General features: G+C 40.6%; 4 protein-coding genes and 1 long non-coding RNA gene across 12 annotated transcripts in view; 3 read left to right on the forward strand and 2 right to left on the reverse strand.

Moving 5' to 3' along the window:
* Positions 1-14,499: 14,499 nt before the first annotated feature.
* On the reverse strand, positions 14,500-15,946 carry LOC127543417 (uncharacterized). Its single transcript, XR_007949230.1, has 2 exons — positions 15,862-15,946; positions 14,500-15,828 (listed from the first exon to the last, which is right to left on the reverse strand). It is a non-coding gene; the product is annotated as an uncharacterized LOC127543417 (long non-coding RNA).
* Positions 15,821-28,156, forward strand: GFER (growth factor, augmenter of liver regeneration). 3 transcript variants are annotated; one of them, XM_051969487.1, is made up of 4 exons: positions 15,821-17,465; positions 18,826-19,022; positions 20,858-20,930; positions 24,594-28,156. In XM_051969487.1, exons 1-4 carry the CDS (start codon positions 16,701-16,703, stop codon positions 24,621-24,623), a joined length of 1,065 nt encoding a protein of 354 aa, XP_051825447.1. In that variant the 5' UTR covers positions 15,821-16,700; the 3' UTR covers positions 24,624-28,156. The 3 variants fall into 3 exon arrangements, with proteins under 3 accessions (XP_051825447.1, XP_051825448.1, XP_051825446.1); XM_051969488.1 differs by lacking the exon at positions 20,858-20,930; XM_051969486.1 differs by lacking the exon at positions 24,594-28,156 and having other exon boundaries at positions 20,858-22,372.
* Positions 28,157-29,135: 979 nt separating this feature from the next.
* Positions 29,136-43,484, forward strand: SYNGR3 (synaptogyrin 3). The gene is made up of 4 exons (XM_051969489.1): positions 29,136-29,841; positions 38,655-38,892; positions 39,339-39,481; positions 40,003-43,484. The coding sequence occupies exons 1-4, from the start codon at positions 29,743-29,745 to the stop codon at positions 40,210-40,212; spliced, it is 690 nt and encodes a 229-aa protein (XP_051825449.1). The 5' UTR covers positions 29,136-29,742; the 3' UTR covers positions 40,213-43,484.
* Positions 43,485-44,597: 1,113 nt separating this feature from the next.
* ZNF598 (zinc finger protein 598, E3 ubiquitin ligase) lies at positions 44,598-79,207 on the reverse strand. 6 transcript variants are annotated; one of them, XM_051969484.1, is made up of 12 exons: positions 78,957-79,207; positions 68,305-68,417; positions 67,542-67,671; positions 55,192-55,403; positions 53,953-54,170; positions 53,155-53,263; positions 50,933-51,114; positions 50,281-50,365; positions 49,024-49,805; positions 47,200-47,335; positions 45,990-46,134; positions 44,598-45,859 (listed from the first exon to the last, which is right to left on the reverse strand). In XM_051969484.1, the coding sequence occupies exons 1-12, from the start codon at positions 79,185-79,187 to the stop codon at positions 45,515-45,517; spliced, it is 2,688 nt and encodes an 895-aa protein (XP_051825444.1). In that variant the 5' UTR covers positions 79,188-79,207; the 3' UTR covers positions 44,598-45,514. The 6 variants fall into 6 exon arrangements, 3 of the variants coding, with proteins under 3 accessions (XP_051825444.1, XP_051825443.1, XP_051825445.1); XM_051969483.1 differs by having other exon boundaries at positions 53,146-53,263; XR_007949229.1 differs by lacking the exon at positions 44,598-45,859 and adding an exon at positions 46,673-46,849 and having other exon boundaries at positions 46,038-46,134; positions 53,146-53,263.
* Positions 79,208-131,327: 52,120 nt separating this feature from the next.
* Positions 131,328-144,179, forward strand: part of NHERF2 (NHERF family PDZ scaffold protein 2) — a 34,360-nt gene continuing 21,508 nt past the window's right edge. Inside the window, exons 1-2 of the mRNA XM_051969512.1 lie at positions 131,328-132,306; positions 141,551-141,778. Coding sequence (XP_051825472.1) covers positions 132,097-132,306; positions 141,551-141,778 — 438 coding nt within the window. The 5' untranslated portion in view covers positions 131,328-132,096. The remainder of the gene's footprint in view (positions 132,307-141,550; positions 141,779-144,179) is intronic.

The raw sequence follows: 144,179 nt of genomic DNA on the forward strand, positions 1-144,179 counted from the left end.
ATGCTTGGAAAATGGCCCTTCTCACTATTCTGTGCTGGCTTGATCTTTTGGTGTATACAGATAATTGTAGGAGGGATTGGGGGTGGAGGAAGACAAGCCAGGGGGACTTTGGAGGAAAATGAGGAGAAGGGAGGTCAGTAGGTGGATAGCTTGTGGCAGTTTCATTCATCTCCTTTACTTCTTCCCCTAAAGACCAAGGACTTTTGCATATCTTGACTCTGGCTGATCCTGAGGTCAACAGGGAGCTAATCTGGACTTCACAATGGATAGTTATAAATACAATGTCTTCTATTACTATATATGCTTTCTTAAAATGGAAATTTATTGTTACATATTTTGAATCCTCCCTGATGTTCTACTGGACACATGACAATTTTTTTATTTTTCTGTCTTTTTTTTCTTCCTACTTTGTTTTTTTCTTATTTTGCATTTAAATTTAAATAAATAAATAAAATTTTAATAACTCAAAAGAAAAAGTAAAAGGGAGAGCTAGATGGCACAGTGGATAGAGTACCAGTCCTGGAGTCAGGAGGACCTGAGTTCAAATCTGGCCTCAGACATTTAACACCTCTTGGCTGTGTTTCCTGGACAAGTCACTTAACCCTAATTGCTTCACCAAAGAAAAGGAAGGAATGTTTTAATAAGAAAAAAAAAAAAAGATTTAACATGATGTTAATTGAACTTGGCAAATCTATCCTAAATTTGAATATGTGAAGCTATTATTTCAACTCCAAAAGGAGAAAAGACTAATGTGATCAACTTTTTGTAAGGTTTCAGGGATGGACAAAATACCCAGTGATGGCTGAGCAAGAACTACTGTATCTGTCATACTAGAATCTCAACTTTAGTTAGCAATATTCTTCAATGTTAAGACAATTGACAAGGCTCTTCTGATCAGTTCCTCCATTACAACCTCCTATTACATACTTCTTTTTTGTAAAAAAGAGTTTAGAAAGCAAAATGACTTTAGGCTAAGCCATTTTCTCACCTGAGGATGATCTGAGCCAGTATAGTACTGTTGCAATGGTGATTGCAGTAGTGATTCAAGGAATCTTTGATTTCTAGTTGAGGATCCTCCATGGTTAATCTCTAGAAGGTCAGTGTCTGGCAATTCAACAATCTCTAAACAGATGATGAGTAGTGATTCCTTCCCTTTTGTTCTGAGTTGGCAAGCCCTCACAGCAGAATTGCTAGTCCTTGAATACCCATTACATCTCAAGAGGAAAACTTAACCATCTCTGATTGCACAGATAAGTAAAAAGTTGTCTTATGTCAGTATTTACAGACAACCAAACAGATGTCACAGGTTAAATTGGTTTGAGGCATAATGACAAACAGATGCCTGAAATATAGCAACATTTCCTTTCAACCTCTCCTTTACACCAATTGAAAAGAGCTCAAACCAAATTTTGGGGCAAGTACAGGCAGTTACCATTGTTAAAATCAATACAGTAGAAATCAGAAATAATATTAATTTTAATTTTTTTACAATATCAGGATATAGGTAAAATATGTCATTATTTAAGAATTTGCAGAACAATTCTTGGCTAACTATAATGCTAATTCTCTAGACTAACTACATTACTAACTTTGCTGAGAGTTCTTAAACCTTGTTACAAATGAATAAAGAATGAATGAATAAAAAAATTAATGATCAAAAACAATTTGTGTAAAGCATTGTATTAAGTGTTGGAGATATAAATAGAAAAGCAAGACAATCCCTGTTCTCAAGGAGCTCACATTCTTATTTTTAATATTATTTATTTTTGTTTTTTAATTTTCAATCATATTTAATTTTTCCAAATATTTGTAAAGATAGTTTTTGACATTCATTTTTGTAAGACTTTGTGTTCCAAATTTTTCTCCCTCCTCTTACCTATCCCCTCCTCAAGATAGCAAATAATCTGATATAGGTTCAATAGATACAATTCTTTTAAACATATTTCCATATTTGTCACATTGTACAAGAAAAATCAGACCAAGAGACCTTTGAGAAAGAAAAAAACAAAAACGTGAAAATACTATGCTTCAATCCATATTCAGTCTTCATAATTATCTCTCTGGATGTGGATGGCACTTTCCATCACAAGTCTCTTGGAATTGCCTTAAAGCACCTTATTGTTGCAAAAAGCTAAATCTATCACATTTGATCATCAAATAATCTCGTTGTGCTATGTATAGTGATCTCTTGGTTCTGCTCACTTCATTCAGCATCCGTTCATGTAAGTCTTTCCAGGCTTTTCTGAAATCATCCTGCTCATCATTTCTTATAGAACAATAATATTCCATTGCCTTCATATGCCATAACTCATTTTAATCCAATTCCCCAGCTAATGGGCATTCACTCAATTTCCAAGAACTCTCTCTCTAATGGGGGAAACAATATGCATAGAAGGTTTTAGCTACAAGTGGAATGGAATGGTTCCATTATCTTTAGGGTATGGTAGCAAAGCAGAAGAGAATATTACCATCTCCAGTTTTAAAAATGTACCATTTGACAGTGCCAGGGATTTTGGTGGTAAGAACATTCTTTTTCACATCTTTAGTAGCTGTGGCTGCTAAGGATATGAGAACTGTAATACCTGCAAAGGAAATTACTCTATTGAATCTCTACAAAGAATGCTTTCCTGGACTATGACTATGTAAGGCAAGTTGGAAGCAGACTGCTGTTGTTCCCAGAGACCTTGGACTTATCTGCCCATGGACTACAGCTGGTCCATATTTAGTGTTGGTGATATCAGGCTCTTCCACAAATGGTATAAAAACTGGAATCATGGCTATTGAACTGAAAAGTATTGCTACCCCAAGTGCTCTTAGGTACAGGGGAGAGCTATCACATCCCAGGTTCCTTGTCATCTTACCTGTTTTATTTACTTTTCTGAGCAAATGTAAAATTCTAGAGAGTTCACTGTGCACTTTCCCAACCCAAGAGATAAAAGCAGTATCCGGATAGCAAAAGAACATCAAAAATTCCTGTTGGGCAACAAGGTGAAAAGAAAAAGAGAACTGCAACTTTCTTGGGAGTCATCTTTATCAAACCAAACCCTCAGGCAGGAAAAGAAGTGAAGGCAAGTGAGGTTCAGATTGGGCAAACTGGAAATAAATATTTTCTTTTTCTTCTTCTTCCTCTTCAGTCCTTTCCTCTCACTTCCCTTATTTTTCCTTCTCCTATTTCTTTTTCCTTCCTTTCTCTTTTACTTTTTCATATTTTCCAACTTATAGTTCTAATAACAAGTCTGTGCTTGCCTTTCCACAATTCTTCCTACATGTTCTATTTCCCTCTTTTGTCATTTTTAATAATTTGCTGGGTGTAAAGCAAAACTTCAGAGTTGTTTTGATGTGCTTTTCTCTAATCAGTGATGTTTTTAATTTTTTTTCTTTTGAACTTGAAATACCAATTTTTCCTCATATACACAGTGGCTCTCTTCCTACATGTCTAATCTCTCTTCAATTTCTTTTGAATCTTTATCCAGGTCATACCCACTAACTGTTTTTTATTATTATTTTTTCTTTTTCTTTTTTTCCTCACTAACTGTCAATGTCTCCGGGGGTGTGCTGAAACCAGCTTTTGACCAAGTGCTAAATTTTCAATCTAGCAAACACTACAAATCACGGCTTGACTTATTGCTCTGTTGATAGTCTAGATTTAAGAATGTAATGGAGATAACATTAATAGTGCACATTAAACTTAAAAACATTTTGATTTTTCAGAGAGTTAGTTGTTAAACATTTGCCACCACACTTCTGGTGACTTCCCAACAATCTGTGTTAGGTCTTTTCTCTTCTCCCTTTATTTTATAGTTTGGTGATTTCATCAGCTCCTTTAGGATAGATTCAATAATCAACTCTCTGCTGATGATTCTCAGATCTACTTATCCAGCCCTAATATCTTTCTTGACTTCTAGTCTCAAATCTCTAACTTCCTATTAGATATCCAGAACTGGATATCCCATTTTAAACTCAGCATGCCCCAAACTGAACTCATTCTCTTTCCCTCAATCTTTGTCCCACTTCTAACTTTCCTTTTGCTGCTAGATGGATGGATGGATGAATAATATGAGCAAAGTATTTCTGAACAATAATATGAGCACAGCCCTCCATCACTTAAATCCAATTCCCTTGCATGTCATGGCATCACCTTCCTGTTGTGATGGTCCTCTGAGAATGCAGAACAAGTAAAACAATAATAATACTATTAATGACACTATAACAACTGGTTATACAATTCACCCACCTCAGACATTCTGCTAACTCCCCCGGATACAAATAACTATTGAGGGTACCACTGTTTTCCCAGCCACTCAGGCTCATAAGTTAACTTAGATGTTCCCCTCTATTCTTCACTCTCTCACCATCTTGACCCCTCACATCCAATTTGCTGCCAAGCCTTATCGAGTCTATTTCTAATGTCTCAAAATCTTCTCTCCTCTGGCTCTGCTACTGCCTTAGTACAAGTATTATCACTTCATTCCTGGACTATTGTCCAGGTTCATCTTCCTTTTTCAAAGCATTCCTTACTCCAGTTACTCCTCCACTCTGCTGTCGAATTGATCTTTCTAAATTGAAGGACTGATCATGTCAGAGCCCTATTTTATAAACTCCAGTGGTTCCCTATTACCTCCAAGATCAAATATGAAAATCCTCTATTTGCCTTTTAAAGCCCTTTATAATCTGGACTCTCTCTACCTTTCCAGTTTTCTACTTGAAAGTCTACTTGACTCTCATTGATATTCTTCTATTCAGTAGTACTGGCCTCCTTATTGCTCCTCATACTGGACTCCCATTTCCCAGATCAGACTATTTCACTAGTTATCCCCTATACCGGGGGGATTTCAGATATTTCCATACCTGAAATTCTTTTCCTCCTCTTCTAAATATCCTGGCTTCCTTGGCTTCTTTCAGGTCCCAGAAAATCCCACCTTCTACACAAAGTCTTTTCTAATCTCCCTCAATGCCAGTCTTCCCCCTTTTGATTATCTCCAATTTATCCTGAATGTATCTTGTTTTTATTTTGCTCTTTACTTGCTAAGTAACTATGAGCTCCTTAAGATCAGAGATTATTTTTGGTTGGTTTTTTTTGTTTTTTGTTTTTTTTTTTTTTTTTTTTTGCATTTCTTTGAATCCCCAATGCTTACCCCAGTACCTAACACATAGTAAGAACTTCAAAAAAAAAAAAAATTGGGAGGGAGTAGATTTTTTTAATTTTACACTTAAATATAAAATGAGAAAAGAAAAAAAAAATTGCCATATACATAGTAGACCATAAGAGAGAATTCAATATTCAACATATTTCTATTTCAAGACAACCTATATAATCAAATCAGTCAACATGTAAAGAAATTAATTTAGACTATTCATGAGAAGGACAAATACTGAAGTTGAAGCTTAAATAATTTTGCCTATAAATTGAGAAGAAGAAACTCACTGGAAAAGACCCTGATGTTGGAAAAGATTGAAAACAAATGGAAAAGGGTTTTGCAGAGGATGAGATGGATACATAGTATCATGAAAACAACAAACATGGACTTAGACTTCAAGAGATAGTGGAGGATATAATGCCTGATGTGGTATGGTCCATGGAGTCATAGAGTTAGACATGACTGAACACTAACAGCTAGTGTGCCTCTGGAACTGGGTCATACGCACACTAGCTGGAGTCTGTCACATAGCGCACTTGATGGACTGCACATATTCTGATCTTAACTAGTGAAAAGGATCAGGCACTGATCACAGCAGGTCCCTCCTCCCAACCTAGTATCATATGTAAGGACATAAAATAGAATAATTTTTTTCTATAAAATGTAGGCTTGGTTGTTGTTGTTGTTCCTTTCAAGTTGGTTGAAGCAAATTGGGATTTCTCATAGCTGGAATTTTTGTTACTTTAAAAAAAAATGTTTATTTAAAACAAATACAAAATGAGGAAAAAAACAAATAGAAAAAGAAAAAAAAAACATTGTCATGTGCCTAGCAGAACACAAAGGATTCAAAATATATAACAATAAATTTCCATTTCAAGAAGAATAGGTAGTAATAGAAGACATTGTATTCATATCTATCCATTTTTTCTTTGCTTCTTTGTAAGTTTTCTTTTGTTCTCTGCTATGCACATTTTACTTTATTCTTTTTTTCCTCTTTCCTCCTCCCCAAGCAGGCTATAGTTAAGTACAGATATATTTATGTATACACACACACACACACACATATATATGCATATATATACATACATACATACACATACATCTAAAACAATATTAGTGTGACTGAGATATAGATTTCTCCCTTTATTCAATCTTTTAAAAGTATGACTTTGAGATCAAGAATTACTACTGCTTTTTTTCTAATGAATTCTACTGCTGATAATTGTTATTGTGTTTATATATATCTCTTATTTCCTATTCCTGTTGAATAGTTAACTATTCTACTTTACTTCTGCCCAGTTAAGTTACCTTGCTATTACTTAACCCACTCCCACCCCCATGGATCTCTCCCTTGTTTGGGACAAAAAGACCTACCCAAATTGACTACTACAGAGATTACTCATAGAAAGCAGAATTATTTATTAGAATCTTGAGAAGCAGACCCCATTCTGGCCGATGAGCCAAATTTCACAGCAAGATAGGGCCACTCCCTTGAAAATGTTCACAGCTTTTATATACATTTCAGACAAAGAACCTCCCAAATCCCACCCTCTGTATGTTGTAATTGGTCACATAATTCCCCTATTTGGTCAGTGGAATGCAGTAGATAAGGTGATGTACAGCTTCTTCCGCCTGTAATCCCTTCTCTAGACAATGGAATGTAGTCCAGGCCTTATCTAAAATCATGTGACTCCAGAGAAGCCGAAACTGAGGCCTATAGGCTTGATCTACTTTAGCTAATAGTCTCTGATCAATTCTTCACCTTTCCACACACCCTTATCTTCTTTCCCCACCATTTCCCTCCTTTTTTATTCCATTTCCACAAATCAACACATCTTGTCCAACTCCCATTCATCTATATACCTTTCTGTAACCCCACTTATATGTTGCCACCTTCATCCCTTAAAAAAAAAATTATGGCAGTTTGGTATTGTACGCATTTCTAGTCCTGGGGTATGGGGGAATGGGACCTCTGGCCTCAGGTTTTCCTTCAGCTCTTCCCTCTGATCTGAAACCAGAAACCAAGAACTCCAGTTTACCTCCTGTCCCATTTTACCTCTGACTGACTCAGTTTTCTCAACTGTTAATGTTAGGATGATAATGAAATCTTCTACTTCCCAGGGCTGTTGTAAGGAATGAAATAATATTTGTAAAGTGCTATGTAAATTACTTTTATATTTGTTTTCTATATACTATTAATAATAAGTAGAAGCCCATGGTAATAAAGTGAATACCTACTACACATCTACTTCATGATTTGACACGAGGGAAGCTCTGTGTTAGCATTTAACAATGCCAGAGAAATGGAAAGATCATTTGAAGAAAAAACTTACTTTAAGGACTGATACATCCTCACAGCAAGAGTGGGATGTGGGTTGTGCCCCTATAACAAGAGAATCCTCCTCAGTGACCAATGAACTTTTTGATAGTGGTCACAAAAGATTGCATGATTGGAGATAAAAAACCTCAGAAACCATTTTAAGGAATTGTTAATCAATGGCATCATCATGGAGTCCCACAGTACCTCACCCATGGTGGGGTATGAAAGATTAGGAAAATCTTGTGTTTTGACTTCTGTCCATATAACAAAAGAACTAAAGTGGATCAGTACATCATGGCATGAGTCCAGGATGCTCTTGTTTGTTTGCAAATCAGTGGTTTTCAGCAAGAGACCTCTAGAGGGGATATTATCAGATTTCCATGGTAGAGAAAAAAATACGGAGATAGACAATCTGACAAGCATGAAGCTACCAGTATGAATGTGTGCCCTCAGAGAATTGGATGGTTCCTGTCACTTTGCAATGATGTATGCAGAAGAGTATGTGAACTCCCTGAATTGGGCCCCATGTACCTCGAAGACCTTATTGTTTTGGAGATGTTGGAAGACCTTGAGAAAAAGACTGATTTGATTGTCTAGAAAACATTGGTTTCATGCTCTTAACAGTTTAATAAAACTGACAAGTGACAGTTTAATAAAACCTCTTATTATATGTAACTTTTACGATGTTATATGTTACATATTACATAAAATGTATGTCTTTGTTCTAATACATATAATACTGTCATATATTTTTATATACTATTCATTATGTTTTCCCACATGTACTGCATGCTCACAGCATACAAATATAATCTGAATGCCATGTATTACACAATGAACTGGAGGAGGTCTCAGTTCTGGACTCAAGCAAACTAGGTTCAGTCTATGGAAGAAAAAACTCATGTACTGTGAATTTATTTATTTATTTATTTTTAAAAAATTTTTATTTAATAATAATTATATTGACAGAATCCATACCAGGGTAATTTTTTTTACAACATTATCCCTTGCACTCGTTTCTGTTCCGATTTTTCCCCTCCCTCCCTCCACCCCTCCCCTAGATGGCAAGCAGTCCTATATATGTTGGATATGTTGCAGTATATCCTAGATAACAATATATGTTTGCAGAACCGAACAGTTCTCTTGTTGCATAGGGAGAATTGGATTCAGAAGGTATAAATAACCCGGGAAGAAAAACAAAAATGCAGATAGTTCACATTCGTTTCCCAGTGTTCTTTCTTTGGGTGTAGCTGCTTCTGTCCGTCATTTGAAACTCAGTTAGGTCTCTCTGTCAAAGAAATCCACTTCCATCAAAATACATCCTCATACAATATCGTTGTCAAAGTGTATAATGATCTCCTGGTTCTGCTCATTTCACTTAGCTTCAGTTCCTGTAAGTCTCGCCAGTCCTCTCTGTATTCATCCTGCTGGTCATTCCTTACAGAACAATAATATTCCATAACATTCATATACCACAATTTACCCAGCCATTCTCCAATTGATGGGCATCCATTCATTTTCCAGTTTCTAGCCACTACAAACAGGGCTGCTACAAACATTTTGGCACATACAGGTCCCTTTCCCTTCTTTAGTCTTTCTTTGGGATATAAGCCCAATAGAAACACTGCTGGATCAAAGGGTATGCACAATTTGATAACTTTGGGGGCATAATTCCAGATTGCTCTCCAGAATGGTTGGATTCATTCACAACTCCACCAACAATGCATTAGTGTCCCAGTTTTCCCGCATCCCCTCCAACATTCATCATTATTTTTTCCTGTCATCTTAGCCAATCTGACAGGTGTGTAGTGGTATCTCAGAGTTGTCTTAATTTGCATTTCTCTGATCAATAATGATTTGGAACACTCTTTCATATGAGTGGTAATAGTTTCAATTTCATCCTCTGAAAATTGTCTGTTCATATCTTTTGATCATTTATCAATTGGAGAATGGCTTGATTTCTTATAAATTTGAGTCAGTTCTCTATATATTTTGGAAATGAGGCCTTTATCAGAACCTTTAACTGTGAAGATGTTTTCCCAGTTTGTTGCTTCCCTTCTAATCTTGTTTGCATTAGTTTTATTTGTACAAAGGCTTTTTAATTTGATGTAATCAAAATTTTCTATTTTGTGATCAGTAATGGTCTCTAGTTCATCTTTGGTCACAAATTTCTTTCTCTTCCACAAGTCTGAGAGATAAACTATCCTATGTTCCTCTAATTTATTTATAATCTCGTTCTTTATGCCTAGGTCATGGACCCATTTTGATCTTATCTTGGTATATGGTGTTAAGTGTGGGTCCATGCCTAATTACTGTGAATTTATTTAAACAATGACTGTCAGAGAAAATTTATTATATATTTATGAGCATTGCTGCTTGGAAGGAGATCAAACCAGCAAAGCTTCCTATGCTAATTAGAATTCTTCTTGCCCAAAGCAAAATTACATTTTATAGTACCACATTAGACTTACATGTTATAGTGTTCAAGAAACAAAAGACAAATTTCTTCAGCAAGATAAAGATATATAGTATAAATTCTGGACTTTTGATTTGCCTAAATGGAACAACAAAAAGGTGTGTCCTAAAAAAATATTTTCCTCAAACGACTATCTCTTTCACTTTTAAGCTTTCCCTTCCATTTTGGGCAAGGTAAATTCAAGAGATCCTGCTCTCAAATTTTATGAAACAAAGACATTCTTACTTTCAGATTGCTCACTACCCTAATCTTAAATTTAAGGAATTAGGATTCTTTTCTAAATTGATCTTTTTAATATAAGAAATGATTGGGGTTTTGATAAAAATGAAATCAATGAATTTGGAATTTGTTATAGTTTCTATTCAAGGAAGAGATCTAAAATATTTTCTATTCAGGAGAAACCAAACTCTTCAGACATTGTCGTAATATTATTTCTTAATGTTTCCTAGAAGAAAAAAAAATGTCTCAATGAACATGGTTCCAAAGTCCAAGGAGAACTTGAAGACTCTTTTCTTAATGAGAATAGTCAGGTTTTCTCATTGTTCCTGGCTCATGTCTACAGTCTCCCCAAAGGGCACCACAAAAGTATTAAATGTACAATATATACATCATGTATAAAAATTTCCTGCACATAAAAATATTTAAAATACAAACGACTTATGAGAAAGCATTGACAAAGACAAACTATGAAATCATCAATCATGACTCCTATATTTTCCCAAAAGGTCTATATTTAAACAAACATGAAGCAACTTCTTTAAGGTTCAGATCTTCCTGTAAGCCAAGGCTGATGGTCAATTTATCTGAGAAGAATATAGTTGCAGAAAATTCCCCATGCTATCAGAATGAGGAACCTAAGGACTCTCCGACACCTGATTGTGCCACTCCCTAGCAATCTTTTACTCTTAGGTCACTTATGCATGGGGAAAGAAACTTGAGTAAAAGGGGTACCAGCAGCCTAAAGTCTAGGTCCAGACTCCCCTAGGCAATAGATTAGTGCCCACTGCCATCTGTGAACAGACACCTTAGTTGGCGGGAGGGAAAAGGGACAGTACCTCCTCTCTCCAAGCTGAAGTCCAAGAAAGAGGCGCTCTGAGTCAACACACAATGAACAGACAAGGAATGAGAGTCCTAAAAGTCTCACTCACTAGTAGTCTCTAAGGTCTGCAAGGGCTACTCTTCTCAGCATGGAGTCCAGTCCCCTTGCCATCATTGGGTCCCAGGGACCAATATGGGGATTCTTCTTGCTCACAAAGTTCTTCAGCACTAAGCCACCTACTATCACCAGAATTGACCAGCTTAGCTGCGTGTATGTTCCATAGAATTAGCTTCCATACACATATCCCCAGCCATGTTACTCCAACCAAATTTCCTTCTCAATTAGATACTTGTTTATGAACTGTGATATAGAGCTCAAGTTATTATATGTGATTGCATTATATATCAATTAATGATGCTTATATGTGTTTAATTTTCAAGGTTTGCAAATTCTTCATTGGGAACAGGATGTAAAAAGGAATTATATCCTGCTCCCAGGACATAGTCATGGACTAGTTGCATCTTTAGATGTTGAGCTGTTTTAATAATTTTCCCAATCTCTATTACCCCATTTAGGTTTTTCTCAGCAAAGATAATTTGTGTGAATGTCATGTATGCGTGTGTACCCTATACCTTGTATGTGGTTGTTTTCATTTCTTTTTTCAGCTTTGCAGAGGAGGAACCCAGGCAAACAGAGTTAAGTGACTTGCTCAGATTCACTAGTGTTTGAGACTGGATTTTAACTCAGGGTCTCTGGTGTTCTAGCCATTGTGCCGGTTAGCATCTCCAGAGACATTTCATTGAAAGATATGGGAGATGGAGGCTAGTAACATTAGAGGCAGAATGACTTGCTTTGAAGTTAAGAGAAAAGGAACTTAATATAGCCCAAGAATATAGCAGTTCTCTAGTCTTTATGAATGCTAGTTTGGGGCCTGTCAGATTAAGCTATGACCTATAACTCATTTCAGTCCTCAGGGTGGGGGTTGCAGGGACAGATCAAGATCCAGCAAAACTGATCCTAAGCAAAATGTGTGGATTACAGCCAAGGGAAAACCCTAGGAAGGAGGGAATCCAGATTCCAACTGCTTCCAGAGCAGGGCTTCTTAAACTGTTTCCACTCATGATCACTTTTTACCCAAGAAACTTTTACACAATCCTGATTATATGGGTATATAAACAATAAGTATACAAATTTACTGATAATATATCATAATTTTGCACCCCCACATTATGTGACCCCATATGGGATTGTTGAATCAATTTAAGAAACTTTGCTCCAGAGTAGGGGTTTTTAGTCTAGGGTCTTTGAGCTTGTTTTTAATATTTTGATAAATCCATTTCAATAGGAAATTCCTATGTAATCCTTGCCCCCATATTCATTTAAAAACATTACTTGAAAAAGGGATCTGCGTGTTCAGCAGAGGCCAGAGACACTAAGAAGCTTGAGAATTCCTGTTTCATTATAACTGGCAAGTTTAGCTGACAGCCGGTGCTGGGATAGGAAACAATTGATGTGAATACTTTCCTTCTCCTTTTACTAAAGACAAGGGTGTCAATCAGTAGAGACTGATCCCAGCTGATTCATGTATGCCTTTGAGAGAGCAGAGGACATTGACTTCAGCTAACAAAGGGTCTCAGCCTTTTGGGTAGGTTGGGATTAGAGGCCATAAAGTCATGGCTCTAGAACACACAGGGATTTCACGCACCATCTAGTCCACCTCATTTTACAAATGAAGAAACTGAGGCCCAAGGGAGTTGTGACTTACTCTTGATTTGTAGGTAGTATAAATGTCAATAAGCATTTTTTAAGTGCTTTCTATGTGCCAGGCACTATGCTAAATACTGAGGATACAGACAAAGGCAACAGATGGTCCCTACTCTCAAGGAATTAAAGATCTAATGTAAGTAGTGAGTATTAGAAATAGTATTTGGGGGTACTGCTAAAGAGCTATTTCACCTTTAATTTCATTTAGAATTTGAACCTCTGACTTTAGAGCTAGTGCACTTTCCATGATACTATACGTTCTCTTAAACAGAGTATATGTCTACTAGAATCTGAGAAAGGTTTTTGCATCTGTTACCATTTTTCTAAATCCATTAAAGATTTATTACAGTATGTTCTTGAATTAGAAGTATCAATGGGAAACAACCAGTGATGTAATGAAGTAAAGCTGCCAAGAAGATGAAGCCTAGTCCATTATTCTGATGGATGGAAACACTAACCTACACCTTACACAGAACAGAATGTCAACTGACAAGAGATGACCAGCTCTCTGTCTGTTACAAAGGAGTCCCAGAAGCTTGGCAGTTACCTCACAGCAAAGCTTCTTAAACTATGGGCCTTGCCCCCATATGGGATAATATAACTGAATGTGGGGGGTTGCAAAAAATTTGGCAACAATAAAAGTTATCAAATATTCCACCAAGATTTAATTCTTTATGTATTCATTAGTACTAGTAATTATATTGCATGCAAATTTGCTTTTGTCTTTAATGATAAAATTATATGTATAGCAAAGAATCATTTTAATTTCTTTATTCTTATCAGTAAATGTTTGATTTGTATACCTATTGTATATATTGCCTATATATCTGGGGTTGAATAAAAATTTCTTGGATGAAAAGGGGTTGAGAGTAGAAAAGATTTAAGCCCTGTCTTGGGACATTCTCTGCTTGTTGGGTGGCGTGTCAGACAGGTAAAGTCAAGTCAAATTTGTTTTCTAAGTATTGTTCTAAGTAGTCCCTATCCTTGAGAAGCTCAGAATCTAACAGGGGAGAATGGGGTGGAAGGATGAGCCCTTGATTGACAAGGTTCTGGTCACAGTTCTAAGATTCTGCATTTATCACTTCCCAATCAACTGGAAGCTGGATCTTATACTACTTGTGGAGTCACATTGTCTCTCCTTCCCAAGGTCCCTGGTGATTATTCAAACAAGATTCCTGTAGGTGTTGATATGACAGCCCAGAGTTCTTTGGTCATCCAGGTCCCTAGCACTGATTCACTTTGGGATCTAAGATCGATTAAAATTATTTCTGCTTCAATTTTTTCATCTATTAAGTTGGTAAAATTACAACCTGCTTCCTACCCTGGCTCCCTAGGATATCCATTCATTTGAATATCCACTGAAGAAGACATTTATGGACCACACTATGTTTGGCACGAGAGATAAAGACAACAGATAAAAAAAAAAAATGACAGGCCCTGTCATTCCCACTATTGCTATAAAAAGAACAGGATAGGATGAGCTGGGATCAAAAGAAGGATCTACTCTCTTGAACTGGATCAGAACATCTAGCCTGCAGGCCCTATAAGGCTTCGGAATCATCTGCCAAGGCAACCGCAGGGATGAGCTGAAAGCCAGGAACAACAACCTCCCACTGCTTGAGTTGTATAAGTTGATAATTTTGTATGGCCTGCAAATACGTACATACAAAAATATCCAAATGTCACACATGTATACACATCTCCAAATAGCTCTTGGCAGAAAAGATTCCCCATGCCCGCTCCAAGAAAACTAGAGAAAAGATAAGTTTCTTTCTTTCTTTTTTATTTTATTTTTTTGATGAAGCACTTGGGGTTAAGGGACTTGCCCAGAGTCACACAGCCAGGAAATGTTAAGTGTCTGAGGGCACTGGTTCTCTTTCTACTGCACCACCTAGCTGCCCCAAGAGAGAAGTTTCAGTGGAAGAATTCAGGAAATAATTTTGCATCCAGTGGTGTCTCCTACGTTCTCCTTTACTTTGTAAGACTTCCCGGAGGAGATGGCACCTGAATGACACTCTAAAGGATGATAATTTAGTCACAGAGAAACACATGATAAGATCAGGGAACAAAACTAGTTCATTATGACTGGTATATAGTTTGTGAAATGTAATAATGTGCATTAAGGAGGGGAAAAATCGGAAAGAATCAGACAGAGAAGGATCTTTAAAATGTCAGGAAAAGGAACATTCATTTTATCTTACAAGTTAGCCCAAAAGATGGACAGAAGAATGAGATCCGACCTTTGCTATGGTTTGGATGCTCTCCCTTCTCATCTGGTTTCTTTTAAAACTTAGCTTAAGCACCATCTTATACATGAAGCCTTTCTGATTCCTCCCAGCTGCTAGTATCCTTCCTCAAAATGACTTTATGTTGTCTATATTCCACATATATTTTCCTGTGTGCATGTCATCTCTAGTTAAAATTAAAGTTCTGATAAGGCAGAGGCATTTTGACTTTTGTCATTATATCTCTAGCACAATGCCGGGCATTCAGGAGGTTAATAGGCTTATTGATTAAGATTACTTTGGCAAAAGTGTGAAGGATAGGAGAGGTGAGATAAGGGAACAGATTAGGAAACTATTACAATAATTCAGGGATTGAATTAGGGAGGTGGTAATGAGTGAAAGAAAAGAGATATGGAAGATATCAAAGAGGAAAAGTGGACAAGCTTTGACATTTGAGTTGACAAGGAGGATGAGGGAAAAGGAAAAGTCAAAGATAGTATCTTGGTTTTGAGTATAGATGACTGGGGGGAATGGCAGAATCAACAAGAGAAATAGGGTAGTTGAAAGGAAGATAGGGTTTAGAGGAGAATATGGTGAGTTCAGCTTGGGATATGGTGGAGTTTGAGGCATCAAATTGAGCATTCAGACAGAGACTTCTAGCAAGTGGTGAGATATATGTAGATCTAGAGCTCAGAGGAGAAATTAGAGTTGAATATACAAATAATGAAGGCAACCAAAGAGAGGTGATCATTGAAATCACGCATTGGGAGGAGAAATGCAAGGATGCCGTCACACTTAGGGACAAGGGAAAGACCATGAACTAGCAAGGAGAACTGACCATCTCCTCAGAGATTTGATAAGAGCAACTGACAGCCTCCTCAGAGATTTGATAAGAGTACACTCCTAGAAGGCAGGGGCTTTGTCAATTTTCATCTTTATAATGTCTGAGTGCCTCAATTATAGTAACAATAACAGCTAATGAATACAATGCTTTATGATTTGTAAGTATTTAAATACATTTTCTCAATTAATAGATCTTAATAAATGTTTGCTGAACTGTGCCCTACTATCAATCAATCAGCAAGCATTTAACAAGCACCTACAAACTTGCCAGGTATGCAAGGCCTAGGTGATACAAAGATAAAAATAAAGAGGTCCTGCCCGGAAGGAGATTAGGTTCTTGCAGGGGTGACAGAAATAAAAGGTAATTTTGGGGAAAGGTACCACTGGTCAGTTCCGCCTTCCAAGAGCTTGTGGGTGTTGTGGGTGGATGGCAAACAGGAAGATGGTGGGATATGGAGTTGGAAAGACCCTTCGAGATCAAATTTAGTCTAAGCCCTCAGGACCCCGAGGCCCCGGATGCAAAAGTGTCAGTCTCACGGCCATTAAAAGGCGGGGTTGAGATTTTTGCTCCACACTAATAGGCCCCTCTAAAAATGGGCAGCCAGGGGGGATAACTATCGGAGAACGTGAAGAACTTCCACACCAGGCGGGCGTTCTGCCCCGCCCCCAGCCAGCCTCCCCGACGTCACAGCCCCGCCCCATTGTAACGGTGGCGTTGCCCGGCGCTTGTGGTAGCCCGGCGAAGTCTCTCGGCTGGCCGAGGGCGCGAGGAGTTTCGCTCCCGGGTAGCACGATCAGCTTCCTGCCTCTCGCACCGACCATGTCGAGGCCGGTTTACAGAGGAGAGAAGGTCTGAGGGAGGGAGGAGGAAAAGGCAGGCTGATTTGCCCTAGGGATGAAGGTGGCTCGGTTGCAGACGGCGAGAGGCAGGTTTCGACGTCCCAAGTTCGGGCGCTACAGGTCCCCACGCTACAGGTCCCCACGCTACAGGTCCCCACGCTACAAGTCCCCGCGCTCCAGGTCCCCGCGCACCAGGTCCCCGCGCACCAGGTCCCCGCGCTCCAGGTCCCCGCGCTCCAGGTCCCCGCGCTCCAGGTCCCCATACAGGCGCCAAGCCAAGGAGCGGCCCAAGGTCCCGCCCAAAACCCGAGCCAAAACACGCCATAAAGGCAAGAATGGCCACCGTTCCACGCTTCTCTTCTACTGGAGGAAGCATAAGAGGGAACCTGGGACGGGCCATTTGGAGAATGGAGTGTCCGCGGTCCGCTCCGAGAATACCAAGGCGGGGGCGGGGCTGTGTCCGGAGCCCGGGGCGGTCTCGAAGGCGGGGCTGGGGCTGAGGCTGGGGCTGCGGCTGGCGAGGAGGCTGAGGGAGGCTGCCCGCCTGCGCTCCTACAAGGCCTCCTATCCCAGCATTCCTTGGATGACCAAGATGGCGGCGCCCGGCGAAGGTCGGCGTTTCTCGCCCGCCAGCCTCTTCTCCTTCCTGCCGGGCGGCGCGCGGACCCAAGAGTCCAAGGAGGCGGCGGCGACGGAGACGGCTGGGGCGGCCGGGGAACCCGCCACGCGGAAGCGGCCCTGTCGGGCCTGCGTAGACTTCAAGACGTGGATGAAGACGCAGCAGGCGCGGGAGACCTCGGAAAACGAGATCCAGGTCGCGGTGAGGCCCGGTCGCTTGCGGGGGAGCGGGGCATTGCTGGAGAAGGGAAAAGCCCTCCCCGAAAGTCCTGGCTCCTCGGCCCCCACACCCAGGAGACCCCCGTTTCCTTCTCCCCTGGGCCGCTCACCAAACTCACAAAATAGCGTTTTCCTCCCCCCATCCATCTCCAAACTGCTCCTGTCACACTGTTCTCTCCCCGGGACACACAACATACCCCATCTCTGGACCTCCCCTCCAAGCACGTGGGTATCCCCACGCCCCCTTCTAGGCTCAGGCTTCTCTCTAGCTGCTGTGCCTCTTCTCCTAAGGAAACACCTCACACTTGACTCACCCTGAGCGATCCTGCTTGGTTCTTTACCCAAGGGCTTGAGGCTCCTGGGTCCTTCCCCTCACTCTGATTCCCTCCAACCCGGAAAACCCAGGTGTTCTAGGTTCCCATTGCCCTGGTTCTCCATGGAATCCCCACCGAAGCAGGAAACAGGAGCCGACTGAATAAATAGAATTTTTTTTTTTTATGCCGGCCCGCCCACCCCTGTTCTTTAGTCTGAAGTAAAAAAGACATGGGAGTTATAGCTTGAAGGATCCATTGACGTCACTTAGACGTTGACATAGACCCAAATTCAAATCCAGCTGTGGTCAGGTCATTTCTATTTGCCTGATTTTCCTCAACTGTGTCTGGAAGGGTTTGTTGTAAGGATTAAATAAGCTAGTATTTGTAAAGCTTTTCTGGCAGCGTAGATTTCCTTTATGTGATTATTTCCTTCTCCTTCCCCCTCACTTTATAGTGCGATGTAGTGAAAGTTGTTGGTGCAGACTCTACAAGTCTCTCTCAGAGCCTCCATTTCCTGTTTTGTAAGATGAAAATAATGCTTTTACCACCACATAACTCAGATTATTATTACAGGAGAAAAATTGAGTTCTGGAGAGGTGAAATGACTTAGTGAGTAGCATGGTTTGATAGGAAGAATGCTAGAATTAGTGCTTAAGAAGTGCAGATTTAAATCTTGCCTCTCTCTTCTCTACTCTTAAAATAGCTTGAGGCCTTTAACACCTGCAGGCCCTGCTGCCTCCCCTCCTTTTCCCTTATCTTTCTCCAAACAACAAAACACTTTTTTTTTTTTTTAACATTGCTTCTTGTTCTGTGAGACAATTTTCCAAAAAACACTCTTATTCTTTTTCTTTTGCTGAGCCTACAAGTGAGTTTGCCTAAAATAAAGTAGAATCCTCTTGCCTGAGATTTTCAAGTAATTTAGAACTTTCTGCTGGTTGCTCAAAGGAGTTTGTTGTTAAACAATTGGGTCTATGGGAATTAGCCTGAAATTTAATTTCTAAGCCTTCATCTCCCTTCCTTCTTTCCCAGTTGGAAAACAAGTTGCCAGCTGATTGCCCCCTGGATCGGGAAGAGCTGGGGCGAAACAGTTGGGCTTTCTTACACACAATGGCTGCCTATTATCCCGACTGCCCTACCCTGGACCAACAGGAAGAAATGGCTCAGTTTGTACATCTATTTTCCAAGTTTTTCCCATGTGATGAGTGTGCTGAAGATATAAGGAAAAGGCAAGTCATATATGAATGTGCCACTATACTGATTACCCATGTTTCATAAGCTGAGGGGAGGTGAGGGAAGGACCCTGTGAATTTTAGATGAGGTCTTAGTGCTACATCTAGGGCCCTAAAAAGATATCTTTAGCCTAAGAAAGAGTAGAAGTTTATGAGACCCGGGTTGACTCCTAGTTGTAGAATTTAGGTCATCTATCTTGCCCAGGCTCTCATTTTTGAGCTTGTGTATTATGTAGGTAGGCTGATAGGGGAGATGAGGTGCCTGACTTTTGGATTCATCTTTATCAAAGTTTGGCTTCTTCAACTCTGAGGTCTGTTTGCCTTCTTACTCTTAACTCAGAAGGCAGTGCAGAGAAAACATTTTCTAAGAGTTGTTCAGCAGAAGTGAAATGGGCTACCCTGGAAAAATAGTGAGTTCCTCCCTCATTAAGGATCTGAAGATTGTATCAGCAGTGCTGTAAGGGTTGAATAAACCTCTCTTCACTCTCATAACTAGTGACTGTTCCAAAGAATTTCCCAGAGAGGACTTTCTTATTCATGCCCACTTTGAAAAACAGTGTATCAGGGGACCAGAGTCTTCCTATCTACTATAATCCCAGACCTTTTATTTAAGGAATTAAAGGGTTAAGTGCTAACCTGTTTCATGGTTTTAGCAGGAACTGAAGCTGTTTCCCGTAGTTTACCTATTTTCCTAACTTGGGTATGACTCAGTAGTGGCAGTAGAAGCCAGAAGGGGATTTTGCTCATTTCCCATGATCCTAACGAGTTAGAAGCTCTGGCTACCAGAAATGCTTAGACTACTATAGTAGGCTCAGCTATTTATAGCTGCTATTTATCCTTTTTGTAAAAGGGAATATAGTTGGCATAAATGTGCTGGGGCAAAAGGGAGTTCAAAAAAGTTCAGAAAATAGACCTTTGTTCAAGGAGGTATGTTAATTTGCCCCACCCCTTCTATTCTCTGCCGGAAGCCTCAGGGTGAGAGTTTGAGAGACGGGCCTTCCTGAGGTTAGGAGCTTGTAAAGTTTTATAATAAGGGGTAATTCCCTTCCTGAGGCTTCATCGTTCTCTTTCCAAGAGTTTTATAAGATACGTGCCAGAAAGGCTTATTGGATGAAAGTATTAGAAGAAAATACAGGTTTCCTAAGAGCGCACTCTGCTTTTAAAGTTTTAAGGGGATATTGAATGGTGTTTTCCCAATAAATCTGCCTGATTGTTTGTTTTGATCTATATCTGAGGCACCTTTCCCACTCTATTCTTGTTAAAGTGCCTTCAGGGGAACTGAACATAAATGTGCAGGGGTTCCTCTGTGAAGTTCAAGGACTTCTGCAAGGGTGGCAGAAGAATCCTTGAGAGTTAGGATTACTTATAAGATTCAAGGGGAATTTCAAGAGTGCCAGAGGGCTGGGACCTAGCCATGGGCTGATCCTGCCCTCTTAAGTAAAAGATGCTATTCCATCTTTTAGAATAGCAAAGTCTCAGTAATAGTGAGGGCAAAAAGTTGTTGCTGTCAGCCAGAACGAGCATTTCAGTCTGTCCTCTCTGTCTCTGTGCAGAGAAAGGGCAAACACTGTAGCTCCAAGTACCATTTAGGCTTCATTTTTTAAGCTAGATTATAAAGTAGAGGATCCCATGAAAAATGGATCTCTGCAGTGCTGTATGAGGACCAAAAATTAGGACTTTCTTAGAGAGTCGCATGGTCTAGATCATGGAAGGCCCCAGTGCGGGAGGAGGGGTTCATATCCAAGCTGCTTCAGGGATGACATGATAGGATCCAGGCTTCCCTCACACACACTCTTTCTTGATCCTCCCTGTGCTGCCCCGTTCTCCTGCAGGTTGAGCAGAAACCAGCCAGACACCAGCAGTCGGAGCAGGTTCACCCAGTGGCTCTGCCGCCTACACAACGAGGTGAATTTGAAGCTAGGGAAGCCTGCGTTTGACTGTGCTCGTGTGGACGAGCGATGGCGGGATGGCTGGAAGGACGGCTCTTGTGATTAGAGGGGCAGGCTCCAGGGGGAGGAAGGCATAGCATCCTCCCTCAGGGCTTGCTCAGTGTGAGATTATTAAAGGGCAATGCAGCCAGTGTTGCTGTCAGTGCCTTGGCTGACCATGTCTGTGAGCTTCATGGGCTGACAAGTTTCTGAGGAACCTCATTCCCCAAGTTATTTCTTCCTTTTTAGTCCAGGAATGAATCAGTCCTTTGTTTCCCCTCTACTGAGTCTGGTCTTTTGCTACCAGAGATCAGTGGCAGCCCATAGCAAGGGTCTGGCTGGGGTTTGTGATAACTTTTAATCAGCACAGCCTCTTCCCTCAAAGCTCAGCTCTCTCCCATTCTCATCGACTACCCACCTCTGATAGGGGCTGCTACAGATATCTATGGCCTTTTTGCCCTTGTGTCTCCTGTCCATGTCTGTAGCAAGGCCCTGGGGGGTCTGGGTTGGGGGAAGTGTGGCTAGTCAGGATCCTCATCAAAGTCCTTAGCTTCCATCCCCTGTAAGTGAGCTCCCTGGCTGAGCTCATACACAGCCTTCCTCAATTTTTGTGTACCCACAGCACAGGATGATCTTACGAGGGGCCTGAAATACAACTCTGTTGCAGTTTGCTTTTTTGGAGAAAAGCCTCAGGTGGAAATGTCTCCATTCTATGGGGTTTTTTCTTTAAACCATTTCATATTCACGTCATGATTCTCCTAATAAGGTTCTCATTGCCTTCAGAGAGTCTGGCTGTCATGGAACTGAACATGATTTATTTTCTGTAATTTGATTAAGGTCTTTGTGATTTGTATAGACTGGTGGGTGCCGGGCACAACCCAGATGTGCCTCCCAGGGCATTCTCTCACTCTGTGGTAGAGCCAAGAATAAAACCAAAAGTTACTCTGATTGAGGTGTCTGAAGCAGCTGATGTGTTATATGACAGCCTGGATCAAGAGCTTTTTGCTGGGGGGAGACATATTAAGTTCCTTCCTGGTCTGCAGACACACATCTATATGTGGAAGGAATTGAAGTTTTAGATCAGTGTGGTGAGTGGGTCCTGATTCATAAGAGTTAATCTGAACAGTTCTTCTCCAGGAATTATGTTATCTGAAGCAGAAAGTGATTGCTGTCATTGATTACAGAACTTTAGTCTTCCATGATTGTTTAACCTCCCAGCTCTGATAAAGCCAATTTAGTAAGGTCCTGAGCTGTGGCTGAGGTTGGGGTGAGAGAGTAAGACTACCTCAAGCAGCAAGGGGTCAGTAGTCCCAGCCTCAGCTGCATGCCTGAAATCTGAGAAATTAGGGTAGTATCTCAAGCCTCTTAATCTGCTGTCATCTCTCTTGACTAAATAAATTAAATGTTTTATGCTCTTTAGTTCAGCCTGAATGATGTTGGGATTTTTCAAAAAACTTAGGCTTGCCAAGAAACAGGAACCAGTGACTGTTAAAGGTCAGAGAGAGATCCGGTGTTTGGGGGTTGGGCTGCTTAGGCTACCCTTTCCCTCTCCCCCCTGTAAAACTGAAGTGTGGTGATTGATTTTGTTTTGTTTTTTAAACAGAATTTGGCTAGAAAATCATAGAAATATCAAAAATCCCCAAAGCCTGGAAATGGCCAAGGTCTAGGACAGAAAGTCTTGATTCTGGGATTGCTATAGATTGGTTACAGATGGATCTTGGGTGGGGACAACTTATGGCTTCTGTTTCTATCCCCAAAGATCCTCCCAGCTAGCTTGAGAATGTCCAGGTGAGGAACATGTCACCTCCTTCACCCCTCTTGTGTGTGCCCACCTCCATGCCCTGCATCTGCAATCCTGCCTTACCAACCACTTAATCACAGAATCACAGACACTCCAAAGAGAGGAAACCTTAAAAAATATCTAATCATAATGTCACGTTGTCTGAGGTTCTCTAGAGCTCTTTTCTCATGGTGGTCACACTATGAGAAACTTTGAGTTTGTTAGGGCCAAGAGGAAAAATCTGAGCTCTTATTTCAATGGTTTGGGGGCTTGGTACAAGGTCAAAAGTAGCACTAGCAGCATTGCTTTTGGGGAGGTAGGAAATGAGTTTTCACTGTTTTTTATAGGTGGAGGAATTAAACCTTAGAGAATTTGTGATTTAGCCATAGACATAGTTATTTTTTAGAGTTGTTATTCAAAAACAGATTTCTTAACTACAAATCCAACACTTCTCTTACATCCCAATGTCATTCTCTGATTTTCAGAGGAGATAGGCTCAGAGAGGAAAAAGCACTTGCCTAAGGTTACCCAGTAAGTTAAAGCTTAGCTGCTTTGCCTCCAGACCTAAGAGAAGCAGAAGCTCTGTGCGAGTAGTAATCATCAGTAAGTAGATCCATTTCCCTTTCCTTAGTCTCCCAGACTACTGTGCCTTCTACTTTAAAACCCCAGAGCATTCCCACTATATTTTTTTTTGATTGCTGGGAATGTCTTGAGCTCTTGGATAATTTTCATTAAGTAGATAAGAGACTCTTGAGTCCAGTAGTATTTCAGACCTCCCTAGTTCAGGTTTTCTCTTAACTCGATCTGGCATAGACCCTTCTCCCTGAGCTCCCACCACCATATACACAGAAGGTATGACTTTTCAGAGTCTTTTTACCCACAGAGAACACTAGATTTGATGGTAAAAGTCTTGGGATTGAATTGCTGCTGATTGCTACCTGTTTTTGACCTTGAACTAGTCACTTTATTATTTTCTTTCTCATGTTTAAAATTAGAGAATTAGAGTAGGTAATATTTTAAGTTCCTTTCCATCTTTCATATCTAATGAAGTGATGAAAAACATTTTTATGCATAAGATAACAATGGAGAATTTCCATCCACAGAGAGTAGTTATTAAGAGGGGGCAATGAAATTGTCCTTTTTCCATTAAGGAGGAGGCAGTGTTATGTGGTACAAACAATGCTGACAAGATTCTAGAAGCCTTAGTTTTTATCTACACTTTCCTACTGCTAGCAGTAATTAACTTTCTCCCTTTTTTATTTTTTAAATAAGTTTTTGTTAGTTTCTGTTCCTTACATCCCCATTGCCATGACAAATAGTGTTTTTTTGAGAGGGGGGAGAAATCAGTGACTGATGAAAACATTGAAAAAGTCTGAGAACATTGGATGGATAACACCTGTGGACCTTCCACCTCCACAAAGATTGAGCTGGGTGTGTCTTCTAATATCTCTTCATTAACATTTTTCATTTTGGGACTTTTGTTGTTTTGATATGTTGTTCTTTCCATTTACACTGTTATTGTGTATATTATTTTCTTGGTTCTGCCTCCCTCTGCATCAGTTGATGGATATTTTCTATGTTTTTCTGTATTCATCACACATCATTTCTTACAGCATAGTAATATATTCTATTACATGAATGGACCACTATTTGATTACCAATGGAGTATATGGGGACTTTTTCTTATCAATGGCTTCTTTGGTATATAAGCCCAGCAATGGAGTCTCTAGTTCAAAGGATATGTACCTTTTAGTCACTCACCTTTCTCTTATTTCTCAGTTTTCTTCTTTTTTAAAATGAAGAGGTTGGAATAGGTGACCTCAGGACTTTTTCAACTTTTGACATTCTATAATTATCTAGGTCGATCTCCATCCCTATTCTGAGGGCTGAAAAAGGAACTTGGCCTTCATCTACCTACTCCTGATGGAACAGTGTGGGAAGACTGGCTCTATGTGACCCATATGTGCATCTGATATTTGCATCATGCAACTCATTGGGGCTAGGTTTGGGCCCTGCAGAAAACATTGGGAGATTTTTTTTTTTTCTGTAGCTGGAGGAAGAGGGGAACATTATCTCCACCCAATTGAATGCCAGATCCCTGTGGAGCCCTGGATATAAGCAGTGTGACATACAGGAAAACACACAACTTAGGAGTCAGGAAGACATGAGAGTTGATCTCAGCCCTGATTTCTAGCCTTGGATAAATATTTTTACATTTGAGCCTGTATTCTTATTGGAAAGATTATAAATCTTATCCTACCTTTCTCATAGGCTATTATAAGGATCAATTAAGATAACGAATAACAAAATCACTTTGTAAATTTGAGCCCTATGCTCAAAGTAGGCTTCAACTTCTGGCTGATCCTACCGAAAGTAGGAACTTTTTTTTTTTTTTTTTTGGTATGAAAGGGCACTTTTATCCTTGCGAAGGCTACTTTGAAGGAAACATTCTGACTGCCAATGTTGGGATTGGAAAACATTCTTTTGAACTCTTTTTTTTTTTTTTTCCCCTTCCCCAACTTTCCCTTTACTAAATCTCCCTATTAATGTTAAGAGCATCACTATCCTCCCGGTCCTCCAGGCTCTCCCAGTGAAATTCTTGACCCCTTACCATCTCTCAACCTTATGTCCAGGCTATTACCCACACTTACCATTTTCACCTTTGCAAAATCTTGTCAAATAGGCCCCTTTCACTTTTTTCTGACACTGCTACCACCTTGGTACAGGCCCTCATCACTTCACATCTATACCATTGCAGTAATCCGTTGATGGGTCTCACTGCCTCAGGTCTCTCCCCACTCCAATCTGATAGCCACCAAGTGATTTTCCTGAAGAATGGGTCTGAGTGTGCCCTACCCCTATTCAATAGATCCCAGTGAATCCTTAGTCCCTCCAAGATTGACTATAAAAAAACTCCATAATCTAATCTAGGTCACTTGTGCTTCCACTTTTCTGGTGGTCCTAAACACCTTGCACCTTTACATGTATTCTATCTGGTCACACTGGCCCTCTTGCTGTGCTTTGCACAAGATAGTCCATTCCTGAAAGGACAATTTTACTAATCATCTCCCATACCTGGCATGTTCTACCTCATAACTACTTCCTGGTTTCCTTCAGATCTCAGCTAAAAATCCTGCTTTTTATAGGAAGCACTTCCTAATCTCTCAACTCTGGTCCTGTCCCTCTATTGATTATCTCCAATTTATCTCTGTTTAGCTTGTTTGTACATATTTGCTTGTCTTTTCCCACTAGAGTGTAAGCTCCAAGAGGGCAGGTTCTGTTTTCAGCCTTATCTCCAACATTTAGCAACAGTGACTGACACATAGGTGCTCAATAAATGTTTGTTGACTGACTGACTCTTGGCCACAGCCCTGTCTAAATTCAAATTCACAGAATAGAGTTTCAGTCTTTGTGTAAAGAACATAGAAAACAATAATAACAGACAACATTTATACAGCACTTTAGAGTTTGCAGAGCAACTACATCATGTGATGAAAGACTTGTTTTCCATAGCAGGGAATGGGGTCTTGGGTCACCTTGACTCAGTAGCCATCCCTTTCCCTACAGTACATGGTTCAGCCCACCTGTCCACATCCTTAACCTGTATTTGATTGCCTCTCATACTTAGCCTTCCTACTCCAAAAACATTTCACCCCCCCTTGACCAAAGTCAGTTGGGGATATGTGTTTGGGGTTTAATTTATATAGAATACATGAAGTCCAAGACTTTTAATCACTTAAAAATCAGTCAACAAAGGTTAAGTACTTATTACATGAAAGACTCTTAAGACTTTGGGAATACAAAGAAAACATTCTCTGCCCTTTGGGAGCTTACATTGTGTTGGTGGGAGGTGGGGAGGAATTGGGAGGATACAACTTGATTACAGGTAAGTAAAAGATAATTTGAGGGAGAAAACATTTAACTACCCAGATGGTTCTGGAAAGGCATTGAGTAAAATGAGCCATCTTTTGGAAAGAGTTCTTTGAAGTGGTGGAGGGGGTATGCATCCAGGCCATGAGTGCAACGCCATTAAGAATGTTTAGGAAATAGCAAGCAGGTCAGTTTGGCTGAAATGTCCATAGGAAAAGACATGAAATGTCAGGAAAAGTTCATAGGAGTTAGGCTGTAAATATTCTAGAGACTAGAGAGCCACTGAAGAATTCTGAACAAGCAAGTAACATAGTCTGATGCATCTTGAAAATATTCATCTGGCAGCTATGGGGAGATTAGGTTGAAAAGGAGAGACAGATTGGAAGTAGATGCATTGAGGGTATTAAAATAATCCAGGTGAGAGATGAGATCCTGAATTGAGTAGTCTAAGCTTTGAGATTGAAGGGAAAAGCCTGTGGATGCAAGAGAGAGATGGTGAGAACTGACAAATGTTGGCAACTAATTGGATAAAGGGATGGGCAGGAAAGGGAAAATGGACAATTTCCCATCTCTCCAGAAAGCCCTTTGTAAATTTTTGTAGGATCAGGGGAGAGCAAAGATGGTAGTGATTTGTCCAGATTACTTGAGTAATAAACGGCTATAAAATTGAATTTATAAATCCATGCTCTCTCCCTTGTTATTAAGGACAGAATCTGCCCTTTTGCAATTACCCCTAGAAGCGGACAGCATAGTCACCTATTTCTGCAAATAGGGAATTTCCATCCAGAAAAGGTTTGGGAACACCAGGACAACCAACTCAGGGACAGTCAAGAGGAATCAAGTAGCATGAAATGTTTCCAGTAGAAACTCATTGGCTAGGGTCAGTGGATGATAGCTTCTTCAGGAACTGGTAAAAATGTCATTGAGTCAACTCCAACTTATTTCTAACATAGAGGAATAAAGGTGCTGTTTGGCTTCAAGTGCCAAAAGGATTTTATGGCATGGTGGGCCCAGTAAAGTACCAGCAGGTCCCTGTCCTATGAAACATGCTGTGGAATTCAAGAAACCAGGAATGGCTTCTCTTGGCCAGGATCAATGCAGGTCATATTGATACCTGCCTTGATTCCAGAGTGCAGACTGCTTTGCGCTCTCTGCCCCATAGCCTCAGGCTACAAGAAAAAAAAAAAAAAAAGAAACTGGTAGTAACAAGGGTTAAGGATAGTTGTAAAATTTGAAATTTGCCAAATGACTGGTTTGTGATTAGTCAGTTTGCAGTGTCCACTTAGCCCTAAGGTTCTAAATCTCTGAAATCCCCACCCCAGCTTGCCTGCCTCAGATGATACCCCATTCCTTCTAGTGTATCCAGTGTTCTGTTTGATCTTACTCAGATCTACTCCAGAAACTTCCTTTGTAGAAATGGCATAAGGGTTATCTGTGTCCCTTCTACATATGTGTATGTGGGCAACCACGTGTGTATTTAGCCTAGCCATCCTGCATCATCTGAATTTTTTCCTATCAGAAATGTGGAAAGTGAAAGAAGAACTGAGAGAAAACTTGGAAACCACAACTCCAGCCTCTGTCATTCCAGTTCTTATGCCTGAGGCTCTGGTGGTCTCTTTGTTCCCCTGCCTCTTCCTCCCTTGGGGAGGGGGCTAGTTTCACATCCCTTTTTTATTGGGTGGTTACTGAATTGGGAGAGAACACCACCTGGGCTCTGACAAGCTAAAAACTGATGAGTCACTCGGGCTTTTTAAGGAAGCTGGTCTGTCTTTGGAATCCCAACACATAGCCAAGGCCGACTAGAAATTGCCTCAAAAGTCCAAAAAGGTTACCATTTTGGGGAATGAGATACTAGATTCAAGATGTCCCTTAAGTCAGTGGAAACTTCCTCCATGGGACTTTGTCCCATCTCTGCATGCTCAAGATGTTTCCCACAGACCCACACATTAGGTGCTATTTCTCTATTGTTACCTATCCTCTCAGAACCCCCTTTGAAAAGTGGAGCCACTAAGAGAGAATGGAGATCACCCAAGACTTTCTCCTGTGTAACTAAGAGACACTATTCTAGATGAGTCAACCATACCTAAGAAATCAGCCCAAACTCATTTGCAGATGAAGAAACTGGATCTCAAATCAAATATGCCAGAGGTCAGGCAATCAAGGTTAGAATTTAAGCTGTCCAGTTCTCAGCTGCAAATTGGGAGTCCAGGTTCTGGTCTGAACGAAAGACAAAGATTTCCAGATTTGGGGGGCGGGGCTTCAGAGTGATTTTTCTGATCCCAAATAGACTAAGTGGTTCGGTGCCATTTTGGAAAGTGCCCACCAGTTAGGAGAGTGAACCCGGAGCCTTTGCCTTGGCTCCCAGGTTCTAAAAAAGTGTCACTTCCCGTATGAATGAAATGAGTGGGACTTGAGCTCTCATTATTCCTGATGGCCTCTTTCCTCATTGCTGATTTTTGCTTCTGATTTCCCACCTCCCCCTTTAAATGTACAAAGGTCTTTGTCTCAGTTTTATCCCTTACTGTCCATTTGGAAAGTGACCAATACTGGATAGGGAGAAGGGAGCTTGAGTGCCTTCACCTCTGAGTAATATGCAAACAACTGTAGCTATGAAGTAGGGAGCTAGAGATCTTCAGTGGGAAAGGCGAGTAAAGGATATCCAGGTAGCAAGTCAGTGGGGAATGGTTAATGGAATGATTAATGGGGAATAGTAAAGGGCAACAGAGTATAGATGACTAGTGGGGGATACTCAGCAGACGCAGAGGGTACAAAGAGTGACCAATGAAGTATTGGGGGAGAGGGAGCAATGAAATTGGTTAGGGCTTTTCAGTGGGGGATGGTTAAGGGAATGATGAAAGTGGAGAGCTCGGTGGGAATGACTCTCCGTGAACAGAGCTTGAAGGACCTCTGCTGTGCAGTGGGATGGGGAGCAGACTGGTGGTGGTGGGGGTGGTTCTCCATTCGCACGCTCCCGTGGTCTTTGTGCGCACGCCCGCGGGAGGGGGCGCGCGTCAGGTTAGAGACTCGCGCTGCTCGGGTGGCGGCGGCGGCAGCAACAGCATCAGTGGCAGTGGCAGTGTCGGCTGCATCCTTGGGGCTCTGTCCAGGGCCAGCAAGACTGACTGACTGACGTACGAAGATGGAGGGGGCGTCTTTCGGAGCCGGCCGGGCTGGAGCCGCCCTGGACCCCATAAGCTTCATCAAACGCCCCCAGACCATCTTGCGGATCACGGCCTGGGTAAGGGCGCTCGCTGTCAAGCCGGAGGGTCCTCTGGAAAGGGGGGGGGGGCGGTAAATGGGCCTAGGTGGGGGTGAGAGGAGCGGTGAGCCCAGGATCTGACTTCCCCTGGGTTGGTGCTGTCCTTCCCCGAGAAGACCTGGAGATGGGGGGTGGGGTGGCGGGGAGACAGATCAGCGTTCACTTTGCCTCGTAATGCGTAGGTGGGGTGGGGGTCATGGAGCCTCTAAATAGTCCGGTGTGAACAGGTCCCGAATCCCTGAATTTGGGGTGGGAGGACACTGAGCACTGCACCCCCTATATCCCTGCTTCCCCCCTATATATTTTTCAGCCAACCTGGCTGTCCTTCCCCGCCCAAGCTCTCCTGTTTTCTGGATTCTGGGGACTAGCGGGGAGTGGGGGGGGGGGGGGGAGTGCAGGACCGGCAGACATTTTTCTTTCCTTCCCCATCCTAGTTCATGCACATATAATGCTGAGGTTTGGGGTTGGGGTGCACTGCATACATGGGTCCTTCTAACACCAGGTGACTCCCACTACCTCCCACCACCACCACTACACCGAGCAAGAAATGATCTACCTTTCCCCTCTTCCATGTAGAGCCAGGGATGTCCTCACTGAGATCCCAGATCCCTTCTGAGATCCTTTGGGAGGGGCCCTCAGAGGTTCCGATGACGTCATCAGACTAGACCCAGGACTTGGGGGTGGGGGCAGCTGCTGGTCCTAGGGTGAGCTGTCCACCAGCTTCAGGAACTGGGAGAAGAAATGAGAAAAGGACAGGATTTGAGATAACTTAGTAAATGCCTTACGATGCTGAGGAGGTATCTCATTCACCCAATTACCCCTTTCTTAAAACCTTTAGTTCCCCCTTCCTGATGGATAGTAGGCATTTTATCCCCTCTCCCCTTCCACTCCCATCCCCCAGCTGTACCTATATTGTAAACTTCAGGGGGCTCCAAATTCATGGGTTTGAATCATCCCTTCACCCTAGCTCTGCTTTAAATCTCTCCTTCTGGACAATAGGCAGACTTCATTTCTCTGAAAAGTGAGCAGCCTTCTCCCTCAGGTAAGCCAGAAATGACCTCACTGAGCACTCCAGCATGAGCCAGAGGAACATTTAATTTTTCATCCTCCCCTCAGTGTTGAGATGGGGGGGAGGAGTTTCTGATGCTCTGTTTTCCCAAGGAATAGACAGAATCCACAATATAGTTCATTCCCACCCTTCCCTGTTCCCAGACCATGTGTTAAACATACGTGTCCATGAATTGCATATGTAAATTCATACTTAAAAGAAACTTGACATTGAGATCCAGAGTAAATTAGGAAGTGGGTAGTTCATTTAGCCCCTTCCCTTTCTCTCAGGTTCCTATTTTCTGAGAGCTTTTATGGGAAGCAGAAACTGGAGGAATATTGTAAAGTCCTTGAGCTGTTAGGGGGGTAAAGGGGAGAAGATGACTGAACCTGTCAATTCTGCAAGTTATTTCTGGGTTGAGGTGCCCAGGTTGGAGCTGGATAGGGCAATGATTAATAACATGTATGCCACCTCTTTCCTAAAAGGGGGTCATCCCTGAGGGGAAGGGCCGTGTTTCCCCATCAAAAAGAGGACTCTCAAATCTTTTCCTTTTTCTATCTTCCCACCTCCGACAAGATGATTCCCATTGAAGTGGGCCTGTATATAAAGTAAGAACACAATTCCTTTGAACGAATATTTATGAAATACTGGGTATAATGTTCTAGACTAGATGCTGGGAGGAATACCAAGAGAAAACACTACATAGTCTATTCTTAAAGAGTTTACAATTTAGGAGAAGACATGAGATACCCAGTTTACCCAAAACTTAACAGTAACAGGTATATGAGAGTACAAATGGAAAAGGACGAGTCATTCATGCATGAATGCAATGAGTTCTCATAGCTGTTGGAATCAGAGAAGGTCTCTTGGAGGAAAGTGGAACCTTGAAAGAAGGGATAAGGGAACAGTGTGTACAGGAGCATAGAGGGAGAATAAAATTGGAGAGTAGCCTGGTTTGATATGTGTGAAGAGAAGTAGATGGGCCTCCAAGTTATTAAGTTGGGATCTTGAATGTAAGGCTAAAGAGCTGGTACATAATTTTGTAAGCAGTAAGGATCCATTGAAGAATTTTGAACAGGGTTATTTTGATCAGCCCTCTGGGCCTTTGGAAGATTATCCTGGTATCTGTGTTTAAAAAAAATGGAGAGGAGTAAACTATTAGTAAACATCACAACAGTACAAGCAAGAGAGAATTCAGGCTTGATTTAGGGTGGGGGTTAGGAGTGAAAAGGAGGGGAAAGATGAAAGGATGTCAGCTTGGACGCCCAGGGACCTTGGGAACTACTGGAAAGTGATCAGAGTATTTAGTGGAAGGACCAGAAATACAAATGACTTTCCCAGCTAGGGATTTAAGAGAATGGGGATAGCACTAAACCTTCTGAGAGAAGCTGTTGTTTGATCTGAAGAAAGGGAAAATCCATTGAGGTTTTGAATTTTGTCAGGCTCCAGGTGGTCCAGGGCCAAATTCTGGCATTCCTTTCTATACTTGCTCCTTGACCACTGATTACCAAGGCTGAATCTGCCTCAGAACTACCTCTAGTGTCTTTGATTTCTAACATCTTGTCATTTTTCTCAGTCTCAGGGATTTACCCCTCGCCACTGAGAAGCTTCTAAGGAAGATTGTTTCCCCATCCTGTTCTAGTCAGCTAGCATCAGCTGAAGGCTTATTCCAAAGGTCAGGGACTAGGTATTTTGGTAGGTCTGGGCTGCAGATTTGTATCAGAAGTTGAGGTTTTTAGAAGTTCCTGATTTAATGAATATAGAAGAAGGGGAAAAAGGTCCTAGTTGGCAAAGGGCCTGATGACATAGCTTTTTCCTGTAATAGATGATAAAATGAGGGCATGAAATTCATGTCAGAACCTAGCGCAATTTGGTGAACAAGGCCCTGGGAGTAGATGCTCAGCTCTTTATTGAGGCAAAGGAAAGGAATAAAGTTCTGAGTTCTACTAGAATGGGACTATTTGATGGAGGAGAAGTGAGAAAAGGACCTCCCAGGGGAAGGAGATTAGGTGAGATGTCTTTTGTATCAGATAACAAGAGCTGCTCCAGTCTGAAGCATGGGGAGGGAAGAACAGGGTCTGAGTTTCTTAGAATCAGTTTTCCTGGGTTTGTTTCCCCCAAAACTGTTCTTGGTTCTGGTCCAGGCAGAGATGCTATCATATACTGCCTGGGCAACAGGAATAGGTAGGACCTTTTGCATAGGGAAGCTCTATTTGAGATAAACTTAACCCTAACTCCTTCCAGTTCTTCCAGGAAGCCCTCTCAGATTGGAAATAGGCCTGACAGAGGCTGGAACACTTGGGTGCAAGTATTTGCATAACTAGTTAGAAAATGTTCTGTCTTTTCAAGGGCCCATGGGTAGGGTTGTCTAATCCAGTCCTACTCCCCTCAATCTAATTGCTTCGGATGGTAGAATGAGCCATGAGAAATTAAGAGGATGAGCACACACATACACATTCTTCAAGGGGAAAAGTCGAGGACCAGGAATCAGAAGAAATACCTGGTTTCTAATACCAATTCTGCCATCTTTAGATAAGTCACTTTCCCCTCCTCACATCTCAGTTTACCTGGTTGTAAAATGAGGGATGTCCTTTCTAACTCAAATATTCTGTTTCTATAATCATTACCATTAATAGGGACAAGTTTTAAACAAGAAAATGAACAGAGAGGGAAGGATCACTATATTATCTACTGGAGCCTTCTAGTTTGGATAAGGAACATTATTTCCCATCTCACTACATACCTAAATACTATTCTAGAAACATCCTGTGGTTTCATTCTCCCTATCAAGCAACAAGCACATATTCATATGGGGGATATTACAAATACAGATTATAGGACTAGTAAATTCAAATACTGGTGATGAAGAATCCTTATGACAGAAATAGTGAAATGAAATATTAGAGATGAAGAATCCAGATGTCAGAGCAGTTAGGTCAGAGTCAGACACTTAAGGATCAGAAGTCTGAGATTAGCAATTCATGTTAGGGACAATTCAGAAGTCATTCTCAGCTGCGGGGGAAGGCTGTGTGTGTGTGTGTGTGTGTGTGTGTGTGTGTGTGTGTGTGTGTATGTGTGAGAGAGAGAGAGAGAGAGATTGAGAGAAAGCATCACAGAATCACAGAATTAGGAGGAACTTCAGAGACATCTAATGCAAACTGCACCTAAAAATGGATCTTTCCTATACCATATTCAACAAGTGTTCATATTTTGGTTAGAGACATTTAGTGGGAGGTAAACCCACTCCATCCTGTGGAGGGAGTTCTACATTCTAATTTTGAATAGCTTCAGTGGATAGGAAGTTTTCCCTTATAATCAGCCTAATATCTTTTCCCACAACCATCCATTTTCCTTAATTCTCTTCTCTAAGACCAAGTAAAATAAGTTTAATATCTTGTTTCCACATAAGTCTTCAACATATTGAAGACATATTTTTTACTTAATAGTATTTTCTAATTACATGTAAAGATACTTTTCAATATTCATCTTTGTTCCAAATTTCCTTCCCCTCCCTTTTGTATGTATCTCCCTCCCCAAGACAAGCAATCTGATAGGTTATACGTAAGCACTCATTTTAAATGTTTCCATATTAGACATGATATGAAAGAAAAATCAGAACAAAAGGGAAAAACTATGAGAGAAAAAGTAAGAATAATATGTTTCAATCCACATTCAGTCTTTTATAGTTCTCTCTCTGGATGTGGATGGCATTTTCCATCCCAAGTTTATTGCAATTGCTCTAGAGATTGCTGAGAAGAATAAAGTCTAGATGGATATATTGATTTCAATTCAATAAATACTTATATCATCACTGTGCTATAAAAAAAATATTCCTACCTTCAAAGAGGTTTTACATTTGTTGTATATGTTGTTTAGTTGAATTTAATTCTTTGTGACCTTATTTGGGATTTTCTTGACAGAGACACTGGAGAGGTTTGTTATTTCTTTCCCCAGCTCATTTTACAGATGAGGAACCTGAGGCAAACAGGATTAAGTGACTTGCCCAGGGTCACCCAGCAAGTAAATGTCTGAGCCCAGATTTGAATTCAGGAAGATGTATCTTCCTGACCCTAGGCTCGGCACTCTATCCACTTTGCCATTTAGCTGCTCCCAAAGTGTGCTTACCAAATAGTAAATGTGAAGTCATTTCCACAGGTTGACAGTGCTAAGAACTGGTAGGAAGAAGGGAAAAGGGAGGGGAGATAAGGAAATCATAGAAGGCACTTGAATCTGTGCTTTGAAAGAAGCAGGGAAGTGCATCCCTTGTATTATAGAGATCAGAAAGAGACAGTTTATACAGTGAAGTCAAATGAAACAGCTAGAAAGGTAGGATATGGTATGGCTGAGTGTGGAAGGTATTGAATGTCAGATTGAGAGTTTTCTGTTTTCTCTTGAGAGGCAAAGGGGAGCCACTGAAGATGTTTTAAGTGGAGGAATGAGTATCAATTTGGCAGCTGTGTAGGAGATATTCCCATTACCCCATATTTTTTTCAAGCTAAGCTTCATTATTCTGGTTATCTTACTCTCTGTGCCATCTAACTCATCATTTCTAAAATTCAATACCCACATTTGGACTAAATTCTAGAGGTATAGCATGACTAGGGTGGAATAAAATTATCCCCTCCTTTCTAACTGTCAGTGCAGCCCAAGACTGCATTAGCTTGACCACCTCCTTTTGCTTGTGTCACTATTAATTGATCAGACATTAAACTCGAAGACCACTAAAATCTCCAGATATTTTTTCAGATGAGCAGCTATTTAGCCATGCTGTTCTCTTATTTTTATGAAACTGATTTTTTTTTTAAAACAAAGGACTTATCCTTACTAAAGTTAATCTTATTTGAACTAACCTATTGAGATTTAAAAAAACAAACAAACAAAACTTCGGATTCATCCAGGATGTTATTGTTCCTTCTAAGTTTTGTGTTACTGGAAAATCTAATAACACATGCCAGTTGTACCTTTAGCCAAGTCATTGATAAAAACGTTAACAAGTGTAAAGTCAGAATTTTATGGGCACCCTACTAGAGACCACTTTGATATAAGTATATTCAACCAGTTCTTCTTACACTCAATTCCACTGTAGCCCATATAATTCCATCTTACCCATTGATAATAGCAAAGATATTTTTTCAAATACTTTGCTAAAATCTGGGCAAACTATGCTTCCTATAATCCAATTGATACATAGACTGGTGTCTAGTATTCCTGCTCTCCCCCCCAAAAAGAGAAAGGTTAATGTGATATAAATTTTTTTCTTGAAGCCTTGAAAGCTATTATCTCCTCCAGATAGATGTTCAGTAATCATCCTCTTGAGAAGTGCATTCTAAAATCTTGCCAGAAATTCAACTCAAACTTCCTGTCTCCTAGTTTGTGATTCCCTAACCCCCTCTCCCTAATCTTCCTTTTTCTCTTTCCCCCCTCCCCTTCTTTCCTTGCCTTTTATTCCCTTTTCTTCCCTTCTCTTCCTTTCTGTCTCTCTCATTCTTAAATTGGAGCAACATTTGCCCTTCATTCTACTGGCATTTCTTCCATACTCCCATGATTTTTCCTTTTTAATTTTAATTAGATAGATTTTTCTCTTCTCTCCAGCCTACTCCCACCATTGAAAAAAAGGAGAAAAGACAAGACCCTCATCATACGCCTAATCATGAAAAACACATTTTTGTATTGATTGTTTCCTATAAGTCTGTCTTATTGTGTAGTCATCACTCCTCCATCAAGAGGTAGGTAGCATGCTTCATTATTAAGCTTCTGGAATCATGGATGGTATTGTGTTGGATCAGGAGTCTTCTAGTTTTCAGAGTGAGTTATTACTATATAATTTGTCCTGGTCCTACTCCCTTTACTCTGCTTCACTTTATGCAGTCTCCCCGGTCTCTTGAAACTGACCCCTTCACCATTTCTTGTGGAACAGTAGTATTTCATTGTGTTCATACGCCATAATTTGTTCAGCCCCTTTCCTTCTTGATGGAATGAGTTCCCAGTTCTTCCGCACTACAGAAAGTGTGGCTAGAAATAATTGCTTTCCAGAATGGCTTCCACTCCCAGACTGACTGGTGGTGCATTGGTATGTGGCTCCAACATTTATCCTTCCCATTTCCACCCCCAAGATGTTTTAGAAATCACTGACTGCTGCCAGCAACCCCTACAAATTCGCCTTGGCCTCTTGAACTCACTGAGGACAGTCGCCATCTCCTCACCCGTCTGGGACTTCCTATTAGTCATTTTTATTCTATCCTTTCCAGTGTGGATATTAATTTCCTTGATGGAGAAAGCAAAGAGTCCATGAGGGAGGGAGAGTGAAGTTGACAGAATATTGTCATGGTAGGCTTGGCAGGGAGTCGGGTAGGTCAGGCAGCAGAGAGAGGGAATAAGGCAGGAAAGAAAGGAGATGGGCCTCCCTCCTTCTCACCAAGTCATTAGCAGGTAGGAGGCCCAGTGGGCAGAGCACTGGGTCTGGGGTCAGAAAGACTTGGATTCAACTGTGACCTCAGATACTCGCTATGTGACCTTGGGCAAGTCACTTACCTGTTGGATAATGATAGCACCTGTCTCCCAGGGTGGTTATGAGGGGCAAATGAGACAATCATTATAAAGCACTTAGGATAGCACCCCATAAATGCTAGTTATTATTATTAATCTGGAACCAGTAGTTTTTCCATGTCATGAAGGCAACATAAATGTTATAGAAATTCATGGCCCTGTCTTCCTCCACATTGAAAGTGTTACTACAAAGGTCTTAACAGGTGAGTGTGCTAACACATCTAACATCTGGACAGGCCTTCTGCGGTGATTTCTTTGCTCCTCTCCTCCTCTTTGATCCTGGGCCTTAAGAGGACGGTCTGGGGGCAGGAGAGACAGGGTTTCCCAGCTGAGGGAGCCTCTGAGCCTTAGGTGGCTGGGCATCAGCTTCTGGGGATTCCCCGTGTCGCATGTTCCCAGGGCAGGGATCGTGCTGGGCTGCAAGTAAGGCAGGACTCCGAGCCTGGCTGGGCCAGGGATGAGGGAGCTGGGCTGTCCTCAGCATTAAGAACAGAGCCCACCTCAATGGATGAATGATGGACAGAGACAGCTGCGCCCAGGGAAAGAACACTGGGAAACGAAGAGGAGCTATTTGCATTTTTGTTTTTCTTCCCGGGTTATTTATACCTTCTGAATCCAATTCTCCCTGTGCAACAAGAGAACTGTTCGGTTCTGCACACATATGTTGTATCTAGGATATACTGTGACATATCTAACATATATAGGACTGCTTGCCATCTGGGGGAGGGGGTGGAGGGAGGGAGGGGAAAAATCGAAACAGAAAAGAGTGCAAGGGATGATAATGTAAAAAATTACCCTGGCATGGATTCTGTCAATATAAAGTTATTATTAAATAAAATTAAATTAAAAAAAAAGAACAGAGCCCACCCATATCACACACACACACACACACACACACACACACACACACACACACATGCTCTGGCTATTGTCAGCACTGACCAGGTGCTTCCACTGCTTTCTCCTCAGAGGCTTCAGGGGCCAAAGAGAGGAGCCCTGTCAATATTCCCGTTTCTTGATTTAGGGTTCTTGAGTCAGGAAGCCGTAGAGGGGCAGGCAGCAGGAAGCCCAAAGAGAAGGCCCAGCCCATCTTAATCACTCCAAGCTCCCTCCGTCCCTATGGCTCTGAGGGTGCCCTTCTTGGTGTCTTTGGGCCCTTGTGGGCCCAGCCTCCACTGGGTCCTGCTCTCCCCCCCAGGTGTTCTCCATCGTGGTGTTTGGCTCTATTGTGAACGAGGGCTACGTGAACAGTGAGAGCAGCCCAGAGCTGCACTGCATCTACAACAAGAACGAAGGTGCCTGTAACTATGGCATCGCCATCGGCATCATCGCCTTCTTTGCCTGCATCTTCTTCCTGGTCCTTGATCTCAACTTCCAGGAGATCAGCAGTGTCAAGGACCGGAAGCGGGCGGTGCTCCTGGATCTGGCCTTCTCAGGTGGGAGGCTGAAGGACTCACGAATAGGCACCAAAGGAATATAAGGGGATCTTGGGGTTCAGGAATCAACATGTGAGATGTTGGGATCATGGAAATCAAGATAAGGACTTGGGAGGGGACAGGAAAAGTGTCCTGGGCCCATATGGTCAGGGAGAATTTGAATCGGGAGTTTAAGATGGCTGTTTGGGGTTGGGGTGTGTCAGAATGAAGCCCTTGGGGAATCAGCTTGGGGATGTGGGGACTTCTGAGAGATAGGCATTTAGGTTTGGAATTCAGGGTGGAGGACTTGGGGTCGTGGTAGGAATTGAAGGTAGCTGGGGCATGTTTGGAAGGGGTGGGTTTGGAGTGGTCCCAGTAAGGGAGGGAAACATGGGATCTGGAGAGGACAGGAAAGGGCATTGTTCATGGAGGGGGCAACATCTGAGGTATTCCCTCTTTGGCTTCAGGGCTCTGGTCCTTCCTGTGGTTTGTGTGTTTCTGTTTCCTGGCAAACCAGTGGCAGCAGACCAAGAAGAGTGAAGAAGTGAACCAGGGGGCAGACGCAGCCCGGGCCGGCATTGCCTTCTCTTTTTTCTCCATCATCACTTGGGTGAGTAGGGGCCCAGCACCCCCCAGCTTTGCCTCACTGAGAAGCCAAGGTTGGAGGCGGCTCTCCAGGCAGTGTCAGGGGCAGGAGCAGGACCTCCTGGAGGCTTGGGGAAAGTCACAGGCCCTCCTCACTGGGGCCCCTTCTCTTTTCTGTCCTCTCCCTCTGGTTCTTGCCACTGTTCTCTGGATGTTTCTTATAGCTTCTAGGCCTTAGCGAGGACCCAAAGTAACCCATTTTACAGAGAACAAGCAGAACCAGGACTAAATCGCAGGTGTCTTGACTACTACTCATCCAACAATACTACACACTGCCCAATTTCTATCTTTTACTCTCGACCTCTTTTTTGTTTGTTATCTCCTTTTTCTCCATTTGTCTCTCCATTTTCCCTAATCATTATATACCTGACAGCTGCAGTTCCTTTTGCTCCTGAGGAAGCTGACCTTTGGAATCCTTTGTGGCCCATTTAGGGGTTTTGGCCGCCGCTGCTACATTAACCATCTTCATTCTGGACCTCCCACCAGGTGGCCCTCGTGGTGAAGGCACTGCAGAGATACCGGATGGGCACCGATATGTCACTCTTTGCAACGGACCAGCTTAGTGCAGCCCCTGGCACCAGTTACCCTGGATACCCGACAGGCAGTGGCGTCGAAGGCACCGAGACCTACCAGAGCCCCCCGTTCACCGAGACGCTAGACACCAGCCCCAAGGGCTACCAGGTGCCAGCCTATTAGTAGAGCTGTCCACCTCGTGCCAGGGCCTCGGGGTACTGCGAGCATGTTTGGGCTACAGCTATGGCCTATCCCTGTGGGCCAGTCTTGTGGACTCTGTACAGTGGTCTCGGTTCTTGTCTCACCTCTTAAGGGTTAAGCAAACAAAATAATTACACAGTGTTCCCTCTAAGTCTGAAAAGGAAGGAAAGAAGGGAGTTGGGGAAGAAAGAAGGCCAGTAGGTGGGAGGGAGGGAAAGGAGAAAAGAATAAAAATGCATTTGGGAAGGAAAGAGGCAGGAAAAAGAAGGCTGAGAAAGAAAAGAGCAGAAAGATAGGAAATCAAGTGGGGGAAGGAGTTAGGTGCATGCTGGAAGGGAAGTAGGCAATCAAGTATGTTCCAGGAGGTAAGAGAAGGTGGAAAGAGGGAGAAATGAAGAACCATATCTGAACACAGATTGGCCTTAATAAATATTAAAATTAGAAAATAAGGGAGAAGGGAGGCAGTATTTTGTGATTGTTGAAGGAAACAGAAGGAGTGGAATTAAATAAGCATGAAATCACAAACTCTGATTAGGACTTGCTGAGCCCAAAGCTTCTGATTTTTGTAGGATGGGTGCTACTAGCCTCCTAACCCCACCCACAACTGTACCCCTCTTGGAGGGCAGGTCTGAGTCTTCAGTACCTTCTGCTCAGTCAGGGCCAGCTCCCACCCACAGGCTCTGAATCAGGACCACCTAAGTTGGACATTCTGAATTTCCCCAGCTTCAGTCCCTGGCTAGAAGAGGCTGATCCCTCTTCCTCCCATCTCAATCCTATCTCTTTTGGCCTTCTCTAGTAGAATTCCAGAATGAGCCAAACCCATCTGAGTGCCCAAACCCTGCTCTGCTGGCGAGAAGACCCAGGGTTTGCAGGATGCTCTGTCCCATCCCTCCCTCACAGGCCGAGATGCCTGTTCCCCATCCCGTGCCAGGCCCCATGGATTCTCATTCCCAAGTCTGAAAGAAAAGGACCAGCTGAGGAAGGGGAGTCCCATGACCCCTACCCAGGGAAAACCAAATGCAGCAATATTTTCCTTAGAGGGAACACTGACCCATTTTAGCAGCACAAAAGGTACGTGTGTCAATATTTTAGCCAATAATCAATTTAAACGGTTCCTTAAATTGATTGTGTGTGTGAGAGAGATACTGTCCATTGGGTATATTGTATTTTTCTATCTTCCTCTGTGTATTACCGTGATCGCAATGGGCTTTCCATGGATGTCAGGGCTATTCTCAGTGCCCCCAAACCCTCGGTGGCTCACTCCCCCAGGTCACTTGGTAGTGACAAAGAAGTTGGGGCTGCTGCAGAAGTCTGGGCGTGCCCCTAGAAAAGGCAGGAGTCCAGGTTCCAGGGAGGGTATCCCTGTTAGTGCCTCAGGGATACTTTTCCCATATCCTTTTTTGCTGGGCCAGAGGTTCTGACCCTCCCCCCAAACTAGCTGCCACAGACAGAACTGGGGAACAGGAGGTGGGAGGAGACCACGGAACAACACTGAACATGTGGTTGAGCACTGCCTTCTATCAAGGCCAGCTTGGCTGGGGTAGCACTGCCCTGCCACCCACCTCCTTTGACCTGCCTCCGGCTTTCCAGAAGAGGGAACTCTTTAAGGGCTGCTGTCCTGCCTGAAGGTAACACTCTGGACCTCTGCAGATTGAGGGGGGCTGAGCTGAGAACTCAGCAAGATGTACCAAAGGTGGTAGCGTGCCCCAAGGCCTGGCCCAATTCCTACTGCATGACCTGGACAACTCCCAGCCCTGGGTGCCCAAATCTCCACCCAGGGGATCCTTATAGCAATTATGGGTGTGGGTAGTACTGTTAAAATAGTGTCTGTTGTAGTCTGTCTTACGTGCCAGTGGTGTGTCAGGTAGGGTAGTACGCCCAGCGATGCGGAATGTAACTTACTATATTCTTATGGACTCATTAGAGAAATCCTAGAGTTGTTGGTGTTATAGCTATAGAACATGCTTTAGCCTTCCTGTATTAACTCCCCAGATCCTTCCCTTTCTTCCCCTTCTCCCCACCTCTCAACCATTGTCCCATTTTCCCTTGGTCAGTAGGGGCCAGTGTTCGCCTTTGGTTGGGGCCCTGCTCCACCAACTGAAGCAAAGCATGTCCCGTACTGCTGCAATTCTGAGCATCCCACCGACATCCCCATCACTGGCTTCTGCTCTCACAAGCTGGCCTAGAGCCTTTAGGGAAGCCTTCTCTCAAAGGACCAAGGAGTCAAAAATGGATACCGACACTCCTCTTGCCTCCCTTGACAGCTAAAAGTATGTCCAGGCTCTGTGGGAGTTCTCTATCACTATACAGAAAGGACACAAGAGGGACGAGACCCCTGTGGGCAACAACACATGCCCCTTGCCTGGCCTGGGTGGGGAAAAGTGTGAGTCTTGTTGAGGGTGGGAGAAAATGAAAAGGAGACAAGGAGTCTAGAACTCTGCCTCTTTTCCAGATTTAAGTAACTAATGTGAAGGCATTTGATACATCATCGATGGTATAGAAGCTACAGGATATATCCAAGGCAGGCCCCTGTCCTTTTCTGATTTCCAGTCCTGAAAACAATGCATGCACGTGTCAACTGTGCCCACCCTCCTCTCAGGTTGATAACTCTGTCCATGGCTCAGCAATGTCTCTTCCCCAGAGAGAAGCAAGCACTCAGACATCTTCTCAACAGTAGGTGCACAATAGGTTCAGGTGATGAACTTTGTTTACATGAGAATGATTTTCAGGCTGTCATATCATCATCATCTCCAAGAACCCATCTCTCCCTTTAACTTCTGCCAACTCCTCCCCACATCAGGTGGGCTGGTTGGTCACTGGCAAGCAACCAGGGGGTGCTCCCTCCCAGCCCACCCTCCTGGCCTCTTCCCTCCCTATTACACAGAGTTCATTAGAGGGACCACTCACTCCTTGCTGGAGCTCAGCAGCCTGGACTCTGTTGCATTTAACCCTTCAATTCTGTACTAGTTTTTAATATCAAATGGATACCAAATGTGGTTTGCCCATTTTAAGTTTTACAGATACCTCTCTTTAAAGGCAGGCCGCTTCCCAAAGCTGCTGTTCTAAGTAAAACTATGTACATTGTAGTCTAGGGTGGACTCTGTATGGAACCGTCAGTAAAAAAAAAAAAAAAAAAAAAAAAAAGTTTACATTTTTTGGTATATATCTCTTCTGAAAGAACAATCTGTGATTGTGTATTTTCAGTGTCTGTGTCCCAACTGCAACTCATTTTCAATAAAGAGAGTGCAAATGAACTTGAGTGTGGCCTGGAGACAACAGGAATGCATTTTTTTTCAGCAAGGGGATCAACAATGTTAAATAGCCAAGAGCCATGGACTGGGGTTCTGGTTCTATCACAGTTACCTATCCTGACCCTCATTTTAAGCAAGACCCTAAAATCAGGGAGGTTGGGCAAATGGGGACCAAAATTCCCTGACCTACCTACCGATAGGGGTCGGGGGGCACACAGTGGTTCTGCAGAGCCCCTCCCCCTCTTTCTTGCCTCAGAATCTTCTTCCTGAGGCAACAGCAGGAACCTCAGTTTTAGTAAATGGGAAGAGATTAAAAAAAGTATTGCAGTAACTTCAAGAGAGAAATTAAAAGTTTTAAAAATGAAATTGAGCTTTTATAATCAAGAAGCAGGCTAAGAAAAACTAGTGTTGTGCTAGAAGAAAATCTAAAACAGAAGAAAAACCCACAAGAAAATGTGTCCATTTCATGGGAATAATAATAAAAAGACTGCTCAGATTGGCCACGTTATCCAGAACTAGGCTAGAGGAACCTACTTTACTCATCCTTCCTTCCCAGCTACTTGAAGGATTCTTATTTAATACCCAAAGGCCAGTGAAAAACAGTCTTAGCAAAGTAATGATCATTAGCAGATGAGATGAGCAATCCTCAGAAAACAGCCCAGCCCCACAACACATCTGTAGCCAACAATATAATATTTGTGCCAAAAGACCCGGGCTAGAGCTGGAGAGGCCCTTTAATAGCACATATAACCACTTTTGTTTTCAAATGGATGGGGACTGCCCATTGTCTGTGCAGAAAGAAGACAAGTTCTTAAATCGACCATCCCTAAAGCAAAGATGTGATAGAGTGCGGCCTAAAAGAATTTGCTACAAATGCTACAGTTCTACCTCAGGGTAGGCAGTCCTATGTCCTGGCCCAGAAATATTAGAGGAGAATGGGTCGGCAATCACCCTACTTTGAAGGGTCAGAGCTTGGTCTTCCCAGCCAGGAACCTATGACCTGACCTGGACACCCACCAGCTCTAGCCAGGCAGGCCTCTTCATTCTAAAACGGACTTTGTGACTTGGGAACATCCACCCTCTTCTAGTGAGAAGCAGAGACTAGGACCATCAAGCAACAATGTGCAGCAGTTTTTAATGTTCCAACTCAACCTCATCGATACATCCAATAATCAGAAAGACGGCTGTTTTTAAATACAACTTAAAATAATCGCGACCACTGCTTAAAGAAAAAGCTTAGAACAATATTCTACATGCTTTACTGCAAAATAAATGTATTTGAAGATAAATTGTCTTATTATAAAAGGTCAAAGATTTTTCAATTCCCCCATTCGGCTAATCCTGTAAAGATTATCCTAATTCAAGTAGCACAATTTTATTTCTGCTTTCCATTCTGAATGCTCTTTAATCACAAAAATACCGTTTTACACACTGAACAGCCTTACTCCCTCAAACATCAACCCCACTTCTTTCTCCTCATGGAAGCTCCTCTGAGCTATGTGACTGCAGGCTGTTCTGGGTCTGCCCCAGCGTGGCTCTGACACTGGCTTCAACCCCAGGGAAAGGCCCCCCAGGCTACAAGAACTATCCCCCCTCCCCCCCCCAAGTCACTTGATAAAAAGTAAAAGAATAAAGAGCAAGATCATCCCCATTCTGGGAGGAAGGCAGTCTTTTACTTGGCTCCGGAAGAAACCCAACTGTATTCCTGAACGGCGGGTGGTGGCGATGTACTGAGTGGGGCAAAGTAAACCTGGCAGATGACCCCATCTGGCTCTCCCTCCCCTGCCCAACCTACTAGCCACCCTGGGTGGCCTGGTCTACTTCTCCTGAGGCATTTGGTGCTCTGGCGTTTTGGTTTCTGCAAAGGGGAGGAGAGTGTGGTGTGTAGGAGGTGTGCGTTGGCCCTGTGTGGGGCTGTCCCCAAGGGGGGACAGCCAGGTGGCCACACTCCTGGCAGCTGTGGCTTATCAGACCTTATTTCAAAAAAGTGCAAATAGAAGGTGTGGAGACTGTTCCGCTGGTCTTGGTGAAAGCTAACTGATAATTCTGCTGATGGCTTGCAAGGAAGGGAACTCTTCATCTTCGATATGCAGGGCTCTGTGGGTGCCCAGGTCATCCTGGGTCAGCACCTGCTGGCAAATAGGGCAGATGCAGCAGTCCAGTTCAGAAGGGGTGCTAGCTGGCCAAGCACTCTTCTTCTTTCTTGATTTAGGTGCCCCCTGCTTCTCCTGGACCCGGAAATCATTATGTGCTGACAGCAGCTCCTGCTGCTTGGCTGTGTCAGGCAGGAGCACCAGGAGCTCACTGAAGATTTTTTTGAAGTTCTCCCCAAGAAGTTCCCGGCAGCTCTTATAATACTGTGCTGCAGAAATACGACCCTAAAGTCCAGGAAAACAAAACAAAACCATATAAAACCCCCAGCGCCATTTCATTTTGTCCCCATATGCTCCATCAGCTTATTCCCCGCTTCTCTCCTCTCCCACCCCAATAGCCTCACTACCCACCGACCTGTCGGAATTGCCCCGAATGGCTTTTAAATTTGTTGAATCTGGACTCGTCACTCTGAAGGAACTCCTTTATGGATTGGATGAGCTGGATGTTCCTTTGTTGGAAATTCTCAGGTATCAAATAAGTTCCTTGGCAGGGACCTTGCCTGATGTAAAAAGGGAAGAGGAGGAAAGAAGGGAGAGAAGAGAAATGTAGAGGGGTAGAAAAGAAAGGAAGAAGTAGGGGGAAGAAGGAGTAAAAGTTAATCTCTGCCTATTACTCCCGGCCTCACCCTGGAAAATAAATGAAAAGAATCATTTTTTTTTTTTTTTTAAAGAGCTGGAAGACCATCTCCTTCATTTTAAGGAGGAGAAGTTAAGAGAGGCGCAGAGACACTAGGTGACAGACTCCCCAAGCTCTCAACCAGTGACTTGGTGGCAACACTGGGACTAGAACCCAGGTCTCCTGCTTCCCAGTGCGGGCTCTTCCCCTGCCATGCCATGGCCCTGCTGTGGGGCCCCTGCTCCTCCCAAGGCAGCTGCATCTGTGTCCAGCACATGTGTGTCACAGCCTTCCCACCCCACAGTGGTCGGGTGACGACTGAGGGCCTGTGTCCTCTGCTAACGGGAGCAGCTGGTGAACATTTCACTGCGGAGCATGCGGGAGGGAGGGCCCGAGGGGTACTATCCGGAGAGTGACAGCACCTGAGCACACAGCTGCTGCAGCTACTTCTGGGGCATGTCCTTCATCCGCAGGGCGGACCGAGGAGCCAGAAGTAGGAATGTACATCCGGGGCTTCCTCTGAGTCACACAGACCCCACACCAAGAATCACTGAGCAAAATGAAATCGGTCCTCTCCAGGAGAGCTTCCAGCGACAGGGCTGGGGACGGCAACATCCCAAATGAAAAGCTTTAGTGGAAGCTGCGTTCTGACAGAGCACAAGTCTGTTACAAATGACAGCGGGGGAAGGAAACAGGACCTGTTTGGCAGAGCTGCTGGGACTGCACCTCCCCAGCCCCTATGGGTGGGCCAGCCCTGCCTGGATGACCAGGACAACAACACTTCAGGGACATTCAAAGATGAGATATGTTCCCACGGACAGTGGTGCTCCCTGCCCTAAGGTGACCCCATGGTTTCAGTTCCCTACCCACCTCCTCCCTCCCTTGAAATACAGATTCGGCTGAATCTGATGTGAACAAGATGGAGCACTCGCAACACCTGTTAACTTACTCTTTAATGGAGGTGGAGATGGGCTCTGAGATGCTGTTGGGTGGGATGACGGTAAAGCCCGGAGGGGGCTTGCTAATGGGTGGCGACAGTCCTGGAGGTGGCGGGGGGCTCTTTAATAGCACCACAGAGTTAAAGCCTAAAAAACCACAAGAGAAGAGGAAGACAATGTGAAGGGTACTACAGGCCACCACTGGGTGGGAGTAGGAAGGACACTTGCTTCCCCTTTTCCCCCACTTGCTGATTAGAGCAGGAAAGGCCAGATTTCTGGGACTGACAGAATAAAGCAGGCAGCAAATACTGAAACCCAGAGGAAGGGTCCCACAGGAGCAAAATGACCACTGCTATGAAAAAGCCAACAAATGGCACCAGATAGTCACAAGAGAACTCCATGGATGTTTCCAAAAAACCAGCGGCAACCACTGGTTAAACTACTGCTTCTAACCAAGGTACCGGGTAGTGGGACCATCCTCAGCGTGGCCCTCTCCCCTAATTTCTGAGTTACTAAGGAATGGTAGTCAGGCCTTTCTCAGGCTCCACAGGCCAGCCCCATCTCATCAAGATGTCACAAGAGCCTCCACTGTGGAGAAACAGAGGGAACTCTCTTAAAGACATGCTGAGGACAGCCCAGGCCTCTTTGGCACACACAGAAGCCACCCATCCTACTGGTCGAGGGACACCAGCATCTCCTTAACAAATACCAATTTGCTGTTCCGAGCTGTAGCATATCCTCAAGTACATGATGTTTTTAGTACCGAGCTGCTGTTAGGCAGTGTTTATGCCCACCTTCCACGCCATGTGAGAGAGCTGCCTCCCTCTAAAAGTGAAACCAGCAACAGACTCATACCAGAGCCTGACCTTTCACTACCAGAGACTCTGTACTGAAAAGTACAATCCTGGTGGGGACCTGGCTACTTCTGTCCTCCTGATTCCTCTCATTTAGTGAAGGTTTCATAAGAGGCAGAGAAACTCACATAACTCCCCCACCCAAACACACACACACACACACACATACACACACACACACACACAATTCATTTCCATCAAACAGCACTTCTTTTTAAAATCCCCCTAACTCCCACAGACTTCTTCCGCACATTTTCCCCACCAGAAAAATTCAATTTCCAAAGCTTTAACTCCATACAAAGGGATCTAAAATCTCATACATGCACATGGATACAGGACCATGGAGATGGGGGTGTAACATATCTCCCTGTTCCCTCCTGGACACAGAGTGCTTCATGCTGAATTAAAATGAAGGGTTTGGGCCCCACTGGGCTTCGGCAGCCTGGCAAAATGTTCTCCGGCAACTCATCCTTTAGAAGCCAATGTGACTGAAGCAGCGTGGAGGTGATTATAAATGAGAGATGACCCAATGTCAGCATCCAGGCCATAGGAGGGGCATGCTATGGTATGCCCGTAGGGTCCCAAGACCATAGCTTTTAAGATGGCAAGGACATCAAGAGTCACCTGGTCTCCCTCTTCCTCCACAGCTGAGGAAACTGAGCCTCAGATAAGTGACTCCCCAGCTCAAACTCACTACTAGACTATCAGACAGGACTTGAGAGGTCAGGACTTGTCAATTCTTAGCTGGGACCTAAAGGAATTCTTTCAGATAGGACAAACCTGCTAGACTGCTGGGAACACACCCAGCAGGTCTCAAAGTTCCCAATCTCAAACCCACTAGCATTGACTGATAAACAACATTTCTTAATCCTAAAGGCCTTTAGGACTACTAAGCCAACACTTTGGAACCTGAGGGCTGGCCTCCTCCTTCCTCCTCCCACCCCCTTGGGCCCAGGCAGGACACTGCCTGACTGCTGTTACCTGGTGGAGGCTGCATTCGGGGAGGCCCCGCGCTGCAGAGAGCTGGGAAGTCTTCCTGAGGTAAAGGACACTGGTTAGTCACTGGTGGCTTTGTGAGCCCCGGAGGCTCTTTGGGGACACTGCCAACGGCTGCCTTCTCCGAATGTCCATTCACAATGGCTGTAGGCTTCTCTGACCCATTAGCGGTGGCCACAGGAGCCACTCCGTATTCAGGGCTAGGAGCTTTTTCTCGCCAAGCTGGCTTGGCAGCCACCTCCGACACTGGCGGCTGGGGCGGGGGTGAGGCCGAGCTCTGCTTCTCCCCCCCCATCTTCTTCTTCTTGCTCACTTTTATAAAAGCCTGTGAGGAAGACGCGGCCAGCAAGGAGGAGACATCAAACATGGTGGGTGCATTGCGGAACTCCTGGGGGGTGAGCCCGACGCTGTCATCCTCATCGTCAGAGACCACGGGTTTGTTATTCTTCTTGCTGGCTTTGCCGCCTCCTTTGGTGACCAAAGGAGGTTTCTTTGGGAGCTGGCTGCAACTAGCCTGGACGGGCGCCGCCGGGCGGACGACGCTCTTACCGGAGCTGTTGTTCCAGGCCGAAGTGATGCTGGACACAGCTTTGCTGGGCCTCATTTTTGACACCAGAGCTGGGAAGTCCTCCTCTTGGAAGGCTGAGGTCTTCTTGGCAGTGACTGTATAGGTGAGTGACATCCCCGAGGAGACAGTGGGAGCTGAGGAAGAGGAAAGGCTTGGGAAGTCTTCTTCTTTAAGTTTGACTGAAGCTGGCTGGAGGGAACTGGGGCAGAGCAAGAGATAAGATGTCACATGACCTACCAAGGTCATCAGAGAGCAGGGAGTTGGGAGATAGCATGAACTTGGTGCTCCAGAGGGGAGGAGACCCACCACACATCCCTTTTTATGCACAGCAGGAGGCAGCAGAGGGCGTCACTCCCCAGATGGACCCGTGCGCAGAGAAGAGATTCCAAAGCAAAGACCCCCTGGATGGGACTCGGGTGGGAAAGGAATGGGTGGCTATTTAGAAAAGGCTTAAGGAAGGACCAAAGGAGTCACTTGCAGCTCACTCTTCACAACCCTTTTAAAAACTGTAGGAATCTTAGTCATCAAAAAGAGCCCATGTTTGGGCCCCTTCCCCCACTTCCCGGTGGACCAGAAGATCTGAAAACCCTTAAAGGATCCAACCCAACCCCTCTGTGCCCGCAGGATCTTAACCAATGCTTCTGACCAGAGAACAGCTCAGTTGCCCCACATACCTCTGCAGAGCTCCCCCTGCTGCCGAACTAAACGACACAAAGTCCTCTTGGCTTGCAGGACCATTAGCAGTGGCCTCTTTGGGAGCTAGGATCAAGGACAATAACTTTTAACATGAAATGATGGCAAGTGCTAAAAGCCAGGAAATGTTCCTACAAAAATCTCTGAAACTGCATGTACTAGTCTTAGGACCTTAAAATATGCCTTTCTCGTCAAAAACTGTCCTGCAGCAGATGTCAGATACATCAGGAATCATGACTCAGAAAGGTTCTTGAAGAACTTACTCTAAACTTATTTCAGTTAAAAAGATTAAATATATAATCTAATCTATATTTCACACATTGCATTGATCTTAAAAATAAAGGATGGCCCATATATTAGAGAATATGTAACTTAATATTACTTTCTTCAAAGGAATACAATCCCTTAGCTGAGACTTTTTAAAAAGCCAAAAATTTCAGCTTTCCTATCCTTGATCAAGCAACTTGACTGTATTTAAAATCCATTTTCTGCTACAGAGCAGGAAAGTTGTCCCTGCCTGTGGAAAACATTCCCAAACCAAGGGACAATGACGTGAGTTCTCCTCTTTAGGCTGAGACTCGAAGACAAAGAAGGGTGGGGTGCAGAAGCTGCCTGCTAACCACCACTGATCACCTGAGGTCTCAGCAGAAGGCTTGGGGGCTCTTCTTGAGCTCCGAGTTTCTTCCAAGTCCTTCCCCTCATCCTTCTTCGCTCTGCTGCCATCTTCTTTATCTTCAACCCATTTCTTTTCTTCTTGCCTACGTGCAGCTACTGATGCCCTCACTGCAGCTGCTACATCTCTGTCTTCTTCTTCCCTGAGGTGCAGGAGAATGAAAAGGGGAGTCCTTTAGGATCAGCAAAAGAACCTAAGGACCTCTTATGAAACATGTGCCACGTTCTCCAGACAAGGCCTGATTCACAGCACCACCTGCTGGAAAAGCCTGGGGACTGAGATGCTAACCAACTTCTCAGCTGTTTCCCCACCCCCTTCCTTCAAGAACATGGGTGGGGAGGGAGGGATGAGGTTGGAGTGGTTATGAGCAAACGGGACTCCAGACAGCAAAGGGACAGAACTCAAGAGTCCTACATGAGATTCAAGACCAGACCTTCTAGTGGGTTCTGGGCTACTTTCCCCCCTCTCTTTGCCTCATTACATCCTTTAGTCAATGATCTCCCAAGTTCTATGTCTCTACCAACGTCACCAGTTCTTGCCCAGATGCTCCTGAGCTCACACTAAGACAAAAACAGGGTTTTTTTCAAAAGGGCTTTTGTTGTCCTTTTGAGAAAAAGTAACACCAGCTCCAAATGCAAGGAACCTATAAAAATATACAAATATACAGAGCCCAGAAGGGCCAAATTACAAAGACCTGAGTCCATTATCCTAAGCCCCAAGAACCAGGCCCAATGGTCTGCATTTCTCAGATGTGAGAGAATGCCACCAACCCCTGCTTTCCCTAGATGCGCCAACTCTTAAGTTCCAGGTACCTCTTTCCTTTCAAAGTTGATGATTTTTCTGCCCCACCCTCAGATCTAAGGTGTAGGGGGCTTTATCACCCACTGTTAACAGTCATGTACAAGCTTTATCCACACTTCAGGGACTTCCTACTCACATTCCCACCCTACCTCCCGACACCTAGAGGTATTCACAGCTGGAAAACTACTGTATATTTGTTAACATAGGCCCATAAACATTCTCATCAATAGTAAGGGAAAAGTCATGTGCACAGACCCATGTAGAAATGAGAAGGACTGATAAAAAAGGGTTTTCACTCTCTGCTCTGACTATGCCTATCCAAAAGTCAAAGTCAAGAGACGTCTCTTGGAGTAGATTTGGACTCAGCCTGTGAATGGTGGTGTTCTTTTTGCCTAGAATGTTTCTTTAGGACATTAGGGATAAAGGAAGCAGAAATCTGGATTCTTCTCACAAAAAGCACACTTTCCATGGAAGGATCAATGAGGCTCTAGGATAAACAAGATGGAGTACCCAGTGGCTATACCCACAGGGTCTGCATTGGCCCTAACAGCAACTTATCCCAAGAATGAAGTATGGACAAGGAAAGACCCTTAAGGCAACATGATAGAGTGGACCAAGAAAAACTTTGTAGTTAAGAGTAACCAGGTTCAAATCCTGGCTCCTTTGCTTACTAGCTGAGTTCACTTGGGCAAGTCACAACCTCATCTGTAAAATGAAGGGGAAAGACTAGATGAGATCCTCTCCAGCTCTATGGTCCTATGGCTTGAATTCAAATCTTCTTCTGTCACAAGCTGTAATGACACCGGGCAAGTCATTTAATCTCTTTGGGTGTGTTTTTCTATATGAAAAACGATGGGGCTGGATTACAGATAATTCCTATTATCGAAAATAAACCCAGTGTTCTTGCTTAATGGTTGTTCTTTAACAAAAGGGCGGTTTCAATTGGGGAGAAGAAAAGGCATTTTCCAAAAAATTAATGCTGTAAAAACAAAAGGAAACAATAAAAGGTTTTTTTTTTTTTTTTTTTTTTTTAAAGACAGGGGCTCTGCTAGAAACAGAAATTCATCTATATGGGGGTTTACTATGCTATGAAACTTCACAAAACCAATATGGGCTCTGGTCTCTTTCCAGGTGCTAACTTGATGTGTAATCATGGATCAAATCATCTTGCTTCTGTGAGTCTTTTCCCTCTATAAAAGGAAGGGCTAGACCCAGTCTCTATCTCCTTTGAGTCTAGGATTCTCCCAGTCTGTACAGAATGGTGTTTTGGAATCAGAACACTTCAGCCAGCCCCCACTTCTAGCAGCTCCCCAACAAGACACCCATTGGGTTGCCTAGAGAGGAACTTCAACAGCAAGCAAAAGCCTCCCACCTCTTATACCTCCAGCTTCCTCGGCGGTTCTGCTGAGCTCCACGGCCTCCTGGCCTGTTGCCCCGACTCTGTCTGTTATGCCTGTCCACTTCTTCATAGTCATCCCCACCAACGACACCTAAAAGAAGGCAAAAGGCCTCTCATTGCATCTCTTCATTCTGCCCACAACTGGCACCTTCCCATCTCCCCCTTGGTCTCCCCATCACTTCCCTCCCAGAGAATAAGCCCAGCAAACTCTGAGGGCTTGTTTGCCAAGTTTCCTCTCCATACCCTCCCATACTGTGGATAGCAGCTGGTCCTTTACAACAACTCCAGAAAAGCAAGAATATGAAACCCACCCATTCTCCAAATAGACACTATGGACATTTTGAACCACTGCTTTAGTCTGAGATTGCCTTCTACTGTTGCAAAAGGCCATGATAAGAGAAATGATTGCATGGTTTCTTCCAGTTCATTTTAAAGGCTTATAATAAAGACATTAAATTAAATCAAATCCAATTTTCTTCCTATGAACATAGCATGAAAACTTAGCTTTTAAGTGACTATCATGCTAGAAAAATGTAGGGGGTCAGCTAGGTGTTGCAGTGGATAGAGCATGAGCCCTGAAGTCAGGAGAACCTGAGTTCATATGTGATTTTAGGCACTTAACACTTCCTAGCTGTGTGACCCTGGGCAAGTTTTTGCCTCAGGAAAAAAAAAGTAGAACTATATAGTCTCCATACAATGAAGCTCTGATCTTGTAAGCCATGATCCTCAGTGGGTCCCAAGCTCTAGGACCCTCCCAAGAACAGACCCAGATTCACTCACCCTCACCCCTCCGAGTGTGTCTCGGAGCATAGCTAAACTGCAGGTCAATCTGCCGGTTCTGCCTGGCCTCTGCTCTGCTCCTGCTGTGGCACGAAGTCTTATGCGCCTTGTAGTCGATTTCTGTACGGAAGGCGTGAGTGAACTGCTCAGTATTGCACCTTCCCTCCTCACAGAGAAAGTGCTTCTCACGGAAATGTTCCCGAAGGTATTCATAGTCACTGAAGGAAAGGGAAAGGGGGGTGGGGGTGGTGATATGGTTACTAGATCAACCCCCAACAGCATAGCATAGCACCGCACCAATTAAGGCAACAAAGTAGACCTCAAGCAGCATTAGCTATTAATCCCAAGGTGGAGTTCTATTCAACTTACCCCAATTGGGGGGGATGGAGGAGGGGGAAGAAGGGGGAGATATATCACTATCCAAAAACATTGCTTAGGAAGTAAGAATAATGGTAGGGAACTTATTCTATCTTCAACACATTGTGAAACCTTAAATGTTCTTGCAATAGACTAGATGGGACTAGCTAGATCTCTTCTTTTCATCTTCACTGCAAAAGTAACACTAAATATTTATATAGCTTTACCCCTACCTATAAACACAGAAATGTTTTATAAGTACAAATTTGTTATTTTTCACAGACTTTTCACAAAACAATGCTAAAAACATATCCCTATGCATCTTCAGAGGCAAAAAAATTTTCTCTTTCCCCTAATACTCAAAGCTCTTGTGCTGGAGTCAGTCCAACTATATGAATTAATGGATCTAATTCTTATCAGTCCTTATTTTTAAAAATTCTTATCGGTCTTGCTCATGAATTTGACTAAGAAATCTGGGTTGTTTTTTTTTTTTTAAACACAAAGTAATTCTGTTTTCTGAACTTATAACTCAAGTTACAAAAAGCAGCTTCAGTCTTAAAACATTTTATATTTCAAACAGAAACAAATATCAAAGGATTCTGCCATGACTAAAGTGGAATCAGTCAGGGATAACTTGACTTAAGCTAATCCCTAAAGACAGAGATTTTCAGGAACCATTAAAGCCACCCATCCCGAGAACCAAACCATAAGTTCTGCACCAAGCAGGAAAAAAAAAAAAATACAAGGGAGGCCAATTTCTCATTAGTTTTCAACATAGAGTCTTGCATAATTTTCATATTCATGCTCTCCTTTCCCCCCCAATCCTGTGTGTTCAGTCAGTCTCTACTGGGGAATGACTTAAAGGCTTGCTTTCTTATCTACCTGTAATATTCTTGAGCGCCATCAGAGTCACAGAAATGGCAGAAATAGTGGTCTCTCCTCAGGTGTTTCAGGAGCTCATCATTATCCAAATAACGCTCATCACAAAATTTACATAGAGGATGTCCCCGGTGGGATGTGTCATCTGGGTCTCCATGGATTCGATGGCGGGCAAGGTCCTTGCGGGAATACCATTTGCGTTCATAGGTAAAGATCTTAGGGAAGAAGCATGAAGGCAGGTGAGCAGAAAAAAATTACAGGGAATACCTTGCAGTATTACCTGCTAAAAGGAGCCAAACACCAGAAACTGGAAACTGAGGATGCCCATCAATTAGAGAATGGCTGAATAAATTGTGGTATATGAATGTTATGGAATATTATTGTTCTGTAAGAAATGACCAGCAGGAGGATTTCAGAAAGGCCTGGAGAGACTTACATGAACTGATGCTGAGGGAAATGAGCAGGACCAGGAGATCATTATATACCTTCAACAACGATACTATATGATGATCAATTCTGATGGACGTGAGTCTCTTCAACAATGAGATGAACCAAATCAGTTCCAATAGAGCAGTAATGAACTGAACCAGCTATACCCAGCGAAAGAACTCTGAGAAACGACTATGAACCAATACATAGAATTCCCAATCCCTCTATTTTTGTCTGCCTGCAATTTTGATTTCCTTCACAGGCTAATAGTACACTATTTCAAACTCTGATTCTTTTTGTACAGCAAAATAACTGTTAAGACATATATGCTTTAACATACTTAACATGTATTGATCAAACTGCCATCGGGGGGAGGAGATGGGGGGGAAGGAGGGGAAAAATTGGAACAAAAGGTTTGGCAATTGTCAATGTTGTAAAATTACCTATGCATATAACTTGTAAATAAACTTGTAAGCTACAATAAAAAAAAATTTAAATAAAATAAAAATAAAAGGAGTCAAACAGCCTCCCATCTTCATCACTAATTCCTCATGCTCTCAAAGACATTTTTGAAGACTCTACCCCCTTCTATCTCCACTCATTAAAGAATTCAAAAGGAACACATGGCTGAATATTAGATATAATTTTCTCCAAGAAATAACTTAGAAATGCTCCCCACATGCTCCCAGTGTCTGATGTGGCAACTCAAATGGTCCAGGCCTTGGTGACATTCATTTAGAAAGAGCTTTATAATACAAAAAGTTTGCTAGAGGAGCCAAGAAATCATTCACTGCTCAATAGATGGCCTGTGCTCTCAATGATTTGTTAGCAATAAGAAACAATTCAGTAGAGGTGATAGAGAAAGGGCTTTCTTTGGTCCAAATCAGCCTATTTAATGGGAAATGGCCAGAGATAAGTCTGAAGATTATTACAATATTAATTATAAATGAAGATTATAGCAGTTAAGGAGTTATAAGTAGTTAGAATAGTATTTATGTGAATGGAAAGAAGAAAATAAATAAGAAATGCTATGGAGGCAAAACTGAAATGACCTGGCAAATGACTAGATATGGGGCAGAGAGACAGGATTATGGAAGAAGAAAGAACCTAGGTTGACTGAATTTATGAGCCTGGATGATTGGGAGAATTCTCAACAAAGAAACTGGGAAAAAGAAGTTGATGAATATTTCAATTTGGGTATAGCTAATGGGAGATGTCAGTGGTACAGTCAGGTGGAGATATGCAGAACCCAATAGGAGATTCAGGGCAGAGATAAAAACTTAACATGTAGATCTGAAGTTTTGCTTTTTTTAGCAGGTGTCTTATTTATGTTTTAACTCTCCTATAGAAGTACCTTCATTTGATTTTTTTTTTCATTAATTCCCTTGAAATTCTTGACCTTTTGTTTTTCCACATGAACTTTGTTGTTATTTTTTCTAATTCATCAAAGTAGTTTTTTGGGAGTCTGATTGGTATAGCGCTAAATAAGTAGATTAATTTAGGTAGTATTGTCATCTTTATTATATTTGCTCGCCCAATCCAAGAGCATTTAATATTTTTCCAGTTGGTTAGATCAGACTTAATTTGTGTGGAAAGTGTTTTGTAGTTTTGCTCATAAAGTTTCTGATTTTCCCTTGGCAGATAGATTCCTAAATATTTTATACAATCAGTAGTTACTTTAAATGGAATTTCTTTTTGTATCTCTAACTGTTGGGTTTTGTTAGTGATATGTAAGAATGCTGATGACTTATGTGGGTTTATTTTATATCCTGCAACTTTGCTGAAGGTGTAGATTGTTTCTAATAACTTTTTGGTAGAATCTCTGGGGTTTTCTAAGTATACCATCATATCATCAGCAAAGAGTGATAATTTGGTTTCCTCATTGCCTATTCTTATTCCTTTAATCTCTTTCTCAACTCTTATTGCCAAAGCTAGCATTTCTAATACAATATTAAATAGTAACGGTGATAGTGGGCAACCTTGTTTTACTCCTGATCTTATTGGAAATGGTTGCAGTTTGTCCCCGTTACATATAATGCTTACTGCTGGTAGAAGTACCAATACATGAAAGAGGCAATGTAGTATTTGGGAGCAGAAATCACTGTAGCCCAAGTATCTAGGTCTACTGCCTGCCATGACCATGTTCTTGAGTTCAAAAGTTCTGGACATACATTTCAGTAACTGGGGGGTAGGGGTAAGGGTGAGAATGCACTATTTCCCAAAAGTATCCATTCCCCTTCCAAAACAATTATCATGAAGCCAGACTCCTTAGCTCTGCCATAAAAGCATATGTCAAAGACACCCCTTTGTTCTCTTTTAGAGAAAAGAACACCTCCCATTCATTAGTCCATCTCTCCTTCCTTTTGCTCTCAACTCTACTTTCCCTTTACAAGCTTTCTATACTTCTAAACTGGGTTTTGCTCTCACAAGACTGGCAATGCAGTGGCCATTCGGAAGCCCAATACTGACTAGTATGGACACTTTAACCTGCGTTTATTTCTAACTGGCCTGGTCTGAACTTCCTTGAGTAGCCTGGTGTTCCTCCCCTCCTAAAGATTCACCATATTCATGACAGTGTACTTTAGCCCCACTGATGCTCAGTAATCCACCAGCTTTAGCTGCTGCTTCTGGCTATTTTTGCAGCAGAGGCTTACACATATTCTCTTTTTAAAATGTATTTTTTTTAATTAAAAAATTTTTATTTACAAAACATATGCATGGATAATTTTTCAACATTAACCTTGCAAAACCTTGTGTTCCAATTTTCCCTCCCCTTCCCCTATCCCCTTCCTTAGATGGTAAGTAATCCAATATATTACATATATTCTCAAAGCTAAGCTATTATAATACAATAGATAGTCCACCTAAAAAACTTGCAAAGAGGAACCACCATCAACCTGGGTTTAACTCAGGGCAAGCTCTCTCACTTTAGCTCCTTGGCAAATTGTGCCAGTTCTGGGGAAGTGAGAATCTATGAGAGCTCATCTCTACTCTCCATAAGGTCAATCTTGGTGACTTCTGCACAGATGTGGGGCTTTGGGAAACTGCTCTCAGAAGAGTTACCTACCCTAGTCCTCCAAAGCCTTTAGGGACCACAATCTGAGCGAGCTGAGCCATCATTCCCATACTGTAGTGAGGGTTCATTGTAAGAAACCTTTATCCCTCATATGCAAAGGTAATAGAAGACACGCTGTCCACTTATTAAGCCCTGATCTGCTAGGGCCCCACTAGGTGAACTCTGAAAGGAGGGCCAGTTCCAAGTTAGGCTTGGTTCAGTTTTCTTCACTACTGCTCATCCCCTGCCCTGCCATCACATTGGGGTAGTGACAAATTGGGAGCCAGGTATCCAGTCATCTGGAGGGAGAGGAGTTTTAAAAATTTCTTTTAACCCTCAATGATTTTTTTTTAATGGCTTTATCTTGACTTGGAAACATTAGGTTTGTTCTTGATAATTATTTCTTTTTAGTTTTTTTTTTTTTGCTAATTATGACTTTTTGTCTGTGTTTTTTTCTTACATGGACTATTTACAGTTTGAATGCTCTGCTTATCTCAGTCTCCCTTTTCAGAAATTTACTCAAATGCTTCTTTTTTGTTGAAGAGATTTTCACTCATGATTAGGCTCAGCACTTTTGGAGTTATTTTGAGGTGCATCTCTATCTTCTTTGGTAGACTGGAGTAGTATTTTAATTTTGCCTCTGATTTCTAGTAGGTACAGAATAATCCTGGATATTCAAGTCAACTCTCTTATCATAGGCTGAAGATCTTTCTCTTGGCTACTTGCAAAATTTATTGTTTAGAATAGAAATGTTTAAATTTAACCATTACATGCAAGGGGGAGGGAAAGGGGGAAAGGTAGGAGAGAGAGAATATGAATATGCTTCTGGCAAGGTAGAATATCCTATTAATCAGTACTTGGCTATTTTCAAAACTTCTGGGCAATATTCTTTGTGTATGGTGGGGAAGGGGAACCTATTGTCATTATATATCCTAGTGTTCTAGTGACTTATTTTGGCTTGTATAGAATTCACATATTCCTTTCAAATTTATCTTTTTTTCTTTTATGGAATATTTTCTCCTATATTTTGAGTTTTTTGATTTCTAGTTTGGTCATGCTCCACCATGCTTTTCTTACTCTCAAAAAATTCTAGTCATATATTCTAAATTGTCTAAAGTTGTTGTTTGACAAAATGAGTAAGATACCATCATTCCTAGAAAGGACATGTCAATCAATTGTCCTATCTATGACTGCAATCAAATCAATCTGTAATGCCTACTCTCTTATATGTACTATCTTCACTTATTGGAATGTAAGCTCCTTAAAAGTAGGGACTGGGTAATTTGTTATCCCAGCAATGAGGATAGTACCAGTAACATAATATCACTTAATAATTTTTCAGAGAAATAAAATTATAGACCATTTTTTCTAATGATTATCAATATAAATATTTTTAAATAAAAATCTAGCAAAGTCCAGCAATATACCAGAAAGATTATATATACTATGGTCAGGTAAGATTTATAACAGGAATGCAAGGTTGGGTCAATGCAAACTATAAGCATAACTGACCATAGCAACATAAAAGTTACAATCATATGATTATCTCAATAAATGCAAAAAAAGCTTTTGGCAAAATATAAAACCCATTCCTATTAGAAACACTAGATAGCATAGGAATAAATTTATTACCAAACCAAAAAAATGAGATGATGACAGGAAGTTTAATGGTTAATTTTGATTATATAAAATATAAAAGGTTTTGCATAAACAAAATCAATGCAGCCAAAATCAATAAAAAAGCAGGACACTGGGGAAAATCTTTTATAGCAAGTTTCTTTGATAAAGGCCTCATTTCTTAAATATGTAAGGAACTAAGCCAAATTTGTAAAAATTAAAGTCATTTTCCAAATGATAAATGGTTAAAGGCTATGAACAGGCAGAAGAAATCAAATCAGTAGTCAGATGAAAAGGAAAATGATAAATTCTGAAGAAAGAGTGGGGGGAAAATATACAAAAATGTTTAAAGCACCTCTTTTTGTGGTAGCAAAGATTTGGAAATTGAGGGATATCTATAAACTAGTGACTGAACAAGGTGTGTTTTATGGTTATGATGGAATACTAATATGCTATAAAAAGTGAGAAGCAGAGTCATATGAAAAGATTATATAAATTATTAAGAGAAATGCAAATTAAAATGCAAAAAAAGTTACCACTTCATACCTATCAGATTGACTAATATGACAGGAAAGAAAAATGACAAATATTGGAGAAGATATGGGAAAATGAAGACACTAATGCGTTACAGGGCAATCTCACTATTCTGGAGAACAATTTAAAACTATGTCCAAAGGGCAATCAAACTGTACATAGCCCTTTGATCCAGCAATACTACTATTAAGCTTGCATTCCAAAGAGATCATAAAAAATTAAAAAGAACCTATATGTACAAAAATATTTACAGCAGCTCTTTTTGAGGTGGCAAAGAATTGGAATTTGAGGATGCCCATCAACTGGGAAATGGCTGAACAAGTTGTGGTATATGAATATAATGTAATATATTGTTCTACAAGAAATGATCAACAGGTTGATTTCAGAAAATCCTGTAAAGATTAACATGAACTGATGCTGAGTGAAGTGAGCAGAACCAAGAGAACATTGTACATAGTAACAAGATTATATGATAATCAACTGATGAACTTGACTCTTCTAACAATATGATGAGTCAAGGCAATTCTAACAGACTTAGGATGGAAAATATCATCTAACTCAGAGAGAAAACTATGAAGATTGAATGTGGATCAAAGCATGGTATTTTCACCTTTGTTTTTTGCTTTTTTCCTTCTCATAGTTTTTTTCCCTTTTGGTCTGATTTTTTCTGTACAACATGACATATATCAAAATATAAAATAATTGTTTATATTTAACCTATATCAGATTGCTTACTGTCTTGGAGAGGTGGAAAAATAATAAGGGGAGAGGGGGGAAGAGAAAAATTTGGACACAAAATCTTATAAAAATGAAAAGTAGAAAACTATTTTTACATATATTTAGAAAAAATACTATTCTAAGAGGAAAAAAAAGGAAATGATGAATCAAATGATTTCAGAAAAGCCTGGAAAGACTTACATGAACTGATGCTGAATGAAGGGAACAGAACAAATAAAACACTGTATATAATAACAGAAAGATTATGGGATGATCAACTAAGATGGCCTTAGCTCTTCCCAGCAATATAGTGATCCACGACAATTCCAATACACTTCGGATAGAAAATGTTATTTACATCCCAAGAGAGAACTACGGAGATTGAATGTGGATTGAAGCATATTTTCACCTTTTATTTTGATTTGCATTTTCTTTCTCATATTTTTTCTCTCTTATTCTGATTTTTCATTCACAATATGACTCATGTGGAAATATGTTTGAGAACTTTACATGTAATCGAAAAAATAAAGTAGTATGGAGGGAGAAAAAAAAAGAAAACATGGAAACACTATATATATATATGTATATGCCAACATTATATAATGATAGACTATGAGAGATATAGTTCTTCTCAACAATACAATGACCCAAGACAATTCCAAAAGACTCATGATCGAAAATGTTATCCACACCCAGAGAAACAAGTATGGAGTCTAAATGCAGATCAAAGCATATTATTTTCACTTGTTTTTTCTTTCTTGTGGTTTTCCCATTTTGTTCTGATTCTTCTTTCACAAAATGACTAATATGGGGAAATGTTTATCATGACCGTACACATATAACCTGTATCAGACTGTTATAGCTGTTTTGGAGAGGGAAGGAGAAAAAGTTAGAACTCATAATCTTATAAAAATGAATACTGAAAACTATTTTTATTTGTAATTGGAAAAATTCTATAAAACTTTAAAATACTATGAAGTGGGGGAAAAATTAGTTGGGGGGAAAAAGAAATTACAAGCTGAATGGTTTCATAAATATCTGGGACAATTTAATTGAACCAATAGAAAGGGAGGTGAATAGAAGCAGAAGAACACAGAAACAGCAATATTGTAATGATGATACACTCTGAAAGATTTATCAACTCTGATTAATATAATTATCCAATTTCAAAGGACCCATGATGAAAAATGATCTCTACCTGAAGAAATTTTGATGAACTGTGAGCATAAATTGTAACACATTTTTTTTTTCACTTTATGCCTTTGCTTTGTAGGTTGTTTCCACCCCCATCCCTAAAATGGTTAAAGTGTAGTAAAATATGTTTTGCATGGCTTCACACGTATAACTAATATCACTGCTTACTTTCTCGATGGGTAGAAGGAGGGAATGGGATAGGGAGAATTTGGAACTCAAAATTAAAATAATAAAAAAGGAGAGAGAATGTTAAAAACAAAATAAAAAACTAAACAAGAAAGTTCTAAGTTTTCAATTTAACTTTCATTCATGGTATCATTAAAAATTTTCTTTCTTTTCTAAACCATTCCAAGTTTCTTGCTATCTTTCTAGGATTTATTGTCTTGTTTTCTTTTTTGTTGAGGGTTCTGGCTCAAACACTTTTAAAACAAATGCTTTTAAAATCCAAAGTCTATGAACTATTTGTTTCTCATTTTATATATTTAAGAATATCATTCTGAGAAGGAGTTCGTAGGCTTCACTAGATTGCTGGAAGGGTTTAGAACATGATTCCTTTCATGAGGAAATTCTTAATTTCCCTTGTCTTTTTAAGTTATGAGGCTAAGCTAATGACAAGCCTTTTTTTTTTTTTTTGACCCCTTTCCTTTTCAATAATTCAATTAATTTTTTTCCTAGCTTTTTTGAATTGGGGATTCAATAGGCATTCAGCTGGGGTCCTTGCACTGTACAAACTTTACCAGGAAAACTTTCCTCTTTAACCTGAAACTAAAGCCATTTCTATTCCTAATGAAATCGGTATTAGACACCCCACCCTCCATCCTATGGCTGAGCACAGAGTACATGTAGAAGGGCTCTCTTCTACTTCTTTTGGAGCTTTCATGAAGGTGGGGATACCTCTGGGGAAGGAAGGGAAGGAATTCAGACAGAGTTGCTGTCCTATGCCAACAGACTAGAGGCTATCACAACCCATAGCTTGATAACAAGCTCAGGAGGCTATCTAACGCTAAGTGCACCCAGAATGCAGGGTAAGCCTGGGGTGAAAAGGAGCTTTAAAAATTTTAATTCTCTGCTGTCATTTCAGAGGATTTTTACCTGGAGTGAAGGTGCTTCTAATTTCTCTTTGTTGAAGCAACTTAGAGACTACTCTTTTGGAGGGAGTTATTTTTTATAAAGGTTGTTAGAGTAGAAGTTATGTTGAAAACTACTAGAACAGCAATATTGTAACAATGATCAACTATGAAAGATTCAGTTACTCTAATATCAAGACAAAGATCCAAGAAAATTCCAAAGAACCTATAATGAAAAATGCTCTTTACTCTAACAAAAACTGAATATGTCTACTGAAGCATACTTTTTTTCATGTTATATTTCTTATGGTTTTGTGATTTCTTTTGCAACATGTCTAATATGGAAATGTTTTCACTATCTGATACATATAATTGATAGCATATTGTCTTCTCAAAAGAATTTGGAATTTTAAAAATTTTTAAATGAATACTTTTTAAAAAGTATAATTGGAGAATGTCTAGCAAAACAAAAAATACATTAAAAAATTACTAGGCCAATTTACTCATTGGGTGGCCTCTAAATACAGAGAAATTTGGAAGCCTTTCAATGAGAGAGGACTGAAATTATGGGAAGGAATGAGATCACTAATGGAGAAAATATTTAGCAGGGCCTAGGACAGATACTTGGGGAACACTACTAATTAGGGAGCAGAAGGAAATAAACAGAAGGAAAAATGATGAAACAGGAAAGAGGAAGATCCAGGAGAGAAGAAAACAGTGTCCGAGAATTGAGAAGACAAGATCTAAGAGGGTAGAGTAGCTTTTAGGACTAAATACCATATAGAAAGATCAAAGATAAGGTTTGAGAAAAGGCTACCAGGTTTAATTACTAAACTCTAATTACTAGTTCAGTTTTAACCCTGAAGAGACTATTAATAGAGTGACCAGGCTAGCCCAGCCCAAGAGGTTGAGAAGTAAAAAGATAGGGAAGTAGGTGTGGAGAGAGCAGACTACTTTTTCTATAAGCATGAAAAGGACTCAAAATAGTGATCAATGGTACAAGGGGATGGCTGAGTCAAAAAAATTTTTTTTTTCATTTTTCAAATTTATTTAAAAAAAAAAAAGAGAATAAGAAAAAAGACAAACAGAAAAGAAATACAAAACAAAATGAAACAAAAGAGAACATTGTCATGTACCCAGCAGAACATCAGAGAGGATTCATAATATATGATGACAAATACCAGTTCAAGAAACTATATGTATTAATATATTTTTAACATATTTAAGATATTAGACTACCTGCCATCCAGGGGAGAGGGTGGGGAGAAGGAGGGGAAAATTTGGAACAGAAGGCTTTGCAAGGGTCAATTTTGAAAAATTATCCAGGCATATGTTTTGTAAATAAAAAGCTTTAATTAATAAAAAAAAAAAGGTATATGTATTAATAAAAGAAATTATATTCATAAGTGTCCATCTTTCCTTTACTCCTTGTAAATTGTTCTTTTGTTCTCTGCTGTGCACCATTATTACTTTATTTCCCTCCCTCTTTCATTCCCTCCCACCATCCTCCAAGGAAGATGTAGTTAAGAAAGGATATATTAATTTATGTAGATATATACATATATATGAATTTTTTATAGAAAAACATGAGGAATTTTGTAGAAAGAAAGAAGCCTGAAAACAATGAGCCTGAAAATGAGAGACAATACTCAATAAAGCAAATTCCTGAAGGGTTGTAAGATGTGGGAGAGTCAAGAGCTTAAGCAAAGGGTTCGTTTCGAATGAGAAGGACTTTCTCTTCTGAGACTAGAGTAAAATAGGAAAAAAAATGAAAAAGAAATTTTGAAGTGTAGAAGAGGGAAACAGATAGACAGCACTAGAACTAAAAGCAAGAAGACCTGAGTTCAAATCTAATCTCACTCATTAGCTGTGTCTCCCACCAAGTTACTTAACCTCTGTTTGCCTCCATTTTATTTGTAAAATGGGGATAATAATAGTACCCACTTCCCAGGGGTGTTGTAAGGACAAAATATGTGTACATTACTAAATAAATATACTAGCTCCTATTGTTATCATGGAAGATAAGGGAGATGAGAGAAAGCCTAAATTTCAGAAGTAATAAACAAGGGCACCTCCTAAAATGGGTGTGTATTAACTAAGATCTTAATGAGAGAGAAAGTTTGAACCAATTACAGTGGATCAAAGATGAAAAAAAGGGTTCTCTGGAGTCACTGGTGGTCAGCTAGGTGGTATACAAATAGAGCTAAGCATGGAGTCAGAAAATGTAGATTCAAATTCAGCCTCAGATATTTGCTATTTGTGATACTGGGCAAGTCACTGAATTGTCTGCCTCAGGTTCTTCATCTGTAAAATAGGGATAATAATAATAGTACCTCTGCCCCCCATTATTATTGTGAAAATGAAATGAGATAACTGTAAAGCACTCAGCACAGTGCCTGACAAATATGTTACATAAATATTCGCTATTATTATTAGGATGACGATGACTACTACTGTATTATTCAGTACATTCCTTCGATAGGGTTCAATGAGATTCAGGAATAGGAACAGAGAAATAGACAACATGACGGGGGTTATAGGAATTAAAATTGATAAGATGTCAGGGTGCTCAAAGTTAACAGATATTCAATCACCAAGGATGAAGGCAAATGTTAAGATGAAGAAGGAATAATGTAAGAAGATAGATACTGAACTCATAAAAGAAGAAGGGAAAATATCTCAAAGATTAGTAGACAACATTAGTAAGGATCTGGACAAAGTGATAAAGTTAGGATACCTTGCTTTAGGTTTTTTTTTTTTTTTTAAATGTCTTTTTATTATTCTTTTAGACCTAACAATGTTTTTTGCTGAAGATTAAGTTCACAATAAGAAAAATTTTAAACTCTCACCCTACACATTTGTCCTTGTTGAAATTCAATGCATCCTGCAAGTTCAGATGAACCTTTTCTGAACTCCCATAGTTAGAAATGATTTTCAGAGTACTTCCTACGTTACTATTAGCACTTCCCTAAAGCACTTAAGATCTATTTTGTATTACATTTGTGATGTTCTACTCAAATATAAACCAAATCAATAACAATTATTTAAGAGCCTACGCCATAACAGGAATTGTAATAGGGGCCAGAGATACAAAGATAGAAATTAAACAAATCCTTGACCTTCACAAACTAACATTCCATCAGGGAAGACAAGACACACGTTATATTTAGATGTATACAAAATAAATGATATAGCCAGCAGCCAAAATGAAGAGGAAAAGCCTTTATAAAAGAGAGAGTGTTTGTACTGAGATTTGAAGAAAATTAAGGATAACTTAAACCTACTTTTTATAGATAGCTTTCATCTTTATATTAACTCATTTGAATATATGTCTTCTTACTGTTAACACAGAGAACATTTTTCAACAAACATTAAAAAAAAAAATCCCAACACACACATCAAAAATTTATAACCACAATCTCCCACCTCTGTAAAGAAAATAGGGAGATTCACATTCTCAACTCTTCTGCAAGGTCAAGTTTGGACATTAGTCACAAAGCATTCAGTCCCATTTAATACCTTGTATCAACTTAGGTAAATCTACTTCCTCTGGCCTTCGCTTCTCAAAAGCAAAATGATGCCACTGTACACTCTTTGCCAGCCACATAGGGTGGCTCTTTGAAGCCATGTTCAATCATACTACCTTTCTGCAGTCATCAATGGAGAACACTCCCTTGACTTGCTTTCAAGGGCATTCTCCTCTTTTCCCTCCAGGCCCAGCCTATATTGTCCCTACTCACCTTTAGGTGTTTCACACACAGCTTACAGCAGAAAAGCTCATGCTGCTTCCTCATGTGCTGTTCTAAGTCAACAAAGAGGCTGAAAGGTCGCTGTTCTGGACATAGGGGACATTCATGTTGGAGCAACTTCCTAAAAGGAAAACCAGCACCTCTGTCACTAGTTTTACTAACCCTAAATAAGAAGTGGGGGGGTGAAGAGAAGGACTAAGAGGAAAGAAGGGAAAGTTGCTTTATACAGGTCACCATAACTATGCCATAATAATTTTAGACTGAAGTCAACAGAACTAGAAGAGACCTTAAAGATCATCTAGTCTAGTCCTCTTGCTTTGAGAAATGGGGAATCTTAAATGATGTCTGCACAGATGCAGATAAAGTCCTCATTGTGTTCAATGCAAGGGGACATCCAGAATAGGCTTGGAAACCACCCTTTATTATTTGAGGACATAATCTGCGTTTTAGTTAAGTGAGGATAAAATATTTTTTGAAAACCACTTATTGCTTTCCTCAATACAGATGAAAGAGTTAGGAATCAGGAAGCTTGGATTTTAGCCCCAACTCTGCCACTGTTACTTTGGGAAAGCTGCATATCCTAGCAATTCCTCAGTTCTCTTATCTGTGCAATGTTACACAATCTTTCTACCTCACAGGATCATAGATTAAGAGAAAGTGAAAGTAAATGTGGATATGATTTGAAAAATTATAAAATGTCATAAAATAGGAAGGACTTTAGAAATTCTAAAGGAGCAAGGAATTTTTGTCTCACCTGTATAAAGCATAAACCTTTCCATCAGCAAAATAGATGTCATATTTTTTTTCGTACTGCAACTGGTGAATCGGAATTGTTGCAAATGCTGGAAGCTTCTTTCCAAAGACCACCTGAAAACCACACAACATCAAGATTACAAAAAAAAGATTTGTATGTAATTGCTCTATGAAGTGAGTTTTAATTCCGAACCAAATTTAATTCATTTTAAGTCAGAGTGTGAAACTGAACCCTAACACAGATCTCCCTACCTAGAGGGATGCAAGTTGCACAACCATTTCTCCATGACAGTGAGGGGGAAGGATCAGCAGATCTTGCCAAAGGAACTTCCTCTTGGCACAAAAAAACTGACGCTACTTCTGAGTCCTCCCTTTTCTCTTCCAAGCTCAGCCATTCAATAATGCCTCCTCTAAAAGCACCACCTACCACCTGCCTTGAAGGCCTTAAAGGGCATGTTAACAAATCTGAACAATGTCCTACAGACAACGAAACCAGAAAGCTGGTTTCAAAATCCACCTCAGACACTTACTAGCTTTACCACTTTCAGCAAGTAATTTAACTTCCCAAAGCCCTCAAGTCTCCTCAATCTGTAATCGGCCAACTATCATTTATTAAGCACCTCTGTGCCAGGCACTGTATTAGACATGGAAGACAGACAAAAATGAAAATCTCTCAGAGAATTTATCTGGGGAGACAATATGTCTTACATGTATGTAAGTACATATATTCTGTACATAAAATGCATACATAATAATACAAAGTAATTGAGAGATAGAAGCACCTAAAGGCAAAGGAATCCGTAAAGGATTTAGAAAAAAGTGGTCTCAGAGCAGCTAGGTGGTATAGTAGATAAGTCCTCCTGGCTCCAGAGCCTGCACTCTAAGTTCAAATCCAGCCACATCCACTTATTAGCTGTAGGTTCTTGTGCAAATCACTTAACCCGACTTGCCAAGGAAGGAAAAGCTGGTTCTTGATCTGAATTTTGAAAGAAAAGGTAGAGAATATATTTTCAGGCCTGAGGAACAGGACAGACAATGCAAAGAGCAAAATGGCAGGCAATGACAGGAGTAGGAAGCAGGCCAGTCCAAGAAGAAGAATAACACCTAATAAAGCTGGGACCACACTATCAAGGGCTTTAAAAATGGCAAATAGAGGAATTTAAATCTGACCCTGAAGGAGTAACAAGTAAGAGTAGAAAAGTAACCCGGTCAGATTTATGCTTTAAGACATGAGAACCATGGATCAGGGAGGGTACAATAATCCAGGAAAGAGGAGATCAGGACTTGAAATAGAAGTAGTGACCATGTTAAGTTGAAAGAAGAGAATAGATATAAGAGATTTTATGGAGCTAAATATAAAGCAAGACTAAGAAAACGACTGGCTATGTAGCGTAAAGAAGTGGAGTCCAAGGTTGTGAAACAGGACAAATGGAAGGATGAGAATAGTCTTAACAGAAAATAGAAGGCTAGATGAAGTGTGGTTTTGGGGATAAAGGGAAAAAACTCTCATCTTGAATGTACTTAGTTTGAGAAGCTATTAAGCCAATTCAAAATATTCAACAAAGCTATTCAGTTGGTGAGGCAGGGACTGAAGCTAAGAAAAACGGGTGGAACACTTAGATGTGAGTCATTTGCCCAAAGATGATAACTGAACTGACTGTCCTTCATTCTCGAGGACCACCTCAAAAAGGGAGGTAGGTGTCATACTCTGCAAGTGAATTGGACTGGAGTGAGGGAGGGCTGGGCAAAGTCACCAGCCTCACTCTCTCCTGCAGAGCCATCTGGGTCCAGTAGCCAGATATCGATCAGGATGAATGAAGATGGCCCTCAACTGAACTGATAAGAGCTGGTTACTGAGAGGATAGTAAGAGTCTAGAAGAGGGCCTGGATAAGATTTTAGGATATGCCAGGAGTTCTTCAAGCAGGAGACAGATGATAAGCTAGCAAAGGGATCAGAAAAGTAGAAAGTGAATTAAGAGGCAACTATGTCCCTTAGACTCAAGAAGGATGAGGCCTAGTACTGGACCATCACAATTTGCTGATAACTCGAAGAGGCCAATTTTGAGTTGAATGACAGTCAAAAGAAAAGGCTAAGAGGTGAGAGGAAAGGAAATGTATACTACTATTATAACTATTAGTATTTTAATCTACAGAATGGAAACAGCAGTACCTACATCAGAGTTGTTTTAAGGATTAAACAAAATAACACACAGAATTCCTAGCAAATCTTAAAAGGATTCACTAATTCTTAGCTGCTATAGGTGAAAGTGAAACCCCCAGGTTTCTAGGCCTGAGAATATATGGAACAGAAATGGTTCATTAGTAAAATTAATCTGGCAACAGAGTAAACAAGATGAGCCACGGGGTGAGTGGAGCAAGTAAAGGAATAAATCTCAGAAAGTGAGGGGTTTTTCATTCATTATGCCTCAGGTAATGCTATACTCAGGCAAAAACTAGTTGCATTTGAATTATCAGAGAAGCCAATGAAAACAATGATCAAAATTAATTTGATTACTAATCCCATTTCTTGCCCTCTTCCCTCCCCCAATCTGTGAAGACTTCCCATTTCTCCTTCCCAGCTGGAATCCCCTCCTCAGTGGCTCACCAATCCATGAGAGGCCTTAAGACTGACCTCCAAAGAGCTGTCGGATAGAAACACACTTTTGGTTTTTCCCTTGAATCTCAAAGTAGGTATTTTACTTTCCTGTAAAGGATAATATCACAAAAGGATAAACACACTAATTCCATTGGTGTTTTAAATTAACAATTACCAAATTTACCAATTCAAATGACCAATTGAAGAAACTGAAACTAATCATTTTCCAGCAGTTCCCTAAACATCCACATTCTTTACATTCTTATTCAAGTTCCCCAGGGGGCACCCTTCCACTCACCTCCAGAGGCCCTAGATTCCTAGGAACTAAAGTTCACACTAATCTTTATTCAAATGTAGGGAGTAACAGGTCTTCACTATCCCAGAGTGCAACAACCCAGTACATACAGAATAGAGATCTCTAGGAGGTGGTATCTTTCTCAGCTAAGATACTATACCAAGGCCCTGCCAGGTACAGCACAGCCTCTTACCTTGTATCTTACTGATTACTCCCCTATTTCTTACCCCCTTCATTCCTAATCTTGAATGTCCCAAGAGTTCAGGCCTGGATCCTCTGCCCTTCTTTCTGTACCTTCAGTTGATTCCTAGGGTTATCACCAGCTGCCTCCAACTTCTAGACAGATACTTCTGACTCTGAAGTATCTTTCTGGTTCCAACATCACCTCTGGACTCTGGATTTTTTTTTTTCTGTCAAAACTTTAACTTTGGGTATTCTGTTATTATCTCAAATTAGGCATATTAAAGTCTGAAGAATTGACTAAATGACCTTTAAGGTCCCTCCCAATTCTTACTCATATGATTTTTTTCTCATATTTTCCTCTCCCTCAAAGCCATCTATGAGCTAAAGGAATGCAGATTAATCTTAATAGCAGTAAAACAAAATCAGGAGACTGAATATTTTAGAGGTAAAATCACAGACCATATTCCAAAATTAAAAATGCACCTTTGTCATAGAATAAGCTACAACTTCCTTCAACTAGCATGCAAAATGGAGATGTGACTGTTTGTGGTAGACTGAACTCCTATAGACTAAGAGTCATATCTTAAGTCAATCAATACTTACTACAAGCACTCAGGTTAAAAGGAAGAACAAAAGTGAAGGCTTAGCAGCTTTGCTCAATGAATGGTGATGACTACTGATGCCTTTACCATCAAAAAAAAAAAAAAAAAAAAAAGACATCTCCTTCCGCCTAATTTCTGGTCCCTAAATCATCTATTTCCTCGCCCCTACCCACCAGCCATTGTCAACTCAAGTCACCAGAAAAAGAAGGAATCTTCCACTTGCTCTTTAGAATTACCACCATTCAATTCAAATGGCATTTCTCCCCAGAAATGTGTCCAGTATGCTTTAGTCTTATATAGCTCCTATCTCCCCAAGATACTTAGCCTAGGGCTGGACCATAGTAGACATTCAGTACATATTTGTTGGTTGAAATGATGACACAGTTTAAAAATAGGGCTCTCACACCATATGCACCAAAATATTTATAGCACTACTGTTTGTGGTAATAAAGAATTGGAAATACAGTAGATGCGTATCAACTGGGTAAAGGAAATATGGTAACTAAAAAAAAAAAAATTGACACAATTATACAATAATCAAAGAAAAATTGTCCATCTTGGAGTGATAGAACAAGAGGAAAGTAGAAGAGATCCTACAAAGAAAATACACTGTAATATTAGCGCTCAATTTCAAAACACACAGGTCAAAGAGAAAATTCTACCAAAAAAAAAAAAAATTCCCAATTCAAATTATGTTGAAGCTACAATTAGAACTGTACAGAATTTATCAATAGTTACAATAAAAAACCACTGGTCACGGAATAATATATAGATATATATATATACATAATCTAAAGAACTAGGCCTGTGGCCAAAAATACCACATCTAGCAAAACCAACCATAATATTGAACCCCAAAAAATAAAATAAAATAAAAATGGACATTTAAAAAATTTACAGATTTTCAGAACTTTGAACTTGATATAAAATTTTACATAGAAAAGTCAACATAAAAACTCATTTCAAGGGACTCAACAAGGAAAAACTGTTTTAAGTTTTTTATATGGAAATGTAAACCATATGTTTAAGATTGACAGCAATAATTGAGTAATTCAAAAGAAAGACTGGAGCAGAGCTGAGCATGATCTGACTAAAAAGAAAAACTGCCTAGGAAAAAGTAAAAATAGTAATTATGCTATAAGAATGAAGTACAGAGGAAGAAATGATACAGAGGCATTATGCCAGGAGGACTGGAAATTCTGAAAAGCCACTCACATCGGGAATGGGTTAAATAGGGAACAATACTATAAAGAAATAAGGGGGGTAGGATATAGGATAAGGTGAGCTAGAAGGGAGTGTAAATTTATGACAGTAGGACAAGGTGTGTAGATTAATGGAAAAGGAATAAAGAAGGAGGGAAAAAATAAGTATAGAATAGGATGGGAAAGAAAAGGGTATTTAAATTAACATAAATTGACAAATATGCCTACATTTAAACTGTAGTCAGCTGGTATGGAAGTGGGGAATGAAAAGGGAAAAAAGAATAAAGTAAAAACTGCACAGCAGAGAACAAAAGAATAATCTACAAAGAAGCAAAGAAAATATGGGACAGTCATGAATATAATATCTTCTATTATTACAAATGCTTTTTTGAAATGGAAGTTTATTCTGCCATATTTGGAATCCTCCCTCATATTCTGCTGGGCACAAAACAATGCGTTGTTTTTATTTTCTCCTTTTGTGTCTTTCTTTTTCTATTTTTTTTCTTCTTCTGTATTTAATTTTAAATAAATAGTTTTTTTTTTAAAAAAGGAAGCATTGTACATGTGCTATAAGAAACAAATTTGAAGGGAGCAACTGGGTGATGCACTGGATAGAGCACCAGCCTTGAAGTCAGGAGGACCTGAGTTCAAATGTAGTCTCAGACACTTAACATTTCCTAGCTGTGTGACTCTGGGCAATCACTCAACTCCACTTGCCTCAGAAAAAGAAAGAAAGAAAGAAAGAAATATGATGAATAAAGAAAACCATGGAAAACTATATAAAGAACTCTGAAATGAAACAAAACTTGAAAAACAATATAAATGATAGCAACAATGTAAATAGAAAGAATAAAAACAAGATGCTATGAAAATAATGAACAAGACTGGTCCCAAAAGAACTATCAGAAGACATTATCCTGACTTCTTTGCAGAGGTGGAAATCTATGGATGGTGAACACTGCATAATAACAGACTTTTTCAATGTGCTGATTTTGCTCAACATTTTTATTGTTATTTGCTATAAAGAATTGCTCTCTGGGAGGGGTTGGGGAGAAGGAAATAGGAAAAATTAAAGAGATGTAAACATAAGAGGAACAGAGAAGCACTCAAAATTCTGATTTGGAACTAGAACTTTAATAAGGAAAAACAAGATTACATTCTCATGGCTAAGGTATACATTCACTAGAAAAATAATATAAATAGCAGATTTCTGGCTCATCACAAAGCCTGCCTCACAAAGATCATCATATTATGAAATTTAATATGATCACAAAAAGAGCAAGCAAACAGATTTTATATGTAAGGAACTCTTTCACTGGAAAAAAAACTCAATAGGAAAAAAACACTCCTTTCTTACAACTTTCAATTAACATCCAGATATATTTAGACCTTGTAAACAATACCGAGATAAGTAGTCTCACCTTTAGTCTTTAAGACAAATATCACCAAAGAGTTCTTCATTCTGGATGCCCATCAATTGGAGAATGGTTGAGTAAATTGTGGTATATGAACGTTACGGAATATTATTGTTCTGTAAGGAATGACCAGCAGGATGAATACAGAGAGGACTGGCGAGACTTACATGAACTAATGCTAAGTGAAATGAGCAGAACCAGGAGATCATTATATACCTCAACAATGATACTGTTTGAGGATGTATTCTGATGGAAGTGGATCTCTTTCTTAAAGAGAGCTAATTCAGTTTCAATTGATCAAGGATGGACAGAAGCAGCTACACCCAAAGAAAGAACACTGGGAAATGAATATAAACTGCTTGCATTTTTGTTTTTCTTCCCGGGTTATTTCTACCTTCTGAATCCAATTCTCCCTGTGCAACAAGAAAACTGTTTGGTTCTACACACATATATTGTATCTAGGATATACTGTAACCTATTCAACATGTAAAGGACTGCTTGCCATCTGGGGGAGGGGCAAAGGGAGGGAGGGGAAAACAGAACAGAAGTGAGTGCAAGGAATAATGCTGTAAAAAATTACCCTGGCATGGGTTCTGTAAATAAAAAGTTATTAAAAAAAAAAAAAAAAAGAGTTCTTCATTCCAATCTCCCTAATTAATGTAGGAGCAGAGAGGAGGGTCAAGAAAAATATTTGAAATGCTTAGCTCCTAAATTATGGTCTCTAACTTCTAAAATTCTATTCTTTCTCTCTGCATTCTAATACTGTCCACTGGAGACTGAGAAGCTAATCATTCAAAAACGCATTTTTGGACCTCTTTCTCTTCTATGGTCATCTCAGTAACAAATTCTTCTCTTCCCTCCCTCCCCCTCTTTTAAACTTGTAAGCGGCTTACCTAAGAAAGTAGCTGAGGTGGTAAAAATAACTGATTTAAATTTAACTCTGTCCTGGTCATCATGAAAAAACCTGCTTTATACTGAAACCTCAGAGATGCTGAAGATGCTGACCAAAAATCATCTTGAAATCTGACCATTTTTTCAAATAAATTATTCTGGTGCCATTAGTATCTTTTGCCTAAGGATCCAAAAGGCCCAGGGCCAATGGGGTGGCATGAACAACAACAAAAGAAACTTCACTAATACAGGAGTACTCACATGATACGCCTATATTTTGTATAGGAAAATGGCCCAGAGAGTGGAGTTCATTCAAAGCTGTAATTCGGAGAAGTAAAAACCTAGCCAACTAAAGAACAGAGAGGACAGATGTAGAACAGAGAGATCAAAAACTAACCAAAATGACAAGCACAAACAACTGCAGTGTTTGGGGGTGGGGTGGGGGAAGGGAGAAAGCAGAGAGTTTCATATAAAGCACAAAATAGGTAGGTTCTTTTGAAAGTTGAGGATTAAAATGAAGCTACTTAGTGGTGGCTAAGGCTATATTGAAGCACATTATTCAAACATCAACTTGCTACAAAGATTGGAAGATCCAGTAAAAAAAACTTCAAGCTAATTGCATACTTTGTGTCCATCCTCCCCCACTCCCAACCTCACATGCTGACACACAAAAGTTTGTCCAATACAGTAACATGAACAATTATTAGATACAACATACAGAACAAGAAAATACAAATTTTCTGTGATACCACCCCTCAAATATGGAAAATTCCGCATTTGAAAATCCTGGCCTTTGCCAGCCAGCAAAGTTACTCTCCCACATTCTTTCCACCCCCCCCCCCCCCCAAACATCCATTTTAGTTCTTGCCTCAAACGGACTTCCTTAGTCAAAAGTTCCTTTCTTCCTATAAGATCCAACTCAGGTCCCATCTCTCTCTTTTCCATCTTCCTAAAAGTTCTCTCTCCTGCCTCAAATTTCTCCTAGCTCTTTGCCTGTTCCTATCCTTTCTTTGCATCTATCCCTCTCCCTCACAACATAATTATTTGTGTCTATGTCTTTCAATTCTATAAGACTATAAGCTTCTTGAGACAAGGTCTATAGCATACTTATCTATCATAACCTGGACACAGCAGAGAATTTTGCACACAGCAGAAACTAATATGTTGTTTTACCAAGAAGCAGAGCCAGATTAGAAAAGGAAGAAATGATAATTCTATCCTAGTAAATAACTGTTCATTGCTATCTCCTCATAGGATAGCTTCTAAAGCTCCCAAAGATTCAACTATAATCTTTATACTATCTGTATAAAATTATTTATTCCCACATTACATATTCAGATCCTACCCTCTCCTGAGCTCTAGATTTCCTATTTCCAAATGGCTGCTAGATAACCCATAGTCAACTCAAAATTTTGAATGCCCCAAAGAGAACTCTTACCTTACCCCCTCAATCTCTTTCCTCTTAACTCCCCCATTTCCGAAGAGGGCACCATCTTTCTTTCTGTAATCCAATTTCACAGCCTCAGAGACATCTTCAAACCACTCAGCCCCCACCCCACATCCAAGTGCTAAGTATTATATATCCCATCCTCCTCAATTTCTCTGAAATCAGTTTCTTCCTCTAGTCGCATAACTACTATTCTACTCCAAAGCTTTTATCACTTCACCTGGAAACTATCTGGTTTCTCTGAATTTTCTCTCTTTAATCCATCCTCATGCAACAGCCAAATTTATATTCCTAAAGTACAAGTGTGACCATATCATTCCTCTCTGTTAAAGAAAACAGCAGCATTCTTTTGGTATTTAGGATAAATACAAACTCTTTAGCCCACAAAGCCCTTTTGATTCGTTCTAGCTCATTTTTCTAGAAAAGTTGATAGACACATAGACACAAAACTTCAGCCAAATTAGCCTTCTTGCTATTCGCTAGTTAGTACATTCTACCTTCTTACTTCTTCACCCATGATTTATGGACTCCAAGCTCCCCAAAAAGAGCATTTTCCTGGCTCTCCGAATTGTTAAATGATAGCTCTATTCTTCATTTATCTTGGAAATATCTTGTATTTACTTATCTGTGAACAGGCTGTAGCCTAATAATATAATGTAAGCTCCTAGAGGGCATCGAATGTTACACTTCTATTTTTGTATTCCCAGAGCCCGCACAGATCTTGATACATAAGAGTGGCTGGTTTACTGCTGGGCATAGTCTTAGTGAAAGACTAATACACAAGACTTCCTCTTTTGATTCTCCTTCAATGAGTTCCCACATTAAAACACACACACACCCCATCTCTGAAAGAAAGATCCGTCTGACCTGCTAGAACTCACCCAAAGCATCCCATTAATAACTGGGAGGGGATTTCACCACACTAGAAGTAAAATATTTTAAGAACAGTAAACGAGGGAGATCAAATAAATTTTTTTTTTCTCTTAGAACCTGCACATCACAGTCATGCTGTAAAAAATTGGCTGAGAAATTGAAACTCGTCATCACCCTCTACCTCTGTACGGTGCTGTCCAAGCAAGTCCGGACAAAGTAAATAATGTCTCTACTGAACTCGGAAACCGAGCGAGGGAGCAAAAAACTTAGAATACTTTGCATTTATACAGTACATTTCATCACGACCCTCAAAGCATTTCCACCCCTCAATTATTCTTTCAACACCATCTTTGGATAGATCGGATCAACAACTCACTCCACCCTACTTTGTTGTAGGGAAAAAAAAATCGAATCTCCAAGAAGTTAAGTAATTTAATTTGCCCAAGGTCACACCTGATGACCTAGAAGTGGGAGCAGATTAAAAATTCACAAATTCTAAAACCGACCCCTACATCAAGATCACTTGGGACGGGATCCTCCTCCACTTCTCCGTCTTTATTACCGCCACGGAGGAAAAGGAAGCTCTTAATAGTTGGGTCCATTTCTTTTTCTGCATTAATTTTCCCTACTCCCTTGCACAACCGGGATGCTGCTCCTCCTCCTCTTCCTCCTCCTCCTCCTCTTCCTCCTCTTCCTCCTCCTCCTCCAGGGAGCGGCGAACTCACTCACTCACACCCAGCGAGTCTATTCTTCTTGTCCCCTCCCCAAAGCAGAAAGAAAAGACCACTCGCTCCTCGTTCCCTTCTCACCCACCCGCTTCAACCTTCTTTAACTTTTTTCCATCAGTCTCTTTGCCCTAAGCCCGCCAACCAAACTTAGAGACTGCGTCCAGCCCCCCACGCCGAAGGTCCCGCGGGCCACTGGCCCCACCCGGCTCTCTCCCGTCCAGTCCCGACCAGCTCAGCCAACACCGGCCGGGGCCACACAGACTTTGCTCGGCCCGGGGCTCAGCGAGAGCACACTCCGCCGGCGCGGCCCCGAGAAGGGAAAATGGGGAGGGGGGTGTCCTCTCGGATCCCGTCCCCGCCCCCCCGGGCCGGGGCTGGGCTGGCGGGGTCCGGGCCCTGGACCGGCCGGGCCCCTGCTCACCTGGCGCAGCTCCTCGCGGCACACGGCGCAGTAGCGCTGCTCGCACAGGACTCGCATCTTGGTGGAGCAGCGGAAGCACACCGGGTGGTCGCACTTGCCCAACGCCGTAGCCTCCAGTTCTCCGCAGCACAGAACGCAACTCCCACCACCCCGCTCCGGAGGGGCGGCCGCCGCCGCGGCCCGAGACCTCCCAGGCCTCCCCGGCGCCGCGCTGCCCGCCGAGGCCGCCATGGTCCCGGAACGGGCGCGTCGGGCGGCGCCGCGCGGCCTCCGTCCCTGTTCCGTTCTGTCCCGTCCCGTCCCGCCCCGCCTGGTCCCGCCTTCTCCGCGTCGACGTCACCTCCCTCCTAGCAACCACGCCGCCCGGCGGAACTGTGCACTGCCCCTTCCGGCTGCCAGCGAGGCGCCGACTAGAGCGGCTCCGAAGCCACGAAATACTTAGGCTCCGTCTCCACCCCTCCCTCCAGCCGCCTGAAGCCCCGCCCCTCGCACGTGTCCCCGCCCCGCCCGGGGGACTGCGGGGCAGGGGAGCTGCTTTGCGTGACCTCAGCCTCTGTGACCCTAGCCCGCATGACTCAGGCCCCATGTCCCCAGACCCCACGTCCTCAGTCCCCAACAATCCTAATCTCCACAACCCCAAACCCCACATCTCTAGTCCCCAATACCGTACAATCCCAATCCCCATGTCACCAAACTCCCATTGTCCTTGTCTAAATAGCCCTAGTCCCAGCGTCGCTATAATCCCCTATAGTCCTAGTCTCTTTAGCCCACCCAGACCCTAGTCCCTATGTCACCAGTCCCTCACAGTCCGATCCCGGGTCTTACATCACTAGTCCCATCAGAGAGCCACAGCCTCCCATGATCCCGATCCCCATATCCCCCATGTCTCGTCTTTCCACTTCTCACATTCCCAGTCTCCTCAAATCTCAGTTCCCGAGCTCCAGTCCCTGTTATGCCAGCCTCTATAAGTCTAGTTTCTATATCCCAAATTCTGGAAAACCACAATCTCTCACAATTATAATTCCCCACAGTCGTGTGACCCTCCTCAAGCCAACAGGCATTTATTAAGAGTTTATTACCGGGTACCAGCACTGTGTTGAGTGATAGGAATATAAATCTAAGCAGAAAGGAATACAAATCTCCAAGCAAAATCTTCAATCTTAAAAAAAACTTACATCCAAATGTTGAAGTTACATAAAAGGAAAATAGAAAGGGATGGTAGAGGGGGAGAGAGGAAAGTAGCCATCGTGATAACATTGTAGAGAATGTGCAGAAGAGATAGGAATGAAGCCTGGGGAGGAATGAAGAGGTGGATAACCTAGGCATCTTCCTTAAAATGGAGGTACTGGAAGAACCAACCAAACATGGTATTTGGTGGGTATCTCCAGTGTGTCACGTCCAGGGCTGGGGTGAATTTTTAGGATGGAGAAATTTCAGGGGGCATTGTAGAGAGTCAGGGGGGAAGTCTTAAGAGGAAGAAAGACTAGCTGAGAAAGAGAAAGAGAGAAAGAGTGGTACAATCCTCTGGCTCCAAATTGGGCTATTTTTAATACTATTAAATTTAAAATTCAAAACTCAAATTCTCAGGGGTCCCAAATTCATTAATCTTAGACAAACATTAACGAGGACTTCTGAGAAAGAGAATGAAGAGTTCCAACTGTCCTGAAAACAAGTGTGACAGCTGCTGTTGGCTGGATTCCAGAATTTGTAGGAAAGTGACCAAGGTAGTCTTGGACTACCTGAGAACAGTGGAAAAGACCATCTGGGAGAAGGAAGAAGGAGGAAAAGAAATGGAAAGGCCTATTCTTTGGGACCAGCTGGACAGGGGTCGGTCATCTTTCTTTTCTGGGCAGTGATGTGACTTCTTGGCTCTGCTGTCCTGAGAATCCACAGCTTCCTCCACCCTTGATCATTATCCTTCAAGAAGGAATGATTCAGATTGATTTTTTCCAGTAGGATATGTTGATCTCTTCCTGAGATGAAATGGAAATCAATCCCTTCCCCCAGGTTCTGTCTTGTTGCTAGTGCAGAGGAATTATACAGTTTTACTTTGGTTTCACAAATTAGCAGGAGATAAAAATCCGAAGCCAGAGCCTCCTTCCAGAAACAGGGACAATCTCTGGACTAGCAAGAAAAAAGATACATTTTCTTCATGTATTCTGGAAGCTCTAAGAAGAATTACCATCTTGGGTCTAAGGTCAAAGTTCCTCATCTGAATTCACATCTCTTTGAATGAGGTCTTAAAACCTCAGATTTGGCAAATTCAAATGACTCTAGCCTTGCGAAGTATGAAGGAAGGGTTTTAATTGAGTTTAGGAGAAGTGGGATCAAAGTAGCATTTGGAAAGAGACCCTTCAGTGTACAATGGGGAAAAGAAGGGAGCAAGGACAAATCTTTTTAATGATTTTTTTTTTTTTTATCAAGGAGCTTTTCAAAGAGAATCTTATCTTTTTCCAATGCTCAGAGCCTAAGATTAGCCCTTGAAGTTTTCTCCAACCAGTACCAGAGCAAGACCTGGTCAGAATTGAGAAGTCAATCTGATTTATTTGGGATCCCTCAGTTTCCCCTTTCTTCATCTTCCTTCTTCATACACACACCTGGGATACCTGATTGAGCAGTTCACCCTGTGTAGGTATGATAGGATAGGAATATGTTTCCTTGTTTCTTCCTAGGACAGTGGTTCTCAAAGTATGGTCTAGAGAATCCTGGGGATCTCTAAACCCTTTTAGAGGGTCTACAAATTAAAAAATAGTTTTTATTTCCAATATGGTAAATGTCTATAAATATAACCCAGATAAACAAAAACGCTTTGTAGAGATTCTCAATAATTTTTAATAGGATAAAGATACTGAAAACAAAAGTTTGAGAACCACTGCCCTAGAAAATTCAATTTAACTAACTAGTAATTAAGGCTTTCAAGATGGAAGAGGCAATCAGGTGGCACAGTGAAGAGAACACCAGGTCTGGAGTCAGGATAGACCTGAGTTCAAATCCAGCATTAAGTACTTGTTAATCATATAACTCTGAGCAAGTCATTTAACCCTATTTACCTCAGTTTCTTCATTTGTAAAATGATTTGGAGAAGGAAATGGCAAACCACTCCAGTAACTTTGCCACGAAAACTCCAAATAAGGTGATGAAGAATCAGATACACCTAAAAAAATAAACAACTAAGACAAATAGATGTGGAATGGATGGGAGGTTCTATTCTCCTCCCCTCCACCTTTGCAGATTGCTTACACCTTATACCTCATTCTCCTACTCTGTGACACTGGCTTTTTGGTTATTTCCTGCATAAGACTCCACCCACCCAACATTTTCACTGGCTATTCCCCATGCCTGGAATGTTTGTCCTTATTTCTGTGTCCTGTCTTCATTGACTTTCTTCAAGTCCTATCTAAAATCCTACCTTCTACAGAAAGTCCCTTCCTTTCCCCTTTAATTCCAGGGTCTTCCTTTTGTTGATTATTTTCCTGTTATCCTGTATGTAACTGTTTGCTTGTTGTATCCCCATCAAACTGTGAGCATCTTGATCAGGGATTGTCTTCTATGTTTCTTTTTACCCTCAGCACAACACATAGTATCAGGCACACTGCAAATGCTTAATAAATGTTTATTGACTGATTTAATAAATGCTTGTTGGTAGCTTAAGTATTAGGACTTTTCCCAACTTGTGTCTCAAAAGGATTATGATTGAATTTAAAACTTTTCTTCTACAAATAAATTCCCTAAAACTGAAGAAAAAGAAACCACTAGGACTTTAGGAGTTATTACTCCTAGGATTAAAATAGGCTAATTATTTAATGGAGTCAGTCAACAGAACTCACAATCTAATGGGGGAGATAACATGAAAATTAATATGTACAAAGAAGCTAAACATAGAGTAAATAGGAATAACCAACATAGGTAAGAGACCTATATTGGTATTATGTTTAATGTGATGAATCTGGGATCACTAGTTTGCTACTATTTAGTAGAAATGTTCACATAGCATTTTTTTTTTTTTGCATTTAAACTGACTTTGCTTGCCTATAGGAAATGTGTTAAGCTATTAGTATATTTGTTTTATACCTTTGAAATGAATATTTCTTTGTAAAAGCTAAAAAAGGGGGGGGGCGGTGAAAGAGGAGAATCTGGAAAGACTTCCTGTAGAAGACTAGAATCTAGAACTTGAAAGAAGCCAGGGAAGTCATATGACAGAGATAAGGAAGACAGAGCTCCAAATGATGCCAATGACAATTCTGGAAGATGGAGTATTTTGTGCAAAGAATAGCCAGGCCATTGTTACTGGATCACAGAATATATGGCAGAATTTAAGATGTAAGAAGATTGACAAGGTGAGAGGAGGCAAGTGATTTGATCCTGGAGGTGACAGGGAGTTATTGGAATTTCTTGAGTAGAACAGGTGACATGATCAGATCTGTGAGTAAGGAAGATCACTTTGACCACTGAGTGGAGCATGAACTGAAGTAAGAGAGACTTAAGATACAAATCCATCCACAAGCTATTTATTGTAAGTCTAATGTGAAATGATAAGAGCCTTCATCTTAATAATGTTAGTTATTTCATATCTGTCCTATGTATAGCTTCTTTGTACACATTTATTTTCACATTATCTTCTCTATTAGATTGTGATCCTCTCTTGACTGACTCCACTAAATAATTAGTTTATGTTAGCCTAGAAGTAATACAATGACCCCTAAAGGTGACAGTTTTGGAGGAGAGAAGGTATGTATTGGAGAGAAGCTATGAAGATAAAATCAATATACCTTAGCAACAGATTGGATGCTCGGCCTAAGAGACAATGAGGAGTAAAAAATAATACCTAATTTTGCAAGCTTAGAAGATTTAAGAAGATGGTGTTATCTTAGAAAATAATAGGGAAGTAAGGAAGAAAAAAGGATTTGAAGAGAAAGATGTATTCTGTTAGGATTCTTACAAAGTGCTAAGTAAGTGGAATGAGGAGACAGTAGTTAGATCTAGTTTAACATTGATTTAATCTACAACAAATAATGGTTTCCTGGTGATATAATGATTGATGTATACTTAGTGTACAGCATATAAGCAAGAAGCTTTCAGGACCAGACACAGAAGCCCACTAGAAGCTCATTTGGAGGGAGCTAGAGGCAGACGCTAGAAAAGACAAAGGACTAGCGGCAAGAGCTCTCAGAACCAAGGAGAGAGATAGGCCCTAAGAAAGCTAACCGGGCTATTTTGAAGGAAACAATAAAGGATCTGGACTTTAATCTTTTGCATTTGAGGTGATTATTACCCTGAACTGAAATGAAGGTTGCCTCCAGAAGCACCCCACCCCCAAGAAATCTGCTCCCAGAGAACATATTTTAGAGAACAACATTACAGTATTCAGCCATGGTCATTTTGAGTTTAAGATGTCTACAGGACATCCAATGTAATGGACAATTGGAGATTCCAGACTAAAGAGCTACAAAGAGGTTATGGCTGAACAAGTGACCTAAGTGAAGAAGTATAAGAAAAGAGGACTCGGGTCAAAGCTTAAGGGACCATGGGTAGTGAATATGACCTGCATGAAGATCCTGCAAAAGAGAATAAGGAGTGATTATATAGACAGGAGGAAAACCAAGAGAAAGCAGTGGCACAAAAATCTAGAGAGAAAAGGGCATCAAGGAGAAGAGTATTGTCAACAATATCAAAGGCTGCAGAGAGGTTAAGGAGGAAGAGGATTAAGAAAAGGCCATTGGGGGACTTCCGGTTAAGATGGCGGAGAGGAGGCTCACAGCTGCATAAGCTCCATGCTTTCTCTCACTATCTATTTCATTACAAGCCTCTGAATCAATGCTTGACTGAAAAAAACCCACATATAGTTACCAAGAGAAGCCATCCTTGAGATCTGCCAAGAAAGGTCTGTCTTTACTGGAGGGCTGGGGCGGTTTTAGATCGGGCGCAGGCTGAGGGCAGCGGCAGTGAGAGCACGGGAGCAGACTGGAGAGGGGGTGGGGAGTGATCGCAGCCGTCTCTGCGGGGAGAGCTTCGCTACAGGTTTGGAACCTGCAGCAAGTCAGCAGCCCAGCAGAGAAGCTAAAAACACCGGGGCTGAAGAATACAACCGCAAACAGCTGGAGTCTCTCAGGACCTGGCCGCCCCCCCTTCCCCCCCCCCAGTGACTCAGCACGCTTTGGGATCTCAGAGCGCAGGCGCACACAGTCCTGCTAGTGCCTCACTGCTGCCCCCTGCAGTCTGTAGAGGAAGCTCGATAACATACCCACCCCCTCCCCCAAAGAAAGACTCCAGTTTTTTCTGTTTTTCTTTGCTAGTTTGTCTCTGATTATTAGACAGAATGAGCAAGAAGCTGAAGAGGACTTTAACCCTTGACAGCTTCTATACAGATAGAGAGCAGACTCTAAATCCTGAGGAGACTAAAAATAGGCAGTCCCCAGGTGAATCCCCAAAGGAGGAGAGCATCTGTTCCTCAGCACAGATGAACCTCATAGAAGTGATTAAAAAGGCTCTCACAAGGGAGCTAGAAGAAAAATGGGAAAAGGAGAGGGAGGCTTGGCAAAAGAGCCTGGAGAAGTCAGTTAAAGAGAGAGTGGATAAAGAAGTAAAATCCTTGAAAAATAGGATTAGTGAACTGGAAACAGAAAACAGCTCTCTAAAAAACAAAATTGGCGAAATGGAAAAAAATTCCACAGAACAAAAGAACTCAATTGGACAATTAGAAAAAGATTTTTAAAAAGTGAGTGAAGAGAATACTTCACTGAAAATCAGAATTGAACAAGTGGAATTGAATGACTCGAGGAGACAAGAAGAATCAGTCAAGCAAATCCAAAAAAATCAAACAATGGAGAAAAATGTGAAATACCTTCTGGGGAAGACAACAGACCTGGAAAACAGATCCAGGAGAGACAATCTGAGAATCATTGGACTCCCAGAAAAACATGATGAAAAAAAGAGCCTGGACACTATTTTCCAGGAAATTATCAAAGAGAACTGCCCAGAAGTCATAGGAACAGAGGAAAAAATAAACATTGAAAGGATTCATCGATCACCCACTGAAAGGGATCCTAAAATCAAAACACCAAGGAATATAGTGGCCAAATGCCAGAACCCTCAGATGAAGGAAAAAATATTGCAAGCGGCTAGAAAAACCCAATTCAAGTATCAAGGAGCCACAATAAGGATCACCCAGGATCTGGCAGCATCCACATTAAAAGATCGAAGGGTCTGGAATATGATATTCCGAAAGGCTAAGGAACTTGGTATGCAACCAAAAATAACTTACCCAGCGAGAATGAGCATCTTTTTCCAGGGAAGAAGATGGACATTCAACGAAGTAAGCGAATTTCATCTATTTCTGATGAAAAAACCAGAACTTAACAAAAAGTTTGATCTACAAATATAGAACTCAAGAGAAATCTAAAAAGGTAAAGATTAATCTTGGGAACTATATTTTGACTATATAGATGTATAAAGAATACATGTATACCTTGTTCTAGAAATTGATGTGGAAAGGACATTGTACCAGAAAAAGGGTAAAGTGGGGGTAGTACATCTCATGAAGAGGCATAGGAAACCTATTATATCCGAGAGAAAGAATGGAGGGGGATGAATATAGTGGGTATCTTACTGCCTTCAGAATTGGCTTTAAGTGAAAAATCTTAAGACATATTCAATCTATGGTGAAACTTCTCCCATCTCATTGAAAAGTGAGAAGGGAAAAGTGAAAAGGGAAGGAATAAGCTAAGGGGAAGGGAATAAGGGAACTGGGAGGGAAAGGGGTAAGATAGGGGGAGGAACTCTAAGGCGGGGGGAGGGATACTAAAAAGGGAGGGCTTTGAGAAGCAAGTGGTGCTCACAAGCTTAATACTGGGAAGGGGGGGAAAGGGGAAAGAAGGGAGGAAAGCATAAACGGGGTTAACAAGATGGCAAGTAATACAGAATTGGTCATTCTAACCATAAACGTGAACGGGGTAAACTCCCCCATAAAGAGGAAGCGGTTAGCAGAATGGATTAAAAGCCAGAATCCTACAATATGTTGTTTACAGGAAACACACCTGAAGCGGGGAGATACATGCAGGTTAAAGGTAAAAGGTTGGAGCAAAATCTACTATGCTTCAGGTGAAGTCAAAAAAGCAGGGGTAGCCATCCTGATCTCAGATCAAGCTAAAGCAAAAATTGATCTAATTAAAAGAGATAAGGAAGGACACTATATCTTGCTAAAGGGTAGCATGGATAATGAAGCACTATCTATATTAAACATATATGCACCAAGTGGGGTAGCATCTAAATTCTTAAAAGAGAAACTAAGAGAGCTGCAAGAAGAAATAGACAGTAAAACTATAATAGTGGGAGATCTTAACCTTGCACTCTCAGAATTAGATAAATCAAACCACAAAATAAATAAGAAAGAAGTCAAAGAGGTAAATAGAATACTAGAAAAGTTAGATATGATAGATCTCTGGAGAAAATGTAATGGAGACAGAAAGGAATACACTTTCTTTTCAGCAGTTCATGGAACCTATACAAAAATTGACCATATATTAGGACATAAAAACCTCAAACTCAAATGTAGTAAGGCAGAAATAGTAAATGCATCCTTTTCAGACCACGATGCAATGAAAATTACATTCAACAAAAAAGCAGGGGGAAGTAGACCAAAAAATAATTGGAAACTAAATAATCTCATACTAAAGAATGATTGGGTGAAACAGCAAATCATAGACATAATTAATAACTTCACCTAAGAAAACGATAATAATGAGACATCATACCAAAATGTATGGGATGCAGCCAAAGCGGTAATAAGGGGAAATTTCATATCTCTAGAGGCCTATTTGTATAAAATAGAGAAAGAGAAGGTCAATGAATTGGGTTTGCAATTAAAAATGCTAGAAAAGGAACAAATTAAAAACCCCCAGTCAAACACTAAACTTGAAATTCTAAAAATAAAAGGTGAGATCAATAAAATTGAAAGTAAAAAAACTATTGAATTGATTAATAAAACTAAGAGTTGGTTCTATGAAAAAACCAACAAAATAGACAAACCCTTAGTAAATCTGATTAAAAAAAGGAAAGAGGAAAATCAAATTGTTAGTCTTAAAAATGAAAAGGGAGAACTCACCACTAACGAAGAGGAAATTAGAGCAATAATTAGGAGTTACTTTGCCCAACTTTATGCCAATAAATTCGACAACTTAAATGAAATAGAAAAATACCTCCAAAAATATAGCTTGCCCAAACTAACAGAGGAAGTAAATATCCTAAACAGTCCCATCTCAGAAAAAGAAATAGAACAAACTATCAATCAACTCCCTAAGAAAAAATCCCCAGGACCAGATGGATTTACATGTGAATTCTACCAAACATTTAAAGAACAATTAACTCCAATGTTATATAAACTATTTGAAAAAATAGGGATTGAAGGAGTCCTACCAAACTCCTTTTATGACACAGACATGGTACTGATACCTAAACCAGGTAGGCTGAAAACAGAGAAAGAAAATTATAGACCAATCTCCCTAATGAATATTGATGCTAAAATCTTAAATAAAATATTAGCAAAAAGATTACAGAAAATTGTCACCAGGATAATACACTATGACCAAGTAGGATTTATACCAGGAATGCAGGGCTGGTTCAATATTAGGAAAACTATTAGCATAATTGACTATATCAATAACCAAACAAACAAAAACCACATGATCATCTCAATAGATGCAGAAAAAGCATTTGATAAAATCCAACATCCATTCCTAATAAAAACACTTGAGAGCATAGGAATAAATGGACTTTTCCTTAAAATAGTCAGGAGCATATATTTAAAACCATCAGTAAGCATCATATGCAATGGGGAAAAACTGGAACCTTTCCCAGTAAGATCTGGAGTGAAGCAAGGTTGCCCACTATCACCATTATTATTTAATATCGTATTAGAAACACTAGCCTCGGCAATAAGAGTCGAGAAAGATATTAAAGGAATTAGAGTAGGCAATGAGGAAACCAAACTATCACTCTTTGCAGATGATATGATGGTATACCTAGAGAACCCCAGAGATTCTACCAAAAAGCTATTGGAAATAATTCATAATTTTAGCAAAGTAGCTGGCTACAAAATAAATCCCCATAAATCCTCAGCATTTTTATACATCACCAACAAAACCCAACAGCAAGAGATACAAAGAGAAATTCCATTCAGAATAACTGTTGATACCAAGAAAAGACCATTGGATCTCACAATTTAAAAAGAAAGATTTGACAATTAGGAGATCTTGGGTAAAATCTTGGGTAACTTTGGAGAGATCAGTTTTAGTTGAATGATGAGGATGGAAGCCAGGATGTAAAAAGTCAAGGACAGAGTGAAAGGAAAGGGAATGGAGGAATCCATTATAAAGAATCTCCTCAAAGAGTTTAAGGAGAAGAGATATGGGATGGCAATGGGAATAGATGGATCAAGTGAGGCTTTTTTGAGAGTGAAGAAGATATGGGCATGTTTGTAGACAGTAGAGAACAGAAGATACTGTAGACAGTATCTAGAAGACCTAGATAGAGACTGAAGATAAGTGAGGAAGTAGAGTTCATAGAATGGGCAATTTCATGTACCACAGGGGATATGTGAAGGGATGGTGACAGAAGGTATCTGGATGATATAAAATAAAAAGAAACTCTCAGAGGACAGACCCAATTTTTTTTTCATTAAAATATGAGACATGGTTCTTAGCTGAGAGAAAATGGGAAACAGTAGTTATAGAAGATCCGAAGGATGAAAGGTTTGGAAGCGATACTGTGGGAAGATGAGTTAACAAGGGAAGTAGAAAAGTTTTGCCTTGCAGCAGTAAAGGCTCATTTGAAGTTAAATGACATATTTGTATTGGACTCAATCAGCACAGTTTCATGACTTTCTTTACCTTCATTTAACAGCACAGCTGTGGGAGTAACTCAACCAATAAACATTTATTAAGTACTTACTATGTTCCAAGTACTGTGCTAAGTACTTTTTTTTTAAATAATTTTTTATTGATAGAACTCATGCCAGGGTAATTTTTTACAACATTATCCCTTGCATTCACTTCTGTTCCAATTTTTCCCCTCCCTCCTTCCACTCCCTCCCCCAGATGGCAAGCAATCCTTTACATGTTGAATAGGTTACAGTATATCCTGGATACAATATATGTGTGTAGAACTGAACAGTTTTCTTGTTGCATAGGGAGAATTGAATTCAGAAGGTATAAATAGTCCGGGAAGAAAAACAAAAATGCAAGCAGTTTATATTCATCTCCCAGTGTTCTTTCTTTGGGTGTAGCTGCTTCTTGTGCTAAATACTTTATAGTGAGGATAATGGAAATACTCTATGTTTAAGGCTTGGCAGGGCAAGAATAGTGATATTATAAAGGGACAAGGGATTCAAGAGAAGAAGCAGTGTAGAGTTGTACTGGTTCATCAAGGGGTTGAGATAGATAAAGGAGGTGGGAATATAGTTAGTTCAGGGATGATGGCATAAGACAGAAGTGAGGGATCAGGAGAATGTGATTTGAACAAAGAAGTGTTTGACTTTGGAAAGAAGAAGGAAAGGTAGAATAACCATAGATGATAGTGATCAGGTAAAAAAGTTTTAGGGTTCATGATCTTGGAAGTGGTACTTTTTTATATAATGGTAAAATCAAGGACATATGTATCTTTGTATATCTTATTGAGGTAAGGTAGAAGAGTAAGTCAGGAGAAATTAATAAGATGATGAACTTGGAGGATAGTTGTTAGGAGAATCAAAATGTATATTGAAGTCCCTAATATGCGGATAGAAGTTGGGGAAGAGAGAAAAATGGCGATCTAGGCTCTGAATTCATTGAGGAAGGAATGATAGTATCTTAGAGGTCAGAAGGCAATTGTTACCAGAATTTTGAATAGGTTGTGGATATGTATTAAGTGAACATCAAAATAAGAAATCTTACTAAATAATCATTTTGGAAGGGAGAGAACCTAAAAGTAGTAGTAGAGGGCAAGAAGTATTCTAACTGCTTCTTCCCACCAATGAGTTGGAAAAATAAATGAAAGTGCAGTCAGTTCTGGAAAAGGTAGCAAGGGAGAGTATAGGAAAGAAGTGAGGTCTTAGTGAGAGCCATAAAATGTAAGGAGTGGAAAAGAAAAAGAACAGGCATTCTCAAGAACATAGTGGAAAGAGTGGGTAGCTTTAGGGAGGATTGAAGGGAGGGGGGTAAATAATTAAAAGAATAAGAATAAAGGATCATGCAGTGGAGAATGTGGTTTAATGATAATGTGTAGGGGTTCAGAATCATTGAGATAGAGAAGGTATGATTGGAAAATTTGGTAAGGGAAAATTTTAGATACTCAATGTTCATTGGGTTGTGGTCTCAGGGTAGAGACTTGTAGAGCTTTGGGCAGTTCAGATAAGGTAAACCAGTACTTGGAACAGAAGAAATTGTTTCTTTCCTTTAAAGAAAGGATATTAGGCTGCAAACTTGATGAAAGGGTGTTTCTTCCCACACCACAAGGGCAAGATACTGATATAATAAAACAATGAAGAAAATATACTAGAGGCTATCATGGAATGATTAGAACTGTGCTTTTTTCTCACCATAGCAGCAGGGGACTGGTACATTGGAATGACACTTCTCTTCTGGAGGATGCTGGACACCAGACAGGAGTTGTACCAAGTGTTACACTTGTACACACCAAGTTATATTAATAAGGGAGATGATATATACAAGAAAAATGGTAGCACAATGACAAATGTGTAATTTCAAAAATGTCCAGACAAACTGCTATGAGAAATGGAGGAGCCAGTGTTTCACTAGTATCTTGAAAGATAGGAAGGATTTCAAATTCCTTATCTTTAAAATGAGAGGGCTAAACAAGGTGATTGCTAATGTTCCCTTTCCTCACCTCAACTTTTAAGTTGATGATAATGAATCTCTACTCTGGTGATAGATGACTTGTAGGTAAGGGTATAAGGAAAGACTTCATGGAAAAGTAGCACCAGAGATGGACCTTGATGGGGCAGAGGAATTTCTTTTTTTTTTTAATTTTTTTAAATAACTTTTTATTGATAGAACTCATGCCAGGGTATTTTTTATAACATTATCTCTTGCATTCACTTCTGTTCCGATTTTTCCCCTCCCTCCCTCCACCCCCTCCCCCAGATGGCAAGCAATCCTTTACATGTTGAATAGATTACAGTATATCCTGGATACAATATATGTGTGCAGAACCAAACAGTTTTCTTGTTGCACAGGGAGAATTGAATTTAGAAGGTATAAATAATCCGGGAAGAAAAACAAAAATGCAAGCAGTTTATATTCATTTCCCAGTGTTCTTTCTTTGGGTGTAGCTGCTTCTGCCCATCTTTGATCAATTGAAACTGAATTAGCTCTCTTTAAGAAAGAGATCTACTTCCATCAGAATACATCCTCAAACAGTATCATTGTTGAGGTATATAATGATCTCCTGGTTCTGCTCATTTCACTTAGCATCAGTTCATGTAAGTCTCGCCGGTCCTCTCTGTATTCATCTTGCTGGTCATTCCTTACAGAACAATAATATTCCATAATGTTCATATACCACAATTTACCCAGCCATTCTCCAATTGATGGGTATCCATTCATTTTCCAGCTTCTAGCCACTCCAAACAGGGCTGCCACAAACATTTTGGCACATACAGGTCTCTTTCCCTTCTTTAGTATCTCTTTGGGGTATAAGCCCAGTAGAAACACTGATGGATCAAAGGGTATGCACAGTTTGATAACTTTTTGAGCATAGTTCCAAACTGCTCTCCAGAATGGCTGGATGTGTTCACAACTCCACCAACAATGTATCAGTGTCCCTGTTTTCCCACATCCCCTACAACATTCCACATTATCTTTCCCTGTCACTCTAGCCAATCTGACAGGTGTGTAGTGGTATCTCAGAGTTGTCTTAATTTGCATTTCTCTGATTAATAATGATTTGGAGCATATTTTCATATGTCTATAGATAGTTTCAATTTCTTCGTCTGAGAATTGTCTGTTCATATCCTTTGACCATTTATCAATTGGAGAATGGTTTGATTTCTTATAAATTAGAGTCAATTCTCTATATATTTTGGAAATGAGGCCTTTATTAGAATCTTTGATTGTAAAAATGTTTTCCCAGTTTATTGTTTCCCTTCTAATCTTGTCTGCATTTGTTTTGTTTGTACAAAAACTTTTCAATTTGATATAATCAAAATTTTCTATTTTGTGGTCAATAGTGATCTCTAGTTCTTCTTTGGTCATAAATTCCTCCCTCTTCCACAGGTCTGAAAGGTAAACTATCCTATGCTCTTCCAATTTATTTATAATCTCATTCTTTATGCCTAGGTCATGAACCCATTTTGAACCTTATCTTGGTGTACGGTGTTAAGTGTGGGTCAATGCCTAGTTTCAGGCAGAGGAATTTCAACAGACTGAAATGAGAAATGGGTGAGTCTTTTCCAAACGTGGTCACTGTCATGAGAGATACTATGAACAAAGGTATGAATTAGGAGGAAATTAAGGGATAATGAGAACTTCAGTTTGACTGCAACAGAGAGCAACTAAAAAAGTATAACATTTTGGAATGATAGATCAGAATCAGATTATAGAGAGCTTCCAAAGCAAGATAAAATAGATCCTTTTTTCATTATGGATGGGAAAATATATAGTTAAGATTAGTGAAAATGATTGGTGTAATTTTGGGTATAGCTCCTGAACACCAAAGGAATTGTATCATCTTCTATATGCATTCCTATCCAGCTTACTAATGATTAATGTATTCAAAGTTTCCCAGGATCTGCTTGTCCTTATTTGATCCATTTGTGAAGAGCTCTAAATCTCTTTGTTCACCTACATGTGAAAAAAGAAGTAGCCTAGGCTACTGTGAACCACTTAGAATCAGCATTTATAAGTGAAACGGGAAGGAAAACAAACAAAACAGAATGGAAAACAGTCAACATTTCTATGATAAATTATTGTGTTCATTAATGACAGTTAAACCTATCACATCTGTACTCTTAACATCTAAGCCCCAATGTTCTGCATGAAGAAATGAAAATGATTTTAAATCAAAGACAGAATAGATGGACCAGATCAAACACAAACGGAAGAAGAAATAATCTCAGATTCTAGCAAGGTCCTTCACAAACTATCTTTGATCTACAATTCCAGTCTTATGTTATACCACACCCTTTTAGAAATTCTATTATGGGCAGGACTAGTTTCCTGGGACAGGAATGTGTATTGCTTCATACCTCAGGATCAAAACAAAGTTTGAGAAATGAGTTAATACACATCCCCTTGAATCCTTTTTATGTACACATATACATTTTGGAACAATATCAATAAAGATGAGAAGACTTGAAATACCAAAGTACACTAGAATACTGATTGGGATAAGAAGTTTGTTAGACAACAGAAAGTCACTGAAGATTTTTTTTTTTTTGAACAGGGTGGTGACATAGTGAGATCCTGGCATTAGGAAGATGTTTTGGCAATTGTGTGTGAAGGATAGCTAAAAGAAGGTGGAGATTGGAGACAAGAAAACTAATTAGAAAACTATTATAATAGCCTAGGAGAGAGGTGAGAAGGTACTGAATTTGGTGGTTTTAGTGGAGTAGGAATGAGGGCATGGATGAAAGAGGTGTCTGGCAGGCAAAAAAGAATTTGGCAATTGATTATATGTGAGAAATGAGTAAAGGGGAGAAGTCAAGAATGACTCTGAGTTTTAGGTTTGAGTAAAGGAAAAAATGCCTGGGCCTACAGAAATACGACAGTTTGGAAGGAGCCATAGGTCTTTGGAAGATCATGAATTTGATTTTTTAAATAGCTTTTAATGTTTCAAAATACATGCAAAGATAGTTTTCAACATCCACCCTTGTAAAACCTAGTGCTCCAAATTTTTCTTCCCCTCCCCTTCATCCCCCTCTTCCCTAGACAACAAATAATCCAATATAGGATACACATGTGAAATGAATTTGATTTTAAGCATAGTTTAAAGTACCTGGTGGGGATATCCAGCAGAAAAAATGTAAATTTGATAATGGCTATCAGGGTTCAGGTCAGAACTGAAGACATGGATTTAGGAATCCTCTACATAGATTGATCATCCACCTTATTTGGACCAGAGACCATGCCTTGAGAATTTAATCATTTCAATTTCAGAAGTCCTACCTTGTCATTCTGTTCCTCCAGATTTGAGAGGAATGTCTCACATGGCCCACTAAATCAGTTTGACCTTAGCCATGTTTCACTTCCCTCTCTAGTAATCTTTATACCAAGTAACTTATTGCTACATAATTATTCCCTCACCTCCCTCCATTTTTATCACATATTACCTTTGCAACTGTAAAAGATTTGTCATTTTACTCATTATCCCTCTACTCCTTATCCCTACAATTTCCCATGACAAAATACTCTTCTCTAACCACTGCTTCTCTATATGTATTGTCTCTTTCTAATTGAATATAAGCTCTTTGAGGAAAAGAACTTCTTTACTTTATGTTTGTATCCTCAAAACTCAGCATAATGCTTAGTGCATAATAAGAAAAACAATCTTTTTCATTCATTTATTTGACAATTAAATTAAAGGGTAAGGATAAATAAGAACATCATGGTTAAATGTGCAGAAACAAGAAAGCTAGGAACAGTGTCTTAGTAAACATCCATATGTACAGACTTGAAGGAAGATGAAGAGTCAGTGAGGAAAACCAAGAAAATTCTGGTCCCTGGAAATGGCACAGGAACCAAGAAACAAAGATTTAGTGATTCTAACTATGTGTCTGGTTAAGGACATAGTGTTCAGAACTGGAAAGGCTATGCCTTAGATGGGAAGATTGAATGCACAAAATATTTTGTAGAGAAGTAATTGTATACATGTGTTTTTCTTTTAGCCATTGTTATCTTCCCTCTTTTCAGATATTTTGAGAATGTCTCACTCAAAACTACCAAAATTATATGGTATCTAGTGTAGATTTTTCATGCATGTATTTGGTCTGCTTGGCTATTCCCCTCTTGGCTTTCTTTAATGTCATGTTCACTTGCTTGTGGATACTAAGGACTAAGATGTTAAGAGTCCAAGTTTGGTGGCTTCACTATCATCTCTACAAAGGAAATGGTTTGATACACCATAGTGATATATCGTTTGCTTTTTTTGTTATTGTCCTCCTGGTTTCATCTTTAAGTACTCTTGAGATGATCTGACTTAATTGAATGTTACATCAAGTTTTCTAAAAACCTATATTTCTCATAGCTACCTCTCATAGTTATCATGTTCTTTCTCCATTAGGTTTCCCCATAATATGCTTGGATTGATTCAAAATGGAAATCTTTTCCCTATCCATTACAGATTCTATTTATGCACTAGAGAAATCACTAGAAATCAAATACAAATCATTTAATTAAACTACCCTAACAACAATAACAACAAAAAATCAATAGGAAAACCCATGCCAAAAAATATTTCTTAATCCTTCTTAAATCATTGGAAAACAATTTCAAGCATAGTCACCTAATTTAGGAGGGACAAAAAACAAAGTTCTGAGAAAAAGGAAATACAAGTATCCAGATAGTGTCTTGCTTCCATAACTCATACCCCAAACCTAAGGGAATATACCAGCATTCTCACAAGTATACCATTATCTTCTTTATTTTACTTTAGCTGACAATATTGCTTATAATATTTTATCCTCCTCTTCCTCTATGAAGTTTTGCAAATAAATTCATGTGCTATCATGTCTTTCTACTTGGCAAAGAAATCAAGTATTTATTTGATGCGTGATTTGATTTCTATATTTCCTCATTGTGGCAATTGCTTCATAGTAGCTAAATATCTGCGAAGAAATAATAGTCCTCCATTGCTTAGAAAAATGCAAATTAAAACAACTTTGAGATACCATCTTATATGTGTCAGATTGACTAATATGGCATAAAAGGAAAATGCTAATGCTAAATTTTGGAAATGATGTGGTAAAATTGGAACACTAATTCAATGTTGGTAGAGTTTTGAACTGATCCAACCATCAACCATTCTGGAAAACAATTTAAAACTATGCCCAAAGGGCAAATTGTGCATACTCTTTGATCCAACAATATCATTGCTTGGTCTATATCCCAAACATATCATAAAAAAGGGAAAAGGACCCATCCATACAAAAATATTTATAGCAGATGTCTTTCTGCTGCTAAAGAATTAAAAACTGAGGGGATGCCCATCAACTGAGAACTAGCTAAACAAATTGTGGTATATGAATGTAATGGAATACTATTGTTCTATAAGAAATGATGCACAAGTGGATTTCAGAAAAATCTGGAAAGGCATGAACTGAGGCTGAATGACATGAGCAGATTCAGGAGAATATTGTACAGAGTAACAGCAACATTGATGATCAACTTTGATAGCAATACAATGACCCAAGACAATTTCAAAAGAGTCATGATGGAAAATGCTATCCACATCCAGAGTAAGAATTATGGAGTTTGAATGCAAAATGAAGCATACTATTTTTCACTATTTTTTCTTTCTTCTGGTGAGGAGGAAAGGGAGGAAAAAATGAAAATCAAAATATTATAAAAGTAAATTTTGAAAACAAAACAAACAAAAAAAACAAATCTAAGCTAACTAAATTAATAAATAAATGAAAAATTGGACCTAGAATTACATCCTGCCTTAAACACTTATTACCTATGTAATATTGCCCAAATTCTCCATCTGCCTCAGTTTCTCCATCTGCAAAATGGATTTAATAATAACCCTACCTACTCCCCCCCCAAAAGAGGAAATGATGATAGTCTCTATCTGTGTTTCTTTATCCCTTTATGGGCAAAAATAGCCTGTTTGAATTTATCCAGTCGAAGCTGCTTTAACTATATGTCATAGTCTTCTAATCTTTATCTTCTTTTCTAATTCAGCTCTAATTTTCATTTTTGCTCTAACAAGTCAATGATTTTACTACATATACAGCTGATTGAAAAAATTCTATATCAGTAGTTGGACGTTTCCTTTCTGTTTCCTATCAGAATTTAATTCATTCTCACTCCTTTCTTTTTAAAAAAAAATTATTAAAGCTTTTTATTTACAAAATATATGCATTGGTAATTTTTCAACATTGACCCTTGTAAAACTTTCTGTTCCAAATTTTCCCCTCCTCCGCGCCTCCTCCCCTAACATGTATTGGCAGTCCAATACATGTTAAATATGTTAAAATATATGTTAAATCTAATATATGTATACATATTTATACAGTTATCTTGCTGCACAAGAAAAATCGGATCAAAAAGGAAAAAAAAAACCTGAGAAAGAAAACAAAATCAGGCAAACTGCAACAGAAAGAATGGAAATGCTATGTTGTGGTCCACACTCACTTCCTACAGTCCTCTCTCTGTGTGTAGCTGGCTCTCTTTATTACTGGACAAGTGGAATTGGTTTTAATCGTCTCATTGTTGAAGACAGTCATGTTAGGATTCTTACAAGGTGCTAAGTAAATGAAATTGAGGAGACAGTGATTAAATCTAGTTTAGCACTTGTTGGAGTACAGGGTCAACTTGAACCTACATTTCCTGCTGACAGGGTCAACTTGAACCTATATCTCCTGCTGAGTAAGGGGAGTATGAGGCCCTTGGAACAGGCATGTGACACGTACACACTTCCTTAGGTTAAGACACTTAGTCATTAAATTCTATATATACAGCCATAAGACACATAGTCATTAAATTCTATATATACAGCCATACCACCATAAAAGGAAAATTCCACATTTAGTCTTGTGATTGGAACTCCCTGTTACTTAAAGAGTATATAAATTGTAATATTCCCGGACTGTATAAGCCAGCCAGCCGCACCCTTTCTGCACCATGTAACCGATCCCTGAATAAAGCACCATTTTGACTCCACGGCGCTCGACTCAGTGCAGTTCTTCCCAGTTGGAAGCTGGTGACGACCGAAGACCCCAGATAGGTGGGTAAGTAGATGGCAGATACTCCTCCCGCGATAAAGGCACGCCAGGAACCCCACAAGCACTGATTTAATCTTAAAACAAACAATGGTTTTTTTGTGATATAATGATTTATGGGTACTCAGTGCATAGCATATAAGCAAGAAGCTCTCAGGGCCAGAAAAGGACAAGCACACTAGAGGACAAGCTCACTAGAAGTTCTCAGAGGAGGAGACAACAGATTCATTCCAACTTCCACCTTTGTGCTGGCTGGAGGCTTTGAATTTGGAGGCTGGAGGTTGAAGCTGGCAGAGACAAAGGACTAGTGGCAAGAGCTCTCAGAACCAAGGAGAGAGATAGGCTTCTAAGAAAGCTAACCAGGCCCCAGGAAAAGAGACAAGACTTTGAAGGAAACAATAAAGGATTTGGGCTTTAACCCCTGGCTGCATTTGGGGTGATTACACTGAACTGAAACTAAGGCTGACTCCAGAAGCCCCACAAGAAACCTGCTCCCAGAGAATGTTATATTTTAGAGAAGAATATTACATTTTGGCATCCAACATGGGACTTTCTTGGAAAAGTTACTGGAACTGACATGCCATTGCCATTTCCAGCACATTTTATAGATAAGGAATTGAGACAAATTTGTCAAGTGACTTGCCTAGAGTCACACAGCTAGTAAATGTCTGAGGCCAGATATGAACTCATAAAGATGAATTGTCCAAATTCCAGGCTTAGTGCCCTATTCACTGAGTCACCTAGAGGTCCTTAAGATGGAATATTCTGCTATCAATAGCAGCAGAAGTTAGTCCTGCCCCCATGAGATGGACATTTGAAAATGAAATAGGAGTTTTTACTCCTTTTGTGGTTGAAAAATCCCCATCAATCTGTGGGGAAGAGACATTTTACAGCAGATAGGATTACAATTAAGTACATCAGCTTTTTAGGCAGGGTTGCTGTTGAAGGCCTGCCTGCACTCTCACCAGTTACTATTTAATGGAAAACTGATACACCAGTGTGGGTAGAACAGTGGCCCTTAACAAGCGATAAAATTCAGGCCATATTAGATATAGTACAGAAGCAACTTGACCAAGGACACTTACAACCTTCTCTAAGTCCTTGGAATTCCCCAGAATTTGTTGTAGGAAAGAAATCTGGAAAATAGAGGATATTGACTGATTTAAGAAGAGTAAATGAACAGATGGAAACTATGGGAACTCTTCAGCCTGGATTTCCATCTCCTACTCAATTGACTAGAGAATGGCCTCTTTGGGTTATAGACATTAAGGATTATTTCTATTCTATGCCTTTAGATAAGGAGGATATGAAAAGATTTGTCTTTTCAGTGCCCACTGTTAATTTAGCTGAGCCTTATAAAAGATATGAATGGATAGTTTTGCCACAGGGAATGAAAAATAGCCCTACTATGTGCCAAGTGTATGTTGATGTTGCTCTTACTCCAGTAAGAAAAGCATTTCCAAAAGTAACGTTATTATATTACATGGATGATATTTTGGGGTATGCACCTGAGGAACAAATGTTAGAAGCCTGTCTACAAAATACCATAGAAACACTAAGGAACTACAAATTGTATATAGCTCCAGAAAAAATTCAAAAGCATGTTCCTTTTCAATATTTAGGATATGAAGTATACCTAAGGTGCTTACAGTATAAAAACTTAAGAACAGAGAAGCTAAACACCTTAAATGACTTTCAGAAATTGATAGGAAATATCCAATGGATGCATTCAATGTTAGGCTTGACTACCTATCAATTACAACCATTATATGACATGTTAAGGGGAGACACTGCTTTAAACTCACCATATCAGCTTACAAAAGAAGCACAAGAGGCTTTGAGAGAAGTTGAACTGGCTTTATCCAATTTGGTTGAAAGAGTCACTCAAAAACCCTTGGAAATATTGGGTTTTGCTACACAAGAGACACCACAGAAGTCCTTCATCAAGGAGACAGTGTAATAGAGTGGGTGAACCTCCCAACACAACCAGAACAAAGACTTACTCCTTACCCAATGCTTGTGGTTAGAATTTTATTAAAGGCCGTTAAGCGAGCAGTACAATTATCTGGGATAAGACCTGACAAGATATACACCTTTTATACTAATACACAAATTAATGTGTGCTATAAAACCATCCCAGAGTGGCAAATTTTATTAGCTATGGCTCCAGATTTTACACACGGGTCTCCATTAAAGATAACCAGATTATTACATAATTGGTGATGGATTCTTGAAAAAAAGATTTCTAAAGTTCCTCTTAAAGGACCAATTATCTTTACAGATGCATCCAAACAAAATATTTATGCTGTATGCTCTCGTGACTTAACTATAAAGAGAATAGTCAGAATTCCTTTTCAATCCACTCAGCAGAATGAATTGTATGCAATCATTCTAGCTCTTACTTATTATCCAGGAGATATAAATATAATATCTGATTTGGCCTATTCAGTAGGTGTATACAAAGAATTGCCACAGCCCAAATAAAATTTTTAGCCTCTAATATATATCAGCTCTTTAAGAAACTTCAAGAGCAAGTGAGAAAGCATCCAGGTAAGATTTTTATCTTGCATGTCCACTCACATAGTGGACTTCCAGGTCCTATTTTTGATGATAATTCAAAGGCAGATAGCCTTCTAACTATGTTGGCCAATACTCCTTTATTTCAAGAAGCCCAAGAATATCATTTTAAATATCATCAGGCTGCTTGAGCTTTATGTTTATAATTTGGAATAATAAGAGAGGAAGCTAGGAGTATGCTCCTATACTGCCTCCAGGGAAGAACCCTTGTGGTTTGAGACCCAATGAAATTTGGTAAATGGATGTGACCCATTATAAATCTTTTGGTTTTCTGTCTTTTATCCATGTTGTGGTAGACACCTTTTCAGGATTCACTTTTGCAATACCAGCAGCAAAAGAGACAGCCCGAGTGGTCACTGAATTCCTTATCCAAGCATTTGCAATTATGGGTGTGCCACAAGCAATAAAAACAGATAATGGACCTGCATATACCTCCAAACATTTTGCACACTTTTGTGCACAATATAAGATTTTACTTATATATCTTTTAATCCTCAAAATCAGGCAATAGTAGAGAGAAGAAACAGAGACATTAAGATGCTCCTCCAAAAAGAAAAGAAAGGGGGAGCCACAAGTAACCCTAGAGAATGTCTAAATTTAATTCTCTATACCATTAATTTTTTAATTTTTGATAAAGATGTACTGGCTCCACAGAACCAGGAGATCATTATACACTTCGACAACGATATTGTATGATTTCTATGACAAAGAGACCTAACTGAGTTTCAATGGATAAATGATGGACAGAAAGAGCTACACCCAAAGAAGGAACACTGGGAAACGAATGTGAACTATTTGCATTTTTGATTTTCTTCCCGAGTTATTTTTACCTTCTGAATCCAATTCTCCCTGTGCAACAGGAGAACTGTTTGGTTCTGCAAATATGTATTATATCTAGGATATACTGCAACATATTTAACATATATAGGACTGCTTGCCATCTTGGGGGGGGGTGGAGGGAGGGAGGGGAAAAAATGAAACATAAGCGAGTGCAAGGGATAATGTTGTAAAAAATTACCCTGGCATGGATTCTGTCAATACAAAGTTATTATTAAATAAAATAAAATTTAAAAAAAAGAAAAAGAAAAAGAAAAAAAAAAAAGGTGTACTGGCTCCAGCAGACAGGTTTTATAACCCACCGGAAGGGCAATGTCCAGTGCAAGCAGTTCCACTATCTTTAGATAATTGCCAGGTGATGTGGTGAATGGAAGGCACCAGCTAGGTTAACTGCTTGGAGGAGAGGGTTTACTTGTATCTCTACAGATGGAGAAAGGATCAGATGGGTGCCAACGAGCTGTATTCTCTTTGTCCATGAGAGAGAGAGACAGGAAAAGAGAAAAATCTGAAAAAAAAAGGAGAAGACCTAAAAACAAAATCTGCAGGAATCATTGGGTTCCCTGAGATGAAAAATTGTTGATAAATATTGTTGCAGGACTTGAAAACCATCAGGAATCATTGGATTCCCTAACACAAGATAAGACTATTGCAGGACTTCAAAATTTGCAGGAATTATTGGATTCCTGGCACATGAACTAATGGACAATATATTCCTTTTGGACTATTTCTAGGACTTATGGACATGTATAAATCCTCATGTTGATTCATGTTATTTGTTACATCACTACTAGCCTGTGTTATATTGCTATGTGTTTATGTAATTTATATAATTATGTGTAATACCTCCCATATTGATGGATTTATGTATACCTGTTTCAAGTGAGCCCCTTCAGAAACCCACTAATCTGATTTGATTTCCCATTTCCTTTGGTGTTTTCATCTCCCTTCCTGAGACCTTAGGGAGGGTATGACCACCTCCTTTTTATGGTGTTTTCACTCCTTTTTTGAGCAGTCTGAGAAGGCATGATCACCTTCTTTTTGGGGGTTCTCACCTCCTTGAGAAGTCAGAGAGGTCATGGCCACCTATGTTCTAAATCAAAAGAAAGCATGAGATGTTAGGATTTTTACGAGGTGCTAAGTAAGTGGAATTGAGGAGACCATGATTAAATCTAGTTTAGCACTGATTTAATCTTACAACAAATAAGGTTTCCTAGTGATGTAATTAGATTGATGTGTACTCAGTGTACAGCATATAAGCAAGAAGCTCTCAGGGCCAGAAAAGGACAAGCCCACTAGAAGCTCTTGGAGGAGGAGACAAATTCATTCAATCTTCCATCTTTGTGCTGGCTGGAGACATTCGGAGGGAGCTGGAGGCTGAAGCTGGCAGTGGCAAAGGACTAGCAGCAGGAGCTCTCAGAGCCAAAGAGAGAGATAGGTCTCTAAGAAAGCTAACTGGGCCCCAGGAAGAAGACAAGACTTTGAAGGAAACAATAAAGGATTTGGACTTTAACTCCTGGATGCATTTGGGGTGATTACATTGAACTGAAAGTGAGGCTGCCTCCAGAAGCCCCCAAGAAACCTGCTCCCAGAGAATATTATATTTTAGAGAAGAATATTACAGAGCCATGTCCAACAGAATTGATCATCATATAGTCTTGTTGTTGCTGTCTCACTCCTTTCTCAAGGAATTCAGTATTTGGCTCATAGTCTTCCTTTCTACCCCATCTCCTGTTCTTATGCTAATGCATTTCTACATAGTAATCCCAGTAAAACTCTGATCAATGTGTTTATTTTTAATAGACAAAGTATTTTTTCAAAGCAATGACATGTATTGAAATGGCATAGCAAAAAAATAAATTAAACCTCAGGCCCATTCTTCCACAAATCCATCTGGCAAGAATTAAAATATGAGTCTAAAGCAAAGATGCATGAATAGAGAATCACATATATAGGGAACAGATGTGGCCAAAAAATTGAGGCTATTTTTTGAGAGCTCCCATCTCTCCTCTACTCAGTAAACTGAACCTGGACTACTAGTGCCTCTCTTTCTCTCATAAGGGCTAGAACAAGGCTTCTCAGCAGCAACACCTTCTTGTAGAGGACTTCCTGCTGTCAGTGTAGAGAGCAAGGGCCAAGAGTTTGAATTCTGTGCCCCCACAACAGGAAACTCTATTCTTACCCTTTGGTCCATTAGTCACTGACCAGGGCACAGTGATAGGGAATTCCCCTTCTATCATGTCTCTTGACATACTATAACAAGGATAAAGAATAGTATTCCTGAGTCCAGGACTTGTGCCTCAATGGAAAGGAGTTATTTTACTATCATGGTCAAAACAAGACTTGTATCCCTATCAATGCCTCACAATGATCAAACTGACAAATGACAAAAAAGGAAAATTTTGGAGAGGCCATGGAGAAACAGGAATCTTAACAAACTGTTGCTAGACCTCTGAATTGATCATCCTTGAAAGGATTTTGGAACTACTATGTACCTCCAAAGTCACCAAACTACGCATGCCCTTTGACCTGCAATACCGATATTAATCCAATACATATATATCTTATTTTAATTACTTATTTTTAAAAAGAAGGAAATGACTCTATGCAAAAAATATCAGCACTATTTGCTGCAACAAAAAAAAAAGGAAACAAATTGAATGTCTAACAAATGGGGAATGGTTGACAGGTTTTTGAGTGTTAATATTAATGTTTTATAAAAAATGATAAAAAGCAGGGGCAGATAGCTGGCTCAGTGGATAGAGAACCAGCCCTAAACTCAGGAGGACTTGAGTTCATATCTGATCTCAGACACTTAATACTTCATAGCTGTGTGAGCCTGGGCAAGTCACTTCACCCCAATTGCCTCAGCAAAAAAAAAAAAAAAAAAAAAAAAAGAAAAAAAAAGGAAAGAAAAAAAAGAAATGATAAAAAGGGACTCATTCACAGAATCCTGGAAGAACTTATTTGAACTGATGAAAAGTGAATTGAGTAGAACCAAAAGAGCAATTTATATAATGATGATATTACAAAAGAAAAAAAACCTGAAAGATTTTAAAACTATGATTAAGATAATGAACAACTAATTAAGACTCCAAAAGACTGGCAGATATAAATTTGAAAAAGAAAAATAGTTTTTGCCTTTACGGAGCTTACAATTAGTGGGGGAAGACAAAACAAAGGGGAAAAGGGATGTGGGAGTGATGGAAAGAAAGCATTTAGGATTTAGGGGTCTGATGGAGTCCAATCCAAAGGAATGCAAGCCTTGGACTTTTCTCTAAAAGGAAATGCTTTGGGAGTTCTTTGCCCTGCTTGCTAGCCCTCCAATCAAAGGGATAGAGGATCCTAAAGGTCCTTAAAAGGTATGAGTGCCCAAAGTGATGAAATCTTGAAGGATGATAAATTTTTTGATGGCAAGATTTCCTGGGGCCATGGTAGAGTTCAGTCCAAGGAGTGCCAGCTGGCAGGAACCAAAGGTGCAGAATGACATACATAATCAGATACTGCCAAGATATTGATTTGTTTTGTTTGTTACAAGGGTAGGCTTTCCATTTCTATTTTTGAAGGGAAAACTTATTAGAGCTACTTATTAGGCTATTGATTATTACTTAGGTTTATTAGGCTAGTGAGAGCAAAAAAATAGGAAAAATACAAAATTAATAAAATATTTTAAAAAAATATACAAAAAAGAACAAAAGAAAACTTAAAAGGAAACATAGTCATTTTAATATTACTGAGCTAAATTTATACTTTTTTAAAAAATTAGATACAATTTCAAAGTATTATGTACAACTTTTTTCTATTATTTAAGGAAATGTTTATGTTTGTGAGATCCAGAAAAAGGAAATTTAAAAATTAAAATATCAATTTCATCTCATGTGACATTCATGCTTGCCCATATCTAATCCTTAACTCTCTTGAAATTTTCTTAATATATAAATTTGAGACGTCTATGGAATCTACAAGCCCTTTGATTTATTTTCTTTTTTGACCTTGAAGCATATTTTCCAATATGTTTGTTTTGACCTATGCATCAATGTTAAAAAATATTAAAGTATATTTGATTTAATTTGAGAGGGTTTTACCAATTTCTTCATAAATTTCCTCTATTCTTCATCCTCTGTAAAGAAAGCCATATGGTATACCATTACATTTGTGTTGGTCAGTGTCTCTGCAAATGACTGAATTAAAAAGATGTAAAATTAAGTATTGAAATGGCTAATACTCTCCAAATGGCTAAATATTTCTCCCAAATTATAAGGACTTAAAATTTCACATTTTCACTCTTCCCAAGGGAATGAATGCTCCCAGAACCTGTTGATCCCTTAGTCTCTCCATTTCTATCACTACCCATTAGCATAGTCACAGTATCAAAGAACATTCTGTACTATAAACCTAAGAAGGAAAATCAAAACAACTTTTTTGAGAACATTTTAAAAAATAGAAAGAGCCCCACTCAACCCCAATGGATGATGATGGACCTGCAAATTCATTAATGGACCACTGGAATGCTAATAATCTGCCCAAAGGGAGGTGGAGGTGCAGTCTATAATTACTTCGTGATGGTCTTTTTTTCCCCTCCATTTTCCCACTTGCCCCAAATCATCATCCCTAATCACAGACTCTAGAGAGATTTCTGAGTCCCAAAGACCATAAGAGAGAGAAGAGAGGCCCATAATTAGTGAAGAGTGGTGGTGGGTGGGCACTTGATATTAATGGATTTTCTCTGAGTTCACTCTGAGCTGGACTGTAGGCAATACACAATTTCCCTAATGTCCTTGAAAATGGTAGGAGGTGAAGCAGTGGGATTCCCCTCCTATTTTTAATACTCTTTTAGGACCATTATACATACACTAGAACATACCCTCTATTCTCATCATAATCTCAGAACTTTTTTGTCTTCATCCATTTTTTCCTCCTCTCCTGTCTCAGAGGATGAGATGATGTTCTTTCTAAGATTAACTCTTTCACTTCTATTCTAATCTCCTTTGGATCTTTGTTTCACCAAAGATCACCCCTACTCTTTTCTGCAACTTTCATTTGTACCACTTTAGAATAGAATGTTAGTCAGCAATGTTTCTACTGGGCTTATATCCCAAAGAGATCTTAAAGGAGGGAAAGGGACCCACATGTGCAAAAATGTTTGTGGCAGTCCTTTTTGTAGTGGCTAGAAACTGGAAACTGAATGAATTCTCAATTGGAGAATGACTGAATAAATTATGGTGTATGAATGTTATGGAATATTATTGTTCTGTAAGAAATGATCAAGAAGATGATTTCAGAGAAGTCTGGAGAGACTTACATGAACTGATGCTGAGTGAAATGAGCAGAACCAGGCGATCATTATACACGGCAACAGCAAGATTATACGATGATCAATACTGATGGACATGGCTCTCTTCAACAAATCTGCTCCAATTGTCCAGTAATGAAGAGAGCCATCTACATCCAGAAAGAGGACTGTGGGAACTGAGTGTGGACCACAATATAATATTTTCACTCTTTCTGTTGATGTTTGCTTGCATTTTGTTTTCTTTCTCAGGTTTTTTTTTTTTCCTTCTTGATCCGATTTTTCTTGTGCAGCAAGATAACTGTATAAATATGTATACATATGTTGGATTTAACATATATTTTAACATGTATTGTCACCTAGGGGAGGAGATGGGGGAAGGAGAGGAAAATTTGAACGGAAAGTTTTGCAAGGGTTAATGTTGAAAAATGTATATGTTTTGTAAATAAAAAGCTTTAAAGAAAAGAAAAGAAATAGAATAGGATGTCAGAGTTGGAAGGGGGTTTAGAAATAATTCGGCCAAATCCTTCATTTTTTAAGTGGGAGAATGGAGGCTCAGAGAGAGAAAGCAATCTGCCCCAAGTCACATACTAGATCAGAGGTAAATCCAAAACCAGGACCCAGATTCCCTGACTTCCAGACCAGTTTTCCTTATCTATGGCATCATCTCATCTTCAGGCTCCTCCAGTGCCCAGCACAAGATGTTTGCCTGAAATTATGTGATGATCAATTGTGATAGACTTGGCTTTTTTCAATAATGAGGTGATCCAAGACAATTCTACTAGACTTTTGGTGTAAAGTGCCATCCACATCCAGAGAAAGAGAACTATGAAGACTGAATGTGGATCAAAACATAGGATTTTCACTTTTTGTTGTTATTGTTTGTTTGCTTGTATTTATTTTCCTTCTCATTTTTTTTCCTTTTGATCAGATTTTTCTTGCACAGCATGATGAATATGGGAATATGCTTAGAAGAACTGCACATGTCTAACCTATGTTAAATTGCTTGCTGTCTTGGGGAGGGGAGGGAAGGAGAGGAAAAAATTTGGAACACAAGGTTTTACAAGGGGAATAGTGCAAACTATCTTTGTATGTATCTGGAAAAATAAAATGCTCTTAATTAAAAAAACAAACAAACAAGATGTTCACTTGTTGATTGACAGGTAGAACTGGAAGGAATTTCAGTAATACTTTTAGTCCAACACTTGCATGATTTATTTCTGGTGGAGGGCAAGGTGGGGGAAAGAGTGTCAGCAAAGTAGATTCCAGTCAGGAGATTAGTTTGGTTGGAACCAAGAATTACAGAATGGAGATAACATGGGAAAGGCAGATTGGGAATCCAACTGTGGAGGCTTATGAAGGCCAACCTGAGGCTGAACCTCATTCTATGGGTAAGAGGGAGCCAGTGAAGGTTTGCTTTTAGCATATAAGTAATGTGTGCAAACTTTTGCATCAGGAACATTACTCTGGAAGTTATATAATAATGATTGGAGAGGGTAAAGAACAAGGAGAAAAAGAAGAAACAATTAAAGAAAATTGTTCAATAAAAAAAGAGATGGAAAGAAGGGGACTGTCCCAAGATCTTTTATAGAAATAAAAAGGAAAGGAAAGGATGAATGTGTGTATGTACAAGACCAGCATGTAGTCTTTGTATTTCTGTGAATCTTTCTACATCTCTCTGTGTCTGGCTAGCTGCCTGTGCTTTGTGTATGTAAGTATCTGCTTGGGTAATAGCCTAAGGCTGATGTCTGTCTATAGCCTCTACTCCCATCCATGTGACAAATATAACACTTGGGATTTTGTTTTAAAGCAGTTTGACATGCTGAATTGTTTTATCTTCCCTAAGCCTGACTGGGATATGTGTGTGTGTTTTGAGGGGGTAGGGTGAGCTGAGGAAGAGCTCATTCTTCAGTCTGGACTCCTCCTTAGTAAAGAAAGGTTGCCCAGGGAACTCAAGGACGAAATTGTCCTCTCCTCCCCCACTGCTGCCTCCCTACTCCCATGCTCACCCTTGCCCTCAGAATGTAAGTTTAGGAGCAGTAAGCAGGACCAATTGGTCCCTGGGACCTCTGGCCCAGAAATAGTATTGGAGTCATTCAATAGCACAGTTTCCTCCCCTTGCCCTTCTTTGTCTCATTTTTTATCTAGCTTTAATCACTAAATGGGCATTGTCTCAGAAAAACAGACTTAGGAAAGACGACATCTTAAAAAGACCAAGGTACACTGCATTTGGGGTCATCTCTAGTCACCCCAATCTATATCTTGACACTGTACCTAGATGTTCTGGAGGAGTGTAGCTGGATCTTTGCACTCCCCCCCCCCCCACACACACACTTAAATCCATTTCACTTGCAAGTCACAATGAAATCTCTTTTCTGTCATGGTCCCCTTTAAGAACAAAGGACAAACAATAACCCTTCCCCTAAGGCAGGTGACAGATTGCTGTGTCAGGCAGGGACTATGTAAAAGAGGGGGTGTTTGGTGACACATTCTGAGATACTAGGGCCTAGGGAGGAAGCATTTTGTAAGCTGTATGCCCCAAAGCAGCTTGAAGCTTCTGGTCTTCATTCCCATCCAATGATGCGAACACTGTCATTCTACAGTGATCGGGTGCCAGATCCTATGGTGTCTAAAAAGTACCAACTGGACCAGAATTCAGAGGAGGAGTCTGGGAGTGAACTGGGGGGAGGCGCAGCCCTTCCCATGGGAGATGAGGTAGCTGTGGCCTGAACCATGGACTCTCCCTTCAGATATGCTACAAGGTGTCTTCTCGAATCCATGTGTCTTAGTCATCAACAACATCATGCCTGGAAGAGGGATGCATCATAGTGATACATCATGGTCAGAGGAAATAGTGACTAAGCTTGAGGCAAAATGACTTAACTTGAAAGGAAAATGTCTGGTTCTGAGGGAACAGCCCTGAGAAATGACCTAGTGTGTACCTCAACACCTCTGTTGAGGAGATTTAAAAAGGATTCCTAAACCCAGAACTAAGGATAGTTAGGCTTAGTATCTTATTTCACAAATGAGAAAATCAAGACCCCAGAAAGGTAGGACTCTATATAAAATTATTTAGTATAGATTATGTGCTACATATTACACTGTATATGTGTATTACATAGCTACATTATATTAAGTAATAATCACACTATTACATATAGAATTATATGTAATATATACTCTATATTATAACAGTATGGTAATACACAGTATGGCATTGTAAATATATGGTATATTTTATCACAGTATGAGCTGTAAGCACATCCTATCTTCCTAAAGGATGTTTGATTCAAATTAACAATTCAGGTCTTTGGCTGAAGGTTAAAGCATTTTGTAGCCAGCACAGCTTGTGAACTACAAGTGATAGCAGCAGAAACAAAAGGGCACATTGAGGACACGGTTATTAATTTGGGGAGGTCTGGAAGAGAAGGATTCCAGTACTCAGGGAAAGCCAACCTCTCCTAGTTTAAGTTTTGACAGGAAAGGAGGGGAACGGGAGGACTGAGGCCTTAAGATTAAGAAATCAACACTGGGAAGAATAAGAGGAATGAAAGGAGGAGGAGGAGGGGAGAGAGAGAGAGAAAAACAGAGAGGGGGGAAGAAGAGAAAGAGGGAGGGAGAGACTAACAGAGAGACAGAAACAGAGAGAGGTGGGGGGAGGAGAGAGAGAGAGGGAGAGAATGAAATGATGAGCCGCCCACCTTCCAAGTCCTTTACCACCTCGCCTCTCATCAGACTATCCCCCAACACGCTGGGGAGGGGGGACTCTCCATCTCCCAGAGAGGGACTCCAAATGAAATAAAACAGTAGAGAAGAGATGGTAGGAGGGGGCGTGCCTCTATTGTCATGTTCCCCCCTTCACCCTCTTCAGCGCCCAGTTATAAATTATGTGGAGCCCGATCCTGTACAGTGGCACCTTCTGCTACTCGGCTGTCACCCGAGCCTGCTCCAGCACCAGAAGCTGCAGAAGCATTCTGATTCCCCCTTGGCATCGAATCCCAGTCTCAAATCCAAGACAATGACCTAGTCAATCGAGACCCTGACTAGACTTTAGCTGCACCCCTTAAGGACCCAAGCTGAGCCTGGGCCAGGTCTCCTGCGGACCCGACCTGGGAGAGACCCCTTGACGACTCGAGAAAGCGCGGGGTTGCACCCTTTGCCAGCACCGGGTAGTTCCCAGACTTATTCCAGCGAACCTCAGGAAGATCCCAAGCGCATCCCTTGTTGATCTCAGTCTCACTCCCTGCCTACAACTGCTCCCAAGTTCACCTCCGCTGGACTCCGGGAACGCGCTTATTTCAGCTTCACCCTCCCTCTCTATAGTGGGCAGCTCTTAAGCGCATCCCTTGCAGAGCCCGGAGAAACCTTTAGCTTCATCCTCTACTCATCCAAAGCATCGCCCAGGTGCATCCCCAGGCTTCATTCCTGCGGAACTCGTTGGTTCCTCGACTGCGGCATTCAAGTAAGTGTGCATTCAAGACCCGAACGGGGCTCAGGGGGAGAGGAGCCCACGCCCTGGCGCGCTTTGTGAGTAGGAAAGGGCTAGCGCGCTCTGCCACTCTCGGGATGTCCTGGAGGTCGCTGCTGCTGCTGCTGCTCCTCAGCTTGCCTGCCGGTGCTTGGTACAAGCACGTGGCGAGCCCCCGATATCACACAGTGGGCCGGGCTTCGGGGCTGCTCATGGGCCTCCGCCGCTCACCTTACATGTGGCGCCGCACCGTGGCGTCGAGCCCGAATCAGGTAAAGAGAGATGCGGACCAAGAGCTCTCTGCTTGGACTGGCAACCCTCCTGCCTGGAACACGCTCTTGGCGAATGTTCGAGGAAGCACAGCGGAGGCGTGGCGCAGGAACCGCAGGGAGCTAAAAAGGGGCCGCCCAACCTGGAACCGGTGTTCAAGCGGTCCTGATGGTGAGGAAAGACTCTGGGACAATGTACCTGCCAGAGTCCCCCCAGTCTAGATCAAAGGCTTTTGGCGGCTGAATCCACATCCCGACCCCGACAGGTACTTCAGGTTGGGATTGAAATTGGGACTGGTGGAGGCAGGAGATATGAGTGGGAGTGAGCTAGCCCTGGAGGGAAAATGTTCTGACCCTATGAAAGTGTGACTGCATGTTTAGTGAGGGAGAAAGGGTGGGTGCAGCCCCAGTTTACCCCAGGGATATGTCTGGGTCAGTTGAATGTGTCTATATGAACCTGTCCACTCAAGTACCCCATGGTTCAGGGTTGTTTGAGCCCTAAATTTACTAGAGGCCGAGAGGCAGAGATATAGATACCTGGATACTGGGGTTTTGGGGAGAGGGAGGCTTGAAGACATGAAGTAAATGTTTGCATGGAAGCATATATCAAAGGCAATTTTTCCTCTCTAGTGGGGGGGGGGAGAGGCATATGGGTTTTCCCATTTTTACTCAGCTCAAGTTCCCTACTTTTCTTACAGAGCCTTCGGGTAGGAGACAACATCTGTGGTCTCCATTGTCTGTGGAATTCCCAAACTTACAAACCTCTTTCTGATCCCAGCTTTGAATGTCTCCAGATCCCAGAGCTCACATTTCCGCTGCTTGGTGTGCTTGTTATGAAGTAAATGTTGAGAGGGGAAGAGCAGACAGATCACAGAATCCTCAAGGACAATTCAGCACTTACTGGGATCTCCAGTTATATTTCCCTCCTTTCTTCCTTTCTTTTAAATTATTTTTGCCTCTTTGTTGTGTACCATCCCTGTTCTCCCTATGACAATCTGCTTTCATTAAAAATGACAATTTAAAACGCATCTGATCTTCTCTGCTTTTCTGCTTTCACCCCGACCCTACAGCTGGTTCTGGAGGCCGCCAGTAGGGAAGGAATCCAAAGCTCTTTCTTTTTTCCCAGTCCCTTGTGTACTTTGGTATATTGCCCTACAGTGCAAATAGTGGAGTTATGTTCTGGTAAATGTCATCAGTCCACGCCCCTTTCTCTGGGGAGAATCCAATTCCCCTCAGTCAACTCTTACTCAGGGCAATGGTTAAGTTGGGAACTATTGCCACTTCTCTCACCTTTCCCCCTTCTAAGCTTATTAGCCTTTTATCAGTTTTAAACTGAACCAAAGGAAAAAGATGAGAAGGGTGGCCAAAAGAGTAGGAATCAGATTTGTTTCGTCCTGGGACCCTCTGAATCAGGGCAGAGATCTAATAGCTGGATAGGGGATCTGGAGAGAGTCTGAGGCTGGTTTCTTCTCAGGTAAGTGGATCCTCCCTTTTTGTTCTTGGAAAGAGTCTGGAACTCTGGGCTATGCTGTCTCTTTCCCCTCTAGAAAAGGTCTACAACCTAATACCTCTTAGAATTATCTAAGCAGGGATTTATATAATCAGAGCTGGGCTTTCCCTCCCTGAGTCTCAGTTCCATCCAGTCTTCCTTTCTCAGAAGAGAGGATCTCTCTCCTGGAATTAGATTTAACTATTCCTCAGGGTTCTCTATTGGCTAGTGGAATAGGTAAATTTTTTTTATGATAGCTTTCTATTTTCAACATACATGCAAAGATAGTTTTCAACATTTACCCCTGCAAAACCCCATGTTCCCAAACTTCTCATCCTTTTCTCCCCCCACCCCCTTCCTTAGACAGCAAGTAATCCAATATAGTAATCCAGTAATTTTTCTAAATATATTTTCACATTTATCAAGCTGCACATGAAAAACCAGACCAAAAAGGGAAAAAAAAAAGAAAGAAAAAAAAGCAGAACAAAAAAAGTGAGAACACTATACTGTATCCACATTTAGTCCCCATAGTCCTCTGGATGGAGATGGCTTTCTCCATCACAAATCTACTGGAACTGGCCTGAATCACCTCACTGCTGAAAAGAGCCAAGTCTATCAGAGTTGATCATTACATAACCTTGTTGCCTCTGTGTACAATGTTCTCTTGGTTCTACTCATTTCACTTAGCATCAGTTTATCTAAGTTTTTCCAGGTCCCTCTGAAATCATTCTGCTCGTTTCTTATAGAACAATATATTCTATAACATTCATATACCATAACTTATTCAGCCATTCTCCAACTGATGAGCATCCACTCAGTTTCCTGAGCTGCTATAAATATTTTTGCATATGTGGATTCTTTTCCCTTTTTTATAATCTCTTTGGGATACAGACCCAGAAGAGACACTGCTGGATCAAAGGTTATGCACAGGTTAATAGTTGGGACAGGGAATTAATAAATTCTGGTCCATCTTACCCCCAGCTTGTCCCTCAGGTCACTCTAATTTCTTGTTAACATTTAGGGGTAGCATTGGAAAAAGACAACAACTCACGCACTTCACAGTATTTTTCACTCTTCTCTTCCCCTCCAAAATTTAGGACATTTTTTTCAGGACATTTTCACTGTCCTCCAGAAGCTCCAGAAGAGAGCGCTATATTCCCATGAAAATGTCTCGGGAGTTTGTGTCTTGGTTTTAGCTAGGTGAGATGACATTTGAACAATGAGGTCTTTTGGTCTATAGGGGGCGGGCTCATTGCAGAATTAAATGGTAACCTTGTAACTAGGTAAGGGAAAGCAGAGCTGGCTCGTGTGCATCCTATCTGGCCAGTAGGACTTATTGTACTCTCACTTCTTTCTCTCCTCACTTTTGCTGAGTGTGGGCTATGTGCAGATTCCTTTGGCATGAGCTATACTGGCTCTAGGGATTGAGGGGAATGCATGTAATCTTTGGAAAGACTCAAGGAGTTTACAATCCAGTAGAAAAGATGAAATACAAACATAATTCATTAAATCATAAATCAAGACCTGGAAGGGACCTTAAAAACTGTCCAAACCTTTTCTAAACCCTTTACACATAAGAGAACTGAGACCCAGGAAAGTTAAGTGATTTGCTTAAACTAAGGCAGAAGCAGGATTCAAACCTCAATTCTCCCATTTCATTATTAGTGTTATGCCATGATCCTGGCTCTCTGCAATGGTTCCACTCCATAAACATTTAGCATCTACTGTGAATGAGCAAGACGGCTTCCTTCTGCAATGTTTTGTCTTGACTTGCAAATAAGTTTGGGTTTTTGAAGCTTATGTTAGCAGAGGAAAAACTTCTGACAGGTCCTACTAACTTGGAAATTAGATTTAACACCTCACTACCCATCTGTATGATCATCAATAGAAAACCAGCCTAGCTCATTTTAAATTTGTTCATCACTAAAGGGCAGATCACTAAGTGATGGTTTTATTCTGTCACAACAGCTAATGGACATCATTTACTACATCGTGAGGAAAGTTGCCACCTGCACTGGTGAAAGATCTACCTAAGCTATTTACTTCATAGCATAAGTATATACAAGTATAGAGACAGGGACTGGATCCATCATCGGTTTACAGGACTCTCAAGATACAAAACTCCTCATCAATACAAGCCTATGTTTTTTCTGTAATTTGTAATTTTAAGCAGATGCTCAAAACACTGAGATTCCAGGTGCTAACCCCACACTGCCTCTCTTGACATCACAAAAACATTAAATTATGAACAAAGTGCTCTTCATATATTCAGTGAGAATTATGGAGCTAGGAGTGGAGAGATCATATACTATTGTATTAAGGAGAATTAGAAAAAACCCTTGAGCACCTGAGCTTGCTCTTGAAAGATGGTAAAATTTCTAGAAGAAAATATTCCAAGTGGAAGATAAACTGCTTACTACTTGGATCATAGACCATGATCCAAAATAATTAACCCTTCTTCCTCTAGAGTTCTCACCTCCCTGCCCTGATCAATGAGTGCCTCACATCACCTGCTTCATCTAAGTTAGCTACAGTCTAGCTTCATTTCACTTCCAGACTCCCTTCCCAGGAGCCACTGGTCCCTCACCATAGAATCAAATTACCCAGATCCATGGGAAGTTACTTAGTCCAGCAAATCAAGAAATCCCTGTTTGCCTGGATAATTCTTGGTTAAATGTGTTTGAGAAGGGGATCATTAGTCAAAGTAGACTAGAGGATCTTTATTCTCAACTTTAATTAGATGATCTCCAAATTTCCCACCAGTTCTGAGACTCAAAGATTTTGTGTTATTCTACCTATATACAATTGTCTATGTGCTTTATCTGCTGGCCAGATATTGGTCGGCCAGGTATTTATCCTTTTCTGTCCAGTCTCTTTTTTCTGCTGCATTGTCTATTTCTACCCTTAAAAATTCTTACACTTTTAATTTTACATGATACCAGTTTAATTTACTCCCCTGCTCTCCTCTTACCTGCCTGCCTTATCTCCTCAGCTGCTTTCTTTCAAAAAATTGTTTTCAATAGTATTTTATTTTTCCCAAATATATGTAAAGATAGTTTTCAGCATTCATTTTTGTAAAACTTTGTGTTCTAAATTTTTCTCTCCCCCTCCCCACTCCTCTCCAAGACAGCAAGTAATTTGATATAGGTTAAATATGTGAAATTCCTTTAAATATGTTTCATATTTGTCATGTTGTGCAAGAAAAATCAGAAAAGGGAAAAAAACCTTGAGAAAGAAAACAAAACCAAACACAATAAAAGTGAAAATACGATGCTTCAATCCATATTCGGCTCCAGACTCCTCTCTCTAGATGAGGGTGGCATTTTCCATCCCAAGTCTATTGGAATTGCCTTGAACTACACCATTGTTGAGGTCAGCTGTTTTCTTAAAAGACCACCGTCCTTGGCGAGACTTACATGAACTGATGCTAAGTGAAATGAACAGAACCAGGAGATCATTATATACCTCAACAATGATACTGTTTGAGGATGTATTCTGATGGAAGTGGATCTCTTCGATAAAGAAAGCTAATTCAATTTCAATTGATCAAAGATGGGCAGAAGCAGCTACACCCAAAGAAAGAACACTGGGAAATGAATATAAACTGCTTGCATTTTTGTTTTTCTTCCCAGACTATTTATACCTCCTAAATTCAATTCTCCCTGTGCAACAAGAAAACTGTTCGGTTCTGCACACGTATATTGTATCCAGGATATACTGTAACCTATTCAACATGTAAAGGATTGCTTGCCATCTGGGGGAGGGGGTGGAGGGAGGGAGGGGAAAAATCGGAACAGAAGTGATTGCAAGGGTTAATGTTGTAAAAAATTACCCTGGCATGGGTTCTATCAATAAAAAGTTATTAAAAAAAAAGAGAGAGAGAAAAGAAAAAAAAAAGACCACCAGTCTTCAAGAATTCTTAGCCTCATCTTCTTGACCTCTTTTAGTATGGAAATCCCTTTCTTAATCTCTTCATGAGTGGTTTCTCCTAGTGCCTGGAAACACTAGGAATTATAAACTAGACTTTGGTAGGAAATTAGGGGAATGCTCAGTTCAAGCAAAAAGACATGTCAAACTCAATGGACCAAATCTACAGAGGTTTGAAATTGTTCTTTCATCTATCTCTCTATTCAGACTGCCCTAAGGAGCCAAGCCCTGACTTTTCCCTGCTCTTCCCAGGTTGGTATGGGAGAAGAAGCTTCCATTAATTTCTCCCTTCCTGGCCCTTAGCCTATGGAAGTTTTGGGAGAGAGTCCCTAGGTATAATGTGCTTTCTAAAGACCCCAAATTGGGGTGACAAAACATTGCATTGCTTTCTAGAGCCCCCACACCAGGGTGATTAAAATATCCTGCTTTCTAGAGTCCCCAAGTTGGGGTGACAACAGTACCATTGCTTTCTAGAGCCCCCACACTGGGCTGATTAAAACATCCTGCTTTCTAGAGCCCCCAAGTTGGGGTGATAAAACATATCATTGCTTTCTAGAGCTCCCACACTGGACTGATTAAAATATCCTGTTTTCTAAAGTCTCCATGCTGGGGTGCCAAAATATACCGCCCAGAATAACTTTCTGGAGGACCTCAGGACCAGCCCCCGAGTCCTTGGTCTTGGAGGAGTGATGAAGGCAGGAGACTCATGAGGATGGTCAAAGATGGAGTCCATCCCTTTCAAGTGCTCTCAGCCCTTAAATAGCTTAGTACAATTATATCATTACAGCACAATGAGCATGTGCCAACTGTAGAACCATTATATCACCATATGACACTAAGTATATGCCAACTAGAGTGATTTCATAATTACATCACATTAAGTATATCTTTAACTAGAGAACTATTATTTCATCAATCACACTGAGTAAACACCTTGTTGTAAGTATCTTTGCTTCAAATATACCTTTCCCAGAATTCCCCACAATCTGCTCTCCTCTACACCCAGGGATGGTAAGTCATTAACATTCCAAGGTACTTAGAAAACCCTTTTCTCTTGGCCAGGAAGAACTCTGATCTAGAGCACTGGATGAGAAGAACTGGAAGGTATAAAACACAGTAAGAGACAGTCTCTACTCCTAATTCCTATCCTGGACATACACAAATAAGAGTAATTAGTAATTATATCTCTATTTCTTTCTATTTTCCCTAAACTTTCTCTACTCTACCCAACTAAAGTAGCAGAACTAAGGGGGGACTCACAATGCCTCCTGGGACATTACTCAGTTGGATACTGACTTTTATTTGAATAGATTTAGATTCTGCTCTCCAAAAGGTCATTTAGTCCAGCCCCCTGCCTTTGACCTTTAGCTAATTATCTGAGATTAATTAATATCCTGAGCATAAAACAGCCCTTTATTCCCAGCAGCTATGGATCTTCTTTCACCTCATAAGCAATCTACAATTTCAGAGTCACTAAGCAACTTTCTTCTAGTCAATTCTTTCTTACTTGTAACAAAAATATCTTGTCCCTCTTCACCTTTCCAATCTTCTTTTACCTTATACCATATCATATTCTCTTCAGTCCAGCGACACTGGTCTCTTTGCTCCCTACACAAGCCACTCCATCTTTTGATTTCAGTTAGGGGTCTGTGAGCTATGATTCTTAGTAAAAGTTGACTAAAAGAATCACTTGATCCAGGGTGTAGCCTTAAGTTTACATAGTATTATTATTATATTATATATTATAATAATATTGATACATACTAAGTCTACATGTAAATATAAGTTGATTTTGTATGCAAAATCAGGTATAATGTAGTAGAGAAACTCATTAGAAGAAATCTACCTAATCATAGCATCTAGGCTTTCTAACTTGATCCTTAACTGGAGATCTTCAGGTTATATGACCCATGGTCCTTTTAAAAACAAGATTCTTCCCTTCTCCTACTTATCTTAGTGAAGTTTCACTTTTCATTGTCCTCACACCAAAAATGTTGCTATTCCCACTCTTGGGCTCTCTGAATCAAGCCCATTAGTTCATTCTTCCAATTTCAGCCTTACTCCCAGGTAATTGGAAAGTCTCCTAATAACATAGTGGACTAGTGGTATTCCACTTACATTCTAACATAATTCAACTAAGTTTCTCCTCCTCCTTGTTCAAAGGAGTGAATGGAATAGAATTATCATATATAACTTTTTTCCTCTGCCACCTTCAAAGTCAGAACAGTTCAACCTGATCTCTAAATCACCTCCAAAGTTCAAGAAAGATGACATTTTCCTCACAGAGAGTTCACATTCTTAGAGCAAGAGAAGTCTTACACATGAATTATAGAATACACACGAGAATGTGTGATTCAGAGCTACATTATCCAATGTAGATAATATCAGTCTGTGAGAACTCAGTAGAGGGAGATTAGCATGAGTTGTACCAATCAGAAGATTTTTCTAGAGGAAGTGATACTTGAACATGTCCTTGGAGGATTTTAATAGGCCTAGAGAAAGAAGGAGAATATTCAAGTGAAAGATGGTTATGTAAAGAAATTCTGAGGAGAAAAGAAATTGGTATTTACAACAGAGGTCCACACTTTCCTCTGAGAGATTTCCTGACTCCTTAACATGTTAATCCTGATCTGCTGTTGTTTGCCACCAATTTTTGTCTAGCTATAAGGAACTGGATTTCAAAGATTTTGTAGATGATACCTGGACATTAATGTCTGATTTAAAATTGTACTCTTGCTCTATGGTGAATATGGTGAAGTAAGGAGATCAAAACTTAGCACAATGCCTTCCATATTGCTTAATAAATGCTTGTTTTTTTTTTTTTTTTAAATAATAGCTTCTTACAAAATAACTGTATGGACATGTATACATATATTGTATTTAACATATACTTTAACATATTTAACATGTATTGGTTTACCTGCCATCTGGGGGACAGGGAAGGGGGAAGGAGGGGAAAAGTTGGAACAAAAGGTTTTGCAACTGTCAATGCTGAAAAATTAACTATGCATATATCTTGTAAATAAAAAGCTATAATAAAAAAAAAGAAAAAAAAGAAAAGGAAAAAATAATAGTTTTTTATCAGAAGAAAAGCAATAAACTAGGAAATCATTTTTACATATAAGGATTCTGATAAAGTTCTCGTTTCTAAAATACATAGAAAATTGACTCAAATTTATAAGCATTCAAGCCATTCTCCAATGGATAGTCAAAGGATATGAACAATTTTCAAATGAAGAAGTTAAAACCATTTCTAATCATTTGAGAAGGTGCTCTAAATCACTATTGATCAGAGAAATGCAAATTAAAACAACTCTTAGATTGACTAAGATGAGAGGAAAAGATAATGATGAATGTTGGAGGGGATGTGGGATAACTGGGACACTGATACATTGATACATTGTTGGTGGAACTCTGAATGGAACCAGCCATTCTGGAGAGCAATTTGAAACTATGCTCAAAAAATTATCAAACTGTGCCTACGCCTTTAATCCTGCAGTGTTTCTCCTGGTCTTATATCCCATAGAGATCTTAAAGGAAGGAAAGGGACCCACATGTGCAAAAATGTTTGTGGCAGCTCTTTTTGTAGTGGCTAGAAATTGGAAACTGAGTGGATGCCTCTTAGTTGAAGAATAGATGAATAAATTGTGGTATATGAATGTTATGGAATATTATTGTTCTATAAGAAATGATCAGGAGGATGATTTTTAGAGAGGCCTGGAGAGACTTACATGAATTGATGCTAAGCAAAAAAAGTAGAACCAAGAGATCATTGTACACAGCAACAAGATTATACAAAGTTCAATTCTGATGAATGTGACTCTTTCCGACAATAAGATGATTTAGGCCAGTTCCAATGATCTTGTAATGAAGAGAACCATCTACACCCAGAGAGAGGACTGTAGGAACTGAGTGTAGATCACAACATAACATTCTCCCTCTTTTTGTTGTTTGATTGCATTTTGTTTTCTTACTCATTTACTTTCTTTTTTCCGCTGATTTTTCTTGTGAAGCAAGAGAATTGTATAAATATGTTTATATATATTGGATTTAACACATATTTTAACATGTTTAACATATATTGAATTGCTTGTCATCTAGGGGAGGGAGTGGGGGGAAGGAGGAGAAAATCTGAAACACAAGGCTATGCAAGGGTCAGTGTTGTCAAATTATCTGTGAATATTAAAAAGCTTTTTAAAAAATAGCTTTTTTTTATTTTCAAAATATATGCAAAGATAGTTTTCAATATTCAACCTTGTAAAGACAGCAAGTAATCCAATATTTGTAAAACATGTGCAATTCGTCTATAGTATTTCCATATTTATCATGTGGCACAAGAAAAATCAGATCAAAAAGGAAAAAAAAATGAAAAAAAGCTAGCAAACAACAAAAAAAAAGGTGAAAAAGCTATGTTGTGATCCATATTCAGTCCCTATAGTCCTCTTTCTGGATGCAAATGACTCTCTCCATCCCAGGTCTATTAGAATCGGCCTGAATCACTTCATTTCAACATTCATTTTTGTAAGACTTTGTGTTCCAAATTCTTCTCCCTCCTTCCCTTACCTCCTCCATTCCCAAGGCAGTTGGTATAGATTAAACATGTTTGATCTAAAGGAGATTGTCAAGAGAATTTGTGATTTATTATATATTAGAGATAACCTAGTAATATTAGATATTAGAGATAACCTAGTATAGCCTCTACATTTTACAAATGGGGAATTGAAGCTCAAAGAAAAATTACTTACCTAAAAACATTCAGGTAGGAAATAGATTAGTAGGAAATAAAGGAGAAAAGTCACATCAGACAAAAAAAGCATCGAACTTAGAGGTTCCAGTTGCATAGATTTGGCTGAATTTGTTCTTACATTAGCCCTCTCTGATGATCTACAGTGTGAGGTCTTTAATGTCTTTTGGCTTCCACTTGGAGCCGACCCAAGGCTGGTAAGGGGAGGACCTTTGGGGAGGTGAGGGGAAAGGAGATAGCGATAACCTTCATATCTTCAGTTTCCAGCCGAGAGACTGAAGAGTTGATGAGGGAGGAAATGAGGAGTTCAGATTTGAGTAGATCACAAAAGTACTCTTTAGCTTCTCAAACAGCAGGACCTCCGGAAGGTCAAGAGGAAAACAGATTAATTGATTATAGATTTTTAAAAAATTAAACCATCTTAATAGATTTACAATCTAGATTTTCTTTTCTACTGAAATTATTTTATCTAGAATAGATTTTTACTTAAAAAAAATAGCTCCTATTATTCACGGGGATTATTTATGCGCCACGCCTGAGTCTCTTTCTCCCGAGATGGAGGGATTAGGGCACAGGGGGTTGATTAGGATTTCCTCTTCAAGGAATTGCATAGTGTGGGCAAAACCCAATCTGTCCCAAGGGCGGCGGCTGGCCACGGAGGATACTGCTCCCACCCCTCCCCCTCCTGGGTCCAGAGAACTTCCAAAGCCCCCACCCAGTCTGTCCCGGACTCCCTCCGTTCCCGACCACAGGCACAATGGCCCCGACTGAGCCAGGAAGAAACTCCCAGATAAATTTCCTCCTAGGTCCCAAAGGCTGGGGGGAAAGGGAGGTAGTAAGGGTGGGAGGGAGCCTGGGGCCTGCTGCCTTGGGCTCGATTGAGAGGAGGTGGGACAGTGGAGGAGGGAGAAGGGTCTGGAGTTTGCACATTCTGGAGAGGGGCCTCCAGGGGGCGCCCGGAGGTCACTTTTTTAGCAAAGGAAGGGCGGAGGTGCTAGTTTTTTCTCAGGCTTTCTTAGACATCCCCCTTTTTGCTGCCCCCCCCATCCTCCCTTTGCTCTTGGAAAGGGACTGAACCCCCATCTTATTCTTTTAAACTGCTGCCCATCACTTTCTGGCCCCTGGTCTCTGATCTCTTGTTTTTCCTGTCTCAGTCTCTATTTCTTCTTTTTCACTCTCTCTCCTGTGGTCTATTTTGTTCTCTCCTTATTGTTTTTCTATCTCTGATGATCTCTCTTTTTAAATAGCTTTTTTATTTTCAAAATACATGCAAAGATAGTTTTCAACATTCATCCTTGCAAAATTTTGTGTTCCAAATTTGTCTCCTTTCCTTCTTCCCCTCTTTCACCTCTCTCAATATCATTTTTTTTCAATTACCCGTAAAGATGATATTTTAGAAGATTTGGAATTCCAAATTTTTTTCCCTCCCACATTTCCTTCATTCTTCCCAAGATGGCAAGCAATCTGATATAGGTTATACATGTACAATCATGGAAACATTTTCATATTAGTCATGTTGTGGAAGAATTAACAGAAAAAGAAAAACCACACACAACCCCTTCCCCCCCAAAGTGAAAATAATATGCTTCAATATGCATTCAGACTTCATAGTCCTTTCTCCTGTGGATAGTATTTTCCATTGTGAGTCTTTTGGAATTATCTCCGGTCATTGTGTTTCTGAGAGGAGCAAAGCTTCTCATAATTGATCATCAAATAACGTTGCTGTTACTGTATACAATGTTCTCCTGGTTCTGCTAACTTCACTCAGTCTCAGTGTAAGTCTTTACAGATTTTTTTGAAATACACCTGCTCATCATCTTATAGAAGAATAGTATTCCACTGCATTCATATACCACAACTTGTTCAGCCAACCCCCAAATGATGAGCATTTCCTCAAAAAGAGCTACTATATTTTTGTACATTAGATTCTTTCCCACCTTTTTAATGAGGTCTTTGGAATTCAAACCTCATAGTGGTATTGCTGGATCAAAGGGTATGCACAGTTTGATTGCCCTTTGGGCATAATGCTAAATTGCTCTTGGTTGGATCAGTCTACAACTCCATCAACAATGCATTAGTGTTCCAATTTCCCCACATCTTCTCCAATATTTATTATTTTCCTTTTCTATCATATTAGCCTATCTGATGGGTGTGAGGTGGTACTTCAGAGTTGTTTTAAATTGCATTTCTCTAATTGTGATTTAGAGCATTTTTCCATGTGACTACAGATAGCTTTAATTTCTTCATCTAAAAACTGCCTTATTATATACTTTGACCATTTATCAATTGGGGAATGACTTGTACTCTTATACATTTGAATCAGATCTCTATGTATTTGAGAAATGAGGCCTTTATCAGAAACATTTGCTGTAAAAATTGTTTCCTAGATATCTTCTTTCCTTCTAATCTTGGTTTGCATTGGTTTTATTTGTAAAAAATCTTTTTAATGTAATCAAAATTATCCATTTTGTATTTCATAATGTCCTCGATCTCTTATCTGGTTATACACTCTTCCCTTCTCCATAGATTTGACAAATAAACTATTCCTTGTTCTCCTATTTTGCTTACAGTATCATCCTTTCTGTCTAAATCATATACCTATTTCCACCTTATCATGGTATATGGGATGAGATGCTGGTCTAGGCATCCTAGGTTCTGCCTTGCTATTTTCCAGTTTGCCCAGCAGTTTTTACCAAATAGTGAGTTCTTATCTCAGAAGCTGGAGTCTTTGGATTTATCAAACAGTAAATTACTATAGTCACTTACTATTGTGTTTTGTATACCTAACCTATTGTACTGATTCACCAATTATCATTTTTATTTGATTAGCTCAATCTACCAATGAACAATAAATTGTTATTTAGATCTGACTTTATTTATGTGAAAAGTTAGAATTGTATTTATATATTCCTGGATTTGCCTTAGCAAATAGACTCCCAAATATTTTATATTATCTACAGTTACTTTAAATTTAAATTATCACTTACTGCTGAGCTTTTTTGGTAATATAAATGCTGATGATTCATTATTGTTCTGATAGTCTCTCTTTTTTCTATCTCTCCTTTTTGAGTCAATCTCTTTCTGGCTCTTTTTCTTTTTCCTTTATCTCTCCACTCTGTTCTGTTTCATTCTATCACCATTAGTTCATTATTTCTCATGATCTCTTTATCCTTTTTCTCTCCCTCACTCTCCTGTGACTCAACCTCTTTCCACTCTGGTCTGTTTTATTCTCTCCTCTCCATCTGTGATGGTCTCTTTCTTTTTCTCTGTCTCAATCTTTGCTCTGTAAGTCAACCACTTTCTGTCTCTTTTTTTCTTTGTCCCTTTTGTTGAAACTCCTAGTTTCCTTTTCTCTCTCTTTACCTTGCTTTTCTTCTCACATCTCTCCATCTCAATGCACTTGCTGGCTCCCTAGAGTGAAAGCTTCCTGCACCTTGGCAAATTAGTACTCATCAGTGCCAGTCCATACAGGAAGCTTGACTTAGCTTCCTCCATTAGTATGGGGGAATTCCCGCAAATATTCTTTCTCTCAAGGCTCCCCCACAACAGAGAGCGTTTACTTCCCCCCCCCCCAATCTATTATAGTATCTGGACAGTACCCAGAGATCCAAGTCTTCCTTTTCCCACCCCCACCCTCCCACACAGAACCTGGAATCCCTTTCTTAAATGCCTGTTTTTGTCCTTAATGTGCTCAAATCTGGGAGGGGAGTGACTCCCCTTGCAGTGGGAAGGACTGTGGGAATGAATTCTTTACTCTATAAAAAAGTTATACACAAACCATCCTGGGATGAGGTGACTTGGCTGGTCACCCTGGGGAGGTATAACTGAATTGACTGGGACAATAGGGCTGGGACTCTTGCCAGTTCCCTCCACACTATTTATGCTTCAGGTAGCCTGGCTCTTTGTTGGGAACTGCCAGGCACTCTACCATTCCTTAAGAAAAGGGAGGAAGTAATTCAGAACCCTAATGGAGGAGGAAGGCAAGGACCACCTCCTTCATCTGCCTACCTTGGTCAAATCTTCAGCTGAAATGAGGGCAGATATTCAAAGAGAAAAAATGTCCCCCAAACTAATGATATTTTTCAAGATATGCAATCCAATACAACATACACACAACATCTTACATACACAATTGCTCAACATACAACATATACAGATTCATGTCTGTTACATGCATGTCTCACACAAACAGAATCATATATACATAGCCTCATATAACTAACCAAAGACAATAATATAATTATCACAAATTGTCACAAAATATAGCTGTAGACACCTAGTCATTTACAGATGTTGAAATTACATAATCACATAACTACATATGACATAAGAAATGTATAATCACATACATATACAACTATAGTCATGCAAAGTCATACAGATACAGTTACATGCAGTGTCTTCAGTATATATAATCACAAATATGAGATCTTACCCATAGCCACATAAAGTTATGTACTAAATATCACCATACATATACAATCTCATAGAGTAACAAACATACATGCATCACACAGAGACCTGAACAATTATATGGCAACTACATGGTGCAATGATGAGGAGTGAAGATGAGCTAGGAGTCAGACTCATCTTCCTGACTTCAAATATTATCTCAGACACTTATTAACTATGTAACACTGGACAAGTCATTTAACCCTCTTTGCCTCAGTTTCCTCATCTGTAAAATGAGCTGGAGAAGGATAGCAATCTCTTCAGTATCTCTGCCAAGAAAATCCTAAATGGAGTCATGAAGATCGGACACGCATGACTGAAAAATGACTGAATAACAACAAGCAATTATACACAGTCTCACACCCAAGTTGGACTGGTTCACATCCTTCTCCCCTTACCACATTATTGAAACATTTATCTTCAATCCAAAAAGTCTTCAGATTTCCTTCTCTACACGGGATGGGGAAAGGGAGAAGTAGTATACAGCTAAAGGACTTCTGCTTTGGACTGGAGAGACCAGTTATCCTTCCCCAGATGGTAGGAGAGATCTTGGTTCGCCATTAATCTCAGCTGGGGGACAAAGAGCTCTTGTTTGGAAGCAGGGATGGTAACCAGAACCCCCTCAGGGAATGTCCTGGCCCTGTGGCCTCGGCTGAGCTTTGACAATCCCTATTCAGGGGAAGGAGGGAAGCTGTGATTTGTCTCAAGTGTCTCTTCTGTGGGTTATAGAATCATAGGATTTAGCTGAAAAGGATCTTGGAATTTATCTAGTTCAACTTTCCATTTTACCAATGTGGAAATTGAGGACAAGAGTGGTGAAATTACATGCCTAAGAACATACCATGGATAATAATAACAGCTAACACTTAAAGTTTGCAAAGCACTTTATATATGTTATTTTATTCAATTCTCACAACAATCCTGGAAGGGTAAATGCTTTTGTTATCCCCATTTTAGAACCGAGGAAATTGAAAATCATTTATTTAAGCTGGTTAAAGTCTGAGACTAGATTCAAACTGGGATCTTTTGGACTCTCTAGAAACTGTACACCTAGATGTTCCTCTTCCCCCTTTGTGTCCAATACCTCCATCTGTAATCCAGTTCCTGACTCCACCCCTAGTGATCCGTATAACTCCATTACTTTTCTTGGTCTTGATTTCCTCAATTTTTTAAAAGCCCTAACAAGTCAGAATTGTTAAAGGCAGGAATATGGAAGAATTAGGAAAAAGGTGAAAAACAGGCTTGTACAGTGTCTTGAGGTAAAGGTGATTAGTGAATAACAGGGGGTGAGTCTCTTCAGAGAAAGTTGAACAATGGGTGAGGATTGGAGGTGTGGTGAAGGTGACAAGAGAAATCAGCAAGAAGGATTAGATGGAGATTTGGAGGATGAAATAAAAGGGTAGAGACCGTGTAGTATAGTGGAAACAGCTCTGGATTTGGTGAAAGAGGACTAGTGTTCAAAGTCTATCCTTGCCACTTATTACTTGTGTGATCTCAGAAAAATTCCTTCCCCTCTATGATCCTCCTTTGCCTCCTCATCTTTAAAATAAGGAATTTGAATTAAAGTATCTTCCAAATTGCATTTAACCTATATCAAATTGTTTGTTGTCTTGGGGAGGGAGGCAGGTGTGGAAGAAGAGAAAAATTTGGGGCGCAAGGTTCTGCAAAGGTGAAAATTATCTTTGCATGTATTTGGAAAGATAAAACATTATCAACAATAAACTTAATCTTAAAAAATAAAATTTTTTTGTGTTTATTTTTTTTTCTGGTTATTAACTTTTTAAATACACATTTCTTTAGGAATCATGCTGGGAGAGAAAAATCAGAATAAATGGGGAAAAGCCACAGAAGAAAAAAAAAGGAATTAACATAGCATATGTTGATTTACATTCAATCTCCATAGTTCTCTTTTTGGATACAGATGCCATTTCCTATCCAAAATTTATTGGGATTACCTTGGATAAAGTATTTTCCAAAGGTAAAATCTTGTTCTAAACTGATGATGAACATAGGGCAGGCCTCTGCAGGGTTAGGAAGGTTAGGCTCTTTCCCTAAGAGCAGCTAGGCAGGTGGAGGAAGTAAACTAGAGACTGAAAACCCTCAGGCTCTGGGAGGATTGACAGGGAGAAACAGGGTTGGGTTCAGAGAAGAAATAAGACTACTTGAGAGCCAGGGAGAGAGGGTGGGTCCCTGAGCTGGGCAGGCTAAGTTCAGTAAATATACAGTATACTGGGTAGAGGAAAGGAGTTTGCCCTGTTTCAGCCTCAGGGGGATGGTATGAGTGACTCAGCTCAGGAGGAGTAATGGAGGGAATGGAGGAACAAGAGCAAAGATTTTGGGCCTAGGAAAAAGTCAGGAGCCTTAAAGGGGGCTGTTGGGGAAAGAGGAAGTAGAGGTCAAGAAGCAGAAGAATTGAGGCCATTATGCTTATCTCTCATGAAGTTAAAAAAAATTTTGGGATGGGGTTGGTGAGGCAGTTGAGGTTAAATGACTTGCCTAGGGTCACATAGGTAGTAAGTGTTATTTAGTGTCTGAATTGGGGATTTGAACTCAGGTCTTTCTAACTTTAGAGCCAGTAATCCACCTTACCATCTAGGTACCCCTACATAATAAATTAATTGCCGAGTATCTCTCTAAGATTCTACCTTCATAAACAAACTAAAGTCAAACCTTAAAGATATGGGCTCCAGTCTTCAGTGAATGACCCAGTACCAGCTCAATGGGGACTAGAGAAGGGAGGGCAGCAATCACAAAGGTGATCCTCATTCCTTGCAGGATTCATCACAGGAATATAGGCCCTGACTCAAGTATCTGGGGCCTCAAGTCCTGCTGTTCTGTTCCCCCCCAAAAGGGTTCACAGGATACATTATAACAGGACATGTAGTAGAGGCCCAAAACAAGGTGGAGGAATACATGCTAGGATTGAGAGACATAATCCATAGAAACACCCTATAAACAATGTGATGCAAAACAAAAGCAATATAAATTTTTAAATTGTGGTCAACATGTGCATCTCCCTAGAACCAAACTGGTTATGAGAATTTCAGAACTTAGTGAAGCTGATTTTTGGACAATTAAAGTTAGTTACCAAGAGTTCATATTCTTGTTCTTTTAAGTGTTCTTTAGCTTTTCCTCTTAAGTCACTTAATCGAGACCCCTGCAATCTTCAAAGCCTAATTATTAGATCTAAATGAACAAGATTTGACCTGTAAAGTGTACTTAGCCACTAAGACTGGCCCATTCCAAAAGGGACTGAGGAGTGAAAAATAAACAAACTGAGAAGTGTGAAGGAGTAGGAGGGAGTGATGGGCTATTGGCTGAAGGGGGAGCATGACTGGTGGAAGTGGAACAGGAGGAAGAGGGGAAGAAAATACGAGAAAGAACATTATCTTGTGGTTGATCCCAAATCATCATCACTGCTGTAGATAGAGCAATTCATTCACATTAGAGACCCTAGCTTCTTCTAGGGCTAGCATAGATCCAGAGAGTTTCTCCAATCCTTTCTTGAAGCTAAGCAAAGGTCTAAGTCCTCTAGAATGAGACTGGAAAAGTAGCCTGTCCCCTGACGAAAAATGTATAAAGATGAAGAATTTTACATAAAGATAACAGATCTTTATGGCTGACAACAAAACTATCTGCAAGAAATTAGTTTCCTTTTAGTGGAATTTGCTTCTCACTCAGGAAATAGAAGTCTTGCTTGACTCTGTATGGGAAGGGTGTGCCAGGCCCTGAGCTATCCTTCCCTCTACTTTCTGCTCCTATATTTAATACTGAGCTGGGAGATTATAGGGGACTTGTCAGGTGATTCTGGGAAAGGGGTCTCTAAGGAGATGAAGAGTTATAAGAATTGGGTGTGGGTCAGAGCCCTGAACCTCTCCCTAACTGGGAAGGGTAGATGAAGTCTACTACATAAAGAAACTTAGCTCTCAAAATGCCCAGTCAGTGTGATTTTGGGATTGTATAAATGAATCCAAGAGTGTCAGGGTATGGGAAGGAGAATTTACTTTCGGAGAACAGATTGACCACTCTGCGGGAGAGGGCTTTTTGAAGGAGTTCAGATTGGGTGTTATTAGGGGGGAGTAATATTAGGGGTATTATAGAGGGATCAGCCTTTTCTCCTGCTTTGGAAACCTAGAAACCAAGGTACCTCTTCCCTACCCCCAACCGCCACCGTGTAACTCTGGGACTGGCCTGCTCTAAAACAGTAGGTAAAAACGACCCCTCCAAACCTTTCCATAGGGTACGGGAGTCTCCAGGCAGGTCCAAAGCAGTGCCCCTTCCCCCATCCTGCAGCTCCGCCCCCGGACCTCCCACCCGGCGGGGGGCTACTAGGAGGCCGACCGGAGTCCCGGTGGGCAGAAGGAAAGGGAGGGGGTGGAGGAGGCGGGGCGGGGCGGGGGCGGCGCCGAGTTGGAGCCCAAGCCCGAGCCCGAGCCCGAGCCCGAGCCCGAGCCGGAGCCGGAGCCGGAGCCGGAGCGGGAGCTTAGCTTAGCCACCACTGCCGCTTGGTCTCAGCAGCCTCCAGCTTCAGCCCCAAGCCCAGCCTGGACCCGTCCTTGGGGCGGCAGAAATCGCAGCCTCTGGTCTGGGTCCAATTCAGCCTTGTCCGGCCCGAACCTAGAGCCTGGCCCAGCATGGCAGTAGAGGCCCCTGCCCCCGGTCCCAGTCGTTTCCCGGCCCGGTGCAACGTCCAGTCCAGCCTCTGAAGGACTCCCGACGACGGTCCCTGGGAGCCCAGCGTCCCTGCTCCCAGCCCGCTTCCCCTACACTAGTTGAACTGCGGCCCGGACTTCCCGGATCCCCCAAGTTCTGCACCTCTCTGCCTTGCTTCGCGGTGCACCCCGATCTCCAGCAACTGAACCCCTCCGCACAGCACTCTTGAGTTCCATCACCCGGATCCCTCAGCCTTGCGCCCGCCATCCCCTCAGCCCTCCCTCCTCCCTCTCTTCCAGCTCTAATCCTTTACCCCACTTCTGTTCCCCCTATCCCGCATCCTCGGCCCCTCTAGGGCCCAAATCCCCACTGGCCTTGCGACCCTTTCCTTAACTCTCCAGTCCCGAGACCCGGGACTCCCGAGTCCTGTACTCCTTGGCTTGGGGTTCCTCGTAACCGTCCCCGCCCCCTCCACTCCCCAGAGCTCGCGCCCCCAACGGCGGCGCCATGGCCAAGGACCAACTGCGGCCCCGGCTGTGCCGGATGATCAAGGGCGAGCAGGGCTACGGTTTCCACCTGCACGGAGAAAAGGGCAAAAGTGGCCAATTCATTCGCAAGGTGGAGCCGGGCTCCCCGGCGGAGGCAGCAGCGCTGCGCGCTGGAGACCGGCTGGTGGAGGTGAATGGGGTCAACGTGGAGAAGGAGACGCACCTCCAGGTGGGCCCGAGATTGAGTGGGTGTGCGTGTGCCTGCGATAGTGTGTGTGATAGACACAGAGGTCCGAGGGTGGCGGGGGACAGCTGCTACCGTGTGCCTGTGTGATTGAACTACTCTTGTATGAGTGACACTGTGACTATCCCGCTGTAATAATGTCTGATGTTGTGTGTCTGTATGACACTGATTATATTGTGATGCTCTTTGATAGTGTTTGTGTGTGACCCTGTGCCTAAATGTGTTTTGCTGTGGGATATTGTGAGTCTGTGTGGAGGTGTGGAAGGGAGTATTGGGAAATTGTGTGGGATGGGGAGCATGACACAGTACATGTAGCTAGATAGCCCTGTGTGATTGTGTGGCTCACTATTTTGAAGATGGATTCCTGGATCTATCTATAATTGATACTGTATCCAGATGATACTATGTGTAGCCATATATGACACAGTATAGCCATATATGATTGTGACACTGTGTGTAGCTAGGTGTAGCTGTAACTACATATTGTATCCATGTGACTGTGTATAGTTAGCTGTGTATGAACTGTATCATTGTGTGACACATGTGTGATTAAATATGTGACCTTGTGTGATAGTATCTTATACTATATATATGTATGTACATATTACACACACTGTATGGGATACCATCTATGTATATACTGCAGGACACTAGATCTATGTAGCCCTGTGGTAGTATGTTACATTGTATATGATACTATGTGACACTGTAGATCTGTGTGTGACAGTATGATGTGACATGTATAATTGATACTATATATGACTGTGAGACTTTTTTTTTGTCTATGTATACTTTGTATTTGGGTATCAGAGACTTGAACACTGAGAAAGACATTGCTGTTCTCTATTAGGCAGCTCACAGCTCTCATTTGTACTTCCTAGGAAAAGTCTCCCTCTATGAGGAAAAGAGTCAGGGATCAGGAGAGCCACTCTCACTGGGTCTTGAAGGTAGAGGTCCTTGTCTTGCAGCCTGGTTCTGTTTGAAGAGGACGTTCTTGGGTCTACCTTCTCTGGCACCATGACTCATTGATAAGGGAGGGGTACAATTCTGCATTGACTGTGTTTCCTATGTGTGTATGTGTTTTTATCTGTGTGTGTATTTTTGAAAGAGAACATATGAATATATGAATATTGGATATGGATTCAAGGAAACCTAGGTTTGAGCCTATGTTCTGTTATTTACTAACTGTGTGACCTTGGGTAAACATTTAATCTCCCTGTTTATCTGTAAAATGGGGATGATGATGTTAGGACTTCTGGCCTCACAGGAATGTTATGAGGAAATATTTTGTATGCTAAAGAAATGCAAGTTCTTCTTTTAGTTTTTCCTCTCTCTCTCTCTCTCTCTCTCTCTCTCTGTCTGTCTCTGTGTGTGTGTGTGTGTGTGTGCATCTCAATATACATATGAGAAAACATATCATACAGTCCAATCTTAAGCTCCAGAGCTACCTCCAGCTACACACCCTGGGACTGCAGCTGGGGCCTTATACTTTTGCTTCCTCTGCCTTGGCAAACTGCAGCAATCTCAGGCAGGGCAGAGGTGGGGTTGGGTTCTGTCTCCCTCCATCAGTCCTAAGGGAGGGAAGGTTGGGAAGGGTCTTGCCTTATAGAATCAAAGAACTGATGAAACAGCTAGGGGTATTTAACTTGGAGAAGACTGGGGGATCAGGAAAGGAGCCCCCTTCAAGTACTTGAAAGACTGACATATGGAAGAAGTATTGGAATAACTCTGTTTGACTCTAAAAGACCCAGGGTAATGGGTAGAAACTGCAGAAGCAGATTTTAGAGAAGCAAAATTAGACTTGACATAAAGAAAAGTTGTGGCAAACTATGGTAAAATGGAATAGACTGATTCTGGAGCTAGTAGATTGCCTCTTGGTGGAAGTCTTTAAACAAAGCTTAGATGGTTACTTGTCTAGTATGGGGTAGTGGGCTTTTTTTCTCTAGTATAGAATTGGATTACATGCCTGATGGGATTCCTTCCAACTCTGAAATTCTGTGACTCTGGGAATTAAGTTTTGGAAAAGTACTTGGAGACCATTTAGTCCAGTAGTTTCTTTCTTTTCTTTTTTTTTTTTTTTGGTATTGAAGACTCCTTCAGCAGTCTGGTGAAGTCTATTATAAACTGACCTCTTCTCGGAATGATGTTTTTAAATGATGAAATAAATGTGATTACAAAGGAATTCAAATTCAAATTCAGTTAACAAAAGCACATACATACATATAAGTGCAATACACATATACATGGGCACACAAATATATGTGCATACATATGTATACATACATACATACATAAAGATACATACTCATATGTATAGACATACACATGTTCAGAGACCCTCGGTTAAGAAACCTTGATGTATCCCAATCACTTTATTTTACAGATACAGATGCAGAGGACTAGCCAGAATGGTTACATGGTTAGCTTAAAGTTAATTAACCATTCTGTGCCTGGACCTCAATTTCCCTGCTATAAAATTTGCATACCTCTCATTCCCAGGTTAGCCAGAGGGGGATGAATTTTATAATAAAAATATTAACAATTATATAAAACTTTCTATGTTCCAGGTGTTTTACTATTATCATATCATTTGATCTTCCCAATAACCCTGGGAGGTAGGTGCTATTATTATCCTCATGTTTACAGATGAGGAAACAGTCACACAGCTAGTAAGTTTCTGAAGGAGAACTTGAATTGAGGTCTTCCTGACTCCAGCCCCCTCAATTTATCCATCATACCTCTCGCTGACTAGTTGCCTTAGCAACTCTCAAACCATTTACTAAGGGGCAGAAAGATTGGGAACCTTCGTCAGGCAAAACGACTACTCATAATAACAAAATTACAGATCTTTGAAGCATTAATTATTTTCCTCCCCCGAAGGCTTATTGTGGTATGGAGGTGCCCTGGAGTTCTCTGGGGTTATGCTAACAGAATGCAAGTTTTGGCAGGTTCTGCCAAGCTGAGAAAACTTTGAATACAGCCTGGCAATGGACTGCTTGTCTTTCTTCTAAGGATCAGTTTTAGTTTTGTAAAGCTGGTGAGCAGGTTGGCTGCAAAGTGAATTTTTCAGCCATAGTGACCTTTTAAAATAAAGACTATCTTAAGGTATAAAGGAATTGAAGTCTTTGGTAGTGGAGGAGCACTTACACTGATGAAATCATGGACCCTTGAATTAATGTACTTTAATATCATTTATTTTTATGAAAATTAGTCACATACTGCCCTCATTTTACAGATGGGAAAAATGAGGTCTAGAGATGATAAGTTGCCCAAAGGAAGTAATATCAGTAAGTATCTGAAATGGATTTGGAGATTAGGTCTCCTAGAGCCAGAGCCAGAACTCTTTGATATTATCCAAACCTCTTTAGGAAAGGCAGACAGGACTGAGTATAGGAAAGCAGAGAGTTGAAGTATCATACTCCCAATGCACTTTCTGGAACAATAGGGTATGTTTTAGCACATGTTACTGGCCCATTGTAGGCACTTACTAAAAACTGATTGATTGATTGATTGCCATGGAACCTGCCCCAGGATAAGGCTCTGGATAGCAAACCAGTAGTTGGTCTAGGACCACATAGGTTCAAGAGAAATAAGGTTGCTTGTATAATGTGTTTGTGTGTGTGTGTGTGTATGTTTATGTGTATGTGTAGGAGTAGGTATCCATTCATACTCATGAGGTTTATTTTGGATTCTTAATGGAATCATAGCTCTAGAATTTAAAGAGACCCAGACGCCATTTAGTCTAACTCCTTTATTTTATAGATGAGAAAAATGAAATCTTAGGAAGTTCACACAGCTAGGAAGCAGGTAAGATTTGAATTCAGATCCACCGATCGAAGTATCAATGGTCCTTCTAGTGTATCACGAATGATCCCTCTGTGAGCATGCTTTCAGTAGCCAGAGAGGAATTCTCTACATACCCTGTGCTAGGATTTAGACCTTTGCTCAACACAGGGTTAATATTTCATCAGTCCCCCCCAAAAAAAAAATTTTTTTTTCATCAGTCCCAAATGTATGAGAGGCACTTCTTCTCTACCACTGCTTCTCTAGGGCCTGATTCCTTATTAGCATTCCTTATTATTATCCTCTTTTCTTAGGAGGGTCTATGGGCTGGGTCCCCTCACCCTGGTCAATCCAGCTTTATTGTCTGAGAGCCCCAGCTAATGTTACACATGAATTCCCATTTTACAAATGGGGGAACTGAGGTTCAGAAAGGGTAAGGTGCCCAAGGAAAATCATATAGTGAGTAAGCATCTGAAATGGGTTTGGAGCTCAGGTCTCCTAGAGGAGGTAGTGAGGAAAGACCTAGGTTCTTTGTTCCCTGCTCCTCTCTAAATGTCTGCTTTAGAAAATTAGTGAATGAATATTCAGGTGCCAAGAATGAGTATATGTGTTGTGTCATCACGTTCCTCAAACATACATGCATATTTGTACTACCATTCTCCAGATGCAGATATTCATCCTGCACCTTAATACAGTCACACACTCATTCAGTTGTGTATACCAAGATACATTTATAGAAGTACTTAATGTGGGAAGGACGTTCACCATACTTTAACAAGAATCCCCTCTGCAGCGAGTGACCTTCCAGCCTCTGTCTGAATATCTTTTTCTTCATGGAAGCTTGCTATCTTCTGGGGTAGCCCATTCTACTTTCATATACCTCTAATTGGGGCAGTTAGGTGGTGGAGTGGGTAGAGCACTGGCTCTGAACTCAGGAGGACCTGAGGTCAAATGCAACCACATTTATGCAAACTCAACCTACTTACTGGCAGTGTGACCCTGTGGAAGTCACCTGCCTTGAGCAGAGATATACACACACACACACACACACACAGACAAAAGAGAGAGATTTGGAGAGACATGCAGAGAGGTACACAGAGAGAGACAAAGACAGAAACAGAGAAACAGAGACAGAAAGATAGAGAAAAACACACACACCCAGAGGCACACAGAGACACAGAGAGAAACAGAGATAGAGAGTGAGCACTCTATTGTTAGGAAGCTTCAACTCACATCTAGGCCTGATCTGCCTTATGATCCTATTTCTGCTCTCTGGGGCTAAGCACAATCAATCTCATTTTTCTCCTACTTGACAATTTGGGGATGGTGATCACATTGGCCTTTCTGGTCCCCATGCCTCATCATTGTTGATCCATAATGAACTTGTCCCCTGAAACCTCCAGATCTTTTCCCACATGACTTATTTAATCATGGTTCTTCCATTCTGTGCTTAGGTAGTTTTATAAAACTGGTTTTCAGCCCTTCTATTTATGTCCATTCTATTTCACTTAATTAGATGTAAGCTTATTGCTCCATCCTATCCCTCTGTTTGTTGGGACCCTGACTGTCATGCAGTAGATTGTCTATCTCTCCTGGCTGTGCTAAGTGTGCCATCCATGCTTTTGTTCAAGTTATTGATACAGTCTGTTGAACAGAACAGAGTCAAGAACAGATACATTCTACTGGGGACTTCCCTCCAGATTACTTCATTTACCTTGTGTCCCACAAAGACACCAGTGTTCAATTATACACTCTGGGTGGCATCCTACTGGGACATGCATTCTAATTCCCTCGCTATCTCATCTCAACCTAAACGCACCCCATATGCCCATATTCTTCCTCACCTTCACGTAGATATGCAGATTTGTCTCTATCCTTATTCCATTGTGTACAACAATGTATATATTGTTGTTCTGTTATCCCCAAAGAGTCATGAAGGATCTCTGGATCATTCAGATGTAGTGAATAGAGCATTGACCCAGAATCAGGTAGACCTGAGTTGAAATCCAGCCTTAGATATTAGCTTTGTGATTAATGTTAGACAAATCACTTAACCTCTGTTTGTCTCAGTTTCTTTATCTGTAAAATGCACATGATAATATCTACCTCCCAGGGTTGCTGTGAAGATCACAAAAGATAACTGTAAAGAATTAAAAATTGTAATTGTAAAGAATGACACATAGAGACATAGAAACAATGACAGTTTCATCAACTGATAAGGAAAGAAAGAAATAAGGTGTGGTCAAAAGGAAATTAGTCTGAGAGAATGAAAGCTTGGGCTTTTAAAAGGAAAATGCTGGTCTTAGCATGTAGAGGCAGCTAGTTGGCATACAACTGCTAGAGCATGGGACTGAGAGTCAGGAAGACCCCCATTTGAATACCACCCTGCATACTTGTTAGTAATGTGACTCCGAGCAAAGCTTGTTGTCTCAGATTCTTCATTTGTAAACATGAGCATAAAAATGATACTTCCCTCTCAGGGTTGTTGTTCTGAACAAATGAGTTAACATTAAAACATTTTTGCAGAATTTTAAGTACTATATAAATGTTAGCTAATGTTCCTGCTCTTTCGAGTTTTTATATTCTTCCTCATGATGTACTTATTTACTCTGGGGGCTAGGCACCCAGACAAGGGACCTGTGCTCTGGCTTCAACAACACCATTGACTCTTTGTGTGTGCTTGGCCAGGTCTCATGCCTATTTGGACCCTGTAGTTGTCTACTTTAAAATGGGTATTATAATCCTTGTTCTGCCTTCCTCATAAATAGATAGTATGAGGAACTACTCTATTGAGAACTCTGACCTATTACAGTTGTATGTCACCTAAATTGTATTTTTATTATTACTAGATTGGGAGTTTAATCTAGTAGGGCAGGGACAACGTTCTGTTCTTCTCTGCCTAACATTGAAATTTGGGTCCAGCATGCAGCAGGCATGTGTGGTAAAGGAAGGAATCCATCAAAACATGTGTGCATATATGCTTGTATACATGCACAATTACGTGTATTTGGTGGAAGGGAAGCTTGAGTACCTGTTCCCTGCTTCCAAAGAAAGGGTCGAAAGTGTGGATTTGCCTTGTCTGACTCCAGAGAGCCTTGGTTTACTTGCCCAACCTCTACTATATGGCACTGAGATCTCTGGTATAAATCAGGGGAAAAAAGATAAGGCATTTTGTTTTGTTTGTTTCTTTTTATTGAGGCAAATCAGATTTGAACTCAGGTCCTCCTGACTTCAGGGCTGGTGCTCTATCCACTGCACCACCTTGGTGCCCCTAAGATTAGGGCATTTTACTTTTAAAGGCACAAGCTTTCATTCTCCCAGCCTGATTTTCTTTTCACCAAGCCTGGTTTCTTTCTTTCCTTGTCTAGTTGATGAAACTGGGTGAATGTTTCCTTCTGGCCAATAATCTTCAGTTGGTCTGGCTGTAGGAACAAGTTCTGTGGGTTTGTTTGTTTTTTTTGAGACAGAGTTAAGTTATTTGCCCAGAGTCACACAGAGGCTGAATTTGAACTCAGGCCTTCCAGACTTTAGGATATGTGCTCTATCCACTGTACCATGTACCTGCCTCAGGAATATTTTTATACTAAAGCATCCATCCTTACCCTGTGGAGAATCATCATAGGATAAGAGGTAGAAGGAAACTTAGATGTCACAGGTGACTCAGCGGTTAGAGTATTAAACATGATTGGAGTGAGGATGAGTTTGACTCCTCAGTCTCTCAGTTTTAGTTGCCTCAAATGTAAATTGGGAGTGATATTAGGCAGCACCTATCTCACTGATTGTTGTAAAGGTCAAATGAGATCTATAAAGTACTTTGCAAACCAATGAGAAAACTCTGGGCCAGAGAATGAGAATGCCTTGTCTAAAGTCACAGAGCTTTAAGTGACAATTGAGTTTTGAAACAGGGTCTTATGTCTCTTTTCACCATACTAGGCTGCCTTCCCATATGCTTTCTAGAGGAAAAGAAATCTAAGAAGACATCCTAGGGGAAGGCAGATTAGGAAAAAAGAGGTCAAATTAGGTGGGATTTGTTATTCCGTCAACAAGCATTTTTTTTTTTCACTTTTAATGGTATTTTATTTTTCCAAATACATGCAAAGATAGTTTTCAACATTCACCTTCACAAAACCTTGTTGTCTTCCAGATTTTTCTCCTTCTCCTTCCCCTCTCTTCCCTCCCCAAAACAGCAATCTGAAATAGGTTAAATGTGTGCATTTCTTCTAAATATATTTTCATTTTTGTCATGCTAAACAAACAAAAAAAGGATTTCCCTTTTGGGGAAAAAACACACGAAAGGGAAAAAACGAGTAAACAATAAAAAAAAAAAGATGAAAATACTATGCTTTGATCCACATTCAGTCTTCATAATTCTCTCTCTGGATGCGGATGGCACTTTCCATCACAAGTCTATTGGAATTGCCTTGATTCACCTCATTGTTGAAAAGAGCCAAGTCCATCACAGTTGATCATCACAATGTTTCAACGAGCATTTATTAAGTGACTACTATGTGCCAGTCACTATGCTAAGTCTTAGACCACGCAGAGGAAAGGGATGATGGGATAAGTTCTGATAGACCCAAGGAAAAAAGGAGAGACCTGGATAGATTATGAAATTCCTCCAGAAGCATTTGGGGCTTGCTTCAGGGAATCTCTGGGGAATCTCAGGACAATACAGCCTAACCATACTGGTCCAGCCAAGTCTGGGATTCTGAGGCTTTTCTGATGCCTAGAGGGAGGAATCAAATGGATTGTAGGATTTTAGAGGAAGAAGGGATCTTAGGTATCATCCGATCCCATTTTACAGACTAAAGACACTGAGGCAGAGAGGGATTTGCCTTAGATAAGGTTACACAGATAGTAAGTACCTGATGCTATGAACCAAGTTTCTTAGCACCCAGTCTGGTACTCTCTCTCTTTTTTTTTAAACACATTATATATTTGTGGGAGAGGGTGGGGAATTTGTAAACTAAAGTTCTTGGACCTGAGTTCAGGGGATAGACTTGATTACTTGGTGGAGGGAGCCAGATTCCTGGATGGGGCATGGATAAGGTGAGCAGAACATGCAGGGCTCTGCACCCTTCTCTCCTTAAAGCTGTTTCTAGTCACTGGCTTCCAGCCTCCATTCTTTCCAGTGCTCTGGAAGGGCAGGGAGGTTTCATAGTGTGGGAGTGGGGGGCTGGCCTAGCCAGGAGGAGGGGGGAATGAGAAAGAGAGCCATCCTCAGTCCTCATAGGCAGGGCATAGGCAGTAGAGCCAGTCATGGCCAGGCAGGAATCCTCATCTATCTTCTCTGTCCTGGGAGCTGGGCAAGGTGTGAACAATGATTATCCATCTGCTCATCTGCTCAGATTCTAGCCATTTCCTCACTGGGCTGATGGCCAGCTGGGCTTTTAGGCTAATGAAAGGCCTTTAACCTGAACTTTAACCTACCTCTCCCCTCCCTTAGGTGGTACAGAGGATCAAGGCTGTAGAGGGTGAGACCCGACTCCTGGTGGTGGACAAGGAGACAGACGAATACCTGGCCAGCCTGCACCTGACTTGCACAGAGGAGATGGCTCATCATGGGGTTCTGCCTTCAGCTCCCACATCTCCCCGGGATAATGGCAACTTGTGGGAGCCCCAGCCAGAGACCCGACCCCCAAGGGCTATGGGGGGCAGCTTCAGCAGCCAGAAGGTAGGGACAAAACTGGGTGGAGTGGTCTGTGATGTTTTAGCCCCTTTCAGCTGGCTTAGTCTCTGTCTTTAGAAGCTGTAGTAGTAAGAATATTGGGCTTGGATTCAGGAGACCTGGATTGGAATCCCAATTCTTCCTGTTTTAACCTTCGCTTCAAATCTCTGGGCCTCAGTTTCTTACTGTACAAAATGAAGAGACCTGGAGTCTGTGATGTCTAAGGCTTAGTTTTAAAACCCTCTGATCCTCTCTCCAGAGAGTGCCAAGTCTGCTGGGGCTAGCAGGCTCTGGGCTTTCTCGGTCCCTGCTGAGCTGGGCAGCTCCCTCTCCATTAGGAGCTGCCAAGCCTAACGCTGGAGCTGTCCTCCCACCCCCATCCTTCTGCAACAAACACACAAGGACAAATGTCAGCAGAAGCTGCCTTGGCCCCTGGAGCAGTGGCTGCCGCAAGGGGGTGGGAGAAGAATGCAGGGGGTGGGAGGGGTGGGAGGATACTCATAGCGGGTCTGTGTGTGGATGGATTGTGGGCATGTGAGAGCCGGTGATCCTTAAGGGTGCTGGGGGCAGTGTGTACTGTGAGGAGCTGAGCTGGTCTACACGTTCCTATACCCATACTCCCTATAAGGAGGGAGCATTCCTCAGGCACACTCTGGGCAGAGTGATTACCCCCTCATCCCCACCCCCAGTCCAGTGTACTATCCTCCCCCAGCTGAATAAGTCTCAGAGTTGGGCTCCTGATGTAGCTAAAGCTGAGGAGGAGGGGGAAAGTCATGGTTCTAGGTCTGAAGTTCCTTGAAAAAAGTTTTCAATAATATTTTGCTTTTCCAAATGCACATATAGTTTTCAACATTCAATTTTTATTGAAGCTTTTTATTTTCAAAATAAAATCTAAATCTAAAAAATCTAAAATTCGCATGGATAATTTTTCAGCATTGATCCTTGCAAAACCTTGTGTTCCAAATTCCTTACCCCCTTCTATTCCCTTCCTCCCTTAGATGGTAAGTCATCCAATATATCTTAAACATCAACATTCATTTTTGTAACACAATGTGTTCCAAATTTTTCTTACCTCCTCCTCCCCAAGACAGCAAGTAACCTGATGTAGGTTAAATATATGTAATTCTTTTAAACATATTTTCATATTTGTCATGTTATGCAAGAAAAATCAGACCAAATGGGAAAAACCATGAGAAAGAAAAAACAAACAAACAAAGGCAAAAATACTATTCTTTGATCCACATAAGGTCTCCATAATTCCCTCTCTGGATGAGGATGGCATTTTCTATTAGACTTCTTAATCTGGAGTTCACTATTTCCAGAGTACATGGATTGGGTAAAGGGACTTGTGAACTTGGAACTTTTAATATTTTGATAACTATATTTCTTTTTAAAATTTTAATAATAGCTTTTTATTTTCAAAATACACACAAAGATAGTTTTCAACATTCACCCTTACAAAACCTTGTTTGATAACTATATTTCAACATAATTGAGATGAAATAATTTGTAATCTGAGGAGTCTCTAAGCTTCATTGAACCTGGCCAAAAGTGTCTTTGACCTAAAAGAGATTAAGGATCTTTGTTTTAGGCAGAGATCTAGAAGGGATGGGGGTCTGAAGGTCTGCATTCTGCCAATGGTCTGCAGTTGGGGGCTAGCATCCAGCTGTGATTCAGATCTGGGCTCAGTCAGGGAAGTCATCTTGAGGCAGGTGGACTGTGTTCTCTGCTGCCCCTAGTTCCTCTAGTTGCCTTTCCTGGTCTTCATTGTTCAAGGAAGGGGGTCAGGACTTTGAAGGAAACTCCCCCCTCCATTGTGAGATGAAAGACCTCCCAGGGCAGGCCATAACAAACTCTCAGGAAGCCAGGCCCGAGTTTCCTGGGGCCCCACCCTAGGCGCACCCTCTGGAGCCAGGGCATTGATTTCCCTACTTTAAAGGGATCTTGATTATCTTCCCTGGGCACCTTCTTCCTCCCCGACTGACCGTACCTGGCTGTCAGGTGAAGGTCCCCCTGGTGCCTTCTCTTAAAGATGCCAACCTCTAGCTTCTTCTCTTCTTTCTTCCTGCTCGGACTCAAGCCAGGAGGAAAGGATTTTGTCTTTACTGAGTTCAGGAAGACAGATAATAAAGAGCTATTTATGTATGTGTGTGTCAGTGGGGGTAAGCCTGACTGAAGATGAATTCTTGATTATGCCATGGGTGGGAGACATGTTTGCTAGATCTTCTCCCCTGCATTGTCAAGCATCCCCACTTCAGAACTTTTCCCAACTCCTAGGCTTTTTTGTTCCAGCCAAGCTTGATTCCTCAAAGGCCCCTCTTTCCCTTCCCCCCAACATACTAGGCTCACATTATTCCTTCAAGTAAAGCTCTTCTGCCTTTCTGCTTTGTCAAACACCCCAAACTTC

The sequence above is a fragment of the Antechinus flavipes genome, chromosome 1, assembly GCF_016432865.1.
Source record: "Antechinus flavipes isolate AdamAnt ecotype Samford, QLD, Australia chromosome 1, AdamAnt_v2, whole genome shotgun sequence".
In the NCBI taxonomy this organism is placed as follows: domain Eukaryota; kingdom Metazoa; phylum Chordata; class Mammalia; order Dasyuromorphia; family Dasyuridae; genus Antechinus; species Antechinus flavipes.

Coding starts and splice junctions, on each gene's coding strand:
- GFER (XM_051969486.1), top strand. CDS start 16,701: ATGAAGGTGGCTCGGTTGCAGACGGCGAGAGGCAGGTTTCGACGTCCC. Junction 17,466..18,825: donor AAAACGAGATCCAGGTCGCG/GTGAGGCCCGGT, acceptor CTTCTTTCCCAG/TTGGAAAACAAGTTGCCAGC. Junction 19,023..20,857: donor GCTGAAGATATAAGGAAAAG/GCAAGTCATATA, acceptor GTTCTCCTGCAG/GTTGAGCAGAAACCAGCCAG.
- SYNGR3 (XM_051969489.1), top strand. CDS start 29,743: ATGGAGGGGGCGTCTTTCGGAGCCGGCCGGGCTGGAGCCGCCCTGGAC. Junction 38,893..39,338: donor CCTGGATCTGGCCTTCTCAG/GTGGGAGGCTGA, acceptor CTTTGGCTTCAG/GGCTCTGGTCCTTCCTGTGG. Junction 39,482..40,002: donor TTTTCTCCATCATCACTTGG/GTGAGTAGGGGC, acceptor ACCTCCCACCAG/GTGGCCCTCGTGGTGAAGGC.
- ZNF598 (XM_051969483.1), bottom strand. CDS start 79,187: ATGGCGGCCTCGGCGGGCAGCGCGGCGCCGGGGAGGCCTGGGAGGTCT. Junction 67,672..68,304: donor AAGGTTTATGCTTTATACAG/GTGAGACAAAAA, acceptor TTTTCCTTTTAG/GAAGTTGCTCCAACATGAAT. Junction 53,264..53,952: donor ACACACTCGGAGGGGTGAGG/GTGAGTGAATCT, acceptor GCCTTCTTTTAG/GTGTCGTTGGTGGGGATGAC.